This window comes from Nycticebus coucang, chromosome 2 (assembly GCF_027406575.1).
Source record: "Nycticebus coucang isolate mNycCou1 chromosome 2, mNycCou1.pri, whole genome shotgun sequence".
Classification (NCBI taxonomy): domain Eukaryota; kingdom Metazoa; phylum Chordata; class Mammalia; order Primates; family Lorisidae; genus Nycticebus; species Nycticebus coucang.
In genome coordinates this window covers 36,362,874-36,475,808 of record NC_069781.1, presented here as the reverse complement: position 1 = coordinate 36,475,808, position 112,935 = coordinate 36,362,874, and the positions used below count along the sequence as shown (strand labels likewise).

At 39.5% G+C, this 112,935-nt stretch overlaps 4 protein-coding genes and 1 pseudogene across 10 annotated transcripts; 1 reads left to right on the top strand and 4 right to left on the bottom strand.

Annotated features, from left to right (window-relative positions):
• Positions 1–6,726: 6,726 nt before the first annotated feature.
• Positions 6,727–7,415, bottom strand: LOC128574268 (trafficking protein particle complex subunit 2). Its single transcript, XM_053574974.1, has one exon. It carries the CDS (start codon positions 7,242–7,244, stop codon positions 6,822–6,824), a length of 423 nt encoding a protein of 140 aa, XP_053430949.1. The 5' UTR covers positions 7,245–7,415; the 3' UTR covers positions 6,727–6,821.
• Positions 7,416–7,542: 127 nt separating this feature from the next.
• On the bottom strand, positions 7,543–22,359 carry MRPL50 (mitochondrial ribosomal protein L50). The gene is made up of 2 exons (XM_053574959.1): positions 22,223–22,359; positions 7,543–7,969 (listed from the first exon to the last, which is right to left on the bottom strand). The coding sequence occupies exons 1-2, from the start codon at positions 22,312–22,314 to the stop codon at positions 7,582–7,584; spliced, it is 480 nt and encodes a 159-aa protein (XP_053430934.1). The 5' UTR covers positions 22,315–22,359; the 3' UTR covers positions 7,543–7,581.
• Positions 22,360–22,533: 174 nt separating this feature from the next.
• ZNF189 (zinc finger protein 189) lies at positions 22,534–36,501 on the top strand. 6 transcript variants are annotated; one of them, XM_053574114.1, is made up of 4 exons: positions 22,558–22,655; positions 22,807–22,919; positions 23,649–23,730; positions 33,848–36,501. In XM_053574114.1, the coding sequence occupies exons 2-4, from the start codon at positions 22,887–22,889 to the stop codon at positions 35,563–35,565; spliced, it is 1,833 nt and encodes a 610-aa protein (XP_053430089.1). In that variant the 5' UTR covers positions 22,558–22,655; positions 22,807–22,886; the 3' UTR covers positions 35,566–36,501. The 6 variants fall into 6 exon arrangements, with proteins under 6 accessions (XP_053430100.1, XP_053430096.1, XP_053430089.1 ...); XM_053574109.1 differs by having other exon boundaries at positions 23,646–23,730; XM_053574100.1 differs by having other exon boundaries at positions 23,604–23,730.
• A 19,821-nt stretch (positions 36,502–56,322) lies between these two features.
• ALDOB (aldolase, fructose-bisphosphate B) lies at positions 56,323–70,246 on the bottom strand. 2 transcript variants are annotated; one of them, XM_053567369.1, is made up of 10 exons: positions 70,114–70,163; positions 69,605–69,695; positions 65,636–65,757; positions 64,669–64,880; positions 63,578–63,632; positions 62,646–62,806; positions 61,676–61,759; positions 60,178–60,352; positions 59,570–59,769; positions 56,323–56,680 (listed from the first exon to the last, which is right to left on the bottom strand). In XM_053567369.1, exons 3-10 carry the CDS (start codon positions 65,745–65,747, stop codon positions 56,585–56,587), a joined length of 1,095 nt encoding a protein of 364 aa, XP_053423344.1. In that variant the 5' UTR covers positions 65,748–65,757; positions 69,605–69,695; positions 70,114–70,163; the 3' UTR covers positions 56,323–56,584. The 2 variants fall into 2 exon arrangements, with proteins under 2 accessions (XP_053423344.1, XP_053423336.1); XM_053567361.1 differs by lacking the exon at positions 69,605–69,695 and having other exon boundaries at positions 70,114–70,246.
• Positions 70,247–76,404: 6,158 nt separating this feature from the next.
• On the bottom strand, positions 76,405–86,256 carry LOC128596300 (ubiquitin carboxyl-terminal hydrolase 10-like; annotated as a pseudogene).
• Between the last annotated feature and the right edge of the window lie 26,679 nt (positions 86,257–112,935).

The window sequence follows — 112,935 nt, the reverse complement described above, 5'->3', positions numbered from 1 at the left end:
TCGCAGATGATATGATAGTATATCTGGAAAACACTAGGGACTCTACTACAAAACTCTTAGAAGTGATCAAGGAATACAGCAGCGTCTCAGGTTACAAAATCAACATTCATAAATCGGTAGCCTTTATATATACCAACAATAGTCAAGTTGAAAAAACAATTAAGGACTCTATCCCATTCACAGTAGTGCCAATGAAGATGAAATACTTGGGAGTTTATCTAACAAAGTACGTGAAAGATCTATATAAAGAGAACTATGAAACTCTAAGAAAAGAGATACCTGAGAATGTTAACAAATGGAAAAATATACCATGCTCATGGTTGGGAAGAATCAAAATTGTTAAAATGTCCATACTACCCAATATATAATTTCAATGCAAACCCTATTAAAGCTCCACTGTCATACTTTAAAGATCTTGAAAAAACAATACTTCGTTTTATATGGAATCAGAAAAAACCTTGAATAGCCAAGACATTACTCAAAAATAAAAACAAAGCAGGAGGAGTCACGCTACCAGATCTCAGACTATACTACAAATCGATAGTGATCAAAACAGCATGGTACTGGCACAAAAACAGAGAAGATGTCTGGAACAGAATAGAGAACCAAGAGATGAATCAGCTAAGTACCGTTATTTAATCTTTGACAAGCCAATTAAAAACATTCAGTGGGGAAAAGATTCCCTATTTAACAAATGGTGCTGGGTGAACTGGCTGGCAACCTGTAGAAGACTGAAACTGGACCCACACCTTTCACCATTAACCAAGATAAACTCTCACTGGATTAAAGATTTAAACCTAAGACATGAAACTATAAAAATACTAGAAGAGAGTGCAGGGAAAACCCTTGAAGAAATTGCGTTGGGTGAGTTTTTTATGAGAAGGACCCCCCGGGCAATTGAAGCTGCTTCAAAAATACACTATTGGGACTTGATCAAACTAAAAAGCTTCTGTACAACCAAGAACACAGTAAGTAAAGCAAGCAAACAGCCCTCAGAATGGGAGAAGATATTTGCAGGTTATGTCTCCGACAAAGGTTTAATAACCAGAATCCACAGAGAACTCAAACGCATTAGCAAGAAAAGAACAAGGGATCCCATCGCAGGCTGGGCAAGGGACTTGAAGAGAAACTTCTCTGAAGAAGACAGGCGCACAGCCTTCAGATATATGAAAAAATGCTCATCATCTTTAATCATCAGAGAAATGCAAATCAAAACTACTTTGAGATATTATCTAACTCCAGTGAGACTAGCCTACATCACAAAATCCCAAGACCAGAGATGTTGGCGCGGATGTGGAGAAAAGGGAACATTTTTGCACTGTTGGTGGGAATGCAAATTAATACATTCCTTTTGGAAAGAGATATGGAGAACACTTAGAGATCTAAAAATAGATCTGCCATTCAATCCTGTAATCCCTCTACTGGGCATATACCCAGAAGACCAAAAATCACATCATAACAAAGATATTTGTATCAGAATATTTATTGCAGCCCTATTCATAATTGCGAAGTCATGGAAAAAGCCCAAGTGCCCATTGATCCATGAATGGCTTAATAAATCGTTGTATATGTACACCATGGAATATTATGCAGCCTTAAAGAAAGATGGAGACTTTACCTCTTTCATGTTTACATGGATGGAGCTGGAACATATTCTTCTTAGTAAAGTGTCTCAAGAATGGAAGAAAAAGTACCCAATGTACTCACCCTTATTATGAAACTAATGTAGGACCTTCTCATGAAAGCTATAACCCAGTTACAACCTAAGAATAGGGAGAAGGGGGAAAGGGTGGGGAGGGAGGGGGGAGGGAGGTGGAAGGAAGGGGATTAATGGGATTACACCTGTGGAGCATCTTACAAGGGTATATGTGAATCTTAGTAAATGTAAAATGTAAAGGTCTTAGCAAAATAACTAAGAAAATGCCAGGAAAGCTATGTTAACTAGTGTGATGAAAATGTGCCAAAGGGTCTATGAACCAAGTGTATGGTGCCCCATGATCATACTAATGTACACAGCTATGATTTAATAAAAAATAAAAAAGAAATTAGTATATAGAAAACCCTCAAATATTTGAAAATCAAACATTTCTAGTAAGCTATGACTGAAAAAGAAATTATACTGAAAATTAGAAAATATTTAATACTGAATGATAACATAAGTACAATATAAGCAATACTTTAAATCTTACTAGCTAGGTGTAGGGGCACATGCCTCTAGTCCCAGGTACTTGGGAGGCTGAGGCAAGAGGATGCTTATGCCCATGAGGTTGCTGTGAGCTATGATGTCGCAGCAATCTAACCAGGATGACAGAATCAGACTTTGTCTCTCAAAAAAAAAAAAAAAAGAAAGAAAAAGAAAAAAACATTAAAACTTGTAAAATGAAGCTAAAGCTAAAAGACGGACAAATTGCAAACTATAGACTGATAAAATAAAAAGAACACAAATACCCCAAATGCAAGTGGGCTTATCATTATAGATCTAATTGTATTAACAACAGGGTTATGAAGTTTATGTCAACTAATTTGACAACATGCATGAAATGAATAAACTGCTTAAAAACATTTACTGAAGAATAAAGGCAATTAGTAGCATAAGAATTAATGAACAACTGTGAAATGACCTACTGAAAATGAAAGGATATAAAAATAATTACAGAGAAAATTGAGTTTACATGTTTCTCAAGTACCTGCCACTTTGTGCCTTAGGATTCACAAAACACATGCCAATGGGATTACAAATCAAAGAAGCAAGACCAAGTTATTAGTTCCTAGGTTTAGGAACAAGAAATTAACAGTGAGCTAACTTCTGAGTAGGAAAGTTGAGACAGATTAATACTCTAGGAATTGGACATACCTGATAAAAAAACAACATAAAAGGAATATTCTATTCCAATAATAGAATAGTAGTTGAATAATAACATGATATCTAATTACAGAATATGATATTAATCAAATTTGTTATTCTTCAGTGTACTTAAAAATACAGGGAAATGCTCAAAATGTGAGAGGGGGGCACAAGGCCATAGTAATTGTAAAGCACAGGAAGAAAAATTTTTTTTCAATTGGAAATATACCAAAACATTTGCTAATTATCTGAGCAGCAAGATAGATTTTTGTTTGTTCCTATTTCTGTCTTTTCTAATTTCTCCAAAAGAATGTGCTTTTATAATCAGAAAAATAATGACATGTTAAAAGAAAAAAGAGCAGAAGAGAGGCAAAATTTTGTTTTACACAGCTTCAAACATATATTGCAAATGAAAAATCATTCTATTGACTCTGAATTTCTATTACATTAGCAAATTTCATAAGCATACCTCCTGAGCTTATAGGAAATTAAACTAAATAAAATTAGTTAACTGATATCCCATTTATATAATGGTCATTAATTTTTTTTAATATAAAGCTTTTAAAATTACATCATATTTGGTTGTCTCATTAATCTAGTAGCAAACCAAATTTAACCTTCCAGGAAAACTAAAGGCTGCTACTTTGATATATTCACTATATTGAATTGTTAACCTATAATGCCCTCTAGAGTTGACTGATGAAATGTACAATTTACTTTCCCTGTTACCTAAATTTACCAGGACCATTTTTCAGGGAGTAGTACTTTTTATACTCAATACTAGTATCTAGGGCCACGTTACTCAAATAATCAGCATCACCTAGGAGCTTTTGAATTATGTAGAAGTTTAGGACCTACTGAATCTAATGATTTAATCTAATTTACAGATCTAATGAATAAGAATCTGCATTTTATTTATTAATTTATTTGAGACAAAGTTTCACTTTGTCGACCTTGGTAGAGTGCCATGGTGTTGTAGCTCTCAGCAATTTCAAACTCTTGGGCTTAAGTGATTCTTTTGCCTCAGCCTTCCAAGTAACTGGGACTACAAGTGTCCATCACAACTCCTGACTATTTTTTTTGTTTGTTTGTTTTTGAGACAGTCTCACCTTGGTAGAGTGCCAAGGCATCATAGCTCACAGCAACCTCAAACTCTTGGGCTCAAACAATCCTGTGGCCTCAGCCTCCCAAGTAGTTAGGACTACAGGGGCCTGCCACAGTACCTGGCTATTTTTAGAGGTGGGGTCTTGCTCTGGCTCAGGCTGGTCTTGAACCTGTGAGCTCAGGCAATCCACTTGCCTCGGCCTCCCAGAGTGCTAGTATTAAAGGTGTGAGCCAGTGGCCCAGAATCTGCATTTTAAAAAGATACCCAATGTACAAAATGTACATTTTTCTGTGTTCAAATAGAAGGAAAATTATATGGAAAATGAAATAATCAGATACTATATATAAAATTCAAATGCTTCCATGCTGAATTCCTCTTTTACATAGTAGAAGCAGAGAGATGCTATACAGTAGGCCCTCAGTATGTGCAAGTCCCTTAAGTATGGATTTAACCAACCACAGTATCAAAAATGCTTGGAAAAAAAAAAAAATGTCTGTACTGAAAATGTACATTTTTACCTGGTCATTATTCCCTAAATAGAAAGCATATGTATGTATCATTTACATTGTATTAGGTAAGTAATCTAGAGATGATTTAAATAAGGGACTATGTGCATAGATTACATGCAAATGCTACACAATTTTATGTAAACGACTTGGTCATCTGTGAATTTTGGTATGGGAGGGGTCCTGAGAACCAATTTCCCCGGGGATATCAATGGAAACCTTGATTACATCAGCTCTCATGTCTAAGCTCAAACGCTCCCCAAAACTTCTTTTGAATATAGTACCTCTTGATGACATTACAGGGCATAACTAATTTTCCTGCTAAATATGCCAGAATTTTTAAACCCAACTAATTTTTGCCCTCTTCAAAGGAGTCACCATGGGAAAGAGAATAAATGCAACTTCCTTTTTGTCACTTTTCCTTTATAAAACAATATAAAAAAATTCCTTCTTCCTATCTCTTTACTTCCTAGACATATCTAAAGCTTAAACAAAAATAATTCTTAATGTAACCAATAATTTTGTCATTCAGGACCATATGGTAATTTGCTATTTGAGCAATTGCCACAAATTAAGTACATCAAATTACAAAGATTTGCCACTCTTGTGTAGGGATCGACTTTTTGAAAGGTATAGCGGAGATCAAAGGTTTAAAATAAGCATCATCTCCTCTGAAGAGAATATGCAAGTAGATATAGAACCTGGCATATCTTTATTTTTAAAAAAGAAGCATTTAATAGTTGACACATAGTCTAATTTTTTCAAAGTTATAATACCATGGCAAGGCAGAAAACGAAAGAAAATTTCACTTAAAAAAAATTAAAAGCATGCAACACTTTAATAAATCTACTTTAATTTCAAAAGAAATTCATCCAGAAAGGACAGTAAGATACAATACAGACTTTTATGTTTCTCTTAAAAATATTTCTAATACAAGTCTCCTTATTGTACACGTGCAATATAATAATTCTTCCTTAGACTAGATATACATATAATAATTTTTCCTTAGACTACAGAGGCCTAACAGAATTAAAACATTTTTGTTGAAACTACTACTTTATGTCTATGAAGGGTCTAAAATTGCAATGTCCTCTTTTCTTTTTTCTGGACAAACATCTTTATTTAAGAAATCAAATAAATTGGGTAAAAACTGACGGTAGCAATTTCACATGGATCACACAGGTATACAAGACCAAGCTTAGAATTACTTGCTCAAATTCAGAATGGAACAAAATTCTTCACATTCTCACAATTAACTCAGAAAATATACGATTACTTGTTTTTCCACAGACATTCACTACTTTACTGTAAGATCACACACCCAGCCCCCTCCGGTGTACAGCCTAAAAGGCTAATAGTACAAATGTTAGTGTACTTCAGGCTTTTCTCTGATAGTGATTCTAAGACTGCTTCACAACTTTTTACAAGTATAGACATCAACAGGTTCACTTAGCCTTTAGTTTACAGTCTGAAGAAAGGAAACAACAAGGTGACAGAAGCAACCCAGGTCACTGTGAACTATAAGTGGTCCCAGCCTCCTAATTTGATAAACATGGATCTATGACTCTAAAACTTCTGGAAGGATCTAGACATGACAGAGGCAGCCCATGACATTTAGCACTGCAAAAATCTCTGGTTTCTTAGGTAGTGCTGTGTATACTGTCTATAAGTTTTTATGACAACATCTCTAAAGGTATAAGTAATCCAATGTATATATTATCAATTTCCTTATATTTTTGACAGAGCCTCAAGCTGTCTCCCTGCGTAGAGTGCCATGGCATCACGGGTCACAGCAACCTCCAACTCCTGGGCTTAAGCAATTCTCTTGCCTCAGTCTCCCAAGTAGCTGGGACTACAGGTGCCCACCACAACACCTGGCTTTTTTTTTTTTTTTTTGGGTTGTAGCCATCATTGTTGTTTGGCAGGCCCTGGCTGGATTCAAACCCGCCAGCTCTGGTATATGTGACTGGTGCCTTAACCTCTTGAGCCACAGGTGCCAAGCCATCCTTTTAGTTTTAAATCTATCAAATCTTGATTATGGCATTTGTTTTTGAACTGTTATATCAAGATCAAACTATATGAATTAGGAAAGTTAAAACCTTATTCTCAACTTCTAAAATAAAAAACATTTTAATATTGATAAGGAGCTTTTTATAAATAACACTGTTTACAAGCAAATATTGATCTATTTGTAAGTGTCATGAAACAGAATGTACTATGTTTAAATATAATAGCAGTTTCATTAGGTTTAGATAAATTGACACTACAAGTAAAAGTTTCCAGGCTATTTAATCAAGTTACTTACAATGTACACATTCCTGAGTATACCCCATTGTTGTAACATTGTTTCGGAGTTTTTCTGCATTCAGCTTAAAAGGTGTTTCTTCCCAAGGAACTGAACTTTTCTGTCAAATGCGCTTGACCGAATAGGAGAATTCGGTTCGTAAAATGGATTCATTGCAAACTTTATATATAAATCATAGACATCAGTAAAGAAGTTCTTTATTCCATCTTCTTGCCTTATGTCATGAAGCATAATAAATCTCATATGCCCTGCAGTGACAAATGCTGACACAAACCACTCGTTGAACTTGTCCACAGTTTTTAAGTACATGTTGTTCGACAGCCACATGTTCTCATCTACCAGGTCAAGAGCAGCATGAGCTATGAACTGGTTCAGATGACGGTGGTCATCTTTGGATTCAGCTTTCCCAGCTGGCAAAAACTCCATTTCAAAAACTGGATTATCATGGTGGCCAACAATTACAAAGTAGAAGCTTCCAGACATTGTTTTCAATATATGGCTCCTGTAGCGAGACGCAGACAACGGAAACGCCCAGTCCGTTCCTTCCTCTTTTCTTAAACTCAAGTTAATTTCAGTGTCCTCTCAAGAAAAAAGTTTTCATAAATTATTAATGACCTGATTCCATTAAAAAAATAGTTTCAGCAAAAGTGAACAGAAAATCCTGTTATTTTTTCATTGATTCATGATAAGAAACAAAAAGTACTGATGCATTCTTCTACAGAAAAAGTGGTTTAGAGAACAGTTGATGGCATTTTATATATTGAAAAGTCTAATAAGCCTTCCTCAAGGGGAAAATAATTTCAGTATGCTCCCCTTTTGCTCAGTAACTCCAAGTGATTTTCAAATTAGGAGGCAGATTACTAGCCTTAAGTTCATCAAATTTAGATCTATCCTGAACAGGGACACTATAGAAATCAAGAACATCTTTAACTCTGCACATCTGGTGAAGCCTGGAATTAGGGACTGCGTGGCCCAAGTCATCAGCTAAATTTGACAAGAGATTGAACTTCAGAAGACCATCTTCCAGGGAGATGTCCTGCCAATTACCAGAAAGAGGTGAACCAAAAACTTCTTTAACACAAGATTCCAAACGACTCTGGAGATCTTCAGGTGGTATGTATGTTCTGCTTCGTAAAGGTGGACACGCCAGAACAGGTTCCTTTTTCACCTCTTCTACTGTCTCGGCTACTCCCGGCTCTTTCTCCTTTCTGAAATGATCAGAAACAATGAAGTCAACAAACACCAAGCCAAATCATGCCCACCAATCAAAATTAACAATAATTTGCACACTTACTACTCTCTGACCAACCTGGAGAGTAGGAAAGAGTAAGACAGATTACTGCCCTTGGAATGCTTATAGTAAAAATAAGTTGGCACAGACAGAAAACAAAACCTAAGTATATATTACACATACTATAGGAATTCCTAAGAATTGATGAAGAAGTAAGGTAAATCATCTAGTCTGGGATTCTCAGTCCTCCAAGATCTGATCCTAATATACCTTTCTAACCTTTCCTCCCACTAATCTCCTATATACATTCTACATATTACTCAAACTAAACTGTATTCTGTTTCCCAAATACATCCCCATTTTCCTGACACCATCTCCTGGTCCAAGTTGTATGTTTTCTGAAATGCCTTTCATCCTCACCCATGGAAACTTTAGTTATCCTGTAAGTCTTAGGATAGTGTCTTTCAAGAAGCTTTACTTGATTTCACAATCAAATAAATGTGCAAGTTCCTCTGATCTCCTTAGCACTTTACAATACTGACACAGCACATTACATTTTGAGCTTTAATTTTACATACATTCTACTTGTAGGAAAACAGTCTGCTTCATTAAGAGTGATGCCATCTTCAAGCAAAACCACCACGATAACCAATGTTTGAATACTGCATACCAACATGTACTGTGGCAATGTCTTTAAGCATAGAAACCCCTCATAAAGATGTTTATCTACTCTCCCTAGGGGTCACGAGTTTCAGCAAGAAAATCCGAGACATGACCAGCTACATGTCTTTATCCTAAAAGCTAAGGACATTCTGGAGAGCAAGTGTAGGCATCTAACATTTCATAGTTGCTCAAGACAGTTCTTCTGTTCCTAAGTTATCTATTAAATATTTCATTCTGAGAAACTGGATTTGTCAAACTCCTTGGTTTCTGAGCTTCCTCAGCCTCTGAGAGTAGGTCCACAGATATCAGATCACCACAGAACGTATTTTTCTTACTAGATGAGGGTTTCTTAGCCTCAAATGTTGACATTTTGGACCAGATAATACATTATTATAGAGGGATGTCCTGTTCACTTCAGAATGTTTAGCAGCATCCCCACTTCTGCCTACAAGATGCCAATAGCACCCCAGTTTTGTTTTAAAAACAAAAGACAGTGTCAAGTATCCCTGGTAAGCAAAAATGTCTCAGATTCAGAACCACTGTACGATAAGTACCTAAAAATAGAGACATGTTTTATTGATTTGGAGGTTCTTTGAAAACACATTTAGTAAGTGCTTTAATAACTATTATTGAGCAGATGGGCCAATGTGAAGGAATCAACCAGAAATATATCATTTAAGTGCTTAATACAAGATCTGTTCATGAATTACCTAGAGAGTCCTGGTTCCCATGGAATTGGCATCTAATTGGGATTGGTCATCCTTATAAAATTGGAGGCAGCAGAAATAAAATAGTGTTTGGTCAAGAATACATTTTTTAGGCCTCTTTGCCTACTTGCCATGGCAATGGAGGTCCATTCGCTATCTATGGAGAACATAATCTTCTTTCTAAACTTCCATACTCTGTAAGCCTATCTTTCTCTTTCTCAATAAACTTTATTTCATACTTGCCTTAAAATACAGTTTTTAATGTGATTCCTCCTTGCTTATGCAAAGACTTTGTATTAGCAATTAATCTCTCTTTCTGAATCAATTTTAAAAATCAACTACACACTACCTATTAAAATATTCCAATGGCACAAAATATGCTGTAACATCTCCTATTTTTAATGAAAAAAATTCCCTCCCCACCCCAGAGACCATGTTCTCCTCCAGATACTGCTCACCTTTTCAACAAAAATTCTCAAGACCTGTCTATACTTAGTATCTACTTCCTCACCTACCACATTCTCCTCAAATTGCTACAGCCAAATCTCATCATACATAGAAAGAAAAGCAATTCATGTAAGTGGATTAAACACCCCAATCAAAAGATACTGAGTGGCTGAATCAATTAAAAACCAAGAACCAATTCTAAGAAACTCATTTTAGATTCAAGGACAGACAGACTGAAAGTGAAAGGACAGAAAAAGATATTCCATGCAAATGTTAGGCAAAGAAGGCAGGAATAGCTATACTACGTCAGACAAAACAAACTTTAAGTCAAAAACTGTCTCTAGACAGTTACCATACGATTCAGCAATCCCACCTATCAACATTTACCCAAGATTTGAAACCAGTACATCAAAGACATGTCTGCACTCTCATGTTCATGGCAGCACTATTCACAGTAGCCAAGTTATGAAATCAACCTAAGTGTCCATCAAGAGAAAATGGATAAAGAAAATGCACACACACACATACATAGATACTCACAATGGAATACCATCAGTCTTTAAAAAGAAAAAAATTTGGTGATTTCAATTGGAGAATGTTATGCTTAGTAAAATAAGCCAGACACAGAAAACAAATACTGCATGTTCTTACTTATATTTGGAAATTAAAACAATCTAACTCAAAGAAGCAGAGGCTGAGAATGTGGAGGTGCAGATAATGAGGATGATGAGATGATGATCAAAGAGTAAAAAGCCTTCATTATAATGGAGAAATAAGTTTTTCTCCGCTGAGATACACTGTGTAATGTGGCAGATATAGTAAATAATTATGTATTATACATTTAAAAATGAAAAAATAAAAAATAGCAAGAAACCATTTAACAGAATTTATAATGGTAGTTACTCTGAGGCAGACACAGTAGGAAGCCATTGGGTAATGCTATATTTCTTAATTGGGTCATATAAGAAAACCTATTATAACTACAAACAAATCCAGAAAAGCTGCAAGATATAAATCAACATACAAAAATTGGTAGCATTTCTTTATAAAAAAACACTGTGAAAAGTAAAATGTTTTAAAAATGCATTTACAATAGCATCAAAAAAAAAAAAAAAAAAGAAATACTTACAACACGGGGCGGCGCCTGTGGCTCAGTCGGTAAGGCGCCGGCCCCACATACCGAGGGTGGCGGGTTCAAACCCGGCCCCGGCTGAACTGCAACCAAAAAATAGCTGGGCATGGTGGCGGGCTCCTGTCGTCCCAGCTACTCGGGAGGCTGAGGCAAGAGAATCGCTTAAGCCCAGGAGTTGGAAGTTGCTGTGAGCTGTGTGATGCCATGGCACTCTACCCGAAGGGCATAAAGTGACACTCTGTCTCTACAAAAAAAAAAAAAAAAAAAAAAGAAATACTTACAACAAACTTAACTAAGGGGAAAGGGGAATCTTTTTTTTTTTCTTTTTTTTCTTTTTTTTTATTGTTGGGGATTCATTGAGGGTACAATAAGCCAGTTACACTGATTGCAATTGTTAGGTAAAGTCCCTCTTGCAATCATGTCTTGCCCCCATAAAGTGTGACACACACTAAGGCCCCACCCCCCTCCCTCCCTCCCTCTTTCTGCTTCCCCCCCCATAACCTTAATTGTCATTAATTGTCCTCATATCAAGATTGAGTACATAGGATTCATGCTTCTCCATTCTTGTGATGCTTTACTAAGAATAATGTCTTCCACTTCCATCCAGGTTAATACGAAGGATGTAAAGTCTCCATTTTTTTTAATGGCTGAATAGTATTCCATGGTATACATATACCACAGCTTGTTAATCCATTCCTGGGTTGGTGGGCATTTAGGCTGTTTCCACATTTTGGCGATTGTAAATTGAGCTGCAATAAACAGTCTAGTACAAGTGTCCTTATGATAAAAGGATTTTTTTCCTTCTGGGTAGATGCCCAGTAATGGGATTGCAGGATCGAATGGGAGGTCTAGTTTGAGTGCTTTGAGGTTTCTCCATACTTCCTTCCAGAAAGGTTGTACTAGTTTGCAGTCCCACCAGCAGTGTAAAAGTGTTCCCTTCTCTCCACATCCACGCCAGCATCTGCAGTTTTGAGATTCTGTGATGTGGGCCATTCTCTCTGGGGTTAGATGATATCTGAGGGAGTTTTGATTTGCATTTCTCTAATATATAGAGATGATGAACATTTTTTCATGTGGGGAAAGGGGAATCTTCAAGTGGGATTTATCCCAGGGTCTCAAGGCTGGTTCAATATATGTAAATCTATAAATGTAATTCAGCACATAAACTAAAAAATAAGGACCACATAATTCTTTCAATTGATGCAGAAAAAGCTTTTGATAATATCCAGCATCCCTTCATGATCAGAACACTTAAGAAAATGGTATAGAAGGGACATTTCTTAAACTAATAGAGGCCATCTACAGCAAACCCAACAGCCAATATCGTATTGAATAAGTTAAATGGAAATCATTTCCACTTAGATCAGGAACCAGGCAAGGTTGCCCATTGTCTCTATTGCTCTTTAACATTGTAATGGAAGTTTTAGCCACTGCAATTAGGGAAGAAAAGGCGATCAAGGATATCCACATAGGGTCAGAAGAGATCAAACTTTCACTCTTCGCAGATAATATGATCGTATACCTGGAAAACACTAGGGATTCTACTACAAAACTTTTAGAAGTGATCAAGGAATATAGCAATGTCTCAGGCTACAAAATCAACACCCATAAATCTGTAGCCTTTATATATACAAACAATAACCAAGCTGAAAAAACAGTCAAGGACTCTATTCCTTTCACAGTAGTGCCAAAGAAGATGAAATATTTGGGAGTAAACCTAACAAAGGACATGAAAGATCTCTACAAAGAGAACTATGAAACTTTAAGAAAAGAAATAGCTGAAAATGTTAACAAATGGAAAAACATATACCATGCTCATGGCTGGGAAGAATCAACATTGTTAAAACGTCTATACTACCCAAAGCAATATATAATTTTAATGCAATTCCTATTAAAGCTCCATTGTCATATTTTAAAGGTCTTGAAAAAATAATACTTCGTTTTATATGGAATCAGAAAAAACCTCGAATAGCCAAAACATTACTCAGCAATAAAAACAAAGCTGGAGGAATCACGCTACCAGACCTGAGACTGTACTATAAATCAATAGTGATCAAAAAAGCATGGTACTGGCACAAACACGGAAAAGTAGATGTCTGGAACAGGCTAAAGAACCAAGAGATGAATCCAGCTACTTACCGTTATTTCATCTTTGACAAGGCAATTAAAAACATTCAGTGGGGAAAAGATTCCCTATTTAACAAATGGTGCTGGGTGAACTGGCTGGCAAGCTGTAGAAGATTGAAACTGGACCCACACCTTTCACCATTAACTAAGATAGACTCTCAATTGGCTCAGAGGAGTAGGGTGCCGGCCCCATATGCAAGAGGTGGCCGGTTCAAACCCACCCCTGGCCAAAAAATGAAAAAAAAAAAGATTTAAACTTAAGACATGAAACTATAAAAATACTTGAAGAAAGTGCAGGGAAAACTCTTGAAGGAATCGGCCTGGGTGAATATTTTATGAGGAGGACTCCCCAGGCAATTGAAGCAGTATCAAAAATACACTACTAGGACCTGATCAAATGAAAAAGCTTCTGCACAGCCAAGAACATAGTAAGTAAAGCAAGGAGACAGCCCTCAGAATGGGAGAAAATATTTGTAGGTTATACCGCCGATAAAGGTCTAATAACCAGAATCCACAGAGAACCCAAACGTATTACCAAGAAAAGAACACATGACCCCATCTCAGGGTGGGCAAGGGACTTGAAGAGAAACTTCTCTAAAGAAGACAGACACACGATCTACAAACACATGAAAAAAAGCTCATTATCCTTATTCATCAGAGAAATGCACATCAAAACTACTTTGAGATATCACCTAACCCCAGTAAGAGTAGCCCACATAACAAAATCCCCAAACCAGAGATGTTGGCGTGGATGTGGAGAAAAGGGCACACTTCTACAATGCTGGTGGGAATGCATACTAGTACGTTCCTTCTGGAAGGATGTTTGGAGAATACTTAGAAACCTAAAAATAGACCTGCCATTCGATCCTATAATTCCTTTATTAGGTTTATATCCAGAAGACCAAAATCACAATATAACAAAGACATCTGTACCAAAATGTTTATTGCAGCCCAATTCATAATTGCTAAGTCATGGAAGAAGCCCAAGTGCCCATCGACTCATGAATGGACTAGCAAATTGTGGTACATGTATACCATGGAATATTATGCAGCCTTAAAGAAAGATGGAGACTTTACCTCTTTCATGTTTACATGGATGGAGCTGGAACATATTCTTCTTAGCAAAGTATCTCAGGAATGGAAGAAAAAGTATCCAATGTACTCAGCTCTACTATGAAGGTAAATTATAGCTTTCACATGAAGGCTATAACCCAACTAATAGCACAAGACTATGGGGAAAGGGCCAAGGAAGGGGAAGGGAGCGGGGAGGTTACGGTGGAGGGAAGGTAATGGGTGGGGCCACACCTATGGTGAATCTTAGAATGGGTACAGGAGAAACTTACTTAATGCAGAATACAAATGCCCACATACAGTAACTAAAAAATGCCATGAAGGCTACATTGAACAGTTTGATTAGAATATTTCAGATTGTATATGAAACCAGCACATTGTACCCCTTGATTGCACTAATGTACACAGCTATGATTTAACAATAAAAAAAAATTAATCAAAAAGAAAAAGAATGGAAGAAAACGTATCCAATGTACACAGCCCAACTCTGAAACCAATTTATAGCTTTCATATGAAAGCTATTATATTCAATTATATTCAATTATAGCCCAAGTAGAAGATGAAAGGGAAGAGGAAAGGGAGAGGAGTGGGGAGGATGAGTGGAGGGAGGGTAACTGGTGGGACCACACCTATGGTGTATCTTTACTAAGTGTACAATATAAATGTCTTAACACAATAACTAAGAAAATGCCATGAAGGCTATGTTAACCAGTTTGATGAAAATATTTCAAATTGTATATAAAACCAGCACATTGTACCCCATGATTGCATTAATGTACACAGCTATGATTTAATAAAAAATAAATAAATAAAATTAAAAAAAAAAAAACGGAAGAGCATACCACACTATGGTTGGGAAGAATCAACATTGTTAAAATGTCTATACTTCCCAAAGCAATCTTCTGATTCAATCTTCGTTTTGTATGGAACCAGACAAAACCCCTTATAGGTAAGGCAGTTCTTAGTAATAAAAATAAAGCAGGGGGTATCAGCATACCAGATTTAAGGCTGTACTACAAGGCTATAGTGGTCAAGACAGCATGGTACTAGTACAAAAATAGAGACACAGACATTTGGAATGCAATAGTAAACCAGGAAATGAAACTAACAACTTACAGTTACCTAATCTTCAATAAACCAACAAGAACACACCTTAGGGGAAAGACTTCCTATTCAATAAATAGTGCTGGAAGAACTGGATATCCACATGTAAAAGACTGAAACTGGACCCACACCTTTCTCCACTCACAAAAATTGATTCAAGATGAATAAAGGACTTAAATTTAAGGCATGAAACAATAAAAATCCTCAAAGAAAGCATAGGAAAAACACTGGAAGATATTGGCCTGGGGAAAGAATTCATGAAGAAGACTGCAGTGTTAATTGCAACAACAACAAAAATAAACAAATGAGACTTAATTAAACTGAAAAGCTTCTGCACAGCTAAGGAGACAATAACCAAAGCAAAAAGACAACCTACACAATGGGAAAGGATTTTTGCACACTTTGAATCAGACAAAAGCTTGATAACTAGGATCTTTAGAGAACTCAAATCAATCCACATGTAAAAAGCCAACAAACCCATATATCAATGGGCAAGAGACATGAATAGAACCTTCTTTAAAGAAGACAGACGAATGGCTAAGAAACATGAAAAAATGCTTATCATCCCCATGCAAAACCACCCTGAGATACCATCTAACACCAATGAGAATGGCCCACATCACAAAATCTCAAAACTGTAGATGCTGGCGTGGATGTGGATAGAAGGGAACACTTTTACACTGCTGGTAGGACTGCAAACTAATACAACCTTTTTGGAAGGAAGTATGGAGAAACCTCAAAGAACTCAAACCTCAAAGAACCCATTTGATCCTGCAATCCCATTACTGGGCATCTACTCAGAAGGAAAATATCCTTTTATCATAAGGACACTTGCACTAGACTATTTATTGCAGCTCAATTTACAATTGCCAAAATGTGGAAACAGCCTAAATGCCCACCAACCCAGGAATGGATTAACAAGCTGTGGTATATATACACCATGGAATACTATTCAGCCATTGAAAAAATGGAGACTTTACATCCTTTGTATTAACCCAGATGGAAGTGGAACACGTTATTCTTAGTAAAGCATCACCAGAATGGAGAAGCATGAATCCTATGTACTCAATTTTGGTATGAGGACAATTAATGACAATTAAGGACACAGTGGGGGTGGGGGAAGGGGAGAGCAGAGAGAGAAAGGAGGAGGGAGGGGTGGGGAAAGGTAGAGCGGAGAGAAAGGAAGGGGGGGTGGGGCCTTGGTGTGTGCCACACCTTTTGGGAGCAAGACAGGATTATAAGAGGGACTCTACCTAACAAATGCAATCAGTGTTACCTGGTTTCTTGTACCCTCAATGAATCCCCAACAATAAAAATTAATTAATTAATTCGAAACAAAAACACACAAAAAAAAACAGGACTCAACTATGCTGCCTACAAAACACTCCCTTCATCTATAAAAACATGTAGACCAAAAGGAAAGAACAGGAAAAGGATATTCCAGGCAATGGGGAGAAAAGAAGAGCAGCTATACCTATACAAGGTAAAATAGATTTCTCATCAAAAACTATAAAAAGAAACAAAGAAGATCATTACAAAATGATAAAGAAGTCAATTCAGCAAAAGGCTATAATAAATACCTATATATATCCATCCATACATATAAAGCAAATAATAGATCTAAAGAAAGACATAGACTGCAATACAATAATTTAGGGGACTTCAAAACCTCACTTTCAGCAATGGACAGACAGAAAATCGACAAAGAAACATCACAATTATACTAGAGACTAAATGGTACTTATAGAACATTTAATCCTGCTGCTCATGGGGACATGGAACATTCTCCAGGGCAGATTGCATGTTAGGCCACAAAAAAAGTCTCAACAAATTCAAAAACAATGAAATCATATCAAGTATCTTTTCTGACCATAATAAAATAAAACTAGTAGTCAATAACAGGTGGAACTCTGGAAACTAGAAAAATTAATAAAACTCCAGAATGACCAATGAGTCAATGACAAACTTTAAAGGGAAATCAAAAAATTTCTTGAAACTATAAAAATGATAATATAACCAAAACCTCCAGGAAACAAGAAAAGAAGCAATAAGAGGGAAGTTTACAGCAATAAATGCCAACATCGAAAAGAAGAAAAACTTCAAATAAACAACCTAATAATGCACCTTAAACAAGAAAAGACCAAACCAAACTGCAAATTAGTAGAAGGAAAGAAATAGTAAAGAACAGGGTGGCTCATACCTGTAATCCTAACACTCTGTGAGACCAAGCAGTAGATTGCTTGAGCTCGTGAGTTTGAGACCAACCTGAGAAAAATGAGACCCTGTCTCTACTAAAAATAGAAAAACTGAGGCAAGAGTATCACTTGAGCCCAAGAGTTGGAGGCCACTGTGAGCTATGACATCATAGTACTCTATCCAGGGCAACAGCTTGAGACACTGTCTAAAAAAAAAAAAAAAGAAAGAAAGAAAGAAAAAGAAAAAGAAAGAAGGAAATAGAAAACCTGAATAGATCAATGATTAACAAGATAAAAGCAGTAATACAATGTATCCCATCAGTGAAAAGTCCATGACAATGACCTCATTACTGACTGACCTCTAAAAAACATTTAAGGAAACACTAATACCAACTAATACCAATTCTACTCAAATTATTCAAAAAAAATGAAGAGGCGGGAATACTTCCAAATTCCTTCTATGAAGCTAGCATTACCCTGATACCAAAACCAGACAAAGACACCATACAAAAAAAGAAATCCACAGGCCAATATCTCCTATGACCATAGACATGTGTGTAAAAAACCTGAACAAAATACTAGCAAACAGAATCTAGGAACACATTAAAAAGATCATTTACCATGATCATATGTGAACATATGTTCATTAACAGAATCAAGAACAAAAACCATATAATCATTTCAATAGTTGTTGAAAAATCATTTGATAAAATTCAACATCCCTTCATCATAAAACTCTCAATAAACTAAGCACAGAAATATACCTCAAAACAATAAAGGCCCTATATGACAAAGCCAAGCTAGCATACTAAATGGAGAAAAATTGAAAGCCTTTCGTCTAAGATCAGAAACAAGATAAGGATGCCCATTTTCATCACTTATTTGACATGGAAGTAGAAGGCCTAGCCAGAGCAGTTAGACAAGAGAAAGAAAGAGCATCAAAACTAGAAAAGAGGGCCAAGTAGTTGGCTCACACCTGTAATCCTAGCTATCTGGGAGGCCGAGGTGGGTGGACTGCCTGAGCTCACAGGTTTGAGACTAGCCTGAGAAAGAGTGAGACCCCGTCTCTAAAAATAGCCAGGTGTTGTGGTAGTCCCAGCTACTCAGGAGGCTGAGGTATGAGAATAGCTTGAGCCCAAAAGTTGAGGTTGCTGTGAGCTATGATGTCACAGCACTCTACCGAGGGTGACAAAGTAAGGCTCTGCCTCAAAAAAAAAAAAAAAAAAAAAAGAAGAAGGAAAAGAAGAGTCAAACTGTCCTTGTTTTCAGATGCTATGATCGTACATTTAGAAAAATCTAAGGACTCCACCAAAAAACTGTTTGAACTGTTAAAGTCAGTAAAGTTACAGGACACAAATCAACATAGAAGAAAGATCTCTGCAATAAAAGCAATAAAACATCTATGGAAGAAATTAAAAAGAACACCCCTAGAAGGAGAGATATCTCAGGTGCATGAATTGGAAGAATTAATATTGTTAAAATGTCCATACTAACCAAAGCAATCTTCAGACTCAATGCAATCCCTAGAAAATACCAATGAGGCCAGGTGTGACGGCTCACTTATGTAATCCCAGCACTTTGAGAGGCCAGGCTAGAGGATTACTTGAGGCCAGGAGTGGCCTGAACGACCAGCCAGAATGGCATAGCAAGACCTAGTCTCCATAAAAAATAAGAAAAATTACCCAGGCATAGTAGTATGGCTTATATGGCCTATAGTTCCAGCCATTCTTGCTAAGGCTAGAGGATCACTTGAGCCCAGAAGCTTGCTTGAGGCTGCAGTGAGCAATGATGGTGCCACTCCCTTTCTGCCTAGGCAACAGAGTAAGAGTGAGATCTCGTCTCAAAAAAAAAAAATCCAAATCTAATGACATTCTTCACAGAAATGGATAAACAATGAATTGACTTGAGGAGTTTGAGACCAGCCCTGAGCAAAAGTGAGAGCCCATCTCTAAGAAAAATAGAAAAATTAGCAGGTGTTGTGCCAGGCACGGGTAGTCCCAGCTACTCAGAAGGCAGAGGCAGGGGATAGCTTGAGCCCAGGAATTTGAGATTGAGCCCAGATTTGAGCTAGGTTGAGGCCACAGCATTCTAGCCTGGGCAATAGAGACTCTGCCTCAAAAAAAAAAAAGACACACAAGTTATCAACAAGTATAAGAAAAAACAATCACTAATCATCAGGGAAATGCAACTCAAAACCACAATGAGATACCATCTCACCTCAGTTGCAATGACTGTAACCAAAACGACAGAAAATAATATGCTGGCAAGGATATGGAGAAACAAGACACTGGTACACTGCTGGTGTGTGGGAATGGAATGTAAATCAGTATAGCCACTATGAAAAACATTATGGAGTTACTAAAAATATAACTACCATATGATCCAACAATCTCACTGCTGAATTTATATACAAAAGAAAGGAAATTAGTCTACCAAACAGATAATCTACACTTCCTTTCTTTTTTTTTTTTTTTGAGACAGTCTCGCTTGGTCACCCCAGTCGAGTGCCCTGGAGTCATGTCACAGCAACCTCTAATTTTTGGGCTAGAGCGATTCTCTTGCCTCAGCCTTCGGAGTAGCCGGGACCATAGGCACTTTGCCACAATGCCGAGCTATTTTTAGAGATGCGGTCTGGCTGTAGCTCAGACTGGTCTTGAACTCATGGGCTCATGTGATCCACCCACCTCACCCTCCCAAAGTGCTAGGATTACAGGTGTGAGCCACCACACGCGGCCTAATCTACACTTTCATGTTTATTGTTTATTCACAATAGCCAAGATGTTCAACCTAAATCTCCATCAGTGAATTAAAAAAGTGAGGGGGGGGGCATACATAGTATACACACAAGGCAGTATTATTCAGCCATAAAAAGAAGGAAATTTGTTGTTTGCACCAACATAGGTGGAACTGGAGGCCACTGTTAAGTGAAGTAAGCCAGGTACAGAAAGACAAATATTTCATGTTTCTCATTCTTACGTAGGATATTTACAAAATGGATCTCATGGAGGTAGGGAATAGAATGAACAGTATAGGAGAGTGGTGAAAGGCGTATGAGAGAGTTTGGTCGAAGTATAAAAAAAATATAGTTAGATAAAAGGAATAATTATATAATAGGGCAACTGTAGTGACTAGTGTTTTACTGTATATTCAAAACAACTAGAAGCAAACATTTAGAATGTTCTCAACATAAGGAAATAAATGTTTGATGAGATGGATATCTCACTTATCCAGATTTGGTCATTCCACATTATATGCTTGTACCAAAATATCACACAAACCCCATAAATATGTGTAAATTATGTAACCATAAACTTTTTAAAAAATACAAAACCAATGAAATATTACCTCACAGCCATTATCATAAAGACAAGAGTTGGTGAGGTGGGATTACACCTGTGGTGCATCATACAAGGGTACATGTGAAACTTAGTAAACATAGAATATAATTGTCTTAACACAGTAACTAAGAAAATGCCAGGAAGGCTATGTTAACCAGTGTTATGAAAATGTGTCAAACGTTTATAAAACCAGTGTATGGTGCCCCATGATCGCATTAATGTACACAGCTATGATTTAATATTAATAAAAAAGTTGGTGAGGATGTGGAAAAAAGGCAACCTGATACACCGTTCATGGGAATGTAAATTGATAACAACGATTAGTATGAAGATAGCTCATAAAAATTATAAATAGAAATATTCTATGATCTAGCGATCCCACTACTGGGTACATATCCAAAGGACATGAAATCAATTCCTCAAAGAGATATCTGCACTCCCATGTTCATTGCAGCAATATTCATAATAGTCAAGATATGGAAACAATCTAAGTTTTCCTTGACAGATGAATGGATAATGAAATAGTGATATTCCATTTGATGCACATCTATATGCCAAATTAAAGTAATTGTGGAGTGGATATGCACATACAAAGTAATTATTATTGAGTCTTAGAAAAGGAAATTTACTACAACAAGTATCAACCTGGAAAACGTTATGCTAAGAGAAATAGGTCAGAAAAAAAAAAAACAGTGCACAATCCCTCTTATATGTGGAAGCTGTATCGTGCACTTGAAATTTGCTAAGAGTAAATCTTAACTGTTATCACCACACACAAAAACAGTAATTATGTCGAGATTTATATGATAATCAGCTTGACTGCAATAATCAGTTCACTAAGTATTTCAGTTCACTGAAATACCAAGTTTTAAATCTTATATACAAAAATAAGTAAAAGAAATGTAATTCATTCCATTTCAGTAATCTCTTATTTTCTCTAGTTTTCTTCATAATTTACTACCATTTCCTGAAATTACATTCCCAATTGTTCATTCCTTCCTCCATTAGAAAACATGCCCTATGAGAACCAAACTTGGGTCTGTCTTAATAACCACCGTATCCGTATGACGCCGAGAATATACAGCGTTTTCACGTTCAGGTTCTAAGTGGATCGTTAAAAACGAGTCATTTGTTTCCTAACGCCACACGGGGTGCCTAGCCCACGTGGTCAATACTGTTTGCTTAATAAACGAATGAATGAGGTGAAAGGGAAAGGGGGCGGCATTTGCATTATTAGACAAGAAAACGAGGCCGAGACAAGAAGTGACTGGACCTCTCCACTTTCGCGGAGACCCGCATTGAAACTTCTGGACTCGGGACCCCAGCGCACTTTCCCGTCCTTCCCCTCAGCAGTCGCAAGGTATCCCTTCTGAACTGGTCCCTTCATCCTCGGTTTCTCTCTCTACTTTCTGTGGCCATGACCCACCGTCCAACCTTCAGCTTTACCTGAAACGAGACCAAAATTGTCTGCGTGGCGCCCCTGAAACTATCCACATGAAGCCTTTTCTGGTAAAGCAGGACACACACAGCGCCGCCATCTTCGAGACTCAAGAGCTACAGGCCAGCGCTCAGACCCAAGCCAACAGTGGCGCGCCCAGACTAACCAATAGGATTAAGCTGCGGCAGGTCTTTTTCCTATCACCGCCCCCTCTCCCTTAGCACCACGGGAAGTGTAGTCCGGTAGCCCCCGCCGGCGGAGGCGGGACCACGGCGCGCTTTCGGAGCATGACGGGAGTTGTAGTTGCGGGGCGTCCCAAGATAGATCTGGGTGACGCCTTCTGGTCCGGGGGCGGGCGGTCATACACTGCTTGTCTGAAAGGAGGAGGCACTGGCTGTAGGGAGGAGGGCTCTAGCAAGGCCTGAAAGGCTGCGCAACCAGGCAAGGGAGGGTGTTGGGGATTTGGGGTTCGGGGTTGGAGGGCAGGCGGGAAGAGCGTCTGATATGCTGCTGGGGTGATTGTCTGGGGACGGAGGCAGGCGCTGGCTAGAGCCAGCCGGTAAGCCTTGTCTTCGTGGGGCCTAATTTCCAGTAGCCGGGTAGGCCTCACCAAAGACAAGATCTTTTCAGTGCGGCAGCCCCGGGTTCCTATCCCCATTCTCTGGCTGGGAGATGGCTTCCCCGAGCCCCCCGCCGGAGCCAAAGGTAAGTAAGCGCCTGTGGGGATCCCCGTTGTCTGGCCACGACCCTAGGTGGCCTCACCACCGCCTCCCCTCACCCTCCGCCCACCTCATGACTGCCTTCTTTAGGGCCTGTACTGTGTGAGGATCCTCACCACCCCTAGTTTTCTGGGGTGCGGTTCGCAAACTGCCCTCTGGCTCCTTCCTTTCAAGAGAGTTGATAAACTAGCTTGAGAAAATTATTAATGCTCCAAGCTAACTCTAATTTGTGAATTCCTCCAAGTAAGGCACTATTTTTGACCTTTCCCTGTGTCTTGTGCACCTGGCACTATGGACACAAAGTATATGCTTAGGGAACCTCAAGGAATTGAATTGGGTCACAAACCAGCACTAATGGAGAATTAGAGCAGAGCAATGAGGTGAAGGAAGCTTGGAGGGGCCTTGGGACAGTTTACTGAAAGTGTTAGGGTATAAACCCCAAAGAATCTTATCCTCAGGTCCTCCAGAAAACAAAGATCCAGTTCCATTATCGTCGAATCTGGGACCATCACTTACAGACGGGTCCCAGAATTGGACACCATATGGAACTCTTAGTTACCATGTTCCTCTTAGTCTGCCTGGCCCTGATAGGTGATTGCTTCTGCCACTTTGAATGGTAGAACTGTCCTTTAGACAAAAGAAACTGACTACAGAAATCATACTATTTCAGGGGTTGCTGACATTTGAGGATGTGGCTGTGTTTTTTACCCAGGAGGAGTGGGATTATCTGGATCCAGCTCAGAGAAGCCTGTATAAAGATGTCATGATGGAGAATTATGGAAACCTGGTCTCGCTGGGTAAGAATCTCCTCTTCCTCTAATTAAAACACCTAAAAAGGTACATAAAATCTGAGAACACTTGGACCAAAATCAGTATCAAAATTGCTTTGTTCCAAAGTTCTGATTTAAACCTTTCAGCCTTTACTTGTTTCCATGACTCTTATCCCTAGCTTCCTTGCAGTGACTAAGATGCAAGCCTTTCTGGCTTCCTGTCTTCATAATCTCATTCCCATATTGCTCTGTACTTTTCCTCCTGGTTCATCCTCCCACTGCTTTCCTCCCACCTCTTTTCACTCTGCCTTCTGGAGCCCCTGTTCCTCTTCACATAATGTTCCTTACCCCTCCTGGCCCTAAGTGAAACCTGGCTCTTTCCCAAGGACACCACTTCTCTGGAAGTCCTTCAAGTGGAGGCTGCTTGTTCTCCCACATCCTCCTCCTCCTCCATCCTTTGTCTCAAAGCTGACAGGGAGAAGTTACTGTTCTTTCAGCTTTTCAGTGCTGTTCCCAGAACATTAGTTTTCCATCTTCAAACAAAATCTCTCTTACTTTGAGGCCTCAGCAGTCTTGCTCTGCCCACTCAATTTCTTTTCACTGTATCCGTCAACTTTTTTATGATCCTTCACATATAACTTTGTCATGTTTCACAGTCTTCTCTACCTTATGTTATCAATGACCTAGTTGATACTTGAGCTTCAGTTGATCTCAAACATACTGACTTCAGGGACCCTGCTCTCCATTATTTTTCAGCAACTCATATACCCACAATATTATTGTAATAGGCAAATCTTAAACTCAAATATCCTATTCTCTGGTTAGATATTCCGGTAATACATGTTTATTGACTGTAACTAAACAAAGATAAACAGAACTGACATGTTTTCTGTCCTTGTAGAGCTTACTAGAGCTTGTTATCTTTCTATCTTTCCTGTTCCTTTCCACCTAAACTTATTCATTCTTAATGATGTTTCCTGTCCTTTCATATCTTTGTTTTTTCACTAGGATGTCAGTCCTCTCCTGACTTCACCTCCCCATACAATCACCAGCACACTTTCTTGCCATCTTGTCATTGTGTTCTACCCATTCTGCAAACTCCAAATTCTGTATTTTTTAATAAAATTCACCTTTTCTTATCTCCTACTTGAGTTGCTAAACACAGCAGGAGAACCTCTCTAACTGAAAGGATTGATGTCCTATCTAAATGCATGGCTTTTATCCTTCTAATCTGTATTGGGGTTTTATATCTCAACAATTTTTTTTGTCCTTGATATGCTCACCTCCCTGTTCCATTTGGTGACTATTCCAAAAACTTAAAAAGTTTTCCTTGAGTCCAACACTCAGTAGTTGACTTCACCTTCCTTTTTACAGAGAAAATAGAGGCTGCTAAGCATGAAATCTCAACTTCTCCGCCCCTCATCTGCACACTTAAAGCTGCTCCTGTCTTCTTACTTTTCAGAAACTTAACCATCAACCATCTTCCTCTCCTCAATATCTTCAGTCTATTTTTTCTCTCTTGGTACCTTGATTCTGATAATTGGTATGTTCACAACTCTTCCAATTGCTACTCTTTCTCTTCACAGTCAAGTTTTTGTAAGAGTAGTTTTTATGTTTTGTACTTCTTTACCTTCCCTTATCTCTGAGCCCCTTTGTCTTGCCTATAACTCTTCCCTTAAATTGTTTAACACTGTTAACACCAAATAATTTAACACTGTTAACTCATTGTCAAATACAATGAGTTTTGGACTTTTTTTTGGCCTTATTCTATCCCCTTCTTTATGAATACCTGAAAATTTTTTTTCTTTTCTTTTCTTTTTTTTTGCAGTTTTTGGCCTGGGTGGGGCTTGAACCCACCACCCCTGGAATATGAGGCCGGCGCCCTACTCCTTGAGCCACAGGCACCACCCAATATCTGAAATTTTTTAATGCTTCCTTCCATCACCTTGCATTCTCAGTCTTTCTCCCAGACTATACATTTTCCTTAGGGGACTTTACACTTCATCAGTTACCACTGTGTGATGATAAATCTCAAATCTTTATCTCCACCTAAGAAAGGAAGTGTAGAGCCTAACTGCCTAGGTTCAAATGCTGATTCTACCACTTGGTTAGCCTTGTGACTATGGGTGACAAACTTAACTTCACTGTACCTCAGTTCGGTTGTTTTTTTTTTTTTATAAAATGGAAGTAACAATAGCTGCATCATAGGATTATTGTGAGCATTAACTGAGTTAATGTATATAAACATTTAGGACACTGACTAGCATTTGGTAAGTACCACGTGTGTGGATTTCTATCATCATCATTTTCCCTGTTTCCTAGTCATACTCATTTGAAGACCATGTAAATTACTCACACCTGGCACGTCAATCTATTATGATTTCATGGGCCTTCTCTTCAAAGTGAAGCACTATAGTTTCTGCACTACCTTGTGTATGCCTCTGTTGTTGAATTTATCTTACTATACTATAGTCATTATTTATGTGTTATTTCTCTAACCTCATTGATCACCATGAGGACAGTAAATACTTTTTTTCATTTGATTTCTCCAGTGAGGGGAATGGTTAAGGCCCGGAGTTTGAGTTCTAGTGAGCTATGCTTTGTCCTTGAGTCACTGCACTCCAGTCTAGGTGACAGAGTGAGATCCTATTCCTCCTGCCCCTCAAATAAAAACTTCTGATGGTTACTGATAGCTTAAAGGACAAAAATCTTGATTTCATATTCTGTTTTACTAGGTCCTCCCAAATATAGACTCTGCCTAGCTTTCAATACCTCAGCTGTTATTCCTGCATACCACTTCAGCCTGCAACCATATCACTGCTGATATATTTATTGTTTTAAAATTTGGCATGATGTCTCTAAGTCACTGCCAGCTTATCCATACATATGGTATTCTGGTCAATAAAATCAGGCAAGTACCCAGCCTTGGCTGCCCATAATACTGCAGGGTGTGAATACCATATGGACAAAGGCATGGCACTGAGCCCATCTGTAATCTTGTACTTCAGGCTCTCTTCTTCATTTCATCTTAAGTACAGCTTTCTGTCATTTAGTATTTCTCCTCCCCAGTCTTTTTATGCTCCTCACTAGTCCCTATCTCCATCCCCTTGATGAACGCTCCCTTGAGAGATGACTTTGACTCTACTGTTCTAATGTAGTGTTCTTTTCCACTGCATCTTAATGCTTTTCATAATCTGCTCTCTTCTAGCTTTATAATTTTGACTTTTCATTCCTACCTTTCCTTTCCATGCTGCTTAAAAACAAAAGACTTTAATAACTACATTGATCACACATGTGATAACTTGATCGCTCAGTTCTTTGACCTCTTCCATTTTAATGGCTCTCTTTAGCCTACTTGGCCCTCATTGGCAGTCCTTGACAGAACTGGAACTTCTGTACCTACAAGACCTGGAACTTATTGTTTTTCTTCTTTGGTTATAGTCTTTCTTTAGTTATTTGTTCAGTTATTAATTCACTCAATAAATATCAAATACTGTGCTGGGCCCTAGAAATTCTAATTCTTCTCCATGCTCCCATTCCATAAACCAAGAACACTGTTCATTTTGTACTCTTTTGGATAGTGAGATTGATAGGTATGGCTCACAAGCCAAATCTGGCCCACTGCTAGTTTTTGTAAAGAAGGTTTTACTGAAACATGGGCATGCCCATTCTATTATTATGTATTGTCTGTGATTATTTCATGGTACAGAGTAGGCATAAAGTTTGTGTGCAATTTAAAATCGTTGTAACTTTAAATTGAACTTTATGTCCACTCTATATAATGGCAGAATCAAGTAGTTGCAACAGAACCCATATGACTCACAAAGCCAAAAATATTGTCTCGTTCTTTACTGAAAAAGCATGCTAAGTCCTATTCTAGCCTATCCTAAAGTTTATGTATTTCCACTTTACTGTTTCCTTGCCTTTTCTCTGTTCTGTCAACGAGCTACTCTGTTATCAAAACTGGTTAAAGATTATAGAAATCCACTCAAACTAGCTTAAGGCAACAAGGGAAATTTTTTTTTTTAATTAAGTCATTTGTACATAGATCTTGAATACATTTATGCCATTATGGGATTCAATGTGTTGATTATTTGTACAAATTGGATTGCTTACATCCTACTATCAACATAGTCTTCACCTCATTTATTCAATTACAACGTTAAGACATTTGTGTTCTACACCTGATAGATCCAACTTGTACTTGCAATTTGCTCCATAGGTGTGGTCCCCCTACTAATCCTCCCTCTACTGACCCACCTCCCTTCCTTCTCCTCTCTTTCCCCTTTCTTCCTTCATCCCAGGCTAAAGTTGTGTTTCATTTTTCACAGGCAAGTGTGAATGATTATAAATTGGTTTAACAATAGTACTGTGTACATTGGATTTTTTTTTTCCATTCCTGAGATACTTTACTAAGAAGAATATTTTCCAACTCCATCCCTGTAAACATAGAAGAGGTAAAGTCTCCATTTTTTTAATGCTGCATAGTATTCCATATACCACAATTTATTAATCTATTCATGGGTTGATGGGCACTTGGGCTTCTTCCATGAGTTGGCAATTATGACTTGAACTGCAGTGAACAATCTGGTTCAAATATCTTTATTGCTAAATGATTTTTGGTCCTTTGGATATACACCTAGAAGAGGAATTACAGGATCAAACAGCAGGTCTACATTTAGATCCCTGAGTGTTCTCCAGACTTCCTTCCAAAAGGAACGTACTAGCTTGCATTCTCACCAGCAGTGCAGAAGTATTCCCTTTTCTCCACAACCACATCCACATCAACATCTGTGGTAGTTTTCAAGGGAAATCTTTATAGAGATCTCTTATAGAAGATACGAATGTAATTATAGCTAGACATAGAAAAGGACTGAAACCAAACGGAATCTCAGAAAATTAGGAATTATTCTTAATCTTTGAAATTTCAGTTTGCTGTAACAAAATACCATTTGCCTGGGTGGCTTAACCAGACATTTCTCTCATAGTTGGTACCTGGGAGGTCTAAAATCGAGTTCTGGCAGACTCAGTTCCTGGCGAGGCCTTCTCCTGCTTGTGAAAGGCCATCTTCTCACTGTGTTTTCATGTGGCAGAGGGAGAGAGAGAGCACACTGTCTTTTTTCCTCTTCTTACAGGAATACCATTCACTTCATGGGGACCCTACCCTCATGACCTCATCTAAGTCTAATTACCTCCCAAAGGCTTCCCCTTCACATAGCATTACACTGAGGGTTAGGGCATCTAATGTATGAGTTTGGGGGTTAAACACAAATATTCAGTAACATTCTTCTTTTGGTCTCTCATTCCCGTGAGTACACTAGTTCTTCCTCCTCATAGTCACATTAGCTTAGCTTCTGATTTGATAAGTTACAGTTCTAACCGCATTCTGATTAAATAACTATTTCAGTTTCAATTCCAGTTTTCTGGGAGAGACCCACTTTGAGTCATCTGTCCAGTGTAGACAAATTAGCTGTGGCCACAGAATGGGACATTTATCACATAAGCATTACCAAGCCTAGATCTAGTGAATAGTCTTTTCAAGTCTGCTCTTTGTGGAGCTTACACTCATTTTCTTCACGTGTCTATCTTATTGTCCTATTTATTTTTATGCCAGCATGATTGTTTTATTTAACAACATATTATATTTTATGTCTGGTAAGATATGTCATTCTTTAACATCTTTTTCAGAATGTACTTAACTGGTTGTCTATTCTTCTGGTTAAAATTAGATTTATTGGGGTTTTTTTATTGGTCTATATGATTTTTTAATTGGAATATGATTACTTTCATAGATTTGTTTGGGAAGAATTAGGATCTTTATAATATTGAATCTCTAAATTTAATTTAATTCTATTATTTATTTATTTTTAAATTTCAGATTAATATGAGGGTACAAATGTTTAGGTTACATTGTTTTCATTTCTAAGGTAAAGTTTTAAGTTGTAGTTGAGTCCTTTACCCAGGGGGTTGTGCTGAACACCCTCACATTGTGCACATAAGGTGAGATCCTGCCAGTCAACCTCCCTCATTCCCCCTCCTCTCTTCTTTCTCTCTCTTCTCCCTCACTAGACTATACTTGTGTTTTTTCTTTCATGTGGGCATGTAGTTATTCATGTATTTATTTCATATTAGTATTGAGTATATTGGATACTTTTTTTCCCATTCTTGAGATACTTTACTAAGAATGTGTTTCAACTTCATCCAGGTAAACACAAAAGACATAAAGTCTCTGTCTTTTCTTATGGCTGAATAGTATTCCATGGTATACATATACCACAGTTTGTTAATCCAGTCATGGGTTCGTGGGCACTTGGATTGCTTCCACATCTTGGAAATTGTGAATTGAGCTGTAATAAATGTTCTGGTGCAAATGTCCTTGTGGTAAAATGATTTTGTTCTTCTGGGTAGCTACAATGGGATTGCAGTATCAAATGGAAAGTCGACTTTTAGTTCTTTGAGAATTCTCCATAATTCTTTCTGTAGAGGTTATATTAGTTTGCAGTTCTACCAGCAGTGCAAAAGTATTCCTAATCTTCACATCTACTTCAGCATCTGTAGATTTGGGACTTCATGATGTGAACTAATTTCACTAGAGTGAGGTGGTATCTCCGAGTGGTTTTGATTTACGTTTCTCTTATGAATACGGATGATGAGCATTTTTTCATGTGTTTGTTAGCTATTTATCTGTCATCTTCAGAGAAGTTTATAATATTGAATCTCTTTAGCCATTAGTTGAATCTATTTAGTTGTCCTTTTGCCTTTTTATGAATTATTTTTTTGTTACTATTGTAAAGAACATATTTTTCTATAATATTTACTGGGTTTTTTCATAGTAAAAGCCAGTTTTTTAATCTTGTTGCTATTACATATAAAATTGTTTTAAGAATTTTAGGTAGACATTCATGTATCTTTAAGTAATGATAATTTTTGTCTCATTTCTTTGAGCAAAACCCCGGAACAATATCCACTGAACAATAACATTATGAAGAGATTGTTTTTTCCCCTTCTCATAGAGTTTTAATCCAATGGAAGAGACAAACACATAACAAAGTGTTAAAAAGTACAGTGTAATAAAGGCTGTAATGGACAGGGGCCAGTAATAAAAAATAGAAATATGTCTAGTAGACGTGGTGAAGGCTTCATAGAGAAACTGTTTCTTTAAACTGAATCTTAAGGAGAAACCAAGAGTTTTTCAGGTAAAGTGTTGAGGGATATTTAGTAAGCAGGATCAGCAAAGATAGGGCATAAAAAATACAAGCAACTCGCCTACATAAAACATGACAGAGTAGGTAGAAAAGTGACTTGAGGCTTAGAGACTGTCATGAAGAGTTCTGAGTATCATAGTAGAGTCTTGATTTCATCTTAAAGGTGATAACATGGATAGAATTCTATTTTTGTAAGGATCTCTTCCAGAATCAGGCACAGAAAATGTGAGGGTAGCCTGAAGACCAGAGTGAAGGATTATTACATGGCCACATGAGTGTAACCGTTAAAGGGAGAAGGTTGATTCTAGAGGGAAATGCATGATTGGGGAGATTGATTACAAGTAAGAAAAAGGAGAAATCTGGGATGATTTCCTCCTTTGGGATTTTAGGGTAATGGATGGCAGTGCCTCTCAAGAGGTAATTAGAGGTGACAAGACATAAAAGCAGATGATTGTATATAAAACCAGTGTATGTTGCCCCATGATTACATTAATGTACACAGCTAGGATTTAATAATAAATTTAAAAAAAAAGAAGGAGATGATAATGTTAATTGTGAGCTTTTTGTGAAGCACATATATAAACTAAGTAAGGATGTATACCTGGGTAACTATAACATGAAACAGTTGACAAAGGAAAGTAAATAAATGAGTGAAATTTAGCAAAAGCCAATGAAGTAAGGAGGGAGCTAAAAGAAAGTAATAGCATAAAAATGAGAAACGGGTAATGTAAGAAATGAGGGTGGTTAACAGTATCAGATGCTGCTGAATAAAACAAGGACTGAAAAATGCCAGCTTTACGTTTTATTTGAAGGTCATTGGTGATTTAATGAGGAGTTTTCCTCAATGCTTAATGAAATTTAGCAAATTTTATAATAGGTTGCAGAGTAGATTGAATGGAAAAGGTTGAACATAGAAAACATGGGCAATAAGAAGCTACATTGTTAAGATTTTCTTTTTCCAAAAGTTGACTTTTCACCAAAAGAAGGATTTCAGGTTCAGGATAAAGTTGGATAATCATATAAATCAGATATGATAATATTTATATGATAATAAAAAGGTGTCAATGGAAAGTATAGATTGAAGAAAAAGGAAAAGAATGGTGATGATTAAACAACTGCTGCAGGATTAAGAGGGGGTTGATGGGTTAGCTTTGGATAGGAATATGGGGTATATGTTTATATACCATTGGCAGATACTTTATTATAGGTAGAGGGCAGAAAGTTGAAGGAATTCTTTTATCCTTTTTTATTGTGTGAAAGAAAATACAGTGCACTAAAAGCGAATTTGAGAGGAGACACTGTAAATAGCCTTAGAAGAAATCAAGTTTCTAGTAGTTTTGTTAAAAGGAAGGAGTAAGAGAAAGTAGGTTTTTTTTTTTTTAATAAAATAACTTGTTTGAAGTAAGTGAATAAAAATTTAAAGGTGACTTCCACAGTTAGAAGATTTGAAAATTAAAGGAAAGAAAAGTATAAAAAAGAAACTTATTTAGGCCAAATGTAAATTTGGTAGTGATTGAATCTTCTAGTGAAATTACTTAATAGGCAATAATAGATGGAAAATCAGGAAAGAAATGAGAAGCAGGCTTAAGTGTCCTATATACCTTTCTGTTATGTAATAGACCAGTGATTTTCAACGGGTGTGCCACGTCAAATTGGTCTGCCATGAGAGGATCTTTGGTGTGCCATGAAAATTTAACATAATCTTAATTAAATTATTTTCAAAGAAGTTCAAAGCCCAGTAAGCATATATTTTTTTAAATCTTCATTTTGATCAACATAATTTAAGTGTACCATGAAAGTTTCAACTGTAGATTCAAGTGTGCCATGGGATAAAGAAGGTTGAAAAACACTGTCTTAAATGATTTTGTTTTCTTTTCCTCAGCACATGTATGATTCTTATTTCTCAGATATCATGCTGGTTCTCAGTTGGAACAAGATGGTGAACCTTGGGTCTTATATCTAAAGTTTAAAAGTTTGATAATCATTTGTACTTGTAGTAGGACTTGTGGTAGGTGAAGTCATAAGCTACAACAGACTGCTCTTTTTTCCTTCATTTCTTTCATTAACTGACCATGTTTCTTTACACTTATTTTATTCAATCACTTTATATCATAGATTCCATGTCATTTCAGTCCTTTAGTTGTTTTTTTTTTTTTGCAGTTTTTTGCCGGGGCTGGGTTTGAACCCACCAACTCTGGCATATGGGGCTAGTGCCCTACTCCTTTGAACCACAGGAGCTACTTTTTATTTATTTATTTTTATCATATTATTTTCTTTCCCCTATTTGTACTCATCATCATACTCACCATTTGGTAGCGAGAGGGCTTCATGTCTTATCTCTGAATTCTGGCTCATCACATAGTGCTTGGAATGTTTTTAATGGGCAGCAGGTAAATTCTGGTTAATGAATGAATTATTGTTTCCACTGATTCTTTTTTATCCTTCTTAGCATCTTTTTTTTATGTTTCTTTCTGTTAATTATTTGGTCTACTCTCAGTCCAATAATGCTTTCTCACCCTAAATTTTCCTGAACTTACCGATTTTGTTCTCTTCATACTCTTTCTTCCTTGATAGACTGGTTAATCCCACCTTTACTTGTTTTATTTCTTTGTTTGCCCATCTGACCTTGCATAATTCAGTGCTGACTTGCTAGCCCTTCATTCCAACTCTTCTTGCTCCTACTGTCTCATTGTTTGCCTACTGAACACTTTTTTCATGCCCTTCTCCATTTCATTGCATAGTATAGCATTTACATGTGTTAGCTTATTCTCTTTGCCAAGTGCTATTCTAAATATTATGTATGTGTATGAAACCAATTTAATTCTCATAACAATACTGTGAAGTAGTAAAGTACATTTTATAGATATAGTAATTTATCTGAATTACCTTATTAGCTAAGAGAACTTGGCTAATGTTTGTATTTTTATTTGTTATTCTAGATGTTTTGAACAGAGACACGGATGAGGAGCCAACTGTGAAACAAGAAATTGAAGAAATTGAGGAAGAAGTGGAGCCACAGGGTGTAATAGTTACAAGAATAAAAAGTGAAATTGACCAGGATCCCATGGGTAGAGAAACATTTGAACTTGTTGGTAGGTTAGATAAACAGAGAGGGATCTTCTTATGGGAAATACCAAGGGAATCTTTGACCCAAGAACAGAGAATGTTCAGAGGAAACACTAACATCCGTAAGAGACCAAACTCAGAAGAGAAGTGCCACAAATGTGAAGAATGTGGAAAGGGTTTTGTCCGCAAAGCCCATTTTATTCAACATCAAAGGGTCCATACTGGTGAGAAACCTTTTCAGTGCAATGAATGTGGGAAAAGTTTTAGTCGCAGTTCATTTGTTATTGAACATCAGAGAATTCACACTGGAGAAAGGCCCTATGAGTGTAACTATTGCGGAAAAACTTTTAGTGTGAGCTCAACCCTCATTAGACATCAGAGAATCCACACTGGAGAAAGACCTTATCAGTGTAATCAGTGTAAACAGAGCTTCAGCCAGAGAAGGAGCCTTGTTAAACATCAAAGAATTCATACAGGTGAGAAACCCCATAAATGTAGTGACTGTGGGAAAGCCTTCAGTTGGAAGTCACACCTTATTGAGCATCAGAGAACTCACACTGGTGAGAAACCCTATCACTGTACCAAATGTAAAAAAAGCTTTAGTCGAAATTCATTGCTTGTTGAGCATCAAAGAATTCACACTGGGGAAAGACCTCATAAATGTGGTGAATGTGGGAAAGCCTTTAGATTAAGTACATACCTTATACAACACCAAAAAATCCATACTGGCGAGAAGCCTTTCCTTTGTATTGAATGTGGAAAAAGCTTCAGCCGGAGTTCATTCCTTATTGAACATCAGAGGATCCACACTGGTGAAAGACCTTATCAGTGCAAAGAGTGTGGGAAAAGTTTTAGCCAGCTTTGCAACCTTACTCGTCATCAGAGAATTCACACAGGAGACAAACCCCATAAATGTGAGGAGTGTGGAAAAGCCTTTAGTAGAAGCTCAGGTCTCATTCAGCATCAGAGAATTCACACCAGGGAGAAGACTTACCCATACAATGAAACTAAAGACAGTTTTAATCCAAATTGTAGTCTTGTTATACAGCAGGAGGTCTACCCTAAGGAAAAATCTTACAAATGTGATGAATGTGGGAAAACTTTCAGTGTTAGTGCTCATCTTGTACAACATCAAAGAATCCACACTGGTGAAAAGCCTTACTTATGTACTGTTTGTGGGAAAAGCTTCAGTCGGAGCTCATTTCTCATTGAACATCAGAGAATCCACACTGGTGAGAGACCCTATCTGTGCAGACAGTGTGGCAAAAGCTTCAGTCAGCTATGTAATCTTATTCGACATCAGGGTGTTCACACAGGCAATAAGCCCCATAAATGTGATGAATGTGGGAAGGCCTTTAGTCGGAACTCGGGTCTTATTCAGCATCAGAGAATACATACAGGAGAGAAACCTTATAAATGTGAGAAGTGTGACAAAAGTTTCAGTCAACAGCGCAGTCTTGTCAACCATCAGAAGATCCATGCAGAGGTGAAAACCCAAGAAGCCCATGAATGTGATGCTTGTGGTGAAGCCTTCAGTTGCCGCATTTCTCTCATTCAACATCAAAAATTGCACACTGCATGGATGCAGTAAATAGAGAAATATGTAAGCTCAAATATTTTATTTGAGACTTAATTACCCAACTGCAGTTTAAGTATGGCTCATCGTGGGTCATATTTAGTGATAAAGTAGATTCTTCTTGGCCTCAGGCAAATGAATGGTGGACAACTGCCTATGGGCAGTTGACTTCCACTGCTTTTTGTTTTGATGATCAGAGACTTGGTAATATATCTAAGCATCTTTAACAAATCTTTCAGCAGAGAAGTTAAAGAGCACATAGGAAGTGCTCTGAAGGACAGAGTTGAATTAGCTGATGTTAGAAAACTAAGAATAATGATTACAAGAAGTCTAATGGCACCAGCTCATTGTTCTTTTGGTTCTATGATATGTTTGGCTGTGCATGCCAAAGTCCAGTGATTAAACATATATCATTAAGGAAACAAAGCACCAATGTTCTGAAACTAGTATATGAACTTTTTGTCATTGTTTAAGGAAGCCAGTTATTTGGCATGAGAGTTAAAAGCAGTTCCAATGCCTGTTGGATCCCAGATCAATGAAATGAGTGAACCATTAAAGATTATGTGAATAATTAACAAACTTAGCAAAAATATTACCAAGGAAACTTTGGGAGTGCCTTTATTTCCCCCCCCACCCCAAAGTGGATAAAAGTATTGTTCTTTTGTGTCCTCCCACCTGTGAAAGATACTTGTAATTCTCTGTGGATAAGTTTATCCCTCCACAACCAGCAGCATGTGAAGTGTACATATTTTTATTACCAAGAATTGGAAATAAAAAGGCCTGGGTTTGTGCTAGGAAGCTGAGATATTTTGGTATTGCCTTGGTTTTTATGGTAACGAGATTTTGCATGCAATTTTTAAATCCTTATTTTAAAAAGGATTAGTTAATCATTATTATAAACCTATTAATTCATCTGTTTTGGTCATTAAAACCTGTTGTTTTGTTGCTTTGTGTAAAGAGTACTTTGTTATGTTAGTGTAAATTCAATTCTGTCAAATACATTACTGTGTTTTTTAAATTAGAATCAAGGATTTGAAGAAAATTGTTCTCATTTGTTCTGCCTAACTCTTTCTGACTAGTTTAACTTTTTCTAGAGTTGTTCACCTAAGGTTAAGTCCAGGTTCTTTAGTGCTTGACTATAGAATTCCAAATCACCAAAACTACAATTCTATAACTTCCTAATGGTTTGGGCGAATGACCCCTCTTTCACTTATACCCCAGCTATTGGAAAAATCACCTCTAAATGTTCATCCTCACATAATCTCTGCCTGAATGTAAATCTGGAGGTTATGGTACATGTATAGAGTGATACCTATCTCTTTGCACTCACTATTCAAATTAGGTATCATAGTTACTGTACAGTTAACGTTTCAGAACAGAGCTTTTAGCTCAGTTAAAAGCACACAAAATAAGAAACTCCACCTGATTCCTCAATAAAATTGTCTTGTCCTGAATTTTCCCAGTTGTATTTATTCTGTATCAGACCAGTGTCCCAACTAAAACTGAGATTCTTAGACCTATGTTCAGTATTTTAAAAACTAAAATTATGATTTTGCTCTTCGAACACTAAAGTATTTACTTTTTGTTGGAATTATATCACTTTGATGTATGGTTACCTGAGCAGAAACCCTGCCATTGTTCATCTCATAGTAATTTAAGTCCATGGTAATTATAATATTCCTAAGTAGTTTTTAACATCCTTGGATATGAATCCTAGAGGGACAACTCAAAACTCCAGTAGCAATAGTTAGTTCTTGGCTGTATAAATCATTACTTATAAAAAGCATAGTCCCCTCGAAAGTGATTATTTTAAAAAGAGAGAAAGCAAGTTATATGTTCACTTCTGTTTCCCAAGAAAGAGATGAAAACATGCAGAGAGCTCTTAAGAGTGAAATGAAGTGCCTAGAAAAGGAGAGAAGGAAAAAGTTTGTTCTCAAGAGGAGGTGATGCTTAAGATGAGAGTACCAGGGAAAGAAAATAGTGTCTGAAAATAATGAATTGTTAAAGAATCTGCTAGCTACAAGGTGAACTCCTGGTTGTTTGGGGTCTTGGGAATGTGAGGGGAGGTAAGGCTGCCCTTAAGGGGAGATCATGAGAGTTGTCATGCTAAGGAGACTATTCTGCCTAAAAATGTGTAGGGCTTTTGTATTTAAATATGCTATATATATTAAAAGGGCACATACTTAAAGCATACAACTCTTTGAGTTTTCACTACTAACCACCTATGTAAGCAGCACCCATCTTAAGAAACAATGTCACTGGGTACCCCAAACACTCACCTTGTGCACCTTTCCAAGTACTACACATAGTGCACTCTGTGCTTCCTCTAGTTTAACTCAAGAGGCAATGTGAAGGTGAACTGGAGGGAATGAATTTGGGATGATGATTCTTGACCTTTTTTAGATGTGTGGATCATTTCAGAAATTTGCACTTGTAGACTATTGTGTCAAGGACTTGTTTCTGTGTTAACCTCAAGAGATCTTTATAGTATAATGGTTCAGAAATTAGTGATACTTCAACAAAGGCAGTGGGAATGTGAAAAAAGATGATTTGAGAAATATTAATAAAGTGAAATTTGGTTGTTAATTGAGAAAGAAAAGAATCAAAGTGGGTTTTGGGTGAAGGTTGCTTGTACTGAGAAGAAAAAGTTTGGCTGTATGGAATGAGGAGATTATTAAAGTCATCTTGAACCTGTAATGTTTTATCTGCACATGTGACTGTAAAGATATCTAGAGATGGGAATTCTGGGAAGATGGCTAACTGGTAGCAACTCTCAGCAGAGGCTCCTGAGCAGAGGAAGAAAAACTGGATGGAATTGGACTCTGAAGCCAAAGGTGGGGAGCTGAGCCAAGAAAGAAGTTCAACAAACTATAACTACAAGAAAGAGCATTAAAAAAAACAAATTTCAGGTATAAAGCCTATTGACTAGAGGACGGGAGACCCCTCTCCCAAGCAGGAGGCCTGCCACAAGTTATTTGCGAATGAGCAGGCAACAAAAGACCTCTCATTTTAACTCGCTGGAGAGAGCTGCTAAACTCCTGGTCTCTTTCTCCAGGGAGGTCCCACTTATGAACCTAGACACAACCCCGCTGGGCATAAAATTGAACAGATATTTTCCCCAACAAGTCCAAACTCCCAGTCCACTCTTCCCCCTCATGTGGTGGTCTGAAGTTCTGCCCCTTGCAGACCATAGAGTGTTTGGTCTTATCCTGAGAGAACTGGGCATAGTGTGGACCGCCAACCATCAGGACAGAACCTGTGACTAATGGGGAAGAAAGGGACACTCGGTGGGTGGAGAAGCTGTCTCATGGTCATGACTATGCCTGGCCAGAGGTGGTATTGGCTCTCGGTTTGGACTGTGTCTGGTGGGACAGGGTGCAGAACCCCTGCTCTGATGGCACCCACAGTAGGAGAGTGGTTTTGCTGTGTGCACTGAGTTTGGTAGACAGGCCTGGTCCACAGCCCCTGCTGGGCCTGTGAGCAAAGGCTTGCTAGGTGTGAACTGACCACTGAGAGCAAGGGCGTGGTCCCCTGATTCCACCAGAACCCTTGAGCAGTGGCTTGCTGGGTGCCAACCAAGAGCTGAGGGCAAGGGCATGGTCCCCTGTCTCCAGCAGGGCTGGTGAGCAGAGGCTTACCAGGTGAGTACTGAGACTTGTGGGCAGGGCGCAGTGCCCTGACTCCAACAGAGCCTGCGAACAGAGGCTTGCTAGACAGTGGACTGAGACTGGCAGGTGAGGGCATGATCCCCTGACTCCAACTGGTCTAGCATGCAGAGGCTAGCTGGGTGTGGACTGAGACCGGTGGACAGGGGCATGGCCCCTGGCTCCAACAGGTCTGTGAGTGGAGAAGTGGACAACAGTGTGGACTGAGTCTGGTGGGCAGGACTCAGTGGTGGGTGGATCCCTGGCTCCAATTGTGCTGTTGGAGACCCTTGAACCCCTCTCTGTTGAGCAGGGTTTGCATTGCCTGAGACAATATAATTGGAACCCATGTCTGGGACTGTCCACTTGGGGACATTCTGAGGTTGACCTTCAAAGTTCTGTAGTGGAAAAGAACTGAAGAGTGGGGGCTGGGTGATGCAGCTGTTTGTATTTCTTCACAGTTGAGAAGAGCTATTATTTAAATCTAATACTGTGGCTTTTTAGGATAGGGTAGAGGTTGGCTGATATCAAAACAGAACTAGCTTGTGCTATCTCAACAAGTAGGTCCTCAGACTCTCCAGCCAAAACTCTGAAAGGGGCTTTTGTAAGGTTGTAGGAGATAAGCCATAGGTACAAAGCCTAGTGCTTTGGTAAGGGGCTATCTCCACTACCTGGAAACCACAATTCAATCTCACCCTATCACTTCTAATAACCAAACAGTGGGAAATAAACGTGGTGCAGACCCAACAGAACTCTGGCAACATGAATAACCAGAGTAGATCAACCCCCCACACAAAATGACAAAGAAGATACAACTGAAGATGCCATGCATAGACAAATGGCAGCAATGTCAGAAGTTGAATTCAGAATATAGATTGCAAATAAGAAATAGAATGGGAGAAAAGATAGAAATTGAATTCCAAAGAGTAGTTCTAAAGTTGTCTCAAGAAATTAATGAATTCAAAGCCCAAGTCACCAAAGGTATGGACATAATGAGAAAAGAGATACCAGAGCTCAAGGAAATGAAAAAGTTAGTTGAGGAACTCCAAAATACAGTAGAATCCCTCAGTAATAGAGTTGACCAGGCAGAAGAAAAGATCTCTGAAACTGAAGACAAAGCTTTTGAACTTTCCCAACACTCAAAGTGGCAGACAAATGGAGAGCAAAAACTGATCATTCCCTGAGAGAGTTGTGAGATCACTCCAAAAGATCAAACATTTGTCTTATAGGAATTTCTGAAGGAGAAGAGGATGGCCCTAAAGGTACAGATGTTGTACTCCAAGAGATTTTGGAGGAGAATTTTCCAAGCATTGCAAGAGATACAGAACTTCAGATAGCCGACAGTTCCAGAACCCCAGCAAGACTCAATCCAAATAAAGCATCTCCTAGATGAAGTTCAGACAAAGGAGAAAATTCCGCAAGCAGTCAGATGTAAGAACAGCATACCTATAAAAGGAGAAGTATCAGAATGACTGCAGATCTCTCAGCCAAAGAAGAAGATGGTCATCAAACTTCAGTCTCCTAAAACAAAACAACTTCCAGCCCAGGATACTGTATCCAGCTAAACTGAGTTTCATTTGTGATGGAGAAATCAAATACTTTAATGACAATAGACATGTTGAAGAAATTTGCCATAACTAAACCAGCTCTCCAGGATATTCTCAGAACCATCTTTCACAACAACCAGCACAATGCTCTACCTCCAAAGTAAACTCACCCAGAAATTTTTGAACAAAACCCAACTTCCACAATGGTGAAAGGATTAAAAATTATGACACCCAAAACACCACCAGGGTTGTCAATTCTCTCAATTAATGTGAATGGTTTAAATTGTCCTCTAAAGAGGCACAGGCTGGCTGACTGGGACATAAACTCACACTGGATATGCTGTATACAAGAATCTCACCTTACCTTTAAGGATAAAAATAGACTCAGGGTGAAGGTATGGAGTTGTATAATAAAGGTGAATGGAAACCAGAAAAAGCAGGGGTTTCAATTTTAGTAACAGATACAATTAGCTTTAAATCAACAAAGATAAAGCAGGGGGTTTCAATTTTAGTAGCAGATACAATTAGCTTTAAATCAACAAAGATAAGGAAAGTCACTACATATTTGTCAAGGGAAACACCCAACATGAAGAGATTTCAATAATTAACTTTTTAAAAATTTGTTTTACTTTTATTTTTTATTTTCTCTATATACATGTGTTTATATGGTTTCCACTTTTTGACTTTACAAAATTAAAGAGGCTTAAAATTTAATAACAATAACAATGTTTAAGATAAGGACTAGAAACAAAAACCTCATAAAGAAAGAATGAAGATAAATATATTCAGAAAATAAACCAGATGATTGCTGCAACAAAATATTGAGCAATAATAATTATAGTACAAAAAGTAACATTCACATTGTCAGATAAAAGTATGTCTGTCATAGAATGCTTTGACTGTGAGGTTCAGTATAGAGTCATCAGTTAACTTTCTTTTTTTCCAATGTCTCAAAGAATAGACAAGTAATATTTATAAATAAAAATAGGAGATAATTTCAAAAAACAGATCATGCCAAATCTTATAGACAGTAGAAAAAGAAGAAATACTTCAAAATCATTCTACTTCATCTGGATATACCTGACATTAAAATTGGAAAAAATATATTATTATAAAGGGAAATTACAAACGTATTTCACTTATAAATGAGGATGCAATATCCTAAACAACATTTTAACAAGTTGAATTAAAAATTATTGTTCAAATAATGTACTTTGGTTAAAATTAAATCCAATTTATGTGAGAATTAGTCACTATTTTCTTTCTTTCTTTCTTTTTTTGTTTTTCTTTTCCTTTCCCTCACCCCCTCCCGCCTTCTCTCTCTGTTTGCTCTCCCCTTCCCCCACCCCCACTGAGTCATTAATTGTCATTAATTGTCCACATATCAAATTTGAATATGTAGGATTCATGCTTCTCCATTCCTATGATGGTTCACTAAGAATAATGTGTTCCACCTCCATCCAGGTTAATACAAATGCTGCAAAATCTCCATTTTTTAATGGCTGAATTGTATTCCATGGTATACATATACCACAGCTTGCCCATCCATTCCTGGGTTGAAGGGTATTTAGGCTGTTTCCACGTTTTACTGATTGTAAATTGAGCTGTGATAAACAGTCTAGTACAAGTGTCTTTATAATAAAACTTTGTTATTCCTTCTGGATAGATGCCCAGTAATGTGATTGCAGGATCAAATGGGAGGTCTAAGTTGAGTTCTTTGATGTTTCTCCATACTTCCTTCCAAAAAGGTTGTATTAGTTGGCAGAATAATTTAGAGCCCAGAATTCTATATCCTGCTAAGCTAAAGCTTTAAAATTGATGGAGAAATCAAATCTTTTACTGATATGTAAACACTTAGGAAATTTACCATGACAAGACCAGCTTTACAGGAAATACTTCAATCTGTTCTAAATACTGACCATCACAATGGACCTTCAGCAAGTAAACACCCAGAAATTAAAGGACAGAACCTAGCTTCCACAATGATGCAAAAGATAAAACTAAGCAATAGACTTTCACAAAATAAGATGAATAGAATGCTACCACATTTATCAATTATATCAATAAATGTCAATGGCTTGAATTTCCCACTGTAGAGGCATAGATTGGCTGATTGGATTTAAAAACATAAGCCATCTATTTGCTGTCTGGAAACACACCTTACATCAAAAGACAAATTAAAACTCAGAGTTAAGAGTTGGAAGTCAATTTTTCAGGCAAACAAAATTCAGAAGAAAAGAGGGGTTGCAATCTTATTTTCATACAAGAAGACATTTCAATTCCAAATATTTATGCACCAAATTTAAATGCTTCCAGATTCTTGAAACAGACTTTAGATAGTCTGAGCATATGAAATCCTATATCACCATAACAGGAGACTTTAATACCCCTCTCTCAGAGCTGGACAGATCCTCTAAACAGAAATTAAACAAAGATATAAGAGATTTAAATAAGACCCTAGAACAACTGTGCTTGATAGACGTATATAGAACACTCCATCCCAAAGATAAGAATATACATTCTTCTATCATCCCATAGAACATTCTCCAAAATTGATCATATCCAAGGACACAAAACAAATCAAAAGAATTGAAATTTTACCTTGCATCTTCTCAGACCACAAGACACTAAAAGTGGAACTCAACTCCAACAAAAACATCCAACCTCACACAAAGGCATGGACATTAAACAACCTTATGCTGAATGATAGTTGGGTGCAGGAAGAAAGAAAAAAGGAAATCATTAAATTCTTTGAGTACAACAACAATGAAGACACAAGCTACCAAAACCTGTGGGATACAGCAAAAGAAGTTCTGAGAGGAAAATTTATCACTTTAGAAGCCTACATTTGAAAACCGGAAAGACAGCACATCAACAAACTCACAAGCCATCTTATGGAATTGTAAAAGAAGAACAATCTAAGTTTAAACCCAGCAGAAGAAAAGAAATACCAAAATGAAATCAGAGATTAATGAAATTGAAAACAAAAGAATCATTCAGAAAATAAATGAAACAAGGAGTTGGTTTTTTTGAAAACATAAATAAAATAGATAAACCTTTGGCCAGACTAACTAGAAATAAAAAAGTAAAATCTCTAGTAACCTCAATCAGAAAAGATAAAGGGGAAATAACGACTGATGCCACAGAGATACAAGAGATTATGTATGAACACTACCAGAAACTTTATGCTCAGAAATTTGACAATGTGAAGGAAATGGATCAATATTTGGAATCACACCTTCTCCCTAGACTTGTCCTGGATGAAATAGATCTCCTGAACAAAATAATTTCAAGCACTGAGATCAATGAAACAATAAAAAAAATCTCCCAACAAAAAAATGCCCTGGTCTAAATGGCTTCACACCAGAATTCTATCAACCCTTCAAAGAACAGCTTATTCCTATATTGCAGAAATTATTCCCAAAAATTGAGGAGGAAGGAATCTTCTCCAACACATTCTATGAAGCAAACATCATCCTGATTCCAAAACCAGGAAAAGATCTAACTAAAAAGGAGAACTTTAGACCAATTTCACTAATGAATATAGATAATTAACATTTATGTACCCTACCAGAATGCTCTTCAATTCATAATGCAGACCCTAATGGATATGAACAACTTGATATCTTCCTGCACTATAATAGTTGGAGATTTTAACACCCCTTTGACAGTTTTGGATAGATCCTCTAAGAAGAAACTAAACAAAGAAATATTAAACTTAAACCTGACCCTAGAATAAATAGACTTTACAGACTTCTACAGAAGATTTCACCCTAATAAAACTGAATATACATTCTTCTCATTAGCCCCTGGGACATCCTCCAAAATAGATCATATCCTAGGACACAAGTCTAACCTCAGCAACCTAATTGACTTTACAAACCTCTGCAACCTAATCAATGCAAATTTAAACGTATAGAAATTATTTCATGTATCTTCTTGGACCACCATAGAATAAAAGTTGAACTCAACAGCAACAGGAATCCTCATACGCAAACAAAATCATGGAAACTAAATCATCTTAGGCTGACTGATAGCTGGGTCAAAGACGAGATTAAGAAGGAAATCACCAACTTTTGGGGATAAAATGATAATGAAAACACAAATTATCAAAACCTTTGGGATACTACAAATGCAGTCCTAAGAGGGAAATTTATAACATTGGAAGCCTTCATTAAGAAAACAGAAAGAGAGGAAGCCAACAACTTAGTGCATCATCTCAAGCAACTGGAAAAGAAAGAACATTCCAACCCCAAACCTAGAGGAAGAAAAGAAATAACCAAAATTAGGGCAGAATCAAATGAAATTAAAAACAAAAGAATCATTCAGAAGATCAATGAAACAAAAAGTTGGTTTTTTAAAAAGGTTAACAAAGTTGATAAACCTTTGGCCAACCTAACCAGAAATAGAAAAGTAAAATCTCTAATATCGTCTATCAGACATGATAAAGGAGAAATAACAACAGACACTTCAGAAATTCAAAAAATCCTCAATGACTACTACAAAAATCTCTATTCCCAGAAATATGAAAATATGAAGGAAATGGACCAATATCCAGAAGCATGCCACCTTCCTAGACTCAACCAGAAAGAATTTGAAATCTTGAATAGACCTGTATCAACCACTGAAATAGCATCAACAACACGAAATCTCCCTAAAAAGAAAAGTCTCAGGCCAGGTGGCTTCACATTCGAATTCTATTACACTTTTCAAGAGGAACTAGTACCTATATTATACAATGTTTTCCAAAGCATAGAAAAAGAAGGAATACTTCCCAACACATTCTATGAAGCAAATTACACCCTGATGCCCAAACCAGGAAAGGATCCAACAAAGAAAGAAAATTATAGACCAATATCATTAATGAATATCGATGCAAAAGTATTCAATAAGATCTTAGCAAACAGGATTCAACAACACATCAAAAAAATTATACACCATGATCAAGTTGGTTTTATTCCAGGGTTAGTTCAACATATACAAATCTATAAATATAATACATCACATCAATAAAATAAAAAACAAAGACCATGTGATTCTCTCAATTGATGCAGAAAAAGTGTTTGATAATATCCAACATCCTTTCATGATCAGAACACTTAAAAAAATAAGCATAGAAGAGATATTTCTTAAACTGATAGAGGCCTGCTACAGAAAACCCAAAGCCAATATCTTACTGAATGGTGTAAAATTGAAAACATTTCCACTCAGATCAGGAACGAAGCAAGGATGCCCACTGTCTCCACTGCTATTCAACATAGTAATGGAAGTCTTAGCTATCTCAATCAGGCAAGAGAAGGTGATGAAGGGTTGGATCCAAATAGGATCAGAGGAGATCAAACTCTCACTCTTCACTGATGACATGATCCTATACCTGGAAAATCCCAGGCACTCAACTTCAAAACTCTTAGAAGTGATCAAGGAATACAGCAGCATCTCAGGATGCAAAATCAATACTTACAAGTCAGTAGCTTTTATATACACCAACAATAATCAAGCTGAAAAAACAATCAAGGACTCTATTCCTTTTACAATAGTGCCAAAGAAGGTGAAATATCTGGGAATTTACCTAATAAAGGATGTAAAAGATTTCTATAAAGAGAACTATGAAACTCTGAGAAAAGAAATAGCTGAAGATGTTAACAAATGGAAAAACATACCATGCTCATGGCTGGGAAGAATGAACATTGTTAAAATGTCCATACTACCCAAAGCAATCTACAGTTCAATGCAATCCCTATTAAAGCACCATTGTCATACTTTAAAGAACTTGAAAAAACAGTACTTCATTTTATATGAAATTAGAAGAAACATTGAATAGCAAATACATTACTCAGAAATAAAAACGAATCAGGAGGTATCACATTACCAGACTTCAGGCTATACTATAAATGTATAATGATCAAAGCAGCATTGTTTTGGCACAAAAACAGAGCGGTAGATTTATGGAACAGAATAGAGAACCAAGAGATGAACCCAGCTACTTATCACCATTTGATCTTCGACAAACCTATCAAAAATATTCAGTGGGGGAAAAATTCTCTATTTAACAAATGGTGTTGGGTGAACCGGCTGGCGACCTGTAGAAGATTGAAACTGGACCCCCACCTTTCACCATTAACAAAAATTGATTCTCACTGGATAAAAGATTTAAACTTAAGACATGAAACTATAAAAATACTAGAAGAGAGTGCAAAGAAAACACTTGAAGAAATCAGCCTGGGAGAATATTTTATGAGGAGGACCCCCCAGGGCAATTGAAGCAACACCAAAAATACATTACTGGGATCTGATCAAACTAAAAAGCTTTTGTACAGCCAAGAACACAGTAAGTAAAGCAAACAGACAACCTTCAGAATGGCAGAAGATTTTTGCAGGTTGTGCTTCCAACAAAGGTCTGATAACTAGAATCTACAGAGAACTCAAACTAATCAATAAGAAAAGAATAAATAACCCCATTTATATGTGGGCAAGAGACTTGAACAGAAACTTCTCTGATGAAGACAGGTGCATGGCCTACAAATACGTGAAAAAATGCTCATCATCCTTAATCAATCAAATCAAAACCACTTTGAGATATCATATAACTCCCGTAAGATTAGCCCTCATTACAAAATCCCAAAACTACAGATGTTGGCATGGATGTGGAGAGAAGGGAGCACTTCTGCAATGCTGGTGGGAATGCAAGCTAATATGACCTTTTTGGAAAGCAATTTGGAGAACACTCGGGAACTAAAAGTAGACCTACTGTTTGATCCTGCAATTCCTCTACTAAATATATACCCAGATGATCAAAAATTATTTTACGACAAAGACATTTGCACCAGAATGTTTATTGCAGTCCAATTCATAATAGCCAAGACATGGAAACAGCCCAAGTGCCCACAGACCCATGAATGGATCAACAAATTGTGGTATATGTACACCATGGAATACTATGCAGCCATAAAAAGACGGAGAATTCACATCTTTTGTTTGCCTGGATGGAGCTGGAACATATTCTTCTTAGTAAAGTATCTCAAGAATGGGGGAAAAAAGTATTCAATGTACTCAATACTACTATGAAATCAATATATAATCAGCTACACACTCATATGAATGGCAAAACAAAACAGAATGTAGAAGGGAAGAGGAGAGAGGGGAGGGGAGGGGGATTATGGGCAGAGGGAGGATATTTGGGGGGACCTCACCTAATGTGCATGATGCAATAGTACATTTCAAAACTATTAAGAAATGAGTATAATTGTGATGGATGTGTTACTTAGTTCAATGTAAGCATTTCACATTGTATATCAAAGCAGTACCCTGAACCCCATAAATGCATCAATGTACAAAGTTATGATTTAATAAAAAAATAATAAAAAAGATATCTAGAAACAATTAGACCTATGGAGAGGATACTTAGGGAAGAAATCAAGAAATCTGGACTTGAAACTAATTTAGGAATTCACCTAGTGCTTAGCAAACAGAATAGGCTTTAAGGAGAGAATAAAGCCTAAAATTTTAACTCTAGGCTTAATGTATGGGTGAGACGCAAAGGAGACAGGAAGAAACAGCCCTGTGGTGGAAAACTCAACATGGGAGTGTTGAATGCTATAGGGAAGTGAGGGAAGAGTGCGGTAGAGAGGTCAAGGAGGTGCTGAAAGATGGCCGTGGGATTGACAATTAGACAGCCATTGGCTGGACTTGGTGCTCATGCCTGTCATCCCCGCAGTTTTCAAGGGTGAGGTGGGAGGATCGCTTGAACCCAGGAGTTCAAGACGAGCCTGAACAACATAGTGAGATCCCATATCTACAGAAAAAAAAAAAAAAAAAAAGGAAGAAAAACATTAATGAGTTTCTGTAGGAGCAGCTTCTGGAGTGGAGAGAGCCAGTTTTCATAGGGTTAAGTAGTAATTGGGAAGTAGATCATCAGCTCCCAATTACTGTCAACTCATAACAGAAATGCTCGAGATCTTACTTTATTCTGAAATTGCCCTTATTTAATAAAAAAAAGTCTTTTATGAAATAATAGTGATTTGGGAGTATGGTCTGTTAAGTGTGTGTGTTAGTTTAAAAAAGGCAACACTTTAATGATTATTCTTTTTACCCACTTAATTTCACTGGTCTATGAAGTCCAAGAATAAAAGTAGATTACTTGTATGTGAATATAAAAAAGGGCTAAAAACTGAGAAAAATTGGAGTATTTTTCTGTTCTGACCTGCTAAGACAGCTGGGGGAGAGGCTGAAGCAAAAGGAGAGCAGGAGGAAAATGATTAAGTTATTAGAAAAGCCAAAATGAAGTCTAGCAATAGTAGAAGGATTTTCTTTGGGGACCTTCTTCACCAGTTCGAGGGAAAAAGGCAAGAAGACAGATTTAGTGTCTGGTTGGGAGAGGGGAAAATTGAATTCACTTGAGAGGACCCATTTTTTAAAAGTAATTAAATCCATGTTTTGAAAGTCAAGGAAGAGTAGTGGACATGAGTAGGGTAGAGTGAGGGGCCTTGTCAGTGATAAAGATTGGAAGGGCCAGCTGGGGGAGATGGGAAAGGCAAACAAAAATGTGCAAAGTGTTTGTGGGATTTTGTGTACAGCCCAGCTGATTCCTTCTGGGAATGAATATAGAACAATTTTGAAAGAAAATTAGGCTTAAAGTAGATAAAGCAAATTATTAATGGATACAATTTCAAAATGAGCAGACAAAAGGAGTCTTTGGTGGCAAAAGATAGGAAAGCACTGTAATAGTCCATATCTCAATGATTTTGATGAGGGAAGTATTCCACATTCCTCTGTCTCCTGAAGGAGAATATGTTAGCAAATCTAGGGGCACATATAGCATACCTGGCAGAGCCCAGTGCTTGCAGAAAAAATTTCAACTCCATTTTTAAAAAACCTAACCCCAATACTCCATTTTTTCAAAGTTATTGTTCCCTGTCAGTATTTGATACCTTTGACATTTCTTTTCTACCTCTTTCAAAGTCTTTTATGGCCTCTGGTGAGGGTGGATTGATCGATTTCTTTTCTTTTTTTTTTTTTGTTGTTTGTTTTTTTGAGACAGAGTCTCACTTGGTCACCTTCGGTAGAGTGCTATGGTGTCAGAGCTCACAGCAACTTCAAACTCTTGGGCACAAGTGATTTTCTTGCTCAGCCTCCCAAGTAGCTGGGACCATAGGCACCCCCCACGATGCCTGACTATTTTTAGAGACAAGGTCTCACTCTGGCTCAGGCTGGTCTCGAACTGTGAGCTCAGGCAATGTACCCACCTCAGCCTCCCAAGTGCTGGGATTACAGACTTGAGATGCCACGCCTGGCCTGATTGGTTTCTTTTTAATTAAGGCCACCTCTATAACTCTGATGCATGGACAAACAGAAGAAAGACGAATTTACTTTCCTGGTACAGGTTCAATTATATGTCAGGTGCTATGTTGACTCTGTAAGTACTAGCTGCACAGTTGCATCAAGTAGCCCTTTATCCTCCAGGAGACTTGGGGAACGAATAGTAAGCCGTATATGTTACATGAAGACTGGGGAGAAATCATCTCGCTTTCTGGAACCCTGAGTCTTGATTATGCATTTTGCACAAATAAAACATGGTGTGTGCCTCTTGTGTTATTTCCTGTGCAGAAGCCATGCTTTATGAACAGGGTGCTCATGTTGATCCAATGGCCAAGATAAACCTCTACATCAGGTAACAGTCATTGTATCCCTGTAACCAAGAAATACACTTTGACTTCTTTAGTAAATTCCCTTGGGGCAGCGATTTTCAACTAGTGTCCCACGAAAAATTTTAAAGATCATTAATTAAATAATTTTTTAAAGAAGTTCCAAGCACAGTATGTATATTCTTTTTTTTACTCTTTTTTGTTGATCAACATAATTTAAGTGTGCCATGGAAGTTTATAGCACTAGTATGCCAAGAGATAAAAAAAAAAAAAAGATTGTAGGGCGGCGCCTGTGGCTCAAGGAGTAGGGCACCAGTCCCATATGCCAGAGGTGGCGGGTTCAAACCCAGCCCCGGCCAAAAACCACAGAAAAAAAAAAAAAAAAAAAAAAAAGATTGTAAAACACTGCCTTAGGGCAAAGCCAGGACCAGACAAGGAAAAATTGGAAGTGGCTGCAAAAAGATGCTTTGACCTTGAATATCTTGAGAGGACAAAGAAGATTTACGTGACATGTGAGAGCTCAGGCTACAGCCTAGCCCTGGCTGTTCTAACTGCCAAAAAATTAGTGCTATAGTTAGAAGATGCCCTATTTTTCATGTACCACTGTACTCAAGGGGCCAAGTCTGTGTGTGTATGTAAATCTGTTTTTGGGAACTAGGTAAAGAAGAGTTTTGAGCTTTCATTTGTCCCAAGTGCTCATCCATCAGATTGCAATGAAACAGACTTTGTTAGAGTGGTAAATGGCTAAATATGAGAGCTTTTTGTTGTTTTCCTCCATCTACAAATTTCATGTCCTGGGACGGCACTTGTGGCTCAGTGGGTAGGGTGCTGGCCCCATGTACCGAGGTGGTGGGTTCAAACAGGGCCCTGGCTAAACTGCAACAAAAAAATAGCTGAGTGTTGTGGCGGGCACCTATAGTCCCAGCTACTTGGGAGGCTGAGGCAAGAGAATCGCCTAAGCCCAGGAGTTGGAGGTTGCTGAGAGCTGTGATGCCATGGCACTCTACTGAGAGCCATAAAGTGAGACTGTCTCAGAAAAAGAAAAAAAAAAAGTCAGGTCCACTCACCCCACCCCACCAACAGAAGGCCAGGTGCTGTGTTTGGATTACTATCAGAGACACTTAGCTGGCTCCTAGTTCCCTTCTAATCCTCTGTATTCTAAAAAGTAATCTCAGCAATGCTCTTATCATGTTATTCCTTGCCTAAAAATCATCTACATTTTTCTATTTTTCATTGCAAGACTTTGCAAACTATCTTTGCCCCACCTCATGCTTTTCCGTGGGCTTTACCCTTCCAGGCTGATTCCCTACAATTCCCTCAATGCAGTCTGTAATGAGTAATGAGGACAAAGATTCTTTTTTTTTTTTTATTAAATCATAGCTGTATACATTAATGTGATCATGGGGCACCATACACTGGTTTTATAGACCATTTGATATATTTTCATCACACTGGTTAACATAGCCTTCCTGGCATTTTCTTAGTTATTGTGTTAAGCCATTTATATTCTACATTTAATAAGTTTCACACGTACCCTTCTAAGATGTGGTCCCACCCCATTACCCTCCCTCCGCCCATAGGACAAAGATTCTTCATGTTCATTCCACTCAAGTGCCTTTACCATTCTTCAAGAGCCAGCAGACAAGGAAAAATATGATATTTATTCACAACTCATATATCTAGCACTGTATATAAAATATTGTTAGCCCTCACAACAATCTTGTTTTACAAATGTGAAAACTAGGCTCAGAGAGACTTAAGTATTTTTCTCAAGATCAACTAGGAATAAACTGCCAGCAGCTCACCCTACTACCTGCTGTAAAGCATTCCTTCTCTTTTGATCTCAGCACCAAGCCTGTGCCACTGTGCTTTAACACATTATCCTGTACCATTTTGTTTGCTAACTGTACTCTTGTCTTCTCGTCATAATGGTAAGCATACAAAAATCACATAGTATCTTTATAGTGCTGAATGAATACTTGTTAATTGATTTTTTTTTTGAGACACAGCCTCAAGTTGTCACCCTGTGTAGAGTGCTGTCGCATCACAGCTCACAGCAACCTCCAGCTCCTGGGCTCAAGCGATTCTCCTGCCTCTACCTCCCAAGTAGCTGGGACTACAGGCACCCACCACAACGCCTGGCTATTTTTTGATTGTAGTTGTCATTGTTGTTCGGCAGGCCCAGGTTGGATTCGAACCTGCCAGCTCAGGTGTATGTGGCTGGCGCCTTAGCCGCTTGAGCCACAGACACCGAGCCTGTTAATTGATTTTTAATATACATTCTTTATATTGATGCCCAGTACTGGGTACTTAGATTTTTACAAGAGGCTTAGGAAAAGCTGTGTTACAGCCAGAAAATCATATTTATTTGAGTCGGAATAAGTGCTGTGACTGTCTACGTCAACCTCTGCCTTATTTCTGTCTCTTAATGCTTTAGGTTGGATTGGTAGCAATGAATGAGACCTCCAGGCTGTAGTAAGCCTGGCTAATTCATCTTTTACTTTAGATGTATGGCAGTTATTGTTTCAAGAACAGGTCCACAATTCTTTTTCTGAAAGCCTTGAGACCATGTGTGTTTTGGAAATCAGAATTTTTTTGGGTATTTAGAGAGTAAATATATTGGTTATGCTATATGTAATGTAACTCCCTCCACAGGGTCTGAGACACCACCTACAGTCAAACACATTAATATCTCTGCCTCCCATTAAATAAAGATGGGGAAAAAATGGAATAAAGATGAGAGCCTTGAGTCAGGTTTTGCCACCAAATAATTTCCATAAAATAAAGTTTTGGTTTTTGGTGAATTTGAGAATTGTGGATAAGGGATTGTGACTCTCTTATTGAGATATATTGGCTCATTTATCCTCTTAACGATAGATGATAATGTGCTTTTCCTTATTTTGGAGACGAAGCAACTAAAACACAGAAAGGTTGTACCATGTGTCCAAGGTCACTTGCCTAGTAAGTGGCAGGACAAGCATTTTAATCCAGCCTGTCTGCCTCCAGAACTCGTGCTTTTCACCACCATGAGCACTTGCTCCCGAGAGGACTTTGCAAATGACACTAACCTAAGTCTCACCGACCGGTTTTGTGACTTCAGATGACTTCCTTAGCACACTGGACCTCAATTTCCTCTTCTGCTGCTGTGAATGACATTTAGATGGCAGCTGGAGCCTTTCACTCCAGGAGGACTGAACCAGATGGGCTGGGAGTCCCATTTCTGCTTTGCCTAAGGCCTGCTCCAAGATTTCTGCAAGCTTTTAGAGACTTACGTGTATACTCTCAGTTGCAGTTGGCTTCTGCTAAATTAATTCAATTGCAGTTTGTTATGAATCGTCTCAGTACCTTGTTTCTGTAAAGCATGATGTAGACTCATGAGACAGCTCTTCCTCAAGAAGACAAATATCCTTAGATTACTTCTTAGTTCCCCCTTTCATAAATGCCCTTCAGTCACCTCCCCACGATTACAATTGCCCCTGGCTTCTTTCCTGACTCCTCTTTTTCTCTTCCTTTCTTATTTCTTCCTCTTCTTGTCTAATTTTTCTGCCCCTTTCTGCCTTCTTTCCCCTTCCATCTTAACAGCAGAAACAAAACTCAGTCATTTGTTTGTGGCCTTGGCTCTTGATACTTTCAAAATATCATCTTCTCCCAGTGACTTATCAAAGTATTTTCTTACACACAGACAGTTCCTTTTCTAAGAGTTCCCTTCCCAGTTATTATCCTGTGATATTCAACCTAAGTGCCCTTTCCTCCCTCCTCTTCTACACCCAGCCTTTTCATGAGACCCTCCTCCCGCCTGCCACCCCCAGTCAATGGTTTATGTTTCTTAGCTGTTTAAGCTTCATTGTCTGGTATGCAGACCCTCCTCCCACTTGCCACCTCCAGTCAATGGTTTGTGTTTCTTGCTCAGCTGTTTAAGATTTATTGTCTGGTATGCAGACAACACCAGATGGCTAACCTAAAGCTGAAATTTCTCTTAATTACCTTCTGTGTCAAGCGTCAGGTTTTATTTTTAGTAAATGTTCATTAACTATGAGAATAAATCTGACAAAGTAAGAAAAGATAGGAAACCACTAACATTCACTCCGTGATCAAAGAGTTTATAGAAATTAAAGTCTGTAGCCTCATAACACTTGTCTTCATGTTACTCTGAGAGGAGAAAATTACTGGGCCTGGTATTTCAAGGACAATTGTAGTCCCTTAGTAGTGAAAGCAGATCAGACGATAGCCAGGGAAAATGTATTATATATATAAATCCTCACTCCCAGCGAAATATAATTCAGCTTTGATCAAATGATATAAATAACGCAGCCTTGGTTATAACATGCTCAACTGATAAGTAAGAATCGAAGAGTTTTCTTCATAATGTAAGTTCAGGGATGCCAAGTAAGCTCTAAATAGAAATCGTCCGCTAGAACAGCTCTTTTATACAGGGTCTTATTTCCCAGCTTTTAAGGCAGTTGGGTATATGGTAGGAACTGAATGAATGCATAAGGAATGTATAAAACCTGCAACACCAATGGCAGAGGTGTTAAACACCACCTGTGACCCTGTCCTATAATCCCCTGGCTATATGTCCACTACGTAAGAAAGAGACCTAAATTCTAGTCTCGTAGCTCTACCCTGAATATGTGATCCCCAGCAAGAAATTTAACTGCTCTGGGCCTATTTTTATTATCTGTAAAATGAAAGCCCTGGACTAAGGTAGGTTTTAATTATCTAATATGGCTGTTTTTAGAAAAGTAATGGCAAATACATGGAAATAAATATTTCACGCTGTAAAGGGCATATGATAAGTAGAAGTCCCCTGCCACATGCCATACTCCAGGTCTCTCTCCTTAGAATATGCCTGTTTGGACTAATTCTTATTCCTGTAAATATGCTTGCACTTTTATTTGTTAATTTATCTACTTTAAGCAATATAGTTTATGCTATCCAAGACAAGAAATTTAGTTTACCACCTTCTAAATTTTAACTACACTATGTGTACTCTAAAGATTTATATCTGGTTTCCTATGCTACTGAAACAGACTTAACGCACTATTTCTGAAACCGTCCATTTCAAGTACTACTTCTCATTCCCGTTGCTTTTATCCACTTCTTCCCCTTGTATTCTCCAGCTTCTGTCAGTTAAATCATTACTCCTATATTGCCCAGAATTTCAATGTTTAATTTATTTTTTGTGATCGTGGTTGCTTGTCTTCATTGCTTTTTCTATAGGTTAATTCTGAATGTTGAAAGCCAATTCAGTATAACTGTGCAAATGTTATTTACTGAAAAACTAGGGAGTGTGCTTGGATGTGCAGAAGAAAATGTAGTCCTGTGTCACCAAGCCTGGGCCAGGGGAAGGAGCGCTCCATGCATCAAAGTCACATTAATTCTGTTATTACACTTCACAAGGTACTCAAAATTATCCTACATTTTAGCTGGCATCATATTACAAATGGCTTTCATTTTCAAATATCCTGAAACTTGAAATTTAGGTTGGTAGTTCTCAAATCTGGCAGAACATTGGAATCACTGAGGAAGCTTTAAGAAATCTGATAGAGAATCCCATATCTAGAGTGTCTGGTTTATTTAATTGGGCTGGGGTGTGGTCTGAGCATCTGTTTTTTTTTTTTTTAAATTTTGCCATTTGATTTCAATCAGGAGCCAAAGGTGAGGGGACCCGATCATTAACACCACTCAACGTCTAGCACAGTCAAAGGTCATGAAATAAACTGAGTTCTTCAACAACAAGAGCAGAAGAGTGAAACCCAATACCCACCGAAGGTTTATAGAACATTTTATTTCTTCTTTAGGTTGAAGCTTTCTCCTTCCCAACCCACCACCACTAAGATTGTTTACTAAGATGCACTTCTCAACTTCTCTGCACTCAGCTTTTGAGGTGTTTTGTTTGGTAGTTGTTACTTAGATGAAGAGCTGACTTTTGTCTTAAAGCCTGTTAACTTTTTGGGTGGAAGAAGCACAAGGAGCTGAAAGTGGTGCAAACGAACGGTTGTATCCTTGATGTTCATACTTATGTTTCCCTAACCGATTTGGGTTTTTTCCCCTTATGTTTAAGATTTAACATGAGTTGTGTTTCCAGCAGTTCCAATTTAATTTTGTCTTATTTCCAGTATTGGATGGAAAGGTGGTTCCTTTTCAGCTCTCCTGCTGAGACTCCTAGAAGCGCTGGAGCCAGGCTGGCGGTGATCAGGTCCTAGTAGGTATAGCAGGCCGTGAAGAGTGACTGAGTGGACGCGGCCCCAGAAGAGCCGGTGTGAACATACTGTCCTTTGGCTGCCTGGCAGTTAGCCTAGAAGACAAGTGTGAGACAGGAGACCGAGTCTGAGTAAATGCAGCCCCATCTTACCCCCGCCTACTCTGCAGGGGAAGCCAGCCACACTGGTGTGTGGATTCTGTTCTCCCTACAGTGATGAAATGTCCCACAGCTGCTGACATCATCCCCTTCCCAATGTCCTTTTTTAATTTCAATCTTCTGAGCACTTCCTTGGCAAACCCAGGGTTTGTATCGTTTATATCAATTACTAGGAAAAATCTCTTTTCAGTGCCAACAATATTGTCAACAACAGTATTAAAAATTAAAGTTGAGAAACTTCTCACTAGTATAGGATGCTATACCAAAAAAAGTGATTATTTAATTTTTTTCTGTCTTTATTTGTCCACAAGAATATGTAAATTGTATGAAGTTGTTATCATAGGATCTTTTGATTTCCCATGTAAATTCCAATCAAAGATACATTCAGAATTATGAAACTTAACTATTGCTTATGGAAACGATAGCAATACTCAAATGCCACTCAGTGCTATCCCTTCTTCCAGTTCCCATTGCCGCTGTCCATTCTCTAGGACTTATTTCTACATCTTACATCAGTGGTTCTCCAAGTACATTTCATGGACCACTGGGATCACTTAGGAGCTTTGTAGAAATGGAAATTCTCTGACCTCCTTCCAGACCTCCTGAACTAGACACTTGGTGGGTGGGGACCAGCAATCTGCATTTTAACAAGCCTTTCATGGGGTAGGGTGACAAAAAGAGGTTGGTTAATGGGTACAAAAATACATTTAGATAAAAGGAATAATTTCTAGTGTTCCATAGCACAGTAGGGTGACTATACAGTTAACAATTTATCCATACTTCAAAATAGCTCAAAGAAGAGATTTAGAATGTTCCCAACACAGAGACATGACAAATGTTTGAGGTGATGAGTATCCTAATATACCCTGATGTGATCTGTACCCATTGCATGTATCAAAATATCACAGGGACCCTGCACATATGTAGCATTATTTATCAATAAAACTATCAGTAAAACCAAAGCCCTTCAGGAGATTCAGATGCACACTTGAGCTTGAGAAGAGGCATCCTGGATGGAAGACTCAGCTTCCCTTCTGAACTGTTACTTTCGTAATCCCTCCAGCAGGTGAGCTACCTCTGCCTGCCCCATCAGCCACACACCAGCACAGCCATACTCTGCTTTCTGTCACCAGGTAAAGTACCACCCCTAACAACTCACACCTCTCTTATGCCCCTGAAATGATTTTTTTAGCTTCCCTTAAGGCCTCATCAGTTCTGATTACACTCAATTCCTTCCCCAGCCACCTTTGTGGTCATCAGGCTAAATGAGGCTATCAGGAAAATTTTCACTCTTCCATCTCTCTATTAAATTTTCACTCTTCCATCTCTCTATTTTACTCATCTGCCCTATGGTTCACCATTCAGGTTTCTCTGAATCTTCTGCAGCTTTAGAGAGCTGTTAGGAAAATTCAGGAAGGAAGCTAATGGACCATAAACTCACTCTTACAGACACTTGGCTGTAATGTCTGGCCATAATATCTGGTCAATTTCCTAGCAAATTTCTTCAAGAGCTATTCTAACCTTTCCCACTGTCAGGATTGAAATCTCTATTTCTTTATCATTCTCATCCTTCAGTGGTAATCAGTCATCAACTGCTACATGTTCTCACCACTACAAGGTTGATTCCAACCCCATTCTCTTTTTTCTTTTCTGTCTGTTCCCTCCTTTTTATCTTTAAGACCAACTGTGCCACCTATATTTAATACTTAGTTTCATGCAGCCCTGTCTTCTCTAAGCCCTTCTCCCCTCAATTATCTCCAAACTGCTTGTCTTTACTCTCTCTCCTGGCTTCTTTGTTTTTTTGGAGACAGAATTTCATGTTGTTGCACTCGGTACAGTTCTGTGGTGTCATAGCTCACAGCAACCTCAAACTCTTGGGCTCAAGCAATTCTCTTTCCTCAGCCTTCTGAGTAGCTGAGACTTCAGGTGCCTGCCATAACACCTGGGTCTATTTTTAGATATGGGGGGGTGGGTGGGTCTCGCTTTGACTCAGCTAGTCTGAAACCTGTGAGCTCAGGCAATCCACCAGCCTCAGCCTCCCAGAGCAATAGGATTACAGGCATGAGCCACCACACTGGCCTGGCTTCTTTTCTTTACATTTGAACATGCCACGCTCTCTCCCATTCAGGTAAACTGCAAGCTCCCTGAGGGCCATAGGTATGTCTGATTTTGTTCACCCTAGTCCTTGACTCATTGAGGGTATTAACAAAATACTGGTTACTAATCGAAAAAAAACTTTTTGGTCCTCATTTCTCCAGGTAACCTTTTGGGGGTCTTTTCCTGACACAATTCTTGAATGAGCACCTTTCCTTTTCTCTTTCTATTAAAACTATTTTGTCAAAGGTCACTGATATGTTCCTAAATGTCAATCCCAGTGCCTTTTCTCAGCCTCTGTTCTAAATCTCTCTGAAGCATTTTATTATTGACCCCTTGAAAATGTTTTCTACTTGTTCCAGAGCCCTTGTGCATCCTATCACATAACTGCTGCTTTTCTGCTTTCTTCATCATCCTCTCAAAATGCAAGATGTCCTAGTTCAGTCCTTAGCCCTCTCGTCTTCTTACCTCTGTTAAAGCAGAGGGAAGGCTGTGTCTCTGTTAAAATCGTCCTTCAATTTACTGTCATCAGCTATGCTACCAGTGTGGATAATTCAAAACTCTCTCTAGCTCCAATCTGCCTACTGAGCTTCAATGCCACATTTTCAAATAAGTAGCAGACACTATCTGTAGATACTTTTATGACCTGAAGAAAACAATGCTTCTCCATGTGAAAAAGTCAAGCACCAAATAGGAACTTGATCAAGTCGGTAAGAGGTAGCAGCATCTTACCAGGGCCCGCTTCATAAAAGCCTCCTGGGTCGCCTTCTTGTTTGCAGCCTTGCCACCCCAGGCTGCCAGTGCACTGGCCTGCAGGGCCCTTCCATAAGAGAAACTTAGTTTCCAGGGCTTTGGCAGGGGGCAAAGGTTGATAGCATTGAGGTTGAGAGTAGCATCTTCTTCACTCATGCCGCCAGACAAAAAGCAGATGCCTGGTAGGAGAGAAACCATTTCACTCTATTAGTCCCAGCTTATGAGCCCTGCTTGAGAAAGTACGCAATGAGCCGAAAAGAAATGGAGCACCTCAATCTTTTCTCTGCTTGATTGTGTGAGACTGGGTCAGAGAAATCAGTTCACCTTTGCTAAAACTAGTTGAGCTAAAGTGAGAAGGGTTATAGATAAATAGAGAGGGCAGTGCAATGTGGAAGAAGTACAGGGATTGTGTGCACATGGACAGACTCAGGATGCTTGACATCTTAGACGAAGAGGGGAAGAACTGGCTGCCTGTGCAATAGCAGAGGTTTGCTTCATGAATAGATGTAGACTTCCAGACAAGCACAAATGCTGTGGCTCTCCTTCAAAGGGCTAAGGCCTTGAGTTAGGAAGAAAGAAGGCCTTACCAGGAACAGCTGCAGGAACAGTGCGGTGGAGAGCTGTGACGGTGGCCATAGCCACTTGCTCTGGAGTATACTTCTTGGTGCAGGCATGTCCAGCAGTCACCATGTTGGGCTTTAGCAAGGTGCCCTCCAGGTAAACATGATGGTCATTCAGGGCCTTATAGACAGCAGCCAGGACCTGAAGGACAAGAGGTCCAAACAGGTGAAATGCAAAGCTAGTCTTAGAGTCACTTGACCTTGGGACTTCAACACTACAGGGATGCAGGATGAAGGCATTGCCATGTTGGCCAAAGCTTCTGAACCAGCCTCTAGACCTCATCAGGGGAGTATGTTGCAAATAATATGCATTGAGCACAACCAAATTGGCTTATCCCCACAAACCCTAATCTAGCTGCTCTAATGCATGAACTATTGGCATGGCTCTGCTTCCTGAGGCCCTTCATTCTGTTTTCTCCCATTACTCTGTTGGTCAATGTCATCCCCACTTGAGACTGTTTTGATTTCTCTAGTGAAGGACATCTAATCTGGCCTCCACTCTCCATCCCTGTAGAAGCTGATTAGTCATCAATACATACGTTTTAAAGGTCAGGTGTGGTGGTTCATGCCAGTAATCCTAGCATTTGGGGAGGCTAAAGTGAGAGGATTGCTTGAGCCCAGGAGTTCAAGACCATCCTGGACAACATAGCAAGATCCCATCTCTACAAAAAATAAAAAAAAATAGCCATGCATAGTGGTGCATGCGTGTAGTCTCATGTATTTGGGAGGCTAAGGCAGGTGACTAGCTAGAGCCTAGTTCTTTGAAGTTGCAGTGAATTTTGATAATGCCTCTGTACTCTAACCAAGAAACAGCATGAAACCACATCTCAAAAAACAAACAAAAAAAAAAAAAGAAGGAAGGAAAGAAAAGAAAAGGAAAAAGAAAGAAAACAAAGAAAAATATACATTTTGGTGACAGAAGTGCTTTTAGATTTCATTTCAGCCTATGTAATTTTGCAAGTGGAGAAACTAAGGTAAGGTGACCTTCTTATCTCCTCACCATGTGTGAGGAGGACCACTGTCTTTTAGACCTAAGGTGGCTAATTTATAAAGTCAAATGTGAATGAATTTTACATTATATTCATTATATTATATTTCTCATTATGAGTCTCATATCTTATTTTTAATTTTTTAATTATAAGAGTCTCATCTTATTTTTAAATTTTTTAGTGTACACATAATAAAACTGAGGTCCAAGAGAGAAAATACTATTTGCTCGAGATCTCATAAGTGGAAAAAAGTGGATTCTCCAACCCAAGTATTGCTACTGCAAATCTGTGCTTCTTCTACAAGGAGATTCTATGCCCCAGAAAGTGAAGGATTGATAAGCACTTCCTTACCTCTTCAATGCAACATAATGATTCTAATCTACAGTTCTAAACTACAGGCTATTGCAAATATAACATCAGTTACTTAACAACAAGATTTTTCAGCTAGAATGGAGACTGTTATACTTCAGACTTACTTTCTCAGTAACATACTGGCAGTGTTCCAGGTCATGGTCTCCATCCGGAATCACCTCTGGTTCAACAATGGGTACTAGCCCATTCTGAAAAGGAAAAGTGGGGAGAAAAAAGTGAAACTGTGCCCACTGTAATCCTTTCCTTAGGAGGAGATTCAACTGTTGTATTGGTGTAAAGCAAAGCCCTTATGGAGAAATCCTATATAGGCGACTTATAGGTGATGAAAAGAAATTAATGGGGTATCTGATGAGTATTTGTGGCTTAAGCAAAAAAGAACAATGAGACTTAAAAATGTTTTTCAGAATGGGGTAAAAAAATGCAAACCTTAATTTCTGTATCTTTTACTGAAGACTATTCTAGTTACTTCAACACCTAGCAGCCACCCTTTTAGGACAGTCACCTTAGATTAATAAGAATGACACTTCTGGTGTGAGTTAATGAAAGAATTCAAGCAGAATCCTCAGGTTCCTGCAATTCTAGTAAGCCCAACATACTCCCTACAGAACAAATCAAATTAACTTAGACTCAGAGCCCACTTCCATATGTGCTGGAAACTTTAGCTCAGGTCATCATTCTGGGAGAAATTATTTGGATTGGAACTTGTCAGAGCTGTCACCCTCCAGCTAGGGATTGAAGAGGTTATATCTTGAGTGTTATGGAGTATGGACAACTGTCCTGTCCTCATGAGCTTGACCATTTTTGAGACTGGTTATAGAACTTTGGCAGGGGGCAGCAGGTGATGACATTAGCCATTGAACTCATAGCCTCATTGGATTACAACAGGCTGGTGGAAGCAAATCTTTCCCTACCATACTGAGCTATAGCAAAACTAGGGGAAAATTCCATTAGAATATGCTGGTGAGGGAAGAGAAAGGGTCATGCATAGTTGTGGTAAAACTGGAAAGAGAGAGGTGAAGAAAGCTCTAGCCTACTGTTTTTCAGCCCCAGGGGGGAAAAGGGGAGGCAGAGCACCTGCTGACAGATGCTGGCGTAGCGGGCCAGGGCGTTGGCATTTTCCTGGATGGCGAGGCTGGAGGGACACTGGTCAGCAATCCTCAGCACAGCACGCCACTTCCCAAAGTCGACACCTTCTTTCTTGTACTGAGCACAGCGCTCTGAGAGGCCATCGAGCCCTGTGAGTCACAGGAGAGAGGGCTTCTTTACACCCCCATACCTGATCCATGGGGTCTCTGACAAAGTGGAGGAATTCTCTCTTGTCTTAGCTTTGGATCCACAGAGTGATCACAATATTGGGCTAAAACGATGTAGATTAAATAAATATAGTTTTCATGTGCATAGGGGCTAGTCTATAAGTAGAACAGAGGGGTCTGACAGTTAATATTATGCTCACTTTATAGATGTGGAAACTGAGGCTTTCAGCAGTTAAGGGACTTTACCAAGTTTGAACAGCTAAAAAATCATAGGGCTGGGATACAAATTCTGCTTAGCTAACCCATGCTGTGGTTAATACTTTTTCTCTTGGGTGTCGAAGTACTTGCGAAATTATCTAAGTAGCATGTCATAGAATGAGGAGTCAAACCCAGGTGTGTCTGATCTTAGAACTTGGTGCCTTTCCTCTCTGCTGGTTCTAGATTTTTTTTTTCCCTAAAAACAATAGTTCCAAGTACAGGATATTTTCTCTGTGGAAAGTAGTGTGGTAAGCACTTCATGTACCTTGTCTACTTAATTCTCACAACAGTTATCCCATTTTAAAGACATGAGAACTGAGGCTCAGAACATTTCAGTGACTGATCATGCAGTTATTAAGTGGACACGCAAGGTCTGTGTGTCTCTAAAACCTGTGTTAAACACGTATTTTGTTTCCCTTTCCCCCCTCCTTTACTTGCCTTCATTTCAAGCCTATCGCGACTAGCATGAGCCACGTCAGCGGGCAATATCCTTACCTTGAATAGTGCTTTCTTTGTTTGTTCCTGCAAGGGGAGCAGCTCCTTGGTCTAACTGTGGATACAGATATTAACAAGTAATTAGCAGGTGTGGATACAGACATTAACAAGTAATTAGCAGATTCCAGTGAAACACAAGCAGAAGTCCTTGTGCTAACTAATAGTGCGCATCTTTTACAAACCAGAGTTGAATTAGAAAGTCTACTACTAGTCATTGTGGGGACACAGTTCAGTCCATAGCGGAAGGGAAGGCATGTGAAAGGAGCCATGTGAGAGTTTTCTCCTGACATTTATTGATTATCTGTACACACTGGGCATTGTGCTTGTACAGAGGTGAAAAAAATGAAGACGCAGCCTCTGCTCTCATCACAGAGGCTAAGGTCACAAGCCTAAGAGTTTGATGGTCTGAACTGGTTCTAACTTTGCCTTGCCATGTAGGCAGGTTCTATCCAGTTTTTTCATTTCATCATTAAAATAAGGGTAACAATTGAATCTACTTCTAGAGGTTGTGAGGAGGATTAAACGAGTATTTGGAATTGTAAGCACTCTCTAAATACAGGGTGGCCAGAAAAGTTTGTGTGCAATTTAAAATAGCAAACTATTTTACTATTTTAGCAAACCATTTTAAATTGCACATGAACTTTATGTGCAAACTAAACTCTGTATTAGTTTTTACTCTTGGAAAGTTCATGCACTATTGGAAGACCAAGTTAAAAGATAGAACAGTAAGAAGTGCTTTAATTATAATAGCTACCATTAAATGAGTAATTGTTATGTGATAGGAACCATTTAAAAAGTTCATTCTATTTCTTAAAGACCGTTATGAGCTATTCATACACTATTATTCTTATATGAAGAAATGAGAAAATTGAGATGTCAAGGTACCTGGTAGAAAACTTGGTTGAAAAAAAGAGGGCACTGGTGAAAAAGTCTAAAAGAAGGTCTGTTCTCAGTAGGAAGATGATGAAAAAGAGTGAGAGGAGAAATGAGATGATGAGCCTGTTTGGCGTGCTGACCCTGCCTTGGCCTGTGAGCTGGGAGTTTGCCCAGAGGCTTCGCGGCAGAGGTGAGGCATGAACGAAAGTATTCACCTTGATGCCCACCACGATCCCCTTCTCCTTGAGGATGTTCCTGAACAGCTTTCCCTGGCTATCCTTCTGGTAGAGGGTCTCATGGAAGAGGATCACGCCCCCAATGCTCTGGTTGATGGAATTGTCCACGGTGAAGAGTATTTCTCGGAACTGCCGGCGGTTCTCCTCCGTATTTTCCACCTTGATCCTCTGCAGGCGGTTTCCCATGGTGCCTAGAGTGGGCAGGTGAGGGCAGCATGAAGGCCAAGCTGGGGCATCTCTGTGGCCTGCTCCAGGATGGATCTTCAAAGCTCCTGCCTCAGTTTTTGCCTCCCAGGGAAGACCCTGGTTGCTATCTGGATGGTGGTGGGAGGTGTATGAGCTGGGCTGGTGGAGGGGTCAGTGCAGAAACCACCAGGGGGTCCTGTGGATATGCAAAGCCCGCAGGCCTCTCCCTCCCCTGCTTCAGGATGCAACCTCACTGCACGGGCATACAGTGGAAGGGGGGTGAGGACAGGCTCTGGACTCCCCTGGCTCCTGTGGTTTTAGGGTCAGCTGTGCCACTCTACCATAGTTATCCCTTGTTCCATCCTGACAGCCCCTCAGCCATAAGCCCTGCCCTGTTCCCGATGCACACACCTCCCCGCCCTTCCTGACTTGGCTGACTTTAAACTGACTTCTCACTAGCAGCAGATGGCCATGTACTGACCTCATCCTGTTCAGTGAGTTCCTGGTCTTGCTACAGACTAATTCAAAGACCCCTGGCCTTAAACTGAAGAGCTTAAGCCCCTTTTCTTGGTTTTCAGGAGTCTGCCTCTTAAAACTAGTGGATTCCAAGCGTCTGTGCTTACTAAGTCTACTGCTCCCACTCCTGTGTATATAAACCTTTACTTCCTCTGAAAAGGAAGAATAAGGTTACCAAGTTGCCTTTGCTAAGTGTAGAAACAAGAGTATGCTGTTGTCTCACGTGGCTCTGTCTTACACTCACCTACAGATTCATCTGCAGCCAGGATCCCCTTTCCATTGGCCACAATGCGCTGGGCAATCTCAGAGAGCTCCTTCTTCTGAGCTGTGGTGAGAGCTGGGAATTGGTGGGCCATGGTGGCAAGTCTGGAAAACAGTGTAGGAGAGTCACGTGTGGAACTGTGGGTGGCTCAGATGGATTCACCACCAAGGCGGGTGTGCAGACCAGCCGTACAGACCAGCTGTGTAGACCTTTGTGATACTTCTGGCTTGTGTCCACAGCTGGATAAACAAATGAGGTCTGTTTTGTTCCCCCTCACCTAAGTAGCCACAATTAGCCATAATGGATGAAGGTGTTCACTCTAAATAGTATCCCAGGAGAACTTTGGGATCACTGGCCCTGAGACTGGACCACTCATTAGTGATCTACTAAAATCTGACAGAGGGGACTCCAGTAATGGGCTATTTCTCCATCCTGCATATTCCTGGTGCCATGGAGGTACCCTAGATGACCTGAGGCCAGGGCTGTGAGGCTCTTGGCCTCTGTGGTTATCCTCTACTTCACCATAACCCTTTAGTCCCAGAAGATAATTTTCCAGGCAACAAGTTTGACAGGAGACATCTATTGTCGGCCTTAAAGTTATCCTTTCTTCAACTTTGGGCCATAGAGGGTGTGGTGAAAAGTTCCTTTTTCTTATATTCAACTATCTGTGAAACCCCTTAGGGTAAACCAGGGAGAATTTTTCCTAAATGCTGGTGGGCTGGGGTTCTCACGGCCCCTGAGGATGCTGAAGGCATATAGTGATCCCTGCTCCAGCTCTACTGCAAGAAGAGTCCCCAGTCCTTCCTCAGCAGTGGCCCTCTGAAGGGGATCAGTGCCCCTGTTCAGCTGCCACTTTGGGTTAGTCTTGACAATGCAAGCTCACAGGGCTGGGGGTGATTTTTGCATAGGTTGGGCCATCAGAGATTTTCTCGAGTAGCTTCCTATCTAATCCTGTGGGCTCTTCCTTTCTCTAGTTTCTCTCGTGTGATACATTCAATGCAAGATGGATGTCCCTTGCCTACACACTATTTCTTGGAATCCCAGGGACCTCAGTTCTCATTTGATTCACTCAGCAATCAGGTAGTCATAGCAGGTATTATCTTTATTAATGACCGAGCAATCTAAGACTTAGAGAAGCTATCTGAGTTGCTGGGTCCCAGGTGGGATAAAGCAGAGCTCCCCACCCGGTTATGATTTGTCCTCATGACAAATCCATTTCTCTGCATTTTCTGCATTCCTCCAGGGCTAGCTGTCAGTTTCTTGCCCCTTGATATAAACAGCTCATGGCAACTAAACTAATTCATGGGCAGGTATGATGGACAACCTCACCGTTGCCACTCTCCACTTTAATGGAGATTCTTATCTTAACCCTCCCAAGTGGAACTGCAATGCTGTCATGTGGGTGCTATGACAAGCTAGTGGGCAATGATTTCTAGAGAAGTTGATTTTCCAAGGCCCTATCATGTCTCAGCCCCCAGCAGATGGTGTTTGCTGTTTACATATTAGCCATTAACATTGGAGTAGGAAACTTTAGCTTTTGACCTGATCTCCATGCTGACAAAAGCCAACCTGGGGATGGTGAATTTCAGACTAAGTTGCAAATCTGACCTTGAGTTAAGGTATTTTCCCAAAGGAGTTCTCAATTACTAAAAATAAATATGTTTCCTTAATAAAGCAAAAGGAAAAAATAGCCCAATCATAACAAGTTATTTACTGTAAAGCAGTCTGATAACTGCTTTGCTACAGCAATTAATACATAATTTACTATATATAATTTATTCTTCAAAATAATTCCAGAAGGCAGCTGGGCTTCCCCCTTCCCGTTTAATAGACTAAGACAGAAAATAAGAGAGTTCAAGCTAATAAAGCACAAAGTTGGGATAAGGGGTGGTACCCCTTTCTATTTATGGAAAAGAGCGAGCTTTGTAAAAATAATTGGCCTTTGCATGACTCCTAATGTCCTTGATGACACCCAAGAATATGGCACCCTTTTGGTCATTGCACCACTGACATTAACAATTCTTAAACATCAGACACCTTCAAATCTGCTGCTAGTAGGTCAGAAAGACCTGGGGTCAAGAACCAGTCCTGGTTCCCCTGGCTGCAACTTTGGGCAAGTCAGGCAACTTCACTGCATCTTAGTTTACTCTGAATTAAATAGTGGGGGTAATTGCTTATCTCATTGACAAGTAACTGAAAAGCAACCTTTGACCACCCTGGTCCTTGTAGTTGCTCACAATATATTTGTTGAGTTATATGATAAACATGAAGATGCTTTATTATGAAAAGTACAAGGTATTACTATTTCTCTCTTTTTTCATTAAAAGATGGTAAAAAAATGGTGATCACCTGAGAAATCTCCCTGTTTCTACGTACTACCAATTTAATAGCTATTTTCTTCAATCTGGGTGTGCTGACTCAATCAGAATAGCAGGTCCAACCAATACTGTTTACAAAAGTTAAACTTCTATGGAGAGATTAAAGGTCTGTACCACATCAGCACAAATGCTGCTCTTCTGTTAATCATAAAACAGGGTCACAGGCCAATATTCACCCCTGAGAGGCAGCAGGCCAGCCTAGAATAGGAGATGGGAAATTTTCACATTATATTATAAAAAATTATATTATATTCAAAAAGTGTGATGGTAAGTTGCTCACATTATATTATTAAGTGGAAAAAAAAACAAACAAGTTCCAGAGAAGTATGTAATGTATACTCTCATCTTTTTTTTTTTTTTTAACTAAAAAAGATATACATACGGTTTGTACGTCTGTATAAACAAAGAATAACCACCCTGAGGTTACCTCTGGAGAATGAGTAGAGTGGAGAGAGACTCCCATATTTTACTTTATATGTTCAGGTTACACCTATTGCATTTTTTAGGTAAAGTCCCTCTCTTTGTAATGTTTGATTTCTTAATGAACAGGTACATGTGTGTATGTAAAATTTATTATGTGTATGTAACAGGCAATATGTATACAAATGTGGGGAAAGATTGTCTCAGTGATAGAAGGTAATCACAGAAAAATAGGTAGGCACAAGTGACCTAAGAGATATTTATATCAACCCAAGAAGACTGTATCTGATGCACCTTCTAAGGTGTGATCTTCTGGGATCACAAGTCACATCCTACTGGCTTATGACTTGGAATCCCATTTCTAATCTTCAGCAAACTAGCAGACAGAAACCTAAGGTGTGATTCTTTCTGCTTTCCTGGAAGAGGTTCTATGAAAAAATAATCATTTGCAAAATATTGGATATGGATACTGGAAAAATGGAAAGCAGCGTAGAGTCCATTTACTTCCCCATGCAGAAGGCGGATGGGTTTCTAAGACAAACATGAGGGGTTTTATTCATAAAAGCCTGTGATTGCAGGCCACCATATGCAGCACTTTTATACATGATGAGTGGAGATGCCTGCAGCTTCATCACTCACCCCTGGGTTCTACTGACAAGTGCAGGGAGACGATCTAGGGCAGCCTGATCCCCAGTGCCTCTGAACACACGTGGAACAGCCCAGAAACAGACTCGAGTAATGCCTTCTTCTGTGACCTGGCACCTAAGCCAAATTAACCTTAGGTTTTCTGCAACTGAACCCCACTCCCTGTCCCAGCACCTCCATCTCTCACCTGGGCCTGGGAGGTCCCCAGGAGCACCTTGGCTAAAGTGATTAACACCATGGCGGCAGCGCTCAGCCCCTGATGCATTCAAATTGGCTAACAGAACCAAGGCAGCTAATTAAGCAGAAGTTTATTAAATAGGCAGAGTTTCATGAAATGCCTATTTTTTCAGATAATAAAGTAAATGTGCCAAAATACAACACTCTTTGATTCCTAACATTTTAAGCTGTAGGGTTTTCCCAGTATCTGGTGCTAGTGGGAAATCAAACAAGAAGAGCATTTGAAAATGCATAGTCAAAGGAAGACTATGCCTGGGGAAGTCAGCCCTACCTTTCCAGTTCCTCATTTAAGTGGGGGGAGGGGCGGAGACAAAGTGCAGCACACTCCAAGCGTTCATTTCTGTGACAAAGAGACTTCAGTGCTGGTGCCAGAAGTTGTGGGAAGAGAATGTGGGAAACAACAAATGGCAAAAAGATCTGTAAGTCAGTCATTGATATAAGGGAGCATTATGAAAACAGACAGTTGAAACGACCAGGAACCTCAAAAATAGATTAGAACCTAACCAAATGGGAGTGTCCAGGTTGTTTTTCCTACATCAAGACTCAGAAGGGCCTCATACAGGTAACAGTGGCGATCAGCGTCCACTCATAAAGCCAGGAGAGGTGTTAGTGTGCGTCTGTGCTCAGAGAAACATTCGTTTCAGCAGATCCCTCAAGTCTTCAGCCACCATCTAATTTTTCTTCAAAACAAATAAATCTTCCCTCTCCAGGTTGCGTGCTATCATTAGCCCCTTTTTCACTGGTGTTGTCCAGGTATGCAAGGAAAGTTTTTTTACTTACAGTTTGGGAGAGAAGAGTCTTCTTAGATATCAGAAGCTGTGGCTGAGGCAGCTGCTGCCAAATAGGACGGATCTTTGGGAACACAGAGTTTTTATAGACTTCACACCGAAAGTTTTTTTTTTTTTTTAATCTCTCACCAGCCCTTCCCTTCCTACCTTGACCTAGAAGGGAGGTGTTTATTCAGTATCTCTGATTGGCTCGTAAACAGCCAATCCTTCTAATCATGTCCATACACTCCTTAGGCTCATAGAATGTTAAAGCTGCAAGAAGTGTCTTTAGACTATGTAGTTCCTAATCCAGATCTTCCATTTTAAAGATGAGGAAACGGAGGCACACAGGATTAGGAGATTCTCCAAAATCAGGCAGCTAGTGGAAGACTGTGCTCTTGGGTCCAGTAAGGAGTATTGGGAAGAATATTAGCTTAGCTCTAGCATTTACTGAACATGTGACCTTGGTCAGGTTTTTTTATTTTTTTAATTCTCTGAGTCTTGACTTTCTCTTCTTTAAAGTGGGTTCTCAACTTCATAGGAACATTAAATGAGTTTGTAAAGTGTCTGTATTAGGAGGCATTCAAGAATCATTATTTCTGAATTAGGCAGGCAATGCTGTACTTTCATTAACTTCAATGCTTCATTAGCGACCAGCCCCGATGATTTATTCTATAATTTATAGTTAAATTTAAGTGCTCTTTCACTGAAAGAAATGGACTCTGAATCCTTGAATTTCCTATGTCTAGATTTTGTCTTGATGCAAAATAAAACTCAAACATTCTATTTTAAAAAATCATTGTCTCTTCCATCTTGCCCAATACCCCAGAACCAAACTGGGCTCCATGATGTATTTAATGTCAAAAGCCACAGTTGTTTAATTCTCATTGTCTTTCAATATTTATATTTCTGTTTTCAAAATTGGTAAAAATTAGAATTAAACTCAAATAAGCCATCAGCACCCTCCAATATGTCACTGTCTACGTATGGGTGATTCTACAGGTTTTTTTTTTTTCCTGAGCATTAAGCCAAAATTCAAGAGAAGGTAAGTAAAGATATGATATGCTTCTAGAGTCAGGTAATGAATGAGGCAAATAAAAGGAAGAAATGATGCAATGACTACAATTACAGAAAAGTGTAAATTCTCAGGAACATGTTCCTTTGAAAGAACTCAAAAAAGGGAAAACAAGACAAACTCAAAGTGCTTGGTGGTACAGAGTGTAACACTGGAATCAATGAGCGAAAAGGTGAAATGTCAGGAAAATAAAGGGGAAAAGATGCAGAGAACTAGATTGTCTAAATAGACTTTGGGTTCAGAAAGTTTCTAAAATTGAGATGTGTTCAACATTGAATGAGATTATTGAAGGAAACTGAAGTGTTTGAAACACAATATTGATGTTTATTTGGCAAGCGAAGTTTTGGATAGCAGAGGCTAGACGGGGTTAAGGTGTTATCCTCAGCTGCCTTGACTCCACCTGCCAGCTGACAGCTCACCTCCTGGTTTCCCCATCTCCACCTGATGCTCATTCAAGCACCTGGTGCTTGCTTCATCAGACCAAGGTGACTTGATCTGGGGATATGTGATGTGTTATCCACTCTGATTTTTGTTAAAGGGGAATGGAGGATGAAGAAGTAGAAAGTGACAAAAGAATGGCGAGTGGGTGTAGTGTCTATAGTCGGGGTCAGAGCCGGGGGATCAGATCCATAACTAAAACACTCCACGTGCTGAGAGATGCTACTATTACTATTCTTGTTATAATCATGACAAAACAACAATTACAGCTATCTTTTTTCTGAGGTTCTATAGTACATCATCTCTAAACGCAGACCCTCTCTGAGAAAAGGTTTCTTATCTCCATTTTATGCATAAAGAAGCTCTGGTTCAGAGAGGGCAAGTAACTTGTTCAGAGTCACAGGCCAGATGCATGGACAGTCTGTTTGTTCCAAGTCAGTGGTCCAAAGCAGACCTACTTACATTTTGGTGACCACAGACTACACAGATTAGCTATTTCCCTATCCGCCTCTCAGTAGTTTATAACCTTGGACATTAACCCTGCGTGAATCAGGAAGGAATGACTTGCATCGGCAGAGCTAGGTGTCCCCAGCCTTTCTGAGCATTGTTTCACGTGAACAACAGCCTGGTCAGGCGTGTCACATCACAGGAGCATGGGCGCTCCTGCCCCTGAGCGTTGCCACCTGCTGCTGTTTCTGTGGCATCAGCACTGATGTGCAACTGAAATTCAAAGTTCAGGAGAGCAAAGCTTTCTGGACCTGACAGAAACAGCGACTGCTGACCACCACAGGCTGCTCACAGGGGTTTTGTTCTTTTTTTATTATTACTAGAAGTCTATTTCAGTATAATTTTCAAAACTGAAATATTATGATATGTGCAAACAGCATGGGACTTGGGAGGCTGGGGAACACTGGGGAATCCCCCATTCTCTTTGGTCCACAGTTTCCCCATCTGTGAAATGGACTAGTGATGCCTCTATCCAAAATTGATTATGAAACTTGAATGAAATAATACATGACTTGGGGACTAGCACAGGGCAGGTTTTCACTCAGTAGCTAGAGCTGACTGTACAATTTTGATTTAGAGCCCTCTGACTACAGACTCTTTTAACAGGCAATATGATGATACCTTTCATGATCATTACTGTCAATATTTCCAACAACTGCTTTGCTCCACTCTGTACCTTATTTTAGACATTTCTGGTTCCAATGTGATTATCTACACATATCAGTTGCACACTTATAAGTTAAATGTATCAATGCATAGCACGAGGTTTGAGCCCACCAGCAAAGTTGTACATGCAAGTAAATCTCGCATATTATGGAGTTAGACTTACTGTAGAATTAGTCACATCATAGAGAAAGAACTTTTATAAAAATAGGCCACATTTACACAATGCAGCTGGAAGAATCATGGTTGACATTTTAAAATATCTTTTCCAAACTCTGGTACAAATATTTCTCTACTGAATTGCAATCTGCTGTGGTCATTGGGGTGATTTCAGGATCTTGAAGTTAACAGTCATTATTCCAGTCTAGGGATAGAGCTATGTTATCTCTGCATAGTCCATAACATTTTTTTTAAAGCTGAAGTGTGTGAGGGATTTTGTTAGCTATGTGGAGTTTTTGTAGAGGAAACTTTTTGTAGAGGATACAAGATGCGTAAGACTGGTCTATTTCTAAGAAACTTACCATCTGAGAGATAAGAGGAGAGGGCTGAGGTCAGGAATCCAATCCAATCCAATCCAATGCAATCCAATCCAATCAAAGAGAATGTATATAAAAGCGCCAAGAGATTGTTGTGGTTGTTGTTATTGCAGTGTTCATGGAATACTCTATGAAGTAAAATGAAAGCAAAGTCCTAAGAAAAGTCTAAATATTCCTGATTTTTACATGGCCACATCATGCTTCAATAGTAATTGATTCAGTCCATGGTACTGTGAGACCTATGAGAGAACACAGTGACGTCCCACCACCATCACCCCAGCGTCCAGCACCATGCCTCGCACATCACTTTTGTTGAATAAATGAATCAATTAATATACGAGTATCAATATGAGGGAATATTAGTATCAACCTCAGAAAACTCCAGAGTAAATGGCTTATACTTGTCATCCTTGAGAACTTTGAAATAATTAACAAGAATATGGACATTACTCTCTTCTAAAGCTATAGTAGGTTCTGAAAGCTCTTCTATCGTTGTTTTTTTGGAATTTCACAAGAATCTGGGCTGCAGTCCCTCACAATTGTGCAGAAGAACCACAGTTTCCCTCACTTTAAAAAAAACTGTGGTAAAAGACACACAATGTACAATTTACCATCTTAATCATTTTTAAGTGTTCAATTTAGTAGCATTAAGTATATTCGCTTTGTTGTGCAACCAATCTCTTGAACTCTTTCCATCTTGCAAAATTGAAACTCTATGTGCATTAAATAACAACTCCCTATTCTCCCCTCCCCTCCACTCTCTGGCAATCACTTTTCTACTTTCTAGCTCTATGTGTTCGAGTTATGTAAGTGGAATCGTACATCGTTGTCTTTTTTGACTGACTTAACTTCACTTAGCACAATGTCCTCAAAGTTCATCTATGTTGTAGATGTATTGGAATTTCCTACCTTTTCAAGGCTGAATAATATTCCATTGCATGAAAATGCCACATTTTGTGCACCCATTCTATTGATGGTTGGTTTCTCCCACCTTTTGGCTATTGTAAACAGTTCTGCCATGAAAGTGGGGGCATACATATTTTTAAGACCCTGCTTTCAGCTCTTTTATTACTTTATTGAGATAGAAATTGTAAACTACAATACAATTTGTCGATTTAAAGTGTTCAATCTAATGGTTTTAGTATGTTCACAGAGTTAGGGCAGTAAATGTCAGTTTGCGAGAGAGAGGCGGCAGATTTTAAGAAGCTCAGAATCTGGGGATGTACGTGTATGTACTTTTAAAGCCCCAGAATGAAGCCCCAGGGCTACTGCCATTTGTGCTCAGAACATGTGAGAAGAGTTGGAGATTCCCTTCCACTTCTTCATGGTAATTTTTTAGACACTCTTCATGGATAAGAAATATGAATCTGTAGATTCTAGGAAGACTAGAGTACCTGTGTGTATTCAAGTATCTAGGGCAAGTAATTTACAAGTATCCAAAATCTGGGGCTTAGAAATAACACTCCTCTGAGTCTACAAAGTAAAATTGAAGCTTGAAATGTGATGAAGACTTTGAGGCTCTCCTTGTCTGGGGAAATGTATACGTGTAGTCAGAGTGCTGCAGGGCAGAGTCAATAAAGAAGAATTTCACAATTACTGAGTGACCAGTATTTGTCTGGTAGGAAAGAGTTACGCTGCAGCCTGAGTGGGCACCAACCCCTCGTTTCCCTCACCCTGTGTTGTTTACAGCATTGTCTGTGCTTTCTCTTTGCCTTTTGCTCAATCATCTCAAAGTCCAACTTTTCCCTCACTATCTAATCAGGTTTTTGGTTACTTATGTCGTTTATGACCCCAGCATGATAATTCTTTCACTGTTCCTTATCTCTTTGGCAAAGCTCTCTGGCTCTTAGGTGAGAAGGACTTGTCTGGGGTGCAAGTGGGACAAGTCCTGGATGAGGAGCACGCGGTGCCTGGGTGGTGGGTCCAGTTCTACTCTACACTAGCCCTGAGATGGGATGAAGCCACCTTCTCCCAGCCTCCCTCCCTTATGGTAAAGTGAGCCCAGTAATAAGACTCCTGCCTAACTTTACCACGTTGTTGCACTGCTCAAACGATATGATCTAAGCAGGTGCTTTGAAAACTTTTTATAAAGCCCTAGTAATTGTAAAGAGTTACCAACCATGTTCCTTCACAGGGGTAGACATTAACACTGCTTTGGTGGCACACACTCACACATACGCATGTCTAAGATCCAGAAAGCAAGCTTCTGGCCCTGGCTCTGTCCTTAAGAGCTACAGGACATCTGTGCATTGGGGACATTACCATTTGGGGGGCACCTATTTCTTTCTGGGACTTTTCTCGGCACTTCACATACCATATGTCATTTAATCCCCGCTACATCAGAGGGGTAGGTGTTACTTTGGAGAGGAGGGAGATGATCTGCTGTCTTGCTCCGGGTCCCATCATTAGTAAGCAGCAGACCAGAGACTAAAAAACAAGTCTGTGACACTAAGGCCACCTGGGGCCTTGAACTCCTCATCTATACTTGAAATAAGGTTAAATTTGGTCATGATATTCTGTAGTTTTTTCCCCTCCAAATGGCATATTTTTGAAATACATGGTTGTCCTAGAAAAAAAGGAAATGATTTTTTTTGTAAAGTATTATCATATTAAAGTTATATACAGTTTGAACACAGGGCAAGATCATAATACATGTACATTCACACTGTGGAGCACAATTACTTCATCAAAAGGCATGAAATGGTGGGCCGCACCTGTGGCTCAAAGGAATAGGGCACCAGCCCCATATACAGAGGTGGTGGGTCCAAACCCCGCCCTGGCCAAAAAAAACTGCAAAAAAAAACAAAAGCAAGAAATGGAAATATAATTTGTCAATAGAAGAGGACTGTTAATAGATAAGAATTTTTCATTTGACATAAAGGTATGTATGACACCATCCTCCTCTCATTTTGTTTCTGTATTATCTTACTTTTCAATAACATTAAAAACATAAGCTTTCATCAGAAATTCCTATTAACACACAAGTAATCTCCTATTGCTACAGGTAATATTTTACCATCACAGTTCATAAGCTCAGACTGTCTTAAATTTCACATTCAACAGTCGATGAGATCTGTTCCCATCTTCACTCTCCATTTGTTATCTGTTTAACTATACCTGCAATCTTCATGGCCACAGGATCCTCTGAAACCGGAACAAGCCCTTCTTTAACTTCAACCTGCTTTTCAGAGACCAGGAGCCATGTGCTTGGTTTCCACATAAGCCACAAGCAAAGAGGAAGAAGACTTAGAATCATGAAAGAGACTGGCCCAGGATTTGGGCTGGCCGACAGGAAGGGCACCTAACACGGAGACTGCGCGGTCAGCAGGAGGTGAAGCACACTCAGGTTTAGTTGGGTCCAAATCTACGCTCTCCATAGTGTGCAGCTTCACCCCATTGGCAGCTGTGCCCTCACCCGAGGATTCAGGTATTTGTCCATTAGCAACTCCAAAGTTTTCAGTAGTATTGGTACCAACATAGGGCTGAGCCCCAGCTGTCCTTAACAGGTTGTCTCTGCCAGTCTCTCCAGGGAAGCAGGACTGATCAAAATCAGTCCCATGGACCCCCTCAGGCTGCTCTGCAGTCCTGGTGTCACCACTGAGTGCTCTGGGAAAGGGCTATCAGGCCCACTGTCACTGACAGAGTCCGTGGAGTTCTGGGGGCTGTCACAAATCCTGGGTGTAACCAGTGGAGGCACGTCACCCATAAACTCTGCATCCTCTATGCTGATGCTGTTTGCAACTGCTGAATTAGCATGGCTATTGACCAGGGCCTGTGTGGAAAAACTATCTTCACCACCATCTTTCAAGTAACTATAATATCCAGGTGGCCATTTCTTCTTCTTTTTACTCTCCCTTTGTCCAAGACCACCTGAGATACTATCGTTTTCTACAACTACCTCTACACTGCAACTGCTATCCTCAGGAAGGGCAGAGCCTGGGTACTGGCAGTCAATGGAACTGTAGCTTGCTTCCTTATCTATGCCATCAGGGCTCGGTTTTGAAGTTGTACAACCAGGAATAAATTCAAGTTCAATGTGCTTGAAATACTGTAGCTGGGGCTTCTCGGCAAAGTGTCTTTGGGTTCAATTACTTCATTAACACCAAATTCAATTCTCGGATAGTCTTGTCCGTCGGGTAGTGTCTCCGCAGCCAGCGTGCCACCCAGAACTGTTCCACTGTACGGAGGAAGCTCAATTGAAGAGCGAGGAGTCACAAAGAACTGATTAAATTCATCAGGGCTAAAATCTCCAAAAACATACTTTCTGCTGACTCATGTCACGACCTCCATTTCATTTTTCTCTGCCAAACATACTGCAAGTTGTGGAGGGCCATCGTGGCCCGTTTCAATGAGACTCGGGGCTCCCGGCTCCTCACCAAGCTTCCACCGCCGCCGCCAGCTTCTCGCACGCATGCGTGCATCCGCCGCCGCGCCTGCGCACTGGCCACGTGCCGCGGGGCGCCAAGGAAATGATTTTTAAGCAGTAATATAATAAAGTCAGATTAGAACATTATATATATGTGTGTATATATATATATATAGAGAGAGAGAGAGAGAGAGATTCTCTTGCCTCAGCCTCCCAAATAGCTGGGACTACAGGTGCCCAGCCCGACACCCGGCTGCTTTTTTGTTGTGGTTGTCAATAGTGTTTGGCAGGCCCGGGCTGGCTTTGAACACGCTAGCCTTGGTGTACGTGGCCAGCGCCGTAACCTCTGAGCTACAGGCGCCAAGCCAAAAATGTTTTCTTTTAGGAAGAACTGTCAGTGTGGACTCTTTATTGACTCTTACCCAGAGAGCTCCACAATGCTGGGATGTGCAAAAGAAACAGGTGGTTCTACTCTCGTCCTCCTGCCCTTTGGATTTGCTTCATCCCACTTCAGTGCCCAGTAGCAATGAAGGATTCCAGGATGACCAGATCCAGAACAACTTCCCTGGAAAGATGGATAAAAGGCCCAACTGGGGAGAGAAAGCACGTGCAGGGTGCAGGCCGGTCCACCGCCCACTGGCCACCTCAGTACCACTTCTCTCCTACAAAATGAAGAGCAGGGCCACTAAGCCTACAGCAGTTAGTCCAGTTACTGGCAAAGTCAAGTCTCTGCCTTTCTCAAGGCCCAGCTATAAATTTTGTTGTGAGTCAATATAATTTAGTCATTAAGATTTTGGACTTTGAAGTCAGATAGAACTTGTTTCAAAGTTCAGCTCAGAGCTTTCTGGTTGGGTTACTTTGGGCTAATTCTCCAAACTTTGAGCCTCAGTTTCCTCTGTGGTAAAAGGATAATAATAAAACTTACCTGACAATATTGTTGGAGGATTGGGTTGGATAATGAATTAAGCATAATGTCTGGGAAAGGGTAAGTAGTGATTAAATAACAGGTCATGTTGTTACCACTGTCATGAGTCTTCTCTCCTCTCTACATTCTCAAAATTCCCCACTCCCTTTCTATCACCAAAGAGAAGTCATTCCACAATTTTCGTTCCAACCTCATTATCTCCTGTGTCCATCTGGAATCCTCCCTTGCCACTCCCACCAAAAGATTTATCTATTAATTATGCAGAATATTGAGCTGGACCCTGAGTCCGTCTCAAAAGTTGCATATACACACCCAAGAAGAGTCACTCCCCCCCCTTAAAGATTAATGGGGAGCTGTAAATAAGAAAATACTTTACTTTCCCCCTTTTTACATAAATGAAAGGAGAGTATAACTTACTCAGAGAAAGAGATGGAGGGAGAGAGAGCAGGTTGGAGGAAAATGGAGAAAATGGCAGTATTATCCGTGGAAAGTAGAAAGGCGAATGAAGGGGGAGAGGTGAACAAAGAGTTGAGGCCTTGCACCCACTCTTCCAGAGTCAGAAACAGACTGAGCGACAGAAAGGCCCACCCTGCCAGGCAAGCAGACAAGCTGACCTCATTAGCACCCCCTCCACACATCACTCAAGGTGGAGCCAGCCTGTCTTTGTGGCACAGCTGACTCCTAGGCATGCTAGGGCTACCATTGCATCGTGAGATGGAGGTGTAAATAAGAGGCCGTAACAAGTTATCCTTGTGGCAGGGAGCCTGGAGAGGTTTGCTTCCAATCACTGGCATCTCTCAGCAGGAGGCTGCATGCATGACACTCATGACCAGACTGCAGGCGCTCCGGCTGCCCTGAAATGACAATGAAGGACTTATTCTCTTTTAATCTGTTTCCTACCCCATCCCCAGGGCAGGCCTACCCTCTTCTACCAGTCCCTTTGGTGGCTTTTCTTTGGGCCATTTGCCCAAAGGATCTCTGAATCCAGGGAGGAATGTAAAAGCAATTATTTTAAAAAGTGGGAAGAATAAAAAGATAGTCATTTATTAAAAAATAATTATATTTTATACCTAATGACCCAGTAATTCTGATACCGGAATTTCAGGTTCTTGGTCTCAGTGATTTGAAGAATAAATCCGCAGACCACAGATTGGTGGTAAGATAGAATTTATTTACAGAAAAGAGTATGAAAACACTAAAGCTCCCAGAGAGAAAACTCAAGTCGGGGAGAAAAACTCTGTCTCTAGTCTCTCTATCTAGCGGTATATATAGGTGCATGGGTTCTTTGGCCAGGAAATGAATGGACACAGTCTTCCGCTGGGGCACGTGAATGTATGAATGAATGGACACAGTCTTGCTGAGGCTGGGTGAAGGAATGTATTAATGAATGGACACAGTCCATTCACGGAATCGAGGCCTAGGAAACTTACATGAAATTGACCTAGGCATAAGAAATAGGGGTTCTATTTTCAGTCATAAGTGTAAAGGGAAGGAGATACCAAGGCACCAGTGTCTCCCCACCAGTCGTTCGGTCCCTTTGGCTATTGGAGCCTCCAGTGGGGGTGGGAGTGGGAGCCCTCTCCCGCTTGCCTACCCTCCAGCCCGCTGGTTCCTCTGCCATCTGCAGCGGCACCAAAACAGCCAAGGCGGAGGCGGCAGGTCCTCCAGCTCGGCTAGGCTGAGCTAGCTGGGGCGCCATCTGTCCTATATCAATTCTACTCCTAGGTATCTACCCAAAAGAAACGGACAAATACATCCACACCAAAATCCAGCAGCATGATTCATAATAGCGTTATTCATAAGGTGGAAACAAACTAAACGTCTGTCAAGGGACAGGTGGGTAAATAAAGTGAAGTATCCATACACAATGGAACATTATGTGACCATGAAAGAAATAGAATTACTGGCTTAGCACGCGTACCACAGTGGTTATAGCGCCAGCCACACACACCGAAGTTGGTGGATTTGAAGCCAGCCTGGGCCAGCTAACCAACAACAACGATTGCAAAAAAAATAGCCAGGCACTGTGGTGGGTGTCTGTAGTCCGAGCTACTTGGGAGGCAAGAGAATCTCTTAAGCCCAAGAGTTTGAGGTTGCTGTGAGCTGTGACACTGTGGCACTCTTCTGAGGGTGACATAGTGAGACTCTGTCTCAAAAAAAAAAAAAAAAGAACGAATTACTGATCTGTGCTACAACATGGAAGAACCTTGAAAACATTGACCTAATTTAAAAAGGCAGACATAAAACCTCACATATTGTATGATTACCTTTTTATGAAATATCCAAAATAAACTCGTAGACACAGAAAGTATTCTAGTGGTTGTCTGGGTCAGTTGTGGGAGAGGGAATGGGGAGCGGCTGCTAATGCACATGGGGTTTCTTTTTCGGGTGACAAAATGTTTGGAAATTAGACCATAGAGATGTTTGCTCAACTTTGAAAACCTACTGAACACCATCGGCTTGCACTTTAAATGTGTAAATTTTATTGTATGGAAATACATCTCATAAAGCTGTTAAATAAATGAATCACATAATAGACGATTTTAAATTGTACACGAACTTTATGGACACCCTGTGTATGTATATATACACATTCTAGAATGTCATAGTCAGAGAAAATGTGGGCAGATGAATTTGCCCGTCCAGTCCTTTTTCTAGTGCCCTCTTTCCTCTTCCAACCCCCAACAGCGAGGGCTCTGAGATCCTCGAGATGTGTACTTTCTCTTAAGCATCTTGAACTATGACGGAAGCTGCCTAGTGGGGTTCTGCCAAAATGGAAATCCCTTCCCACTTAGGCCTAGCAGGGAAGAGAGGGCAAGACCTCACATGGGAATAGATAGCTCAGATCTCAGTTTGGCTCTTCTTGCCTTTTTAGACCCAAACAAGAATGACTAAATCTTCCATTCTACAGCCTCCACAAAGCCCAATGCCTTCCCCCAATGTAGGAGAAATCCCAAGGGAAGTTGTGTTATTAAGGTGACTTTGGCTTAGAGCTTCTCATTTCAATCAGTCGGGTGAAGAACCTGGCTCATCACTGCAGCCCCAGAACATTAGGCCTGTTCAAACCCCAATAGGAAACCTGACTCCTTTATTTGACCTCCATAAAAAGCAAAAACAAACCAAACATTTCATTTGAGAAAAGCCTTTGTGTAAGAGAGAGGGGCATTCTTTGTTGGCAACAGAATGATTTAAAATTGAGCATTAATCATCCCTATTTCTAAAAGTCTTTGAAACACCCCACCATGGGTGGGACCCTGTGAACGGGGTGTTTCATACACTGCTGCAAATTCCACTTCTCTTCCTTCACCTCTCATCTCTCCTTCTTACCCTTTTCCTCCCAAATTTCACTTCAGAGCTGAGCTGCTTTTTCTCTACAAGGTGATATTCCCCAACTCACTTCTAAACTTTGTATCTCCAAACAAATCAACTTACTGGACTACAGACAAAGCCATGTACAAGCCAGTCGCAGAGACCTTCAGCCTTCCTGAAGCACGTCCCACCTTCCTGAAAAGGAACTTTTGGTATTACATCACAATTTTGGTTTATCTTTTAAGTATATCCCAAGGTTGTGTGATGAGGGACACAAGAGAGGTGAGGGGGAGTGCTCTAAGTGAATTCAGGGGGCAAGGTAGTCTATTTCTCTCCAAGACTGAAGGAAGAATCAAAATGAAGCAGCTACAAGCAGAGTTGGGAGTGTGCACAGTGCTGTAAGACTTGCAGCTGCCTGTGTTCCTGCCGGAAAATGGAGGATGGAGGTGGATGCCAAGCTGTGATCAAGAGTATACCTTCTGTGCCTCTGATTCTCCCCTTCCCCTTTGTTCTGTGACTGCGGGGGAGCAACAGAACTGAAAACACAAGAGAAGAACTAACAAAGGACAAGCGTACCCCAATGATGTAATTTCATTTTCTTTTTTTTTTAAGGAAAATTAGATAAAATATTTATTTTTTTAAACTTTATTCAAATTAATTTCAGGGTACAATATTTAGGTAACATTGTTCTCACTCCCAGGGTATAGTTCCATTTGAGAAGAACCCCTCACCCAAGGGGCATGTTATATACCCTAATTTCATTTTCTTGAGTTAGATATGACAGGTAGAGACACTGGGCCTGTCAGCTAATCATTGCCAGGATGAAAGGCAAAGGTGGATGCAGACGATTCTGAACCGTAAGTTATTTTTTATAGACAGCTGCCTCCCTTAAACCGGGTTGTAAAAGTCAAAGTCCACAGAAGAAGTGATCTTCTTACACAGTTGCTTGCTAAAACTAGGACTAGAATTGTTTAAAATCAGGCATATATCAATATTTTTATCTTGGCCAAGTAGAAAGTCTCGTCAAAGCTTGGTTATTAACATACAGACTGTAAGTGTCCGATGTTTTAGGTACTCATCGAAAGTGAAGTAAAAAAACTTTTGAAATAGAGTGAAGCAATGTCTGTATTGGCTTCCACACATGGTTGTCTGCTTAATGGTCTGGTTGCTTAACTTGCATCAGACCAGGGCCAGAGGGCCAGGAGCGTCTGAGCTTCACGTTAGGAAAGGCTTGAAATCCAGTTTAGATGTTACCACCAAGCAAGTTTTACACACAGTTATTGTGTCATGTGTCGATTCATGGCATTACTTTCCTAAACGTATGCATTCAAATTATGCCACAGTTTTAATAACTCTGGTTTTGCTGTTTTCTTCATTTTTTATACATTTATAGGAAATTTAAAATTATGGCAATCCTGGGTGTCCCTGGGCTTCTGGGAAGAAATGTCTCACACCTGATTTAGATGTATACTTTTATATATAATGTATATGTACGTGTACACACACTTATGTATCTTTATTCCACAGCAAAGTATTATAAAGTTGAGCTCAAGAACTCTAATTATGTATCAAAAGATCACCTGAAAGAAATATGAGGGGGAGATTACTTGAAGAATACAAAGCTCATCTAATTTGGGTAATCTCAGAGGTATAGAAAATGGGAGATTCTATACACCTGCATCGATATCTTTCCCGCTGGAATCATTTTGGGTGGACAGCACTTGTGTGCTTTTGGTGTGATGGCATCTGATTTAGCTAAAGGTCGTCATCAGAAACAGGTCTCTGCCACTTCTCCTGGGCCCATTGTGCAATATTCTCCTTGCAGCCTGTGCTGATTATGAAGTGCTCACCAAGAAATCTCTGTCTGATTGGACAGCTAAGAAGAGCTGAATTTCATCTAAGCAACCAGTTTAATTTTATCTCACGATGTTGTGAAATTGCTTCACTGGATTTTCATTTCTCGTTGATTGCTAGTTTATTCAGAAACACATTTTTGATCTACCCATAGCAAGTGGTGAGCCATAGTAGTTAGTTAATTTGTTAGTAGTTAGTTTGGCTACTTGTTTTAAGGCTTGGGGATTTTTGTTCTTGGTGTTTCAGGGTATGTATGTTTATATTTTAATTTTTAACATTTTACTCACTAATCCAGATGTATTTTAACTCTGTGAATGTTTTCTGAGGCAGACATTTAAGTGTGTTTCCCCCCAAATAGTAAATTGTGAGAGCCATGTATGTTCTTAAACACATTTTGTTCTTATAAACACTCTTCTTGCATGTTCTTAACTGCAAATAACAGTCTCTAGTCTAACTAGCTTAAGTAGAAAGAGATTTATTAAATATTAAAGGAGATTTAGTAATGCACAGACCTCTGGGAGGGCCAGAGAAACCAGCTTGTACATTACCCAACCAGGAGCAGGGCATTCAGAAAAAACACCCAACCACATCGTAGAATGATTCTAGCAAAAAAGACATAATAATGATAATAAATATTTCTTAAAACTGAGTCAGTGGGATGCCTGAACTCTTGCTGGCTACTTCTAAGGTGCAAAAGCTTTTGATACTACACTTGCCACAAGATCAGTCTCCCTGAATATGTCCCCTCATGTGGTTCCCTTTACCATCAAATGTCATCAATGGGTGGAGGGAAGAGGGAATTATGGAATCTAAATGATATGGATTTATGGAGTCCCTTGAAAAGGCAGGACTTAAAATGTGGGAAACTATCAAACTGTTAAGAGGATGTTTGAAAGATATTGGATACCCATAATGACAGCATTCTGCTACGTTAATCAGTCATCTCAATACTGTTTCTGGAACTACTCAACATTCTTTCAAAATGCCACCCATAATATACTTGACTAATACATAAATGTATATGCATTTACAGTACACACAGATACATACACATCTTATGCTTTCTGTTAATATTTTTCCATCCATGCATTTTTGTTTATCCCTGTACTACTCTCAAAATTGTTTTGTTAAAATTATCTGTAGCCTCATAATGCATTAGACATTTGAAAGAATGTATCCCGTGCAAATCTTCTTCAAAGATTTCTTCGCTTTTCTTACCTTTTAATTTTCCAAACCAACTTGAGAATGGTTTCCTGAAGTTCCTAATTTGGAGTTTCAATTAAAATTATACTCAACTTATTTTTTTTTTTTTTGAGACAGAGTCTCACTTTTTTTTTTTTTTCTTTTTTGTAGGGACAGAGTCTCACTGTACAGCCCTCGGGTAGAGTGCCGTGGCGTCACACAGCTCACAGCAACCTCTAACTCTTGGGCTTACGCGATTCTCTTGCCTCAGCCTTCCAAGCAGCTGGGACTATAGGCACCCGCCACAATGCCTGGCTATTTTTTTGTTGCAGTTTGGCCAGGGCTGGGTTTGAACCCGCCACCCTCGGCATATGGGACCGGCGCCCTACTTACTGAGCCACAGGCGCCGCCCTACTCAACTTATTTTTAAAATTAGGAAATAATTGATGTATTAGTGAAATCTGCCATCAGGAAAAATAATACACTCCTCTATTCACATGTTAATTTTTGTATTTCCTCAAATTTTTGTATCTCTTTTGACAATTGGTCCTGTGAATTTCTTAAGTTTATTCTAGAAACATTTGTTGTTGCTGTTGTTTTTAAGCTACGTTGGACTTCTCCCCATCATATTGTAACTTGTTAATGTTGTTAGAAAGTCCATTTATTTTGTTTTAGAAAAGCTCTGTTAACAATTCACTACCTTAGTGAAATTCATAACTAGTTATAATTTTTTCCAGTTGACTTTCTTCCATTTTAAAAATGATAATCTAAGGGAAAATATCGCATATTATAAAATAAAAAAATTATAGTCCCTTTCAATAGGCTCTTATACATTAGTTAGAACTCACAGAAAATGACTAACATTTTGTGAGAGTGAGCCTCCTTGTTTATTTCTAATCTATTATTCTTCATGGCATTGCTGGTCATGTTTTATTGTTAAGTACAGTACATTGCTTTTTTGTTAGGGATATCTTTCTGATAGACAATTATCTATCTTTAAGGACAAGAAGCAGCAGACGGCGAGAGCAGCAGCGCCTGCCGCCTGCAGGAGGCGCTGGCGGGACCTGTTTGAGGTGGGGACACTGAGAGCCGGGTGGAATGTGCGGGCTGAGGCGGGGTGTCTGTTCAGGTCGGGCGCTGGGTGCAGACATGGCAGGGGGGACCCGGTCTTGACCAGTCGTGGTCTTGTGGAGGAACAGCAGTCCGTCCAGGCAGAGTCAGGGAAACGCGGGGCGAAGGAATAACAAAGCACGCGGCGCCGACATAGGGAGCAGGCTGACCCTTGGAGACCTGGTGGCCATTGCCGCAATAGCGTCCAAGGGAACCCACCCTTACTCTCCTCAGTGAGCAGAGCTGCAGTCAAACCAGTGTGACCTTCCAAGACCAAGCACTACTTTCCTGTGCAAATCTCAGACGGATATTCCAGAAGCAAAAATGAGTAATACATAAACCATGTCTCCAGGCAACTTGCCTACAAAGTACAGTTTATGATTCTACATGATAGCACAGTCTTCCAAGCACAATAAAATGTGTAACCTTAGCAGCAATATACAGTATTACAAGCAAAGAACAAGGGTTTATGTGTGTAAATACCTCCAACAACAAAGAAAAAAGTCATCTTCATAAAAATAATTTTCAATAGCTTTACACAACGTAAAACACTTAGAAATAAATAGCAAATAGGTAAGATCTGGATGGAGAAAATTTAAAAATCATTTATATTTAAATTAAAAAATTTAAGTATAATTAAAAGTTTAGTTCCTTAGTTACTCTTCTCTCATTTCAAGTGCTGAATACCCAGTGAGGCTAGTGGTGACAGCATTGGGCAGTGCAGCCTTAGAGTCTTGTAGGTACGGGAAACTAAGAAGTTTTTTTAGTTTGTTGTTTGTAAGTGTGATATAGTAATCAATATTTTTCACCTTCAAGCTGAAAAATAGAGTTCTGTGAAGAAGTGGAAGGGAATAATATAAATGTTCCAGACTTTTATGTGTATTTTCCTTTAATAGATGATAGTAGATATTTAATCATTGTCATATTTAAGATTCCATTTTATGTAATAAAAAGGATGACCAACATTGAATGTCAAAGTATACTGGATCATCTGAAATTATTTACAAAATGATGTAACATTATAGACGTTAATGTAAACAGCAAAAGTGTACATAATTTCTCAAAATTATTTTTGGAGACACACTGGCACAGTTTAAGGACTGATTTCTCTCTCTCTCTTTCTTTTTGGAGATGAGGTCCCTCTACATTGCTCAGGCTGGGCTGGAATGTACTGGCAAGTAATAGGCTGGATTTTTGTGCCAGATCTTTGGATGCACAGCTTCCAGGACCTGAACTCAACTGATCCTTCTGCCTCAGCCTCAACTGTGTCAGGTATGAAGGCTGCTATCTGAAGGGTGCTTAATAATTTTTCCTTTGTGTATATAGCATGTATATCAAATTTTTTCAACTTTAATAAAATGGACTTTGAGTATTGTCAAAATCTTTTTGGCCACTTAAAAAAAATGATCTCTTTCTGTTCTGTTGATATTAAGATTTAGTTTTCGTTGTTGTTGTTTTGTGGGGTTTTTTTCTTTGTTTGTTTGCTTTCTTTTGTTTTTTTGAGACTGGGTCTCACTCTGCCACCCACATTAGAATGCAGTGGCTGGGTTATAGCTCACTATAACCTCCAACTCCTGAGCTCAAGCAATCCTCTTAGCTCAGCCTCTTGATTAGCTAGGACTACAAGCATATGCCACCAGGCCAGCTAAATTTTTTTTTTTAAAGAGACAGAATCTTGCTAAGTTGCCTAGCTGGTCTTGAACTACTGCCTCAAACTGCCTTCGCTTCCCAAAGTGCTGGGATTACAGGAAAGAACCCCCATGCTTGGCAATATGAAGATTTTTATATCATTAATTACTTTTGTATCTTTTGTATCTCTGGAATTTTACTTGATAATAAACCAAGGTCCCATGGAATTCAGTCCTGCCATGAACACATTCAAGGTCACAAAACTGAAAGTAATTAAAAAATAATTTAAAAATCTCGTCATGTTTCTCAAAGGACATTAACAAAGTTCAGACTCATAATTATAACAACACTTCAATCCTCTTCTGGTTTTCTCTTTATTCCATAAAGAACTCCAGAGTATTTATATCTCACACCCTTCCTTTCTACTCTCCTCCAAATTTCTCCCAGACAACTCTTTAGAACAGACGCTTATCACTTCTCAGCCTTTTGGCTAAGATCAAGTGTAGAACAGACTCTTTTCAGTCCTTTTTCCCTTGTGCTGTACCATGTCTTTTCTCCACAGAAAACTAAAGTCAAAACTTCTATTCCTGCTCACCTGCCGTATCAGGATTCTTGAAAATGGCTGGAGGACATGGAGGCTCTATGCCCCTTATCTGTAATTCTCTGCAGAGAGAAGTTCAGAGTCTCTAAGAAGTGTAGTTGTTTTCTCACATTGGCTGCTTTTCTCAAAAAATCATTAAGGATAATTCCTTAAGCATAAATCCCTCTATCTTATTGTTGGACTGAAATTTCCTTGGCTATGCTATATTATCATCTATCTGCAATGTATATTAGATGATAAACATATTAAGTAATATTTAACTGTGTATATGTATACATATACATGTGTCGTGTGAGAGGGAGCTGCACCACCATAGACTGAGAATTCCCTATGTGGGGGCTTTCCCAACTGCCAGAGGTCTGGGAGGAGCTGAGAGAGGAATAATGTGAGAATTTCACATGCAGAATTTTCAATGAAATAATCTGCTGAGGCCAGAGAGAGAAACACCATATCAACCTGTAGTGAGGCAGATAGGTACCACCTGGAACCAAAATCTCAGGAGGCTTTTATTAGTATTTTGGGGTACTTATAATAGTCTCATGCCTCAATCATGCGGGTAGTCTTTTAATTATGAAAAAGATCATTGGAGGAAGAGCAATAAGGCACAAAATCATAGAATGATTCTTAAGGGCAGAACTAAATAAGTAATAAGCAAAATTACCTTAGGAGATGAGAAAGAAAAAGTTATGGTTATAGCCTTTGGGCTAGATTATCTTAGCTTGAGGATAATTTTTAATTTCCTTCTAACCCTGCTGATATCCTGTCTCTGGTAAGCTGCTAATTTCTACCCAGATGTTCCCAAACCAGTTTCCTGTCTATTCTGGCAAATATTCCAACCCCCTCCTTGCCACCTTAGGGATGCTGAGAAGCTGGGGGTGGGAGGGTAGAGGGGATGGGGGGATGAGGCCCAGGCCATTCCTGAATGAATCCTCTGGAATTATATTTCTGTCCACATATATGCGTACACACATATACATACACAGTTCATGTCTCTGTTATAGCTCATTATAAATGAATAAACTTGTCTTCCAGATGCATGTTTTAATCTTATGATCCTGGTTAAGATGCCTAACTCAGAGATGTTACCTGTTCTGAGTCTATAAACAAAATACAGTTTAGGATGCTGCAGGCTTATAGTCCAAACGATTTTCCCAGGGGAAATTTTACCTTGTGAGGGCTATTATCTTGTTCCTTTGATCCCTGGATAAACCCACACATCACCCATGTAGTTGAAAAAGTACATCTAAAGCGTATTATATGTAGAACTGTGCATTCTGCTTTTCTCATGTTCTGTTACATCTGAGCATTTTACTATAACTGTGTCTTTGAAAACATAATTTTAATGGATCTATACAATTTCAGAATATAGATGTGCCTTTATTTAATCAACTTTTCTTAGTGGAAATCTGGTTTTTTCTTTTGTGCTGTAATTATGAACAAAGATGCAGTGAATAACCCTACACTTAAAACTTTTTATACATTTCAACTTATTTCATTAAGATAAATTCCTAGGACTAGAAATACTAGGTCAAATTGAATGAATGTTGTGGCCAGCTGAAAATTTTTCCCCAATATCCACTTTCCTTCTTTTCCTAAAGTAATAGGTTTCTGAGAGCTGGATACATGTCTGCTTAGTTAATGATATTTTGCAGCCAGCCTTGAAGCTTGATGTGGCTCTTGGCTAGTGGGATGTGACTGTAGTGCTGCGGACCCATATAAGAATTATTTCTGGTTTTATTTATTTATTTTTTCAGCTCTTTGCTGGCAGATGATAGCAAAAGCTGAAGCAGATACATTGAATGCACAAGTGGAAACCACATGCTGAAGATAGTAGCAAAGGCCAGCTACAAAATTTGTGGGGCCCAGTGTGAAATAGAACTATGGAGCTGTTTGTTCAAAGAGGAGGGAAAGGTACCATTAAAGGTAATTAAATGTTAAATTTCTCTTTCCTCTATGCTCTTTTGATTTCTCATAGTACTTTTTATTACTATTTAATGTTGTTCTAAGTCAAGAAAACTTAAAATTTGAATCACTAGTGTGAATTTTCATATTTATACAGTGTCATGCCAGTTTTAAATGCAAATAGAAGAGCATTTAACTCATGCATTTAACTACACAATTTGTATTTTGTAGTTCATACATCAACACATACTTCATTCTTACCAGAAGAGTAAAACTACTTCACAAAACAAAATCAATGTTCTGTTTTACTCTTTGATACACATAAATTCTATCAACTCTCTTTACCTTCCACCTACTTACCGGTAAGAAAGGATTAAGAGGAGAAGAAACTATAGGTTGCCTATCTTTCCTTTTTATTTTTTTTCCTATGTCATCATTTTCAAGGTAAGTGACTGATGCAGGGAAGTAACACAACCAAGAAAGGATATGATGGGGTTCCTTGGGTGTTCATGTTTCTTGCGATGCCATTGCTTTCTTTCTGGAATATATTCAAGTTCTTGTTTGAGTGGAAAGCTTGGCCTTTCAGTGTTAGTGCTTTCCCCCAGCCCCTTACTTAGACATAACACACTTATAGTCACTTTGATTCTCCCTCAGCTCCCATGGATTGTGAGTCCACTGGAATTCTGTGCTCATAGAGTGTTGCCATCACTATATTCACACATAGTGCCAAGGAATGAAAAATACACATACTGTGTATTCCTCAGGCTTATGTGCATATTTCATTGTCCAATTGGATTTTACTTTACTTACGAAACACAAATTCAAAGATCAAATTATTAAGAATTTCAAGATGGTAACAGCAGGGCACTAAACCAAGCATAATCAGAAGAGTATGTTTGCATGTCTGTATAACACCCCATCCTCTGTGTATGAGTGTGTGATGGCACATTCTTCCCCCTGCTCTTGCTTTTGTTTCCATTTTCATGTTTTATCAACACCTCTAATTTAAAATGCCCCAAAGGCCAGGCATGGTGGCTCACACTTGTAATCCTAGCACTCTGAAAGGCCAACGTGGGTGGATTTCTTGAACTCAGGAATTCAAGACCAGCCTCAGTAAGAGCAAGACCCCCTTCTCTACTAAACTTAGAAAACAACTAGCCAGGTGTATGGCAGGTGCCGGTAGTCCCAGATACTTGGGAGGCTAAGACAGGAGGACCTCTTGAGCCCAAGAATTTGAGGTTACTGTGAGCTATCATGATGCTACAGCACTCTACCCAGGGCAACAGAATACAATAAATAAATAAATGAAATGCCCCAACTGAACTCATCTTCTTTCCAGCATCAACCAGAGACACATATTTAATTAATATTTGTTTAGCTTTTAACATGTACCAAGCATTTTTAAGGTATCATTTATTAGGTATCATCATCATTATCACCATCAGGCCATTTAGTAGGTGAGGAAATGGAAGCTTAAAGGCTTATTGAACTTGTTCAAGGTGGTACTGACCCAAGATATAATCCCAGTATTTGTGGCTCCAAAGCCTTTGTTCTTGACCACTTCTATCACCTCTACCTTTCTGCGATGTAAAGATAATTCCTAAAACAATGGTTGGTAGTATGACTGGAGAAAAAAAATGTTTTCCTGTATCTTACAATAAATCCAGAACTCTGGTGTTCTATCAGATCACTCTTTCACCATCATTCCTGCCATTCCCAATACATACTCTCTGAAAATGAGCGTGTTTACCCAGAAGAGTTTGCTGAGGAAAGTGGTTGTTTTATTCTCTAGTGACCTCTTGTGGCTGATAGACTCCCTGCTGGGACCCTACTTGGGGAATACCCTGGGCTTGTTCCTTCTTGGATGAAGCTGTGGACTATAGAAAAACAAACCTGCAGGGAAATCAGGGTTAGGAAATGGGATGTTAGCTGGTCTCACACAGACAAGTTCAGAAGTCAGCATAAAAAAGTCATTCCAATATGTGTTCAAAATAAGCCAAGAAAATGTGTCAGAGGGCTGAGTTTTCTGTTGCCTGGAATAACCCTTCACATCTTCATTTTTCTTCCTTCCTCTCTCCTTTTTCTAATATAGGTGAGGAGAGAATATTGTAGGCATGTGTAATTCAGAAATAAATAATGATGATATAATAAGCTTGGAGGCATAATAGTGAGTGTTTACGGAATAATTGATTTTAACAGAAAAGTTTAAATATACATCTATATAAAGATCCATCAGTAGGAGATTTTAAGAGATTGCGTTACATTCATACAATGGAATATTATAAAGGCGTTAAAATGTATATATGTGTATATTCACCTCACATACCTGAGGAAAGGGGTGCAGGTAAACAAACCAACTAACACAACAACTTGTGTGGTATCCTGTTTGGGGAACAGATGTTTTCATGCAAATAGAGAATAAATTTACCAAAATGTTAACAGTGGTGATTATCTCTGAGTGGTGATATTGCAGATGTTTAAAAATTCTTTACATTTTTCTGTATTGCAGTGGTTTTCAATTTAGGCAGCACAATAAAAATCTTTTAAAAATCTGAATGCTCAGCCCACCCTAGACAAATTAAATCAGAACGGCTGAGGATGAGGCCTAGGTTCCTGTAATTTAAAAAATCTCCCAGATAATTCCAATGCACAATCAAATTTGAGAACTAGTGTTATATTTGGATTTTTTTTTTTACAATCAGAGAGCATTTTTTAAAGCAGGAAGAGTGAGAACCAGAAAAATTCATCTTCATTTTGCCAGTTTAGGTGTGATGTGCATGTGTTATATATTAATATATTGGCGATTACAGACAGACTCAGGCTAAAGCTGGCAAAAAATAAAAGAACAAAGTGGCTTAATTGATCATGGAATCTGAAGTCAGAAAAACCTGGCTTTGTTTCTTTGTTCTGATAGTTCCTTGCTATATGGCCTTGAGAAACTCACTTCACCTGTCTGAATTTCAGTTTTCTCATCTGGTCAAGGCACAGACATCTGTCCCCATAGAATTGTGCAAATTAAGTGACATATTGCATGTGCAAGAACAATAAGTTGTTAGTTACAGTACGTAATGGAGGGAAAGAATGAAAAAGAAAAGTAGGAAAAATAACCGAGCATTGCAAGGTAAAATGTGACCATTCTGGGAATGTTAGTGTGTTTTGTTTCTCAAGGATTCTTTCATTTCTCCCATAAGCACAGTTGCTGAGGGCCCACCGTGTACTAGGCACCAGTAAAACAGATGGAGAAGACCTAACGACAGTCTCATCGCCCGTAAGGGGCTCACATGTGCAAGAGAATGATGAGCTGTAACAAATAGCACAATGGGATAAGTGCTGTAAGAGAGGTTCCAGTGCCTTAAGGCACAGGTGCGTTAAGGCCCAGCAGGAGCACAGAATTGTGACGTTCTTACCGCATACTCTGACCTCTAGAGGACGCTCAAGGCCTTCTCCTCGAATGTTGGAGGCGATGCCAAAGTAGCACTGTGTTAGAATAAATGCTCTTGTGTATTGTTTTAGAGACTTTTCCTTTTTCCTTTTTGTCCACGTAAAGCTGAGGCTATCGGAAGACATTAGGTTATTTCTCACACTTAAAAAACTTGCTCCTTCCACTTAGAAGAACCAGAGCATAGAAAGCCCCGTAGACAGAAAGAAGACCTATCTGGGTCCAGGATATTCCATCCAGCCCAGCTCAGGAGGATAGATGACCACATGGTTTGGGTTGGGGCGATTTTTGCCATAACTTGTCACCTGTGCACATACTCCAGGTAAAGTGGGGGGGCGTTTATCAAGGTAATGAAAGGAAGTGGCAGGACAGGGTTCAGAAATTTGATGTTTAGATGTACTCATCAAAATCACTCCAACCAATAGTTCTAGATCTTTTTTTAAATTAACGTCTCTTGACTGTGGGCTGTAGATTTGAAGCTTCTAGGTCCTCTCAAATCTTGCAAAATCTTGATTTAGAATATTCTAACATTTCTTACTTATTGCAGCATTTATCTTTCAGTGGAAGGTATTTCTCTGATTCCAGGGCTGGTTCTCTTCTTTTTCATCTCTTGTATCTTTTTATCACCTAAAAATGTTATGTTTTCACTTTCACACTCTTAAGGACATAAGCCAAAATAGTTTCTGATTCTCTTGCATGGGAAGTTAAGATTAAGTTGTTCAGAGTTTGTAAGATGTCCAAAAGAAGGACATATAGAAAATTTTGATTTTAATGTAATTTTCCTTTGCTTGTTTAAGCATCAAGATGTCTGGGAATAGTGTGGAAAGAGCCAGGCCCAGAGGCACTTGTGCCTAGAAAATTCATTTATATACCAAACAGCTTCAGTTTCTTCTTTACTGTGTAATTAGAACATAGCTGGGTGTATGCCTTTATTCTTTGCACGGCAAAGTTGACCTTGTTAGATAACAGCCAAGGCAGTGCTCTGGATATTTTCCAGGCATATTTATCCTCATTGAAGGCATAGTGCAGTAAGTGAGAGTAAAGGATTCTGCTTGGTATGACCTCCAGGATCAAGTAAACTGTCCCAGAGTGGTTTTGGTGGTGGTGGTGGTGGTGGTGGGGATCCAGATATATTCCGGTATGATCCCTTACTCTTCCCTCATCTCCATTCCCAGCCCCTGAGTAAATGGCTGGGTTCTGTTTGGGACCAACCCATCCTTGCTTAGTTATTCCTTCTTGTGACTGAGTTGCAGTTGGTTAAAAATGGACATTTTTTAAAATGTAATCTCTTCTGCACCGTATCTTACAAAAATACCCCTATGTCTGTAGTGTGTGACTGGCCCCGTTCCATGATTTCTAGCACAATTATAGTTTTTTTTGTACTTCTGTATTTTGTGGATGTGATAGGGCAGCAGTTACCACCCTTTCTGGTACCAGGGACTGGTTTCATGGAAGACAATTTTTTCATGAACCAGGGTTGGTGGGGGGCGGATCGTTTTGGAATGTTCAGCACATTATATCTCTACCTCAGATCATCAGACATTAGATTCTCATATGGAGCATACAACCTAGATCCGTTTACAGCAGGGTTCATGATCCTATGAGAATCTAATGCCACTGCTGAGTTGGTAGGAGGCAGAGCTCAGGCAGTGTGAGAGAGGCAGGGAGAGGCTGTAAATGCAGATGAAGTTTCCCTCACTCCCCGGCTGCTCACCTTCTGCTGTGCAGCCTGGTTCTTGACAGGCCATAGACTGGTACTGGCCCATGGCACAGGAGTTTGAGATGACAATGATAGAGGGAATCTGGGAATTGGCAGTGGAGGTAAGAGCACCAATGTTAGCATTGTTCCCAGAAGTTGTTTCTTCTGGACATCAGCAGAACGTTCAGAAACTTTCTACTTTCCCAGCTGCTTGCTGTGGCCTAAAAGAGCTTTTTCTCCCAACTCACTGCTTTCTTTCTTTTTTTTTCATTGTTAAATCATAGCTGTGTACATAACTGCAATCAAGGGGTACAATGTACTGGTTTCATATACAATCTGAAATATTCTCATCAAACTGTTCAACATAGCCTTCATGGCATTTTCTTAGTTATTGTATGTAGACATTTGTATTCTGCCTTTAGTAAGTTTCTCCTGTACCCATTCTAAGATGCACCATAGGTGTGGCCCAATCCATTACACTCCCTCCGCCTTAACCTCCCCCCTCCCTTCCCCTTCCTTGGCCCTTTCCTCATAGTCTTGTGCTATAGTTGGGTTATAGCCTTCATGTGAAAGCTATAATTTAGCTTCATAGTAGGGGTGAGTACATTGGATACTTTTTCTTCCATTCCTGAGATACTTTGCTAAGAAGAATATGTTCTAGCTCCATCCATGTAAACATGAAAGAGGTAAAGTCTCCATCTTTCTTTAAGGCTGCATAATATTCTATGGCATATATGTACCACAATTTGCTAGTCCATTCGTGGGTCAATGGGCACTTGGGCTTCTTCCATGATTTAGTGATTATGAATTGGGCTGCAATAAACATTCTGGTACAGATGTCTTTGTTACACTGTGATTTTTGGTCTTCTGGGTATAAACCTAGTAAAGGAATTGCAGGATCGAATGGCAGGTCTGTTTTTAGGTCTCTAAGTATTCTCCAAACGTCCTTCCAGAAGGAATGTATTAGTGTGCATTCCCAACAGCAGTGTAGAAGTGTGCCCTTTTCTCCACATCCACGCCAACATCTCTGGTTTGGGGATTTTGTTATGTGTGCTACTCTTACTGGGGTTAGGTGATATCTCAAAGTAATTTTGATTTGCATTTCTCTGATGATTAAGGATGATGAGCTTTTTTTCATGTGTTTGTAGATCATACATCCGTCTTCTTTAGAGAAGTTTCTCTTCAAGTCCCTTGCCCACCCTGAGATGGTATCACGTGTTCTTTTCTTGCTAATATGTTGAGTTCTCTGTGGATTCTGGTTATTAGACCTTTATCGGAGGTATAACCTGCAAATATTTTCTCCCATTCTGAGGGCTGTCTGCTTGCTTTACTTACTATGTTCTTGGCTGTGCAGAAGCTTTTTATTTTGGTCCCAGTAGTGTATTTTTGACACTACTTTAATTGCCTGCGGAGTCCTCCTCATAAAATATTCACCCAGGCCGATTCCTTCAAGAGTTTTCCCTGCACTCTCTTCTAGTATTTTTATAGTTTCATGCCTTAAGTTTAAATCTTTTATCCAGTGAGAGTCTGTCTTAGTTAATGGTGAAAGGTGTGGGTCCAGTTTCAATTTTCTACAGGTTGCCAGCCAGTTCACCCAGCACCATTTGTTAAATAGGGAATCTTTTCCCCACTCCAATGTTTTTAATTGGCTTGTCAAAGATCAAATAATGGTAAGTAGCTGGATTCATCTCTTGGTTCTCTAATCTGTTCCAGACATCTATTTCTCTGTTTTTGTGCCAATACCATGCTGTTTTGATGTACTATTGATTTATAATACAGTCTCAGGTCTGATAGGGTGATTCCTCCTGCTTTGTTTTTATTGCTGAGTAATGCTTTGGCTATTCGAGGTTTTTTCTGATTCCATATAAAATGAAGTATTATTTTTTCAAGGTCTTTAAAATATGACAATGGAGCTTTAATAGGAATTGCATTAAAATTATATATTGCTTTGGGCAGTATAGACATTTTAACAATGTTGACTCTTCCCAGCCATGAGCATGGTATCTTTTTCCGTTTGTTAACATCTTCAGCTATTTCTTTTCTTAAAGTTTCATAGGTCTCTTTATAGAGATATTTCACGTCCTTTGTTAGGTATACTCCCAAATATTTCATCTTCTTTGGCACTACTGTGAAAGGAATAGAGTCCTTGACTGTTTTTTCTGCTTGGTTATTGTTGGTATATATAAAGGCTACAGATTTATGGGTATTGATTCTGTAGCCTGAGACATTGCTGTATTCCTTGATCACGTCTAAAAGTTTTGTAGTAGAATCCCTAGTGTTTTCCAGATATACGATCATATCATCTGCGAAGAGTGAAAGTTTGATCTCTTCTGACCCCATGTGGATACCCTTGATCACCTTTTCTTCCCTAATTGCAATGGCTAAAACTTCCATGACAATGTTAAAGAGCAATGGAGACAATGGGCAACCTTGCCTGGTTCTTGATCTAAGTGGAAATGATTTCAATTTAATTCCATTCAATACAATATTGGCTTTTGGTTTGTTGTAGATGGCCTCTATTAGTTTAAGAAATGTCCCTTCTTAAGAGAATTATACCAATTCTCTTAAGTGTTCTGATCATGAAGGGATGCTGGATATTATCAAAAGCTTTTTCTGCATCAATTGAAAGAATCATATGGTCCTTATTTTTTAGTTTGTTTATGCGCTGAATTACATTTATAGATTTACATATATTGAACCAGCCTTGAGACCCTGGGATAAATCCCAATTGGTTGTGGTGTATAATTTTTTTGATGTGTTGTTGGATTCTGTTTGTTAGGATCTTATTGAGTATTTTTGCATCAATATTCATTAGTGATATTGGTCTATAATTTTCTTTTCTTGTTGGGTCTTTCCCTAGTTTAGGGATCAAGGTGATGTTTGCTTTGTATAATGTGTTGGGTAATATTCCTTCTTTTTCTATATTTTGGAAAAGGTTTAGTAATATAGGTACTAGTTCTTCTTTAAAGGTTTGGTAGAATTCTGACGTAAAGCCATCTGGTCCTGGGCTTTTCTTTTTAGGGAGATTTTGTATAGTTGATGCTATTTCAGAACTTGATATAGGTCTGTTCAACATTTCCACTTCCTTCTGGCTAAGTCTTGGTAGGCAGCGTACTTCCAGGTATAGTTCGATTTCTTTCAGATTTTCATATTTCTGAGAGTAGAGTTTCTTGTAGTATTCGCTAAGAATTTTATGAATTTCTGAGGGGTCTGTTGTTATTTCATCGTTATCATTTCTGATTGATGAAATTAGTGATTTTACTCTTTTTTTTCCTGGTTAGGTTGGCCAAAGGTTTATCTATTTTATTGATCTTTTCAAAAAACCATCTTTTGATTTATTGATCTGTTGTATAATTCTTTTGTTTTCAATTTCATTTTATTCTGCTCTGATTTGGGTTATTTCTTTTCTTCTGCTGGGTTTGGGGTTGGAGTGTTCTTCCTTCTCCAGTTGCTTGAGATGTCCCATTAAGTTATTAACTTCCTCTCTTTCTGTTTTCTTGGGGAAGGCTTGCAGTGCTATAAATTTCCCTCTTAGGACTGCCTTTGAGGTATCCCAGAGGTTCTGGTAATTTGTGTATTGATTGTTGTTTTGTTCCAAAAATTTGGTGATTTCTTTCTTAATCTCATTTATAACCCATCTGTGCTTCAGCATAAGATTGTTTAGCTTCCATGCTTTTGTATGGGTATGCAGGTTCCTGTTGTTATTGAGTTCAACTTTTATTCCATGATGGTCTGAGAAGATGCAAGGAATAATTTCTATTTTTTTTTTTTTAATTTGCTGAGGTTAGATTTGTGGCCTAGGATGTAGTCGATTTTGGAGTATGTTCCGTGGATTGATGAGAAGAATGTGTATTTAGTTTTGTTGGGATGAAATGTTCTGTAGATGTTTATTAAGTCCAGATGTTGAATGGTTAAGTTTAAATCTAAAATTTCTTTGCTTAGCTTCCTTTCTGGAGCATCTATCCAGCACTGCTAAAGGGGTGTTAAAATCTCCAACTACTATGGAACTGGAGGAAATCAAGTTGCTCATGTCTGTTAGAGTTTCTCTTATAAATTGAGGTGCGTTCTGGTTGGGTGCATAAATATTAATAATTGAAATCTCATCATATTGAGTATTACCTTTAACAAATATGAAGTGTCCATCCTTATCCTTCCTTATTTTGGTTGGTTTAAAGCCTATATCATCTGCAAATAGGGTTGCAACACCTGCTTTTTTCTGCTTTCCATTTGCCTGGAGTATAGATGACCATCTCTTCGCCTTGAGTCTATATTTGTCTTTTAATGTAAGATGAGATTCTTGTATGCAGCAGATATCTGGCTTGAGTTTTTGTATCCGGTCAGCCAACCTGTGCCTCTTTAGAGGACAATTAAAACCATTCACATTAATTGAGAATATTGATAAGCCTTTTGAGAGACTGGTGGACATTTTTAATCCTTTTGCAACTGTGGAAGTTGGACTTTGATCAAAATTTTCTGGGTGGGTTTACTTTTGTGGTGGAGGATTACACTGGTCTTTATGGAGGATAGGTCTGAGAATATCCTGGAGAGCTGGTTTAGTTGTGGCAAATTTCTTCAACATGTGAATGTCATTAAAGTATTTAATTTCTCCATCATAAATGACACTCAGTTTAGCTGGGTACAGGATCCTGGGTTGAAGTTATTTTGTTTTAGGAGATTAAAAGTTGATGACCGTCTGTTCTAGCTTGAAAGGTTTCAGTAGAGAGATCTGAAGTTATTCTAATATTCTTCCCCTTGTAGGTAATGGTTTTCTTTTGTCTGGCTGCTTTCATAATTTTCTCCTTCATATTAACTTTAGTGAAATTGATTATGATGTGTCTGGGGGATGTCTTATTTGGGTTGAGTTGTGCTGGAGTTCTGAAACTGTCTGCCATCTGAATTTCAGAATCTCTTGGCATGTCTGGAAAGTTCTCCTTCATAATCTCATGGAGAAGAGACTCTGTGCCTTGTGAAGCCACTTCATCGCTTTTGGGGATCCCTATAAGACGATTATTGGTTTTCTTTGAATTATCCCAGAGCTCTCTGAGAGAGTGATCTGTTTTTGCCCTCCATTTCTCTTCCTCTTTGAGAGTTTGGGAGTGTTCGAAGGCTTTGTCTTCAATGTCAGAAATCCTTTCTTGTGCTTGCTCCATTCTGCTACTGAGGGATTCTACTGTGGTTCTCAGATCTTTGAGGGCTGCAAGTTCTTGTCTCAATGTGTCAAAATCTTTGGTCATTTGGTCTTTGAATTCATTGAATTATTGAGATATCTTTTGGGCTACTGCTTGGAATTCTAATTCGATCTTATTTGCTATCCAGGTTCTGAATTCGATTTCTGACATCTCTGCTATTTGTTAGTGCATGGGATCTTGTGCTCTGTCTGCCCCATTGATCCTTGGGGGAGTTGATCTACTCTGATTATTCATATTGTCAGAGTTTTTCTGTCGATTTTGCCTCATGATTGTTTTTCACTGTTGCCTCTGGCCGTCCTCAGAGTTGGGAAGGTCTCCAAGATTAGACCCCAGTGGGATCACTCTATTGTTGCTGCATCTTTGTAGGGAGTGACCCTGTGTAGTTCCTCTTGGGCTGCCCCAGCCAGGGAGTTCTGGTTGTGGAAGCAGCTCCTGAGTGTGATACACCAGATCCAGCAACAGGGCGGGAGGTTGTGCGCACAGTTCTGGGTGTGCCTGGCGCCAAGTGACTTTGGCACAGAGAGCCCAAGGCTCCTTCTCTGGCCAGGAGAAGGGCTCTGCGCAGAGGCAGGGAGGGCTCCGGAGGGCACGCGTCTACCAGAGTCACTGGCCAGATGAACGGACCAGTGTGGGGGCAGGGAGGGTACAGGAGGGAGGACGCAGGTTTGTGCGGCTCCCACAGTTCCTGGTCAGGGCACATGGAGGCCCGGTGGGCGCGGGTTGGGGGTTGCGGTGCAGCTCTTATGGAGATCCGGGTGGTGCCAAGCCCAGGATTTTGAGGTTGCTCTGAGCTGTGACCCCACGGCACTCTACCCAGGGCAATAGCCCGAGGCTCCAGTGTGCCAAAACTGGTCTCACTCTGCCCTTGAGGCTGTAAGGCAGCTCAGTCCCCGCCTTTAGGCTGCTCAGTCACTAGGTTAGTAGGTCCCGCCCAATCCTTGCTCTGTGACCCTGAAGGTGGAGCTTGCCAGGGCAGTTCTCTTACAATGGCTCCCTGTGGCCCACAGCTGAACACTATTAGCTCCGTCCGGCTCAGCGGTTCAGTCTGGGGCCCTAAACAATGCCTAAAGTTCTCCACACTCCTGTTCAAGCTCTCCTCAAGGCAGTTCAACTGAGTGCCAAGTCCAAAAACACCAAAACAGTTCACAGGTAAGGCCTTTCTGGTTTGCAGTCTCACTCCTGCTTGTACTTATGGCTGCCGGTGGGATTAGGTCAATCAAACACACGCAACCACTTGCCAGTTTTCCACTGTTTTTGTCCTCCTCTTGAGGTCCAGAAGTCCCTTGCTGACTCCTTGTTTCCTCAAAGGGATGATTATAGGCAGATCCCACCAGCCAGAGATGCCTGGAGTCTTATCTCCCCAGACTCACTGTGCCCAGTTACAGGGAAGCTGTTACTTGGCCTCCATCTTGCTCCACCAAACCTTCATCTTTCAAGCCTTTAAAGCCTGAAGACACTGCATGAAGGAGGCAAGAGTAGCATGGAATTTAGATCACTGTCTCAACATCCTGACTTTTCCAACTCATTTCTGACCACTTCCCCTTTCTCTTTGTTCTTCACATTGACCTTCTTAAACAGGCCCAAGCTTGTGTCAACCTCAGGACCTCACACCCCTTGCCATGCTTTCTGCCTGGAATCCTATACTCCAGGTTTTTCCATAGCTTACTTCATATCCCTGCTTAAATGTGATTTTAGGGACACCTTTGTGATACCTTATCAGAAATAATTCACATAGCTCTATACCTTTAAACAGATTTGCTTTTCTTTATAGCACTTCTCATAATTTGAAATCCTTATTTTATTTGTATACTTTGTTAAACATTTGTTTTCCTTGCTGGAACATTAAGCTATATGTACCTTTCTCTATTTCCAGAGCTCAGAACAGTGAGTGCTAGGTACTCAATAAACTTTTGTTGAATGAAAATAGTATCTAGACAGAAGGGCTGTTGTATCCCTAAATTACATCTAGTTTACATTCAACAGTTTACATTTTTAAGGGTTGAGCTGGATTCTTGCTACAACCCCAGTATAGGGGAGTCTACAGAGACTGGTAAATGACAAAAAACTAGTACCAAGTATGAAGTTTGGGGTTTAACTGTACTGCTTCTTCTTTAAGGAGGTTGTGCCTGAAACTAGCCCTGGTCCTGAGACCACAACTTGGGGACTTTTAGTTGAAAAGGGAAGCTTCACCCACCCTTTCGACAACCCTAGGACTACTTGCTAGAATGAGTACTCTAATCTATACTTTAGAAGTATACTTTAAACATATTTCTATATATGTTCTCCCCGCACTTAAAAATCTGTTAAGAAAAGCCAGGGATATGGCTCGGCACCTGTAGCACAGTGGTTATGGCGCTGGCCACTGAGGCTGGCAGGTTCCAACTTGGTCTAGGCCAGCTGAACAACAATGACAAATGCAACAAAAAAAATGGCCAGGCATTGTGGCGGGTACCTGTAGTCCCAGCTACTTAGGAGGCTGAGGCAAGAGAATCACTTAAGCCCTGGAATTTTAGGTTGCTGTGAGCTGTGATGCCATGGTACTCTACCAAGGGTGACATAGTGAAACTCTGTCTCAAAAAAAAAAAAGAAAAAGAAAAGAAAAGAAAAGCCAGGGATATGATGTGCCTTTTATAATCGAGGTCATCTTCAATTCAAAGAGACAATAATTTATAAAATTCCTCATTTATAGAATCTTAGATTGATAAACATGTTATAGTTAGTGGGCATTAAAGATCCAGTGGATGTTAAAACCTTTTCCATTTTTTCTCTTTTATTCTAAAACCTGGCCTTTTTTGAAAGAAATCTGTAGAGAAACTGTAAACAAGCTGGCAGAGGAAAGCACAGTGGAGTGATAGGGAACCCAACATGTTTCTCTATAGACCTACACTTTTAGGAGAGTTTCAGAGAGTCGTTTGAAACTCCATGAAAGGGTGCAAACCAGTTCTTTCATGCAGAAAGAATACCTAGAAGTTGAATGGCTGGATCTGGTCAAATGGTAGATGTACATTTAACTTTTCAAGGAACTTCCTACTTGCCTTTCAGAGTACCTGTACCATTCTATACTCCCACCCAGCAGTACATGATAGTATTCAAACAACATTGTACTAGAGAATAGGATCTGTAAGCTGATGTTTCCTCATTTGAAACTGCAGTCCCCTTCCTGCAGCAAAGTACAACAGAGGCAGAGTGTAGCCATTCTTTATCCCCTGCATATATGTTATATCCCTAAATTGCATCTGGTCTGTTCCAGACCTTTCCATCAAGGAAAGCAATGGAAGCATTTCTTAGGTTTCCAGGCCTACCTGGTATAATGTGATTTGGTTTAACAGAGATCTTTGCACTGGGGAAAAAAATGGATACTTATTTAGTTAATCAAAAGATATTTTATTTTCCACATATTGTTCTCGTGTGCATATTCCTTAGTTAGGAATTACTGAAAAGGTCTGGTTGGTAATTTTTCAGCCATTAAACCGAACCTGTGACACTCCTATAATTAATCCAAGCAGAGCCCCCCAAAGAAGAAAAAATGTATCTACACAGAAGGGCTGCAACTAGAGGGCAGGTGACAGAAGAAATTCATAGCAAGTGGAACAAGGCTCCCTTTGTTGCCTCATCAGTGAGCAGTATGAAGAGGAAGAAACCCTAAACTCCATAAAAACACTTAAACAAGTTAATTCTAAGCCAAATATATACAACCATGGCCTGAGGAATCATATCTTGAACAAGTGGTCCCAAAGTGGTAGAGTTACAGTTTGGTTTTATACATTATAGAAAGACAGGAATTGCAGGTAAAATCAGAAATCTATACATGGAAGGTGCACATTTGTTTGACCCCAAAAAGGCAAGACTTCTAAAAGAGGGGCAAGGCTTACAGGTTATAGATGGGTTCAAAGATTCTTTGATTTATAATATAATTGGTTAAAGAAATAAAGCTTGTCTAAATGCTTGGAATGTTTTAAGATAAGAAAGGCTGTCAGTTGAGAGACAAGCCACAACATACTGACTCAAGTGATCTGGTAAGAAAATTGATGGCCTGTGGTGATTTAAGCTTTGTTTGGCCTTAGGTCCTATTAATACTGTAGTATCTAAATTCTAAGAGAGGGGTTATAAGGAGGCATGTCCAACCTCTTTTCCTTTCAGGACTATGCCCTCAGTTTTAAGATTTTTCTGGGGTCCCCTTGGCAAAAGGGGAGTACCTTCAGTCAACAGGGGGCTTAATGATTTTATTCTAGTTCGTGGTAGGGAGGGAGCTAATATTCATTCACCTACCATCATCTGTCCATCCATCCATCCATCCATCAATTCATCAATCCACTCATTAACACATTTCTGAGTTCCAGGCACTAGACTCTGACTTTATGATACAATGATGAACAAGTTAGACACTGTCTGAAAAAGGATGGGGGGAAAACAGAGGGAGAGGATGCATGTGAATTTGTCATGAAAAATGTATTTTACAATAAGAGAGAGAATGGGAGAGAGGGCACCTTTTCCCCCACCCTTGGACTCTGTTGAAGCCCCTGTTGAAATAGAAATTAGGACTACACATTAGAGCTTATGCATGAGAGAGTTTTTGGACTCTGAGCACAAAACAGAACTAATTTGTGGACCAGGTGGCAAAACAAAACAACAATTGGGAAAAGGATGATTGTTTCCACTTTATCCTGGAACCCCGTACTGATTTGTAAAGTAGATATTACTAGTATTCATCAAAATCTGTTCTCCTCCTCACACCAAATGCCAGTGCTTCAGTAGTTTACCATGAAAAAGTTTACTTTTCACTGCCACAAAACTAATGAGGGTCACCCAGACCTTCATTAGTTTTGTGGCAGTGAAAAGTAAACTTTTTCATGGTAAACTACTGAAGCACTGGCATTTGGTCTGGCTGCACCTCAGTCTACTTAGCCTGGAGAACTGACAGTAGGGGCGGCATGAAAAATAGTTCCCCTGGCACAAGCACTTGGTATTCTCAAAAAGATGACCATATGCAGGGGCAAGAGAGATGCTCCTTCACAATTACTTTTCAAGCAATGTGGACCAGAATTGAAGAGTAAAGATAAGATAGATGCTTATAATACTTGTAATGATTATAGTTAGCTGACTTCTTTGTGGGCACATACATGCAAGGTACCTTTTGGCAGACTCCCAAAAATATTTGAGTGGGTCTTTTGGAGTTTGAGGAAGAGCGTGCCAATAATGGACATGCTCCACTATTTAATTTTAACACGACTTCACTTGTATCTTCAGGCTGGTGGTACCTGATGTTTGGGGTATTAACTGACTGAGTTACAGGGTGTATTTTGTTGGGCGAAGGTCACAGTTCTGGTTCTGTTTGGCAGAATGGACTTTCATTCTCATCTTCACCCTTCTTTCTCAAAGAGTAAAGTGCCAAACATTGCTCAAATCTCTACAGATTTCAGGATCTCCTTGAAATTTGTGTCAGGCTCACCTCTGAATTTCTAGGGATACTGTGTTTTCTTGGTGAACATATTCAATTTCAATATCATAGTTTTTTCTTGAAACCGAATACAGATAGGAAAATACTTTCTAATGCCTACCTACTATGGTGTGCATGCCAGAAAGAGCTTCCAAAATTCACAGCACAGTTCATACTGCATCTCAAAATTCATGTGACTCCTTTCTGGAATTGTGAGTTCATTTTTCCAAAAAATAAAAAGTTCTGGGTAGGGCACGGTGGCTCACGCCTGTAATCCTAGCTCCCAATCCTTGGGAGGCCAAGGCTGGTAGATTGCCTGAGCTCACAGGTTTGAGACCAGCCTGAGCCAAAGCAAGACCGCATCTCTAAAAATAGCCCAGCATTGTGACAGATGCCTGTAATCTCAGCTACGTGGGAGGCTGAGGCAAGAGAATCGATTGAGCCCAAGAATTTGAGGTTGCTGTGAGCTATGATGCCATGGCATTCTACCAAGGGCGACCAAAACTAAAATAAAATAAAATATTCCTCATGCGCCTTAAATGAACAATTCAGGAAAGTTCTACAATGGGTTGAAAATAAGCATAACTTTCAGTTGTCAACTGGTCAATCCCATGTCCAATTTGAATTTAATATCTTGACTTCCTTCAAACTAGCAACAATGATCTTATTGTTTCTATGATGTTACAAGCCCAGTTGCATAGATGTCCTATCATTTCAGAAAGAAAATGCAATCTTACGGGCCTCTAGGAACCTGACAATCTATTGTCAGGTTCCTCTCAAAGCCCTTTGACACTCCGCAACAAATGATTTGTGGAAGCTAAGAATATGTTTTCAATAGGATCCCTGACCTAACCAGATGACTATATTAAAATAAATTCCCATGTTACTTTAATTCCTAATTATCATATAAAGTGGCAAGAGCAGAAAAAATTATTAACTTGATCCATGCCCCCAGCAGTAACAGGGAAGTTACTACTTATGTTTTACCCAAGAGCTATCCATGTACCTTTTCTTCCTGGCTAACAAAAGCCCCATCTTGTTTGGGAGGTGGGTAGAGAGGCCTTGAGATCAAGGCAGACAGGCCCCATTCCAAGCCAAAAGGGAATGAATTGCTATTGGGTTTATGACCTCCTCTGCACCACTTCAGATCATCAGGCATTAGGTTCTCCCTAAAAGGATCCGACTGAGATCCCTCACATGCAGTTTACAGTAGGGTTTGCCCTCCTATGAGAATCTAATGCTGTGGCCTATCAGACAGGAGGCAGAACTCATGTGGCGATGTGAGCAATGGGGAATGGCTGTAAATACAGATGAAGCTTTGCTGGCTTGCCACTGCTCACCTCCTGCTGTGGTTCCTAACAGGCCACAGACCAGTACCTGTCTGGAGCCCGGGGGTAGGGGACCACACACAGCCCTAGGAGATTGGATTCTGCTATTTTCAGCTACTGCATTCTAATGTTGCAACCAGCTCAAGTACTGAAACCAACTTGCAAAATTTACAACACAATCTTTGCTGATATATGAGGAGAATGTAGAAAAATAAAAAATAAGGGCAGTGCCTGTGGCTCAGTGAGTAGGGTGCCAGCCCTATATACCGAGGGTGGTGGGTTTGAACCTGGCCTCAGACAAACTGCAACAACAACAACAAAAAATAAAATGAAATAAAATAAAATAAAAAAGCACTCCAAACATCTCTTTTGGAGAAAGAAACTGGTATCACTATTTTTCTTTTCATTTGAGCTATCTCATCTTTGGCAAGTGAAATCAGAATTTTCACATGTAAAACCAAATTTTTCCATTTCTTTCCTGGCAAGAGGTAAGAATTAGCCCATGAATGCTTTCTAATTAGTTAAGAACTGGATTTGCTAAAAATTTCAGGACCTTCTTTTATTGTTTAGGTCATTCTGCCCTAGTTACTTCAGATAGAGATTCCCTGAAGGTAAGGTTTAGAGTAGGTGAAGAGTTAGGAACACTGGCTGTTGAGTGATGAAATATTCCAGCATTTGTGAGGCAGCAGCTTAGTCAGTATCCTCAAACCAGACTGGGGATCTTCGCTAAGACAGTGTTCCAGTATAGACTGGTTAAAAAAATTAATTTTTAAAAGGTAAAGGATGTCTCTTTAGGCCTGAAGAACCATATGAAAACATTGATGAGGACAAGTAGACGAAACATGGAGTCTTCAATTAAGAAGTCTTCAGAGTTCAAAGGAGGGAGCTCTCTGACATCATGTGATAGGTGAGCTATAGCTGTTCTGTGAGGAGAGCTCCAGGACAGTGGGGCCAACTTGCCATTAGCTGTGGCGAGGGTATGTGAGAAGGACAGGCTTGACATAAGACAAGAAAGGCCAGGACTCAGCAGGGAAGGATAAGGCTTACCTTGAGGGAACAAGGACAGATTGTGAGCAACTGCAGTCCTCCCTCTGCCTGCACACCAGCAAGCTTTTGTCAGCAAAGTGGGATGGACAATAAAACTGAGTGCAGCCTGATGATTTTTTTAACAGGTGTAGCAAGCCATTGCCAACAAAGCAAGTCATTTTTTGACACAGTTCTGTAGGAGTCCACTGTTTCTGAAAACAAAGGTCTATGTCAAACATTTCCTTTGTTAGTTGATTCTTTGCGGGACCGGGTTGTCCTTAGCAAAAGAGGTTACAGAGGAGTTGTAGAAGTTGGGGTAACAGAGAGTCTCAGTGTTTGGGGGCAATTTATAGATAGTACCCTGTGATGCTGCCATCCCAGGACTTCCCTCCTTGTACCACTGGAGAGTTCTGAAAGGAAGAAAACCTTGGAGCACGCAGCACTCAGCACGGTACCTGGCATCTGGTAGGCTGTCAACAAATGTAAACTGATGAGACATGACACCTGATGCCTTTCATAGAAGAAAACTTAATTTGTCCTACAGGACTCCTGAGATGCAATTCTGAATTTTAATGTGTGTCTGCCTTCGTGTAGGGGTTAGCTTGGCTGAAATAGTTCTTTTCTTCCTGTGGTGTTAACTGGTCAAATAAAAGACAATGTGATTCTAATCTCTTCAAAGCCTTTTCTGATTCAAATACGGGAATGTGTTTCTGCAGATCAGGGCATTTTGGGGGAACAGTTCAGCTAGATCAAAAAACAAAAAAGCTTGGGTCATCTGAATATCACCAACAGGGCTTCGCTATTCATTAAGATGGGGTTACAGTGCTAAATTCAGATTTACTCACAATTAATTTGATGCCTCATCCTTCCAGAATGATGCATGGATTATGATTTTCAATGTGACACAAACACACACTATTCTTAAATATATATGTATAACTTTTAAAAATATAAATGCTTTTAAAAACTTTTAGAATTTAGATGTGCTCCCTATGCACAGTTCAGAAAGATGGAATCCTGCCTCCTTTTCACACCTTATTGGAGAGAGAGCTGGATGGAAGCCAAGCTTTTGCTGAACTCCAGCTGGCCACGGAGTCTAGATATACTGGGGCTGGAGAAGGGTAGGATTGAGAAAGACAAGAGGCCTTGCATAAACACATTGCCAGAAAGAAATTCACATGGACTGGTTTACTTGAAAACTGGTATATCCAAAATGCTTGTCCTGCTTAGGGTAAAACCAGAAAAAGAGAATCTCACCTTTGTAACATGCCTAATCGGAAAACTTTGAAAAACTCTGATTCTGTGTATTTCTTTCCCAACAGAATTAAAATAGTAGCTGAACTTTGCCAAAAAAAAGAAAAAGAAAAAACAAAACAATGGGGAATTAAATACAGCTGTTTGCTTAACATTGCTACCTACTTTTCTTGTTTCTTTAATGAAAACATTTCAATTGTGTGTTCTTTTTTATTGTTGTTTGAAGAAAAATTGTGAGACTACTACAGTGCATCTGGAGAATACAGATTTGAGAGGATTAATCTAATTTAACTTAGATGCTCTCCTCATTTAGGAGAATTTATTTAATTGGTAACTTAATTTGGGTGGAGAGGTATCTTAATTGAAGTTGATTACTGTGGGATTTTTACATGCACTAAGATGCTTTTTGAGTTATAGCACCACATGATATAACACTGAGTAATTTTAAGCCCTATAAACCATTTGAATATTTTTTATCTCAATTGCCCTGGAATTTGCCAAGAACTATTGTCTAGGTTGGGCATTATATTTGGAAAGCCTTTGGGGCTATGTCAAAGATGGTTGGAAATTTAATGGAGCTAGATTTACGTACGACTAATTTGACACATCATCCTTCCAGAATGATGCATGAATTATGATTTCCAATGTGACATAAACACACATCATTCTTAAATATATATGTATATATAACATTTTTTAAAAACTTAGCTGCTTTTAAAAACTTTTAAAATTTAGATGAACTCCATGTGCACATTCCAGGAAGATGGGAATCCTGCCTCTTTTTCATACTTTAAGAGAGCTGGAGGGAAGCCAAGCTTTTGCTGAACACCAGCTGGCCACGGAGTCTGGATATACTGGGACTGGGGAAAGGTATGACTGAGAAGGACAAGAGCAAACTGCACAAAAATGTTGTCCAAAAAAAAAAAAAAAAGTGCTTTGTAAGAGGACTGCAATGGCCATGTGTTGTGATTCGCAGGTACCCCGTACCTGAACTGCAGCTCTGTCGTGAATGATCACCCTGCAGTGAATAGGCATTGTTGGTTTAGCATTTAACAAATTTTCCTGGTCTTTTTCCTATCTACACAGAAATATGAAGAACAGACTGATTTAAAGAAAGCACCTAGGTTAACAATCTGAAGGTAAAAAAGATGAAAATCCAAAGGCAAATGATAAATGTATCAAAGAGAACCAAGGAAAAGATGGCACAGGTGTGTAGGCAGAGGGTAGCTTTAAGATGTTAGAAAGATGGAGGCAGAGGAGAACTTCGGGGTGAAGCTGAGGGAGGGTCTCTAACTACATTTGTCTGTTCTTGTGTATCCCGCATTCTCTTATATAAGTCTCTAATGTATGCCCCACTGGTACAGAATCTTTTATAATAGTAGCCTAGGGATAAATGCAAAGGAACTAAACAATGGATAGTTTGTTCTGGAAAAATAAGTCATTGTCTTTCTAGGACCTGGCTTCCTGTTGCATTTAGAATAAAATTCAAATACCTACAGCACTTCCTAGACCCAGTGTGATTTGGCCCCTGGAAACTGTACCTTCCTATCTTCCCACCCCTCATCCTCACTCTTCAAGTTTCAGCTATACCAGCTTTCTTTTGGTTCCTTGGGCTTTTTTTTTTTTTTGAGACAGAGTCTCACTTTATCACCCTAGATAGAGTGCTGTCGCATCACAGCTCACAGCAACCTCCAGTTTTTGGGCTTAGGCGATTCTCTTGCCTCAGCCTCCCGCGTAGCTGGGATTACAGGCACCCGCCACAACACCCGGCTATTTTTTGTTACAGTTTGGCCGTGGTCAGGTTTGAACCTGCCACCCTCGGTATATGGGGCTGGGGCCCTACCCACTGAGCCACAGGCACCGCCCTGTCCCTTGGACTTTCTATGCTGGTTCTTACTTCAAGGTCTTTACAATGCTGTTCTCTCTGAAATGCTTTTCCCTTGGCTGAATCTTCCCTTATGATCCAGGTATCCAGGTCTCAGTTCAATTTTAGTCTCCCTCAAGAAACTTTCCATCCTATCTAAAGCAGTCTACCCCACTTCCTACCTCTAGGTCCTTCTGTCACATCACCCAATTAGAGTTCTTTCAAAGCTCTTGTCATTACCTGAAATTCCCTTATTATTTTGGGTTTTCTTTTCTTCTGCCTCCCCCACAGAACATAAGCTTCACAGTGTCAGGGGTCATCCAGATTTCATTCACTACTGTATCGCTAACACCTGGAATCATACCTGGCACATAGAGAGCAATGAATGAATGAGAGTAAAGGGGCTCAGAGGGAAACTGTCTATAAATGGAAGGAACGCGGGATTAAGAGAAACAGAACTAGGGAAGAAAATTAGGAAGAGAAACAAAGGGCCCAGGTAGTGAGAATTAGTTACAGTGTATAATTTTGGCCCTGATAAAAAGCTTTTTCTAGATGTGCTGTTTAGAAGGGGGGGAAAGGGAGGTTTTTACATACATTCCATGCAGAGGGAATGGCCAGCGCAGAGAGGAACTTTTTACACCACCACATGCGGCCAGCTCCTTTTCACTCTGCTGTCCTGGTTTAGTTTTCAGGGTGTGTCTTGGGGAAGGGGCAGGTGAGAGCTTCTCTCTGAGGAAGGCCGGTTTTCTCTTGCAGACTGCAGGTGCTGCTGTGTCTTCCTGTGTTGCCAATGGGAATCTCAGACAGGAACAGCAGCATGGCAGCTCTGTGGCCCATTCTAGGACTTTTAGGCAAAGAGGCAGAAAAGAGTGAAGGCATGATCCCCGTCCTGTACCAAGGTTATGCCACGGTGAGATGGGATGGTCTGGGTGGGCCCCAATTTGGTTTTGTTCAGAAAAAGATGGACGCTGGCAATGCTGGGCCCTGGGGCCCTGGGTGCTTGTACAGGCAGCAGTCCACACTTTGAATGGCTACACTGGGACTCCTCAACTTTGGAGTAAGGGAAGAGGAGAAGACAGCACATACTATTTGCCATGCCAGAAAAATCCATTCATGGAAAAGAGCAAGAATGACAAAAGTCTTCTCAGGAAGCCTCAATGAAGTGGGTGCTTTTATTTTTACTAACATATCTATATGAAAATACACTCAGTCACAAGAGGGAGCATCTTAGGCCTGATTATAATTTAAACTCTGAAAGGTGACTGAGACTGTTACAGACCTCACTCCCCTGGTAACCTATGTCCCGTGATGAGAGAAGGGTATCTTAGTTCTCCTCTAACTCCTTGCTTAGGACTAAATGAGACTTCAGCTCTGGGGATAAAGCTGTCAGCGGCCCCAGGGACGGACAATTCACAAAAATGAGACTCTAGGAAGAGACAAAATGGAGGAGGATCCAGAAGTTGGTGGGGGAGAAAAGGGAAGCATGGAGCCTGCATCTGCAC

Coding starts and splice junctions, on each gene's coding strand:
- LOC128574268 (XM_053574974.1), bottom strand. CDS start 7,244: ATGTCTGGAAGCTTCTACTTTGTAATTGTTGGCCACCATGATAATCCA.
- ALDOB (XM_053567361.1), bottom strand. CDS start 65,747: ATGGCCCACCAATTCCCAGCTCTCACCACAGCTCAGAAGAAGGAGCTC. Junction 61,760..62,645: donor ACGCCAGCATCTGTCAGCAG/GTGCTCTGCCTC, acceptor TTTCCTTTTCAG/AATGGGCTAGTACCCATTGT. Junction 60,353..61,675: donor GCCAGTATGTTACTGAGAAA/GTAAGTCTGAAG, acceptor CTTGTCCTTCAG/GTCCTGGCTGCTGTCTATAA.
- ZNF189 (XM_053574100.1), top strand. CDS start 22,887: ATGGCTTCCCCGAGCCCCCCGCCGGAGCCAAAG. Junction 22,920..23,603: donor GCCCCCCGCCGGAGCCAAAG/GTAAGTAAGCGC, acceptor ATACTATTTCAG/GGGTTGCTGACATTTGAGGA. Junction 23,731..33,847: donor TGGAAACCTGGTCTCGCTGG/GTAAGAATCTCC, acceptor TTGTTATTCTAG/ATGTTTTGAACAGAGACACG.
- MRPL50 (XM_053574959.1), bottom strand. CDS start 22,314: ATGGCGGCGCTGTGTGTGTCCTGCTTTACCAGAAAAGGCTTCATGTGG. Junction 7,970..22,222: donor CAATTTTGGTCTCGTTTCAG/GTAAAGCTGAAG, acceptor TGATCATTTCAG/AAAGGAGAAAGAGCCGGGAG.